General features: G+C 52.6%; 4 protein-coding genes and 1 long non-coding RNA gene across 5 annotated transcripts; 2 read left to right on the top strand and 3 right to left on the bottom strand.

Annotated features, from left to right (window-relative positions):
* Positions 1 to 6,143: 6,143 nt before the first annotated feature.
* LOC138756882 (WD repeat domain phosphoinositide-interacting protein 4-like) lies at positions 6,144 to 19,540 on the bottom strand. Its single transcript, XM_069923275.1, has 8 exons — positions 19,423 to 19,540; positions 12,576 to 12,602; positions 11,664 to 11,743; positions 10,876 to 10,998; positions 10,301 to 10,386; positions 8,683 to 8,781; positions 6,796 to 6,941; positions 6,144 to 6,332 (listed from the first exon to the last, which is right to left on the bottom strand). Exons 1-8 carry the CDS (start codon positions 19,538 to 19,540, stop codon positions 6,223 to 6,225), a joined length of 789 nt encoding a protein of 262 aa, XP_069779376.1. The 3' UTR covers positions 6,144 to 6,222.
* Positions 19,541 to 23,252: 3,712 nt separating this feature from the next.
* On the top strand, positions 23,253 to 24,202 carry LOC138756881 (golgin subfamily A member 6-like protein 22). The gene is made up of 2 exons (XM_069923274.1): positions 23,253 to 23,882; positions 24,128 to 24,202. Exons 1-2 carry the CDS (start codon positions 23,253 to 23,255, stop codon positions 24,200 to 24,202), a joined length of 705 nt encoding a protein of 234 aa, XP_069779375.1.
* A 2,099-nt stretch (positions 24,203 to 26,301) lies between these two features.
* LOC138759183 (rabenosyn-5) lies at positions 26,302 to 39,683 on the bottom strand. The gene is made up of 11 exons (XM_069929225.1): positions 39,420 to 39,683; positions 38,840 to 38,965; positions 35,997 to 36,097; positions 35,237 to 35,282; positions 34,147 to 34,308; positions 33,587 to 33,831; positions 32,828 to 32,898; positions 31,382 to 31,468; positions 30,500 to 30,602; positions 29,043 to 29,144; positions 26,302 to 27,879 (listed from the first exon to the last, which is right to left on the bottom strand). The coding sequence occupies exons 1-11, from the start codon at positions 39,595 to 39,597 to the stop codon at positions 27,151 to 27,153; spliced, it is 1,950 nt and encodes a 649-aa protein (XP_069785326.1). The 5' UTR covers positions 39,598 to 39,683; the 3' UTR covers positions 26,302 to 27,150.
* Positions 39,684 to 40,509: 826 nt separating this feature from the next.
* On the top strand, positions 40,510 to 126,266 carry LOC138759184 (uncharacterized). Its single transcript, XM_069929226.1, has 9 exons — positions 40,510 to 40,837; positions 103,247 to 103,301; positions 106,222 to 106,442; positions 106,682 to 106,730; positions 108,267 to 108,384; positions 109,736 to 109,865; positions 110,413 to 110,547; positions 124,285 to 124,390; positions 125,787 to 126,266. The coding sequence occupies exons 1-8, from the start codon at positions 40,736 to 40,738 to the stop codon at positions 124,375 to 124,377; spliced, it is 903 nt and encodes a 300-aa protein (XP_069785327.1). The 5' UTR covers positions 40,510 to 40,735; the 3' UTR covers positions 124,378 to 124,390; positions 125,787 to 126,266.
* A 1,367-nt stretch (positions 126,267 to 127,633) lies between these two features.
* LOC138756567 (uncharacterized) lies at positions 127,634 to 131,107 on the bottom strand. The gene is made up of 2 exons (XR_011353161.1): positions 130,770 to 131,107; positions 127,634 to 127,906 (listed from the first exon to the last, which is right to left on the bottom strand). It is a non-coding gene; the product is annotated as an uncharacterized lncRNA (long non-coding RNA).
* Positions 131,108 to 139,862: the final 8,755 nt, after the last annotated feature.

Below are 139,862 nucleotides of genomic sequence, written 5' to 3'. Positions count from 1 at the left end.
GGTCGTTGGCTAATAGATGGAACTACTTTGTGGACTATTCCTCTGGCAGATGCTTATACCCTTTCTCTGCACCTCCAAACATTTTTTCTTCTGCACTCATAATTCTTCTTTTTATCTCATTAAATTCTTGTAATTGCCATTCTTTCACTGATTCCATATATTCTTTAAAAAAAGATACATCCATTGTCTTGCCTTTCTCTTCTTCTTCCACTTCTTTCTGTTCTTCTTCTTCTTCTTCCTCTGGATTGACCATCTGTTGTTTCCTTGTTTTCTTTTTACCCTCTTCTTTCTTGTTGTTGTTATTGTCTGTGTTCTGCACCTGCTGCTGTGCTGCAGGTGTCTCTCTCAGCTGTGGAGATCGACTCCGCAGCTGTTCCCCCCTCCCGTCAGTGTGTTTTTTTTCATGCGCGGTTGCGCACTTTTACTCGGCTCTGCGAGCCATTTTTGTAGTCCCGAGCTCGGGACTTCCACTGACCTGAGGGAGCGGGCTTCTCTCTCCGCGGCGGGCCTCTTCGGACGGGTAAGGCCTTCACCTTCTTCTTCCGACGTTCTTTCTTCTTCTCTTCTTCCCGTTGTTTTCGACTTTTCTCTCTTCGCTGCCATTTTCTTCTCACCTTTATTTTTACTTTGTTTTAATTTTTACTCTTGTACCTTTGTGTTTTGTGCGGTTTTTTTTACTTTTCCGGAGAGAGCTGGAATTCCCTGACCGGCCACTACTCCATCACGTGACTCCTCCCTGCACCTCCAAACATAAGGTAAACCAGTAGACGAATACTCTGAGCTGTTGGAAGATTTCCCTGAGATGACTACTCTACAATTTTCTGCCTCCACTGCAAAGCACAGTGTTATTCTTCGCATTTGTACTAAAGGCCCCCTATCCATGGTAAAGTGGGTCGCTTGCCTCCAGAGAAGCTGCGCTTGACTAAGGAAGAGTTTGCCAAGGTGGATCAAATTCGTTGGCCGACTGTCCCTGGGCATCTCCATTACACGTGGTCCTGAACACACAATGGAGGTTGGCGGCTTAACGATGCCACCATCCCGGATTGTTATCAGATACCTCGTATTCAGGATTTCTCAGCTAATTTGCTTCTCCACAATAGACTTGGTGTGTGGCAGAGCCAAGTACCGGCAGAGCCAGAAGACATTCCAAAAACCAGCAATAATTACCCTGTTTGGGTTGTTCGAATGTTTACAAATCCCATTCGGATTAAAGAATGCCGTTCAATCATTGCATCAGATGATGGATGCTTTAGGACCTGGTATGACCAATGTCTTCATTTACCTCAACAACATTTTAGTGGCCAATGGGACTGAAGAAGGATATTTAGAACATCTTCATATACTTTTTACTCATCATCAAAAGTTTGGACTGACCATCAATCTGGTTAAATGCGTTTTTGGACAAGAATTTATTGATTTCTAGGGGCATAGGATTGCTCAGGAAGGCAGGACTCTGCTGCCATCCAAAGTTGAGGCCATTACCAAGTACTCAAGACCTGCTACAGTTAAAAGCCTGCACGAATTCTTAGGAATAGCATTCATCAATACAAATAAATATTGTTTTATGAATACGAGAGTCTTGGACGGTCAATGTGAGCAGTTCCTTTGGTCGTTCATCCTGTGGGAAGAAGCTGTAACCCAGCCTGGTGGTATTGGCTCTGATACTCCTGCATCTCTTCCCTGATGGGATCAGCTGATAGACACTACGTGCGGGGGTGGAAGGGGTCCTCAACGATTTTGCGCACCCTCTTCGGACAATGGTCCCAGTAGATCACGGGAGGGAGACTCCCATGATCCTCTCTGCCGCTCTAACAGTCCTGTGGATTGACCTCCGATCCGTTTCTCTGCAGCAACCATACCGTACTGTGATGCAGCCGGCCAGGATGCTCCCGATAGAGCTCCTGTAGAAAGTTGATGTGACGTTGGCCAGTAGCCTTGCCCACTTCAGTCTTCTCAGGAAGTAGAGTTGCTGTTGCGCCTTCCTGACAAGTGAGGAGATTTCGACTGTCCACAACAGGTCACTCATTAAGTGAACTCCAAGGAAGGGCAAGTCATAGATACGACTTTTGAGCAGGTGGGGACAGGATTCAGCTCGTGGATTGGTGAATGAGAAAGGGCAGGAGAAATAAATCACTCCAGGGAAGGTAGCCATTTCTCCTTTGGATACTGCTGAGGGTGATGACCTACCTGGACAAGGCAGCAGCCAGATTAATAACACTCTGGTTGGCTCTGAACCTCAGAAGGGAAGGTCTGATATGACCCCAGAAACCCTAGCAAATTTCTAGAGGCATGGTGCAGAATGTGCTGACCGGCTGGTACAAGGACACCAATACCCTGAGTGTAAAGCCCTGCAAAAGGTGGTGGACACACAGGACATCACAGGCAAAAGCCTCCCCACTATTGAGTACATCGATGGGGGAACGCTTCCGTTGGAGCAGCAGCAATCATTAAGGATCCCTACCACCCAGATTATGCTCTGTTCTCACTGCTGTCATCAGGAAAGAGGTCTAGGGGCCATAAGACTCGCAGCACCAGGTTCAGGAACAGCTGCTGCCTGTCTACCATCAGACTCCTCAATGACAAAATCAGGGGCTCATTTAAGGACACTTACCTGTGCACTTTCATTTTTACCCTCTCTGTAAGGCAATTTCTCACATTTCTTTATTTGTTTTTTTTTCTGGAACAGCCAATAAGTGGTAATTCTGCCGCACATACAGGGAAAAGAATCTCAGGGTTGTATGTAATGTCAGGTATGTTCTGACAATAAATTTGAAGTCAGGTGGAGCAATAGTCACTGGGAACTCGATGGTTGAGGACATAGGAGATTCTGTGGCCGGAAAAGAGATTCTGGGGGATTGTGTTGCCTCATGGCTGCTCAGGTCCAGGATGTCTCTGAGCAGCTGCAGAATATTCACATTGGGGTGGGGAGTGGGGGGGAAGAGGGGAGGGGAAGGGTGAGTTGCTGGAGGTCATGGTACGTATTGGTACCAATGGCATAGGAAGTCCTGCAAAGTAAGTTCATGGAGTCAGGCTGAAGGGCAGGACCTCCAAGGTGGAATCTCTGGATTGTTCCCAATGCCTCGAGCTAAGGAAGGTCAGAACAGGAAGACACAGCAGGCAAACATGTGGCTGAGGAGATGTGGAAGGGTTTCAAGTTATTGGATCACATAAAAACTCAACAGCACAATACAAGCCCTTTGGCCTACAAAGTTGTGCCGAACACCTCCCTACCTTTGGAATTACTGGGTTTACCCATCGCCCTCTATCTAAGCTCCATGTACCTATCCAAAAGTCTCCTTAAAGGCCTTATTGTAACCACTCCCACCACCATTCCACACACCTCTCTCTCTGCGTTTAAAAAAAAAAATTACCCCCAACATCTTCTCTGACCATACTTCCCAGCACCTTAAACCCGTGTCCTCTCACGACAACCTGTTCAGCCCCAGGGAAAAAAAACCTCTGACTATCCACATGACAACTCTATCGGGTCACCTCTCCTCTCCCCACTGCTCCAAAGAGAAAAGGCAGAGTTCACTCCACCTGTTTTCATGAGGCCTACTCTCTAATCCAGGCAACATCTTTATAAATCTCCCCTGCACCTTCTCAATGGTAGTGAGGTGACCAGAAGTGAGTGCAGGACTTCAAGTTGGGCCTGGCCAGCATCTTATATATTACCTCTCGACTTCTAAACTCAATCCCACGATGGATGAAGGTCAATCCACCGTGTGCTTCTCAACCACAGAGCCTTACCATTAATTGAACCTTTTCTGGGAAAGGAGTCACTTGTACAAAATGGGACGGGTTGCACCTGTACTGGAGGGGAACCAATATCCTGGCAGAAATATTTTAAAATGTTTCTCAGCCATTGGGGAGGTGCTATAGGATTGGAGGCCAGCTCACGTTGTTCCATTGTTTAGATAGTCAACATAGCTTTGTGCTTGGTACGTCATGTTTAACTAATCTCAGAGTTTTTTTAGAAGGTTACCAGGAAAGTTGAAAAAAATTGTGGATATTGTCTACATGGACTTAATTAAGGCCTTTGATAAGGCCCCGCATGAGAGGTTAGTCAGGAAGGCTCAGTCACTTGGTATTCCTGGTAAAGTAGTGAGCTGGATTCAACAATTGCTGAAGCCAGAGAATAGTGGTGGACAATTGCTTCTCAGATTGGAAGCCTGTGACGAGGGGTGTGCCTTAGGGATCGGTGCCGGGACCATTGTTCTTTGTCATCTACATCAATGATCTGGATGATCATGTGGGAAATTGGAGATGACACTAAGATCGGAGTTGTTGTGGACGGTGAGGAAGGTTTTCAAAGGTTGCAGAGGGATTTGGACCAGCTGGAAAAATGGGCTGCAAAATGGCCAATGGATTTAATGCAGACAAGGGGGAGATGTTGCATTTTTGAAGGACAAACCAAGAAAGGACGTACACGGGCACTGAGGAGTGCAGTAGAACAGAGGGATCTGGGAATACAGAGACATAATTCCCTGAAAGTGGTGTCACAGGTGGACAGGGTCATAAAGAAAGCTTTGGGTATATTGGCCTTCATAAATCAAAATATTGGGTACAGGAGTAAGCCTGTAGAAGATTTAATAGGATGTTGGCTGGACTTCAGGAACTGAGTTACAGGAAAAGGTCAAACAGGTTAGGACTTAATTCCCTGGAGCGTAGAAGATATGAAGGGGAGATTTGATCAAGGTATTTAAAATTATGAGGGGGATAGACAGAGTAGGTCAGCTTTTTCCACTGAAGGTTGGTGAGATACAAACTAGAGGACATAGGTTAAGGGTGAAGGGGGAAAAGATTAGGGCAATTGTTCTCAACCTTTTTCTTTCCACTCACATCCCACTTCAAGGAATACCTACGCCATCGGTGCTCTGTGATCAGTAAGGGATTGCTTAAGGAAAGGAAGGTTGAGAACCACTACTCTGGATCCAATTGGTACTGAAATATTTTGCTTGAGAAAAATTGTCATTGGCCCGTTTCCGTTGGAGTTCTGAAACCGTGCATATAACAAGTCAACGAGGGACGATTAAAACAGTGGTTTTCAAACTTTCTTCCCATCCACAGACCATATATTATTCCCTATGCCATTGGGGCTCTGTGATGAGTAAGGGATTGCTTCAGGTGGTCTGTGGGTGGATAGAAAAAGGTTGAGAACCACTGGTTTAGGGGGAATTTCATCACACAGAGAGCGGTGGGAGTGTGGAATGGGCTGCGGACTCAATTTTAACATTGAAGAAGAATTTGGAGAAGTCCATGGATTGGAGAGGTATGGATTGGGTGCAGGTCAGAAAGACTCGGCAGAAAAATTGTTCAGCACAGACTAGAAGGGCCGAAGTGGCCTGTTTCTGTGTTCTATGACCCTCCAACTCAGTGCCTGACCAATAAAGGCAAACATGCCCAAAACTTTACCCCTCCCTTCATTGTCTGTGGGGGGCAGCGGCGACATGTACAGGGAATCATGACCCTGTACCCCACACTGTGCAGAGCCTTGCCATCACTCAGCATGCCTTGCCTTGCCCGGACTCACTGACTGATCTGCAGCCCTTCATGCTCGGATAAGTTGTTCCACATGCCATGCCACTTCCTCACTGGAACAGTGGTTCTGGGAAGCCCGTTCCGGTTCCCTGGCATCAAGTGGAGGCTTCGTGTCTCTCTCATCAACCTTCCTGGTTGAGGAGGGGCAGGGAGAGGAGGGCGAGAGGAGGGAGAGGGGGAGAGGAGGGCGGAGGGGGAGAGGAAGGAGGAGGGAGGGTGGAGGAAGGGGGAGGGGAGATGGAGAGGGGAGAGTGAAGCTCCCTCTCTACCGTCCCCTCACACACAGCCGGGATTGGGAGAGGCCAAGTTCAGACCGAGCTGAGCTTCCTGAAGGCGAGGCCCAGCCAGCTCACTGCAGGACCCTCCCTGCCTCTGCCTGCTAACGTCAGGGCACGGGTGTTGGGGGGGGGGGTTTGTGTATATGGGTGAAACGTGTGTGCCCCCCAACCCAGTGTCAGTGCGCTGAAAAGAGGAAGGACAAAGATTGCGGCAGTGGTAGAACACATGGTTATTTGAGGGAACATCAGCGATCGGACGCACAGATTTCAACGTCCCACGACACCAGCCTCTCCACACGGGGTTCCTCAGTCTGGACTAGCCCCTCCTGCACAATCTCCCGGGGACTGGCTCATCCAAGCTCCGGGGCCCTCACATGGGAGCTGGGGGCTGGGTGGGAGGCAGTCAGAAGTCATCGTCATCACAAATGTCCTGGTAGACGTCGAAGGCTTCCCTGTTGCAATTTCCGTCGGGGCTGAAGACATACTTGTGGAATGTTCCATCCACACAGACCGCTACTGGGCAGGAGGAGAGACCTGGTTACAGCCCATCTGGACCACCCAGGTGGGGGAGGGATGTTGTGGAGCAAAGAGGAGAGGAGGCGAGGAGGAGGTGCTCAGGGCTGGGAGGAGGGGGTAGGGAGAGGAAAAGGGAGGTGAGGGATGGGAAGGGGAGGGGGTGGCTGGAGGGGTGGGGAGGGAGAATGGGACAGGGAAGCAGGGAGGAGAGGGATTGGGAGGTGGTGAACGAGGGGATGAGGGAGCTCCACACGGCTAGTACACTGTGAGCAGGGATGGGGCTTGGGGACAGACTGCAGCCTGCACCAAGCTACCAGTTCCCTCCCCCAGCCCACCCTCCACTCCCCTGCCCCCACACACCCCATCTCTCCCCCCACTGTATCTTCCCAACCCCACCTTGTGGCCCCCACAACGCCCCTTCTTTCCCCCCGACACCATAGTCCCCCACCCCCACACTCACCTCTGACAGAGTTGACATTCTTGGAGCTGTTTTTGCCAAAGGCACAGATGCAGGCACACTCTGCCAGCACAGTGAAGCTGGCCAGGCTCCACTGCGAGTCCACGTACTGCCCAATCACCGGCCCCACCTTGCCCACCTGGGCCAGCCTGCCCAACAGAAGGAAAACTCCGTCAGCTCCTCACACAGGCACCGCCAGCACAGCACTGAAACAAGCAGCCTCCACTGCGAACCGCCCACCGGACACAGGCGGCCATCTGCAGTGTCTGTCCACCATGAATGTGACAGGCGGCCATTTGCTGTGTCTTCCAGCCTGAATGGAGGCTGGGACAGATGGGCAGCCATTTGCAGTGTCCATCCAGTGAGAGTGCATGCTTTGGCAGCCATTTGCAGTGTCCATCCAGCGACTGGAACAGATTGGTGGCCATTTGCAGTGTCCATCCAACTGGAGTGCATACTGGGACAGATGGACAGACATTTTTAGTGTCTATCCTCCATTGATAGACTGAACTGTGTAAGACAGAGCTGCATACACAGTAACACCGCCAGTGACTGGACGGGGATTTGAGTCCTGCATGGTTCTTTCCATGTCTGCATGGGTTTTCTGAGGATGCTCTGGTTTTCTCCCCACCATTCAAAATGTACTAGGGATGTGGGTCAATTGGGTGTCATTGGGGGTTCATGGGCCAAAAGGGCCTGTTACCGCGCTGCATGTCTAAATTTTTTTTAAAAATTAAAATTTGAACAGAAGATAAGAGTTGGGGGTGATGCCAACCTGGATTGAGGATTGGTTAACCAACAGAAAGCAGAGAGTTGGGGTACAAGGGTGTTTTTCTGGATGGCAATCGGTGGTGAGTTGGTGCCACGGGGTTGGTGCTGGGCCTGTAACTGTTCATGATGTACATGAACAATCTAGAAGAGGGGACAGAGTGTCATGTATTTACGTTTGCTGATGACACTAAATTGAGTGGAAAAGCAAATTATGCAGAGGATTCAGAGAGGGATATAGATAGATTCAATGAATGGGCAAAGGTCTGCAGGTGGAGAACAATGTTGGTAAATGTGAGGTGATGCATTTTTAAAGGAAGAATGGAAAATCAGATTATTATTTAAGTGGTAAGCGATTGCAGCACGCTGCCATGCAGAAGGACCTAGGATGAATCGCAAAAGGTTGGTTTGCAGGTGCAGCAGGCTGTCTTCATTGCTGGAGGGATTGAATTTGGGAGCCGGGAGGTCCTGCTGCAACTGTACAAGGTCCTGGTGAAGCCACATCTGGAGAACCATGTGCAGTTCTGGTCTCCTGACTTGAGGAAGGACGTACTGGCTTTGGAGGTGGTACAGAGGAGGTTCACCGGGTTGATTCCAGAGATGAGGGGGTTGGCCTGCGAGGAGAGATTGAGGCATCTGGGACTGGACTCGCTGGAGTTTAGACGAAAGAGAGGGAATCTGAAAGAAACGTATAAAACGATGAAAGGCGTGGATCAGATAGAGGTAGGTAAGTTGTTCCCATTGGTGGGGGTGACCAAAACAAGGGGACATTGCCTCAAGATCCAAGGGAGTAGATTTAGGACAGAGATGAGGAAGATCTGCTTTTCACAGAGGGTGGGGAATCTGTGGAATTCGCTGTCCATTGAAGCAGTGGAGGGGGCCTCAGTAAATATATTTAAGACAAGGTTGGACAGATTTTTACATCGTTGAGGAATTAAGGAATATGAGGAAAAGTCAGGTCGGTGGAGATGAGCCTCTCATCAGATCCACCATGATCTTATTGAATAACAGAGCAGGCTTGAAGGGCTGAATGGCCAACTCCTGATCCGCTGGTCCCCCCCTGCCCATGGAACCACGTGCACCCGCTGCCACACTGGGCAGAGAAGGGGGAGGTGGACTTACGTTGAACGCCAATTCAGACTGGTGTCCTTGAGGGCAAAGATGTGCACGTAGCCCTTGTCACTGGAGGCATAGAGGAAGGAGTTATGGCTGAAGTTGATGCTGTGGGAAGTGGGAGAGAGGATGAACACCGAGGCCTCAACCTATCCCCATCACTCTTCAGTCAGCTTTCCCCATTCGTGTTTCCCGACTCTGTTGACATCTCCTTTATTCCCTTTTTCCTCCATCTCCTTCCATCCATCTCTCCACCCTTTGTCTCTCTCTCATTCCCTATCCCTCCATCTCCCCACCCCTTGTCTCTCTCTGATTCCCTATCTTTGTCTCCTTCCCTCCATCTCCCCACCCCTTGTCTCTCTCTGTTCCCCATCTGTCTCCATCTGCCCACCCCTTGTCTCTCTCTCTCTCATTCCCTATCTGTCCCCTTCCCTCCATCTCCCCACCCCTTGTCTCTCTCTCGTTCCCTATCCATCTCCCCACTCCTTGTCTCTCTCTCTCTCTCTCATTCCCAATTCCTGTCTCCTTCTCCCCACCCCTTGTCTCTCTCTCATTCCCAATTCCTGTCTCCTTCCCTCCATCCCTTCTCTCTCTCATTCCCTTCTTCCTGCTTTTTGCTCATACCTTGAATAAGGTCTCAGGTTCGAAATGTTGCCACTTGAGGGACCGGCTGAGTTTCTCCAGCACATTTGTGTTTTACAACAATCACATCATCCAGATCTCCACACCTCTGCACCCACCCACTGTCTGCTTCTGAGTCTCCCAAATCTAAGATCCCCTAGGTCCTCACCACCCCTCCTACTACTGGCATCAGTTATGCCATTCATTCCTCCTCTGCTATCAAAAATCCTGATTAATGTTAGCTGAGAAATCATGATGAATCACTGCTGCGCTCTCCCCAGGAGTGTGTGATGGGACGGTGCGGAGGGAACTTCACTCTGTATCTGACCCTGTGAGTGTGTGATGGGACGGTGCGGAGGGAGCCTCACTCTGTATCTGACCCTGCGAGTGTGTGATGGGACGGAGTGGAGGGAGCCTCACTCTGTACCTGACCCTGCGAGCGTGTGATGGGACGGTGCGGAGGGAGCATCACTCTGTCTGACCCTGCTAGTGTGTGACGGGACGGTGCGGAGGGAGCCTCACTCTGTACCTGACCCTGCGAGTGTGTGATGGGACGGAGTGGAGGGAGCCTCACTCTGTACCTGACCCTGCGAGCGTGTGATGGGATGGTGCGGAGGGAGCATCACTCTGTCTGACCCTGCGAGTGTGATGGGACGGTGTGGAGGGAGCCTCACTGTATCTGACCCTGCAAGTGTGTGATGGGACAGTGTGGAGAGAGCTTCACTCTGTATCTGATCCCGGGAGTGTGTGATGGGACGGTGCGGAAGGAGCCTCACTCTGTATCTGCCCTGCGAGTGTGTGATGGGACAGTGTGGAGGGAGCTTCACTCTGTATCTGATCCTGGGAGTGTGTGATGGGCCGGTGCGGAGGGAGCCTCACTCTGTATCTGACCCTGCGAGTGTGTGATGGGATGGTGTGGAGGGAGTTTCACTCTATTTCTAACTCCGGGAGTGTGTGATGGGACGGTGTGACTGTCCCCCATCCATCCCCACAACCCCTCTCTCACCAGTACAGGGTTGCGGGATCGGTTCCACTCCGCAGCTCCACCAACATCTCCTTGGTCTGTGTGTCGAAGGGGCGGATGAGAATGCCCTGCAGTCATGTGGAATCAGTGTGATGATGGGAGTCCATCTTTCCCAAACACCCCACCCTCCCGGCCACGTCCCATCTTGACCTTGACCTGCCCAGCCTCTCTGCCAACAATCGGCGGGGACCCCCAGCCAGACCCCGGAGAGTGTGCATGCAGTCCTGTCACTGTGAGTGTGCGTGCAAGTGTGTAGTAGCCTGCATGAGCACTGTGTATCCAAACACATGGATGTAAGTGGATTTATCCATACAGTGTGTGTGAGTGTGTAGACACACATGTGTAAGTGCAAGTGATTATCTTGGCCCCTCTGTCCGTGCCAGAACATCCGTGAGGAAGAACGAGCATCAACAGATGTGTGTGTAAGCCACAGAATGCTGGTGGGGGGGGGGGGGGGGGAATTGCCGAGATAGGTGAGGGAGGAAGAAAGGTAGGGAGAGGGGAGATTGAGGGGGGGTTTTGTCAGGAGACTCTTCCCACCGGTCTGGGATCCATACCTTCCTGGAGGCAGATGCGACAACGCTGCCGTGCTGGTTCAGGGCGATGCAGGCAATCTCACTCTGGTGGGCGTTGATGGTGAAGGGTGCTGACGAGACGCCTGGCTTTGTGTTCAACAAGTCCTGCAGCCAGGCATGGTAACAGTAGTCCATGGGGCTGGTCTGGGATGGGGAGCCAGAAACACCCATGTCCCCTCCACAATCCCCATCCATAAACGAGGTGGGGCGAAATATTGCGAGAGTGCTGTGGGCTTCTTGTGGAGGGGTAGGGTGTGCAACGGGGCGGGTCTGTGATGGGGGAAAGTGACTGGGGGGGGTTTCAGAGACAGAGAGGGGTGTAGGGGACTGGGGGGGGTGGTTACAGAGACAGGGATGGGTGTAGAGGACCAGAGAGGCTTACAGATGCAGGGAGGGGTGTAGGGCAACGGAGGGGATATCAGAGGACAGGAAGAGGTGTAGGTGACTGGAGGCTGTTAGAGACAGGGAGGGGTGGATGGGACCAGAGTGGATTGCAAAGATGAGAAGGAGTGTCGGGGACCAGAGTGGGATTACAGAGAAGGGGAGGGGTCTAGGGGTCTGATGGGATTCAATGGTTGGTGGGCGTGGGTAACGCAGGAGAGAGGAGTCAGGGGTTAAACCTGGCGTGACAGTGCACGGGCTTTATTCACAGGGGTCGCGGAGCAGGGGTGTGGTGGGCAGGTGTGTGCGGTCAGGGGTTGATGGGGTGGGGTGGGAGATCAGCCATGACGAAAGGCTCCAACCACCTCCTCAGTTTCCCGCTCACTCACCACGATCTGAAGGTTGCCACACTTGTGTCCAGGGAAGACTAGGAGCTGCTTCTCGATGCTGGGGCACAGGTCACACAGGCCTACGGATAACAGAAGGGCTGCTGACGGCGGGGCTCTGGTGACATCCCCAGCACGCCCCCTCAAACTGTCCCTCCAATCCCCTGCCACAATCACCCAACGCAGCTTCAGGAGATCCTGGGCTGCAACTCAAACCGTGTTCGGGAATAGTGGGGGGATACAGGAGGACTGGGGTCAGGTCTGAGGGCACAGAGAAAGGATGTTCTATCCTGTAGCCAAATTTCCTCAGTGGTCAGGAAGCTGCTACGCTTCACATGAAGGTTGAGGAGGGCAAGTTGACACACGTTGACAATATTTTTACAGGAACACAACTTAGATTGTTCTTGTGGACAGGGGAATGGGAAATGACATTAATGAGGTGGATGAGGTGTACATCGAATAACCACAGAGTGAAATTCTATCATTGATGTGGCGGATGTGAAGTGCATCGACTAACCATGGACAGTGCGGTTCCCTCATTCCCCTGACTTCTGGACAGGGGACGGGAGGATATGTTGACATGGTGGATGTGAAGTACATCAACTAACCACGGACGGGGAAGTTCCATCATTCTTCTGGGTGTATATCGACTAACCACGGACAGTGAGGTTGACATGGTGGATGGGGAGAATATCAATTAACCACGGTCAGTCAGGTTCTGTCACTTCACTGACTTATGGTCAGGACACAGGAGGCGGGGTTAATGTGGTGGATGGGGTGTGCATCGTCAGTCACATTGATTCACTTTCCTGACCTGCTGTGCAGACAGTGGGAAGGCTGCGGAATGAGGGATCTTGTACCATAAGAAGGACATGAATGCAGGCTGGCATGGGTTAACAGTCAAGGAGACCTTACCTCTGGTGTTGTCCCGAGTGACAAATTCTTTTTTTTTAAAGTTTTTTATTTTTCACACCATAAATCACATTGACCATGATACATACATTTTCCTTTTCAAATATATACAGTCATTTTCTCCTCCCCCTCCTCCCATCCCACCCTCCATACCTCCCCCCCCCATCCATTTAAAGTACAAAATCTAAGATACATTAAACCAGTCAAACAATGTTGTCATTCAATAAAAATAAACAAGAAATTCCACTGAGTCAATTCTTTTCTTTTCCTTCTCCATTCGTTAATTTAGGTAGTGAATGTCCCCAGTAGGTTTTCTCTATTGTGTTTCATGTAAGGCTCCCATATTTGTTCAAATATTTCAATATTATTTCTTAAACTATATGTTATTTTTTCTAATGGAATACATTTATTCATTTCTATATACCATTGTTGTATTTTCAAATTATCTTCCAATTTCCAGGTTGACATAATACATTTTTTTTGCTACGGCTAGAGCTATCTTAACAAATCTTTTTTGTGCACCATCCAAATCAATTCCAAATTCTTTGTTTTTTATGTTACTTAGGAGGAAGATCTCTGGATTTTTTGGTATATTGTTTTCTGTAATTTTATTTATTATTTGGTTTAGATCTTCCCAAAATTTTTCTACTTTCTCACATGTCCAGATTGCATGAATTGTTGTTCCCATTTCGTTTTTACATCGAAAACATCTGTCAGATACTGTTGGGTCCCATTTATTTAACTTTTGAGGTGTAATGTATAGCCTGTGTATCCAGTTATATTGTATCATACGTAACCTCGTATTTATTGTATTTCTCATCGTTCCAGAACATAACTTCTCCCATGTTTCCTTTTTTATCTTTATATTTAAATCTTGTTCCCATTTTTGTTTAGCTTTACCATTTGTTTCCTCATTCTCCTTTTCTTGCAGTTTAATATACATATTTGTTATAAATCTTTTGATTATTATTGTATCTGTAATCACATATTCAAAGTTATTTCCCTCTGGTAACCTCAGACTGCTTCCTAATTTGTCCTTCAAGTAGGATCTCAATTGGTAATATGCCAGCACTGTATCTTGAGTTATATTGTATTTATCTTTCATTTGTTCAAAGGATAATAATCTATTTCCTGAAAAACAATTTTCTATTCTTTTGATCCCTTTTTTCTCCCATTCTCTAAAGGAAAGGTTATCTATTGTAAATGGGAGTAACTTATTTTGCGTCAATATTAGTTTTGGTAATTGGTAATTTGTTTTATTCCTTTCTACATGAATCTTTTTCCAAATATTGAGTAGATGATGTAATACTGGAGAACTCCTACGTTGTATCAATTTTTCGTCCCATTTATATAATATGTGTTCAGGTATCTTTTCCCCTATTTTATCTAATTCTAATCTAGTCCAATCTGGCTTTTCCCTTGTTTGATAAAAATCTGATAGGTATCTTAATTGTGTGGCTCTATAATAATTTTTTAAGTTTGGCAGTTGTAAGCCTCCTTGTTTATACCATTCTGTTAATTTATCTAGTGCTATCCTCAGTTTCCCCCCTTTCCATAAAAATTTCCTTAGTATTTTCTTTAACTCCTTGAAGAATTTCTCTGTCAAGTGTATTGGCAATGCCTGAAATAGGTATAATATCCTTGAGAAAATGTTCATTTTATTACAGTTTATCCTTCCTATTAGTGTTAATGGTAAATCTTTCCAATGCTCTAAATCATCTGTAATTTTTTCATTAGTGGATAATTATTTAGTTTATATAGATGGCCGAGATTTTTATTTATTTGTATACCTAGGTATCTTATTGCTTGCATTTGCATCTGAATGGTGATTCCTTCTTAAATTTTGAGAAATCCGCATTATTCATTCGCATTGCTTCACTTTTATTTACGTTAATCTTGTAACCCAACACTTCTCTATATTCCTTCAATTTCTTATATAATTCTTTTATTGATAGTTCTGGTTCTGTTAAGTATACTATAACATCATCCGCAAATAAACTGATTTTATATTCCTTGTCTTTTATTTTTATCCCTTTTATATTATTTTCTGTTCTTATCAATTCTGCTAGTGGTTCTATAGCTATCGCGAACAATAAGGGTGATAGTGGGCATCCCTGCCGTGTTGACCTGCTTAAGTTAAATTGCTTTGATATATATCCATTTACTGTCACTTTCGCCAATGGCCCCTTATATAATGCTTTAATCCAATTAATATACTTCTCTGGTAAACTGAATTTTTGCAATACTTTGAATAAATAATTCCATTCTACTATGTCAAAGGCCTTCTCTGCGTCTAAAGCAACTGCTACTGTTGGCGCTTTACTCCCTTCTACTGCATGAATTAAGTTAATAAATTTACTAATATTGTCTGTTGTGCGTCTTTTTTTAATAAATCCAGTTTGGTCTAGAGTTACCATTTTAGGTACATACTCTGCTAATCTGTTTGCTAATAATAGCTTAGCTATTATCGTATAATCTGTGTTAAGTAAAGATATTGGTCTATATGACGCTGCTGCGAGCAGATCTTTCTCTTGCTTCAGTATTACTGTAATTATTGCTGTTTTACATCAATCTGGTTGATTACTTCCAGGAGGGGAGGAATTAATAAATCTTTAAATGTTTTATAGAATTCTATTGGGAATCCATCCTCTCCTGGTGTTTTATTATTTGGTAATTTTTTTTATTATCTCTTGTATTTCTACTATTTCAAATGGTTCTGTTAATTTATTTTGTTCCTCTATTTGTAATTTTGGTAGTTCAATTTTAGTTAAAAATTCATCTATTTTCCCTTCTTTCCCTTCGTTTTCAGTTTGGTATAATTGTTCATAGAATTCTCTAAAGTTTTCCTTGATCTCCGTTGGATTATATGTGATTTGTCTTTTTTCCTTGATGCCAATACCATTTTCTTAGCTTGTTCTGTCTTAAGCTGCCATGCTAGAATTTTGTGCGTTTTTTCTCCTAGTTCATAATATTTCTGTTTTGTCTTCATTATGTTCTTCTCCACCTTATATGTTTGTAGTGTTTCTTATTTTATTTTTTTATCTGCCAATTCTCTTCTTTTAATTGTATCTTCCATCATTGCTAATTCATTTTCTATATTTACTATTTCCCTTTCCAACTGCTCTGTTTCCTGATTGTAGTCCTTCTTCATCTTGGTTACATAACTTATTATTTGCCCTCTAATGAACGCTTTCATTGCATCCCATAGTATAAATTTATCTTTCACTGATTCCGTATTTATTTCAAAATACATTTTTATTTGTCTTTCAATGAATTCTCTAAAATCCTTCCTTTTAAGTAGCATGGAGTTTAATCTCCATCTATACATTCTTGGAGGGAATGTCCTCTAACTCTATTGTCAATATCAAGGGTGAATGGTCCGATAATATTCTAGCTTTATATTCTGTTTTTCTTACTCTATCTTGCATACGAGCTGATAACAAAAATAGGTCTTTTCTTGAGTATGTTTTATGTCTACCCGAGTAATATGAATATTCCTTTTCCTTTGGGTGTTGTTTCCTCCATATATCCAAAAGTTGCATTTCTTCCATCGATTTAATTATAAATTTGGTTACTTTGTTCTTTCTGTTAATTTTTTTTCCACGTTTTGTCCATATTTGAATCCAAATTCAGGTTGAAATCCCCTCCTATTAATATGTTCCCTTGCGTATCTGCTACCTTCAAAAAAATACCTTGCATAAACTATTGATCTTCTTCGTTGGGTGAATATACATTGAGTAGATTCCAAAACTCCGAATATATCTGACATTTTATCTTTACATATCTCCCTGCTGGATCTATTATTTCCTCTTCTATTTTAATTGGCATATTTTTACTAATTAATATAGCTACTCCTCTTGCTTTTGAATTATATAACGCTGCTGTTACATGTTCTACCCAATCTCTCTTTAATTTCTTGTGCTCCAATTCAGTTAAATGTGTTTCTTGCACAAATGCTATATCAATTTTTTTTTTTCAGTAAATTTAGCAGTTTCTTCCTTTTAATTTGGTTATGTAGTCCGTTAATATTTAAAGTCATATAGTTCAGCGTAGCCATTTCATACTTTGTTTATCTTCCGTTTCCGTTTCTCCATCATCACCTTTCCTTCTTATCCATTTCTGCTTTCTTGTTTTGAACACTCTATAAGACAACATTTCTAAAACATCAAACATTTTCCTTATTCTCCTATTTAAAACTTCTTTAACCCCATTCTCCCCTCCCCCTCCTGAGTTGCCCTTTATCCCTTGTCGGGCAACCACATCTCCCATCTCCATTTGGATTTGCGAATTCACTCGCAAACGTCAACTGATTTTGTAGTGACCGTAACTCCTCCCCACCCAGCCCCCCCAGAAAAGATTTCAATTTTCATATGTAACAAAGGTCACTCTTTTAATTCCCTCCTTATTCCCTCTATTCCCTTTCCCTCCCTTATTAATTCTTGTCTATACTATATATTTTCATCTAAATACGGATACATTCATGTATACACACTATATATATATATATATATATATACACACATATATCCCTTTACACACATACATATAGTTCGTGGACATTTTTACTCTCATTACATGACTTCATCTCTCTGCTTATTTTGTAGTTGTTCTGCAAATTTCCTTCCTTCCTCTGGATCCGAGAATAGTCTGTTTTGTTGCCCTGGAATAGCTATTTTAAGTACCGCTGGATACTTTAACATAAATTTATATCCTTTTTTCCATAAGATCATTTTTGCTGTATTGAACTCCTTCCTCTTCTTCAGGAGTTCAAAACTTATGTCTGGATAGAAAAATTTTTTTTGACCTTTATATTCCAGTGGCTTTTTGTCCTCTCTTACTTTCTTCATTGCTTTCTCCAATATATTTTCTCTTGTTGTATATCTTAAGAATTTTACTAAAATGGATCTTGGTTTTTGCTGCGGTTGTGGTTTCGGGGCTAAAGTTCTACGTGCCCTCTCTATTTCCATTTCTTCCTGTAATTCTGGTCTTCCTAGGACCCTGGGGATCCAATCTTTTATAAATTCTCTCATATTCTTGCCTTCTTCATCTTCCTTAAGGCCCACTATCTTTATATTATTTCTTCTATTATAGTTTTCCATTATATCTATCTTCTGAGCTAACAGCTCATGTGTCTCTTTAACTTTTTTATTAGATTCTTCTAATTTCTCTTTTAATTCCTCTACTTCCATTTCTACAATTATTTCTCGTTTTTCCATATTTTCCACTCTTTTTCCTATCTCTGACATGACCATTACTAAATTATTCATTTTTTCTTCTGCACTCTTAATTCTTCTTTTTATCTCATCAAATTCTTGCAATTGCCATTCTTTCACTGATTCCATATATTCTTTAAAAAAAGATACATCCATTGTCTTGCCTTTCTCTTCTTCTTCCACTTCTTTCTGTTCTTCTTCTTCTTCCTCTGGGTTGACCATCTGTTGTTTCCTTGTTTTCTTTTTACCCTCTTCTTTCTTGTTGTCATTATTGTCTGTGTTCTGCACCTGCTGCTGTGCTGCAGGTGTCTCTCTCAGCTGTGGAGATCGACTCCGCAGCTGTTCCCCCCTCCCGTCAGTGTGTTTTTTTTCATGCACGGTCGCGCACTTTTACTCGGCTCTGTGAGCCATTTTTGTGGTCCCGAGCCCGGGACTTCCACTGACCTGAGGGAGCGGGCTTCTCTCTCCGCGGTGGGCCTCTTCGGACGGGTAAGGCCTTCACCTTCTTCTTCCGACATTCTTTTTTCCTCTTTTCTTCCCGTTGTTTTCGACTTTTCTCTCTTCACTGCCATTTTCTTCTCACCTTTATTTTTACTTTATTATAAATTTTAATCTTGTACCTTTGTGCTTTGTGTGTTTTTTTTTTAAACTTTTCGGGAGAGGGCTGGAATTCCCTGACCGGCCACTACTCCATCACGTGACTCCTCCCCCAGTGGAGTAACTGGAACTGAGGTAGGAGCCAGAGGCTGGAACCAGAATTCACGGATGTCACAAAATGATAGTTGCCACTTGGCCCCTCTAGAATGGTGTGCCCCAGACTTCCACTTCCACAGCCCTCTTAACATCATGATCTTTCAAAATCCAATCTCACAGAACCTAGAAATTTACAGCACAGTTCACAGATCCTTCAGCCTAGAGTGTGGTGTCAACCCAATAACCATAAGGAATAAGAGCAGAAATAGGCCATTCAACTCATCGAGTCTGCCCCATTTCATCATCCCTTAAATACACCCAGTGACCCGGCCTCCACAACTGCCAGTGGCAACAAATTCCACAGATTCACCACCCTCTGGCTGAAGAAATTCCACCGAATCTCTGTTCTAAGCGGATGCCCTTCAACTCTGAAGTTGTGCCCTCTTGCCCTGGACTCTCCCACCGTGGGGAACAACCTTTCTACATCTATTTTGTCCTGCCTTTCAACATTCAAAAAGTTTCAGCGATTCCCCTCTCATTCTCCTAAATACCAACGAGTCCAGGCCAAGAGCCGTCAAACATTCCTCACACGATAACCCTTTTATTCACAAAGTGAACATCCTCTGAACATCCTTTCTTCAACAAGAAGCCCAAAACTGTTCACAATACTCCACATGGGGGCTCACCGGGGGTTTTAAAGCCTCAACATCACATCCCTGCTCTTATATTCTCTACCTCTTGAAATGAACGGCAGCATCTCGTTTGCCTTCTTCACCTCCAACTCCACCTGCAACTTTACCTTCAGGCTGTTCTGCACGAGGACTCCCAGGTCCCTTTGTATCTGGGGATTTTCAATTTTCTCCCCATTTATAAAACAGTCTGCCTGTTTATTTTTTCAACCAAAGTGCACGACCGTAAACTCTCCGACATTGTATTTCATTTACCACTTCTCTGCCTGCTATCCTGACCAAAGTCCTTCTGCAACCACCCTGTTTTCTTGACACCACCTGCCCCTCCATCTTCCTTCGTATTGTCTGGAGACTTGGCCACGAAGCTGTTCATTTCATAATCTAAATTGTGAAAAGAAGTGGCCCTAACACCAACCCCTTGGAACATCACTAGCAACCGGCAGCCAATCCGAATACGATTCCTGTATTTCGACTCTCTGCTTCCTGCCAATAAGCCAATGTTCTCCTAGTATGTTTCCTGTAACACCATGGGCTCTTATCTCGTTCAGTAGCCTCATGTGCGTCCCCTTGTCAAAGGCCTTCTGAAAACCCAGACACACAACATCCACTGCATCTCCCATACCCAGCCGGCTGGTCACTTCCTCAGAGTTCCAACAGGTTTGCGAAGCCAGTCTTTCCCTGAAGTAAACCATGCTGGCTTTGGCCTGTTTTGTCACATGTCTCCAAGTACTCTGTAACCTCATCTTTGACTCCCACATCTTCCCAACCACAGATGTCAGGCTAACCAGTCTAGGATTTCCTTTCTCAGGTCAGGGGCTGATTCCATCCTCACCATTACCCTGTGCAACTGGAACAAAGGCTCCCTGTTCATCAACACCAGCCCCTTTACAAGAAAGGGAAACTGCCTGTGAACTTAATGTGATCTGTTCACTTGGATCTCTGTGAAGGCCAAAAACTTGCACACCCTCATTTCCATCTGCCTCTTATTGATGTCCAGATCAGAGACAGGGAGGGGTGTAGGGGACTGGAGGGGTTACAGAGACAGGGAGGAGTGTAGGGAACCAGAGGGGGTTACAGATACAGGGAAGAGTGTAAGGGACTGGAGGAGGTTACAGAGATGGAGAGGGGTGTGGGACTCAGATAGGGTTACAGATAGGGAGGAGTTTAGGGAACTGGAGGGGGTTACATTGACAGGGAGGAGGTACAGCGGATCAGAGGATGTTACATAGAGAGGGAGGGGTGGCAGTGAAACACCCTATGAGGTGGGGCAGAGTGAAGAAGTAAGAAAGTAAGCATGATCCCCTGCAATGGAAAAGCCACCGCTCACCCAAGTGACCCTTCTCCATGAGGGGCTCCACGTTGTAGATCCAGACTCCACTCTCCATCGCACAGCAGAAGCAGCCTGGGGGGAGGGAGAGAGAATTCCTGGCAGTGATGCTGTAGACAGCAGGAACAGATGAGCTGAATGGAGGCACAGTTCATGGGGAGTCTGTCTGCCATACTTTGCAGTGGGAGGGGCAGTGAGGAGGAACATTCGCGCTGAGGGAGGGGCAGTGAGAAGGGAGCTCCGCACTGCGGGAGAAGCGGTGAGGAGGGAGCACCGTGCTGCGGAAGGGGCAGTGAGGAGGGAGCTCGGTGCTGTGGAAGGGCAGTGAGGAGGGAGCTCGGTGCTGTGGAAGGGCAGTGAGGAGGGAACTCGGTGCTGTGGAAGGGGTGGTGAGGATGGAGCTCTGTGCTGTGGGACAGCAGAGGTGAGGACCCATCTTACTGTGATCCTGGTTGAAGCGGAGACTGTTTACCCCGTGCTGTTGGGCCATCGCAAGTGATGTGGGGGTTTCAACACTGATCCTGTGGGGGAGGGGAGAGAGAGACACACACAGTCATCCCAGGGCATTCTGAAACATTCCCCGTCCCCGACCACACAGCAGGGAAGGGGGGGGGCGGGGAGAGAGGGAGGGAAGGTGAGATGGGGGGTGTGGGATGAGGGGGTGATGTGGGGTGGTGAGTCGGTTGGGGGTTGCAGGATGAGGCAGTGTTGAAGGGGATGGAGGGATGAGGGAGCAATGAGATGGGGATGAGTAGGGATGGGGAGTGAGAGGGGCTGAGGGGGATGAGGGAGATAGGGATGAGGGGGTGGAGGTTGTGAGGATTGAGGGGGATGGGGATGTTGCGATAAGGGGGGGGTTGTGGGTGGGGATGGGGACAGGGGGGTGAGAGATGGGGAGGGGGATGGGGACAGGGGGTGATGGATGGGGAGGGGGATGGGGACAGGGGGTGATGGATGGGGAGGGGATAAGGTGGGATGGGGATAAGGGGGCAGGGGAATGAGGTGGGATGGGGATGAAGTGGGATGGGGATGAGGTGGGATGGGGATGAGGTGGGATGGTGGTGAGGTGGGATGGTGGTGAGGAGGGATGGTGGTGAGGTGGGATGGCGGTGAGGTGGGATGGCAGTGAGGTGGGATGGCAGTGAAGTGGGATGGCAGTGAGGTGGGATGGGGATGAGGATGAGGGAGGTGGATGGGGGGCTAAGGGAGGGGATGAGGGCTGAGGCGATTGAGGGGGGATGAGCGGAGATGTGGGATTGAGGGGTTGATGATGGAGGATGGGGGACGGTGCCAACACTTCTCACTTCATGCTGTCGTGTTGTTGTTCTGACACTTCCGCTTCACCCCGACCTTCTCTCAGTGACCAGACGTGATGTCACAACACCTCATCTCACCCTCTACTTCTACCATCTCCCCCTCCTCTCTACATTCTACTCTTCCCCTCCCTCTACCCATTTTCCCCTCCCTCTACCCTTTTCCCCCTCTTCTCCCTCCCTCTACCCTTTTCCCCCTCTTCTCCCTCCCTCTACCCTTTCTCCTCTCTTCTCCCTCCCTCTACCTTTTCCCCTCCATCTACTCTTTTTCCCCCCTTTGCCCCCTCCCTCTACCCTTTTTCCCCTCCATCTACTCTTTTTCCCCTCTTCCCACTTCCCCCTCCCTCTTTTTCCCTTTACCCTTTTTCCTCCCCCCTCCCTCTACCCTTTTTTCCCTCTTTCCCCTCTACCTTTTTCTCTTCCCCCTCCATCTACTCTTTTTCCTCTTTTCCCCTCTACCCTTTTTCTCTTCCCCTCCCTCTACTTTTTTCCTCTTTTCCCCCTCCCTCTACTCACTTTATCCCCCACTTGTTTATTTTGGAACCTAGTTTCTATGACTGCCCCCGTGATTGCTGCTGAGGCAAAACAACAAATTTTCTGACTCGTTCACAACAATCAGTTCTGATCACAATCCAGGCACAGGATAATGCTCTGAAAGGGTGGGCAAGGGGGAATTTCAGAGGCCCCAGGGTTTAAGTTAATCAGAGGTCACCCTTCCAAATCAGAGCAAGGTATTTTTTTCCCTCTCGTAAGCATTGGGAATGAGGGTGGAGAGCAGAGGGAGATGGATCCTCATGAAGCAAGTGCGGGTGAAAGGTTACTGTAGATTCAGATCTCCGCAGAGGCAGCATTAAAAAAGCATTTCCTTGTGTGAAACATGGAAGACTGAAGATCCCGTTATTGTTAACACGCACAGCTAACACTAGAGGAACTCAGCCAGGCTGAGTATCCATCAGCAAAGATACCGATGTTTTGGGCCTGAGCCCTTGCCCGCAACTGCACTCCAGTACTGCAGGGATCACCCATTGCTGCCACATTCCCAGCCCTATCCTGATACTCACTTCGCCAAGCACCTCGGCTCTGTCCGCCGTGATAGTGCGGATCACCCGGTGGCCACCCATTCCAGTTCCCCATTCCCTTGCTGTCGTATCTGGCTGCAGTCTTGCACCTGGCCTGACTGAGAACACCTGCAGTTCGGAGGGTCAACACCTCATTTTTCGACTGGGCACCCTCCGAGTGGCATTGACGTCGACTTCTCCGGTTTCCATTACATTCACCACACCCGCCATCTTCATTTCCCTCCCCTACTCTGTCCCTTTCTACCCAGCTCTCTCTGTGTCCCCTTTCACTGAGCCAAAATCAATTCCCACCTCTCCTTTCATCATCCCCAATTAACACCTTTTGTTGGTCTGGACTAGTCAGCTTCCCAAATTGGTAAGATCCAAATGGCTGGCGAGGAGAAAGTGGAGGCTGGCGAGGAGAAAGTGGAGGCTGGCGAGGAGAAAGTGGAGGCTGGCGAGGAGAAAGTGGAGGCTGGCGAGGAGAAAGTGGAGGCTGGCGAGGAGAAAGTGGAGGCTGGCGAGGAGAAAGTGGAGGCTGGCGAGGAGAAAGTGGAGGCTGGCGAGGAGAAAGTGGAGGCTGGCGAGGAGAAAGTGGAGGCTGGCGAGGAGAAAGTGGAGGCTGGCGAGGAGAAAGTGGAGGCTGGCGAGGAGAAAGTGGAGGCTGGCGAGGAGAAAGTGGAGGCTGGCGAGGAGAAAGTGGAGGCTGGCGAGGAGAAAGTGGAGGCTGGCGAGGAGAAAGTGGAGGCTGGCGAGGAGAAAGTGGAGGCTGGCGAGGAGAAAGTGGAGGCTGGCGAGGAGAAAGTGGAGGCTGGCGAGGAGAAAGTGGAGGCTGGCGAGGAGAAAGTGGAGGCTGGCGAGGAGAAAGTGGAGGCTGGCGAGGAGAAAGTGGAGGCTGGCGAGGAGAAAGTGGAGGCTGGCGAGGAGAAAGTGGAGGCTGGCGAGGAGAAAGTGGGGGGACGATTCCGAATGTGCCTGGCAAACAGCCCGCAATGCTCCTGGTGTACTATCAGTCAGGTGAGGAAGGGGTGGGCGTGAGTGCCCGGGACGGTGACCGCTTGGGACAGTGATCAGATGGAGATGGTGAATGAACAAATTGTTGCATAATAAAATATGACCTCATAACAGCAGTGTTGGCAACGTTCTGTGGCTTGAAAACTGTGGGCAAGTTTGTTAGAGATGTAAATTTACCCTTTCACATTGCTAAATAAATTGGTTCACCTTCTTTTATTTGTTCATCTTTCCTCCCTCCCCCCCCCAAGGGACCGTGTAGCCTCTGGGTCACCTACCAGATCTGCTCAGTGGTGGATTTTGCTGCAGTATCAGGGACAGATTGAATCTCATGCTCCCTCAGGACCTTGCTAGTGCACAAATTGGCCATTCAGCGCATCGAATCTGCCCCACCATTTCATCATGAGCCAATCTGTTCTACCATGGCCCCAATGCCCCAGCCTTTCTCCCCATAACCCTGGCTAATTAAGGACTTCTGCCTTAAACACACCCAATGACCCGGTCTCCACAACTAATTCTGGGGCTCTGCGGCTTAGGCGCACACAGGCGTCTGTTGGTGACTTGAGGTGAGGAACCCACCCGGCCTGCGAGCGACTGCGATTGAGGGGCTGAAGGGGGTACCAGGTATTAGAATTGGGACGTGAGAGGGAGTCGAGGGTGCTGAAGAGCTTCCCGATCATGTCGGAGGTTCAGATCTGGAGATCAGGCCACCAACGATTTGGACCAGACTCCACGGACACTCGGCGACTCTGGGGGTGGGGGGAATACTCTTTTGCTTCTCTTTCTCCGACAGTAAGAGGTGATTTAGACAATTTCTGCCCATTGCGAATCCGTCCACCTATGGCAGACAAAAGCAAATTCCATGTAACATTGCATTGTCTTTATTACGTGACAGTAAATCAAATCTCGAAATTCCAGATTCTCAACCCACCAGCTGAAGAAATTCCTCCATATCTCTGTTCTATGCAGTCGCCCTTCAATCCTGAAGTTGTCCCAGACTCTCACACCATTTCCACATCTACTCTGTCCATGTCTTTTAAAATGTTTCAATGAGAACGCGGCCCCCCACCATTTTCCTAAATTCCAATGAGTACATGCCAAGAGTGATTAAACGCTCCTCGTATGATAACCCTTTAATTCCCAGAATTATTCCAGTGAGACAGGATGATTGAGCCAGGTGCATGGCCCTCGATGTGAACCTTCTCTTCTCTGGCCATTGACCCACTGAGAGTCCGGAACATTCCTCCTGCTGGACCATGCGAGGAAAGGCCAGTCACCTTGCATACTTCCTCGCGCAACAAGAGACCACAAGAGAGAGGCGCAAGACGAGAGGATGGCCCTCCTGCACTGCAACCCCACCCCCCTCTGAAGAAGCAACAAGGGTTCCCGGTAGGCAGGATACTCCAGACGGTGGCCTCACCCTGAGCGGAAGAGCAGGAGGTGTTAATCCTGATGGCATATCATGCAGCAAACCGCCAGATGAACAGGGACACGCGGAGTGGGGGGGGATGGAAATAAACAACCCATAGCACATCACCGGGGTTTCAATTTTTACTTGCAAAGATTTAATTGTGACATTAATCATTAATGGATACGGAGTTATACACAAATACCAGAACGCAAGGCGCTGACCTCAGTAACCACTCAACCCTCCTATATGGAGGGGAATTCCAGAGACAGGGAGATGGGAGAGAGAGGTACAGAAAGATGAAAGAGATGGGAAGGGAGGGGCGGGGAGGGGGGGAGGGAGGGGCGGGGAGGGGGGAGGGAGGGGCGGGGAGGGGGGAGGGAGGGGCGGGGAGGGGGGAGGGAGGAACAGACGGGGGAGGGAGGAACAGACGGGGGAGGGAGGAACAGACGGGGGAGGGAGGAACAGACGGGGGAGGGAGGAACAGACGGGGGAGGGAGGAACAGACGGGGGAGGGAGGAACAGACGGGGGAGGGAGGAACAGACGGGGGAGGGAGGAACAGACGGGGGAGGGAGGAACAGACGGGGGAGGGAGGAACAGACGGGGGAGGGAGGAACAGACGGGGGAGGGAGGAACAGACGGGGGAGGGAGGAACAGACGGGGGAGGGAGGAACAGACGGGGGAGGGAGGAACAGACGGGGGAGGGAGGAACAGACGGGGGAGGGAGGAACAGACGGGGGAGGGAGGAACAGACGGGGGAGAGAGGAACAGACGGGGGAGAGAGGAACAGACGGGGGAGAGAGGAACAGACGGGGGAGAGAGGAACAGACGGGGGAGAGAGGAACAGACGGGGGAGAGAGGAACAGACGGGGGAGAGAGGAACAGACGGGGGAGAGAGGAACAGACGGGGGAGAGAGGAACAGTCGGGGGAGAGAGGAACAGACGGGGGAGAGAGGAACAGACGGGGGAGAGAGGAACAGACGGGGGAGAGAGGAACAGACGGGGGAGAGAGGAACAGACGGGGGAGAGAGGAACAGACGGGGGAGAGAGGAACAGACGGGGGAGAGAGGAACAGACGGGGGAGAGAGGAACAGACGGGGGAGAGAGGAACAGACGGGGGAGAGAGGAACAGACGGGGGAGAGAGGAACAGACGGGGGAGAGAGGAACAGACGGGGGAGAGAGGAACAGACGGGGGAGAGAGGAACAGACGGGGGAGAGAGGAACAGACGGGGGAGAGAGGAACAGACGGGGGAGAGAGGAACAGACGGGGGAGAGAGGAACAGACGGGGGAGAGAGGAACAGACGGGGGAGAGAGGAACAGACGGGGGAGAGAGGAACAGACGGGGGAGAGAGGAACAGACGGGGGAGAGAGGAACAGACGGGGGAGAGAGGAACAGACGGGGGAGAGAGGAACAGACGGGGGAGAGAGGAACAGACGGGGGAGAGAGGAACAGACGGGGGGGAGAGAATCATCTTCTGTTGAAAACCACACTAGAGGGGAAGATTGCACGTTATTCCACTGAGGGGTCAGCATGTGTGGTGGGGGTCCATGCAATATGATAGAGAATACAGACTGTAGTGTCGTAGCTAAAGGTCCTTCTTATTCCCCTCCTGCCGGAGGGGACAGCAGGATCCCGGGGCACCATGGGTGGTGGAAGGCGGTGTCTCCTGGAGACCACCTGACAGTCGGCCTCAGACCCCTGACAGTCGGCCTCAGACACCCTCCTTCCCCTCCTTGCCATCTTCCAGCTGCCGGCCACCCTGTGGAGGATGGGAGAAACCAGGTCAAGGGCATCATTGCAAGCTGGTTGTCAGATGGAGGGGGGCAGGGGGAGCCTTGGGGTAGAGGGATGGACAGTGTCCCCTAGAGAGGCCTCCGCCTGCTCCTCTGGAGTTCCAAAGCCCGGCGCAGCTCGCCGAGGTGGTCCATCAGGCTGGCTGCCTCGTCTAGACGACTGGCCTGCTTAGCATCAAAGATGTAGGCCTTAATGTTGTCAATCTGCTGCTGCAGGAGCTCCTCCTCGATCTCTCCCTCCTCCTCTTCCTCCTCCTCGAAGGGGTTGCCAAGTCTGGGACCCTCTTCGAAGGGGTTGCCAGGACTGGGACCTTCTTTGGGGTCGTCGGGACCATTCTTGAAGGGGTTGCCATGACTGGGACCCTCTTTGGGATTGCTAGGACCATCCTTGAAGGAGTTGTCATGATCGGGACCCTCTTCGAAGGGGTTGCCGTGACCGAGATATTTCTCAAATGGGTTGCCAGGATTCTCAAGGTTGCGAGAACCCTCCACGGAGGGCTTGCCTCGCTGGGAGTAGTGGGTGCCGTTGTCACTGACCTGCACCCAGATGGAGCCAGCGGTGTGGGGACCACGGGCAGGCTGGGGGTCTCCCTCTCCACGCCGGCGGCCCTCCAGCTCAGCATGCAGCTGGCCCAGGTTCTCCTGCAGGGTGTGGGCTTCGTCCCGCCTGCCCGCAGCCTGGGCCTGCGCCAGGTAGCTCTCGATGTTGGCAATCTGCTCCAGCAGAGGGTCGGCCTGGTGGGACCCCGCGGGCAGGGAGGGGGAAGCTAGCCAGCCGGTCTCCGTGTTGACAAGCCCCTGCAAACGAGGAGCTCAGCATTACCGAGACAAGTAGGTCACAGAACCATGGAACATTACAGCACAGAATCAGGCCCTTCTAGTTGGTGCCAAACCATTTTTCTGCCTTGTCACACTAACCTGCACTCAGTCCATACTCCTCCATACCCCTCTCATCCATGTACCAGTCCAAACACTTATTAAATATTAAAATTGAGCCCACATTTACCACATCAGCTCGTTCCACACTCCCACTGTGTGATGAAGTTCCCCCTCATGTTCCCCCTAAACTTTTCCCCTTTCACCCTTAACCCATGTCCTCTGGTTTGTATCTCACTGACCCTCAGTAGAAAAAGTTGACCTACATTTACTCTGTCATGTCAGTGTTGGTGCTCAGGCAAAGAAGGTGTAAGGCTCTCCTTGGGTAAAGTGTTTAGCCTCCCAATCAGGATCACTTGAAGCCGTGGATTGCAGATGGTTTTTACAAGCAGATTCTACAAATTGGAATTGATGGTTGCCAAACCGAAAAAGCTGGCAGGTGAATCTGCAGATCAGTGGCCAGGATTACCCATCCAGTGTGGACACTGCAACTGAAGACAGCAACGAGGAATCCCTTCAGTAGTTTTTCCCTTGTATAATCATCGACGTTGGTCTTCGCTCAAAGAAGAAGAGGTAACAATTCCAATTCAGAGGGTCAGAGATTGTGATGGATGGAGAGATATGATCTCCTTCATAATTTTAAATGGCTTGATCAAATCTCCCCTCATTCTTCTACACTCAAGGGAATAAAGTCTGAACCTGTTTAACCTTTCCCTTTGAATCAGTTCCTGAAGTCCAGGAAACATCCTAGTAAATCTTCTCTGCCCTCTTTCTACTGATATCTTTCCCGTAGTTCGGTACCAAAACTGCACACAATTCTCCCAATTTGGCCTCACCAATGATTTGTACAACTTTACCATAACATCCCAACTCCTGGTATCAACGCTTGGATTTATGAAGGCCAAGGCAGCGAGAAGGAATACAATCAGGGAAGGCTGTCAGAAGAGGGGAGATAATTTATGAGAGGGGCTCACTTCACCACCCCACCCTTAACTCATGCACCACACCGTCCCCCTGAGGACCCCGTCCAATGTTGCCAGTCTCCCTCCAGGGAATTCCACTCCCCCCCCACCAAAAAGCCTTACCTGTCCTGAGACAGCAATGTCAGCATCTCTCTGCCGCCGGCTCTCCCTCAGCTCTTGCAGCTTCTCCAGGCTCGGGAGGGCAGTCAGACCCAGCAGCTTCTCCTGAGGGCAGAGGGGAGAGACAGGGGACTTTACTTGGTCACAGCCTCCCACACCCTATCTTGAAGAAGGGCTCAGGCCTGAAATGTCAGTGATACACCTTTACATCCAGTGGATGCTGTGAGACCAGCTGAGTTCCTCCAGAATTCACTGTGGACGCTGTGAGACCAGCTGAGCATCCAGTGGACGCTGTGAGACCAGCTGAGCATCCAGTGGACGCTGTGAGACCAGCTGAGTTCCTCCAGAATTCACTGTGGACACTGTGAGGCCAGCTGAGCCTCCAGTGGATGCTGTGAGACCAGCTGAGTTCCTCCAGAATTCACTGTAGACGCTGTGAGACCAGCTGAGCATCCAGTGGATGCTGTGAGACCAGCTGAGTTCCTCCAGAATTCACTGTGGACACTGTGAGACCAGTTGAGCCTCCAGTGGACGCTGTGAGACCAGCCGAGTTCCTCCAGAATTTACTGCACTTTTCTTCAATCACAGTGCCTGCAGACTTTTGTGTTTCACCCTCTCGATGCCTCTCAGAATCTTGTCAACCTCTATCAAGTCTCCTCTCATCCTTCTACACTCCAAAGAAAAATGTCCCAGCTCTGCTCACCTTGCCCCATAAACTTATTTCCCAATGCAGGCAACATCCTGGTCAATCTCTTCTGCCCCCTCTCCACAGCTTCCACATCTTTCCTGAAATGAGGTGACCAGAACTGAACACAATCCTCTCGGCTCCTGAACTCAATCCCCCGACTAATGAAGCCCCGCATCCCATAGGCCTTCTTAATTATCCTATCAACCTGCACAGTGACCTTGAGGGATGTGTGGATTTGGACCCATAGTTCCTCCAACCATGCTCAGCATCATGCCTCCCCCAAATAGGTCATTGTGCCCCCCCACCCACCTGCAGCACTAGTGTCACTGGGGAAGGGGGGGGGTTGCGGACCACAGTGGTTGACGCCATCAGGGGGGGTGTCACCAAAATGAATCACGTAGTTTCGAATCCATGCCGGAGGGAGGGGGAAGAGCGACTGAGCAGGGGCCAAGGAGGTAATCCATGGCAGGTACGGCACTTCCCCTCCCCAATCCACCTGGGTGAGTTATCGAGGATGTGCCCACCCCCAGTAGTTACCCTAATGCCCCGATTAGATCTCTTCTGATGCCAACTCTGCCTCCAGCATTTATTGTGCGTTTTCACAATCACAGTGTCCTGCGGACTTCTGCGTTTCATTCAATTTAACCTGCAAACCTGTTTCTGGAGGGTGCACCTGGAGGAACCCCATGCAGGAAAACGTGCCCTCTCCTCACAGACATGGCAGATTTGAACTTGGGTTGCTGCGATTGGGCTGGAACTGCGCTGCCCTTACCTGAAGGAAGTGTGTGGCCGACAGGCGGATCATCCTCTGCAGCTGTAGAGATTTGGGGTGAGGGGGAGACTCATCGCTCATGCCCAGTGAGGCGATCTTCTTGCTGCGGCAGGTGGGGGCAGAGAGAGAAGAGTGAGGGGAGAAGAGACACCCGGGTGGACTTGTTCCGGAGGGGAAATGGAAAGGAAAAGCCTCAGAGGGTGTCTGGGCAGCAGGAGGTGCACGAGCGAGGGAGAGGGGTCAGCATCGAGAGGGGGAGGAACTCCTTCATCCAGATGCCAGAGAGCCTTGGGAATCCTCTCCCCTCCGAGGTTCCTTTTTTTCCCCCCCACACAATAGTATATAAAAATGTCTTAAACGGTAAAACCCCTGGTATCCGGCAGCTATGGGGATTGGTAGATACAAGATAAGGGTATTTTCTGGTTGCTTGAAACTTACTAATACACCTGCTTAAACAGTTTAAAAAACAAAAATACTCCACTGTCCTTACCCTGAACAAACTTCACCTACATGAATATATAAACCTTAAAGCATTTTACTTTATTTTCAGTCACCATCTGTGTCAACATTTAACCGTTGCTGCATCTGCAGGTTCCTCCCCTTCTGCGGAGCCGCCCGAAAGACAAAGAATAACATCACAAATAATTAAATTTTTAAAATTAAGACATACAGCATGGTTACAGGCCCTTCCAGCCCACGAGCCCGTGCCGCCCAAGTACCACCCAGGCCGGGAGAAACCTGGATTCTCTTTGAACCTGTTCAGAAGACAGCGGGAGCTAGCATTAAGGTCAGCGCAGAGCGGGGGCGCAGGTGGACGGCAGGATGGAGGGGCGTAGAGGGGGAGGTGGGGGGGGGGGGGAGGAGAGAAAAAGGGGAGCCTACCTGAGAAGGTCGATCCGCTCAGACATTTTCATCAGCTCTATGCGGAGTTGGACGGCCTGCTCCAGTCTGAAGGTGCTCTCCCCGGCACTGCCAAGAGGGAACACACTGCTTCATCCATAAGCCTAGCTTTCCTCCGGGTCACCCAGACACCCCCATCCTTTACCCAGCAAGATCCTGCTCTTTGGTGAATTAGAGGAAGAGATGTCCAGGGGTCGGGGTGGGGGGTGGGGGGATGGTTTGAAAACCCCAGCTGGCTTCCTGTAGTTGGGGTCCTCATTCCCGGCCAAGAATCAAACCTCATCCCCGCCCCCCCCCCCCCCACCCCCAGAGGGCGGCCCTCTCATCCCCAGAGAGGGGAGTCCCAGGGTGATCAACACTCCCATGTGCCAAGAGACAGAAGCAAGGGAACCCACCCCACACCACTTGGCTGGTAAGCTCGCTCTGTTCCTCACATCACCACCAAACACTCCCCCCTCCCTGCTGCAGGTGTATGCAGTCTGCACTGTTCCTAAAACCTTCTGGTTTCTACCGTACTATTATTCTGCCCAGTCTCACTGACCTGCACCTAGTCCCCATCCCTCTATACCTCTCCCATCCACGTGCTTGACCAAATTCTTCTTAAATGTTAAAATTGAGCCCGCATTCACCATCTCAGCTCGTTCCACACTCCCACCATTCTGTGTGAAGACGTTCCCCCTAAACCTTTCCCCTTTCACCCTTAACCCATGTGCTCTGGTTTGTATTTCACCGCCCCTCAGTGGAAAAAGCTGACCTCCATTTACTCTGTCTATCCCCCTCATAATTTTAAAAACCTCGATCAAATCTCCCATCATTCTTTTATGCTCCAAGGAATAAAGTCCTAACCTGTTCAATGGAGATGCGGAGTAATTTCTTCAGCCAAGGGTGGTGAATCTGTGGAATTGGTTGCCATGAGCGGTCATGGAGGCTGGGTCATTGGGTGTATTTAAAGCAGAGGTTCTTGTTTAGCCTGGCCTTCAAAGGTTATGGGGAGAAGGCCAGGCAGTGAGGCGGAGTGGGAGAATGAATCAGCTCACGACTGAATTGCAGGGCAGATTCGATGGACTGAACATCCTATTTCTGCTCCTATGTCTTGGGGTCTAAAGACCCAGCTCTTCTGCAGAAGAGAACATCAGCAGCCACTCGATTGAAGCCCCATTCATTCCCTTATCGTCCAAATACTGGAACCCCCTTCCTCAGAGCACCAAGGGGGTGCAGGGAAGGGCAGTAAATGCTGCTCTTGTCACTGATACCTATGTACTCACTGCACCAGCTTCAAGGAAATGTCCCCTCTGGTTTGACCTGCTGTATTGGGGGCTGGCGGTGGGGCAGAACATCAGATCCTGCCTGGGGTGGGTGAGGGATGGTCGTGGCCGCTGAGAGACCAGCACGAGCAGGCATCAATCTCTGCCCCTTCCCCACACTTACTTCAGGGAGTCAGCCATCTTCCCGTACTCTGGGGCCAGTTCCTCAACCCTGGCGATGCAGGATCGCAGCTTCTGTGGGTGAAGAGAACCAGATGGGCATGATCAGAGTCCGAAACCTCCTCACCCCCACTACCAACACTTCCCTTACTCCATGATACAACATGGCCTCTGCTCTGACCCCTAACATCTCCAACTGATCACGGTTTACACTCTGGGAAGGGACTGAGGGAGCTTCCTTCTATGTCCGAACCCAGTAGTGCACGATGGGATGGTGTGGAGGGAGCTTCACTCCATGTCTGACCCTGGGAGTGAGTGATGGGACACTGTAGAAGGAGCTTCACTCTGTGTCTGACCTTAGGAGTGTGTGACTGGATGGGGTGAAGAGAGCTTTGCTCTGTGTCTGTCCCTGGAAGTGTGTGATTGGACGGTGCAGAGGGATCTTCACTCCCGACCCTGGGAGTGTGTGATGGAATGGTGTGGAGGGAGATTCACTCAGTTTCTGACCCCAGGAGTGTGTGATGGGACGGTGCAAAGAGTGCTTCACTTTGCCTGACCCCAAAAGTGTGTGACGGGATGGGGTGGAGAGCTTTGCTCTGTGTTCAACCCCGGGAGTTTGAGATGGGACAGTGTGGAGGGAGCTGGCCCATCCCACCATCCTCTGTCTGTGATCCCACCCCCACTGCCGTCCCCTCCAGGTTTCCTGTCTTTTCTCTCCCCCCTCCCCCCGCCACCCCCAGCTTGCTTGGAGGGCTGGCACTACCTGGTACAGCTGACAGATGATGGGCGAGCTGCCCCTCTCCCCCAGCTTGCTCTCCTGCTGCTCCAGGACCCCCTTGCAGTGCTGGCAGGACAGAATTCGGTCGTCCTCGCCGCTGTCCTCCAGCAGGGAACCCACACTGGATACGCTGGCCCTGCGGCTGCCATCCACTGTTTCCACTGGACGCTCTGATGCCCAGCCACTCCCGCTCGCCGACACTGAGGCCTTCACTGCGCTCGTCAGCTGGCCTGTCCAGAGGTAGAGAGATATCATCAGCTGTGTGGCTGGCGTCTGGTACAAACCCACCGCTGCTCATCTTCTCCCCTCTCCCCCACCCAACCCTCCCCTCACGTTTCTCCCCCGCCAGCCCTCATCCTCCCACCACCCTGACACCGACCAACGTGCTCATCAGCTGGCCTTTCTCCCCATCCCCTCTCTCCCCCCTCCCCCACATCACCCCTTTACCCCTCCCCATGTCATCCCTCCTATCTCCCTCCTCCTCATGTCACCCTTCCTGTCCTCCTCCCTCCTGCCCCCTCAGTCCCTCCCCCACCCGGACTCACGGGCAAATGTAACGGTGAGGAACTGGCTGCAGCGCCGACACATGATGGACCCACAGAGCCTGCAGTGGTGCCGTCGCAAGGTGAGGGAGAAGTGGGAGCCACAGTCCGGGCAGCACGGCACATCGCGGTCACTCACCCAGCTCACTACCATCCGCTCCAGTGCTGGGGGTGGAGAAATCACAGGTCAGGGCAGCACAAGAGTCTACGACATGCGGGGAGAGAGAGGGGAGGGGGGCGGCGGGGACAGGGGAGGGGGGCGGCGGGGACAGGGGAGGGGGGCGGCGGGGACAGGGGAGGGGGGCGGCGGGGACAGGGGAGGGGGGCGGCGGGGACAGGGGAGGGGGGCGGCGGGGACAGGGGAGGGGGGCGGCGGGGACAGGGGAGGGGGGCGGCGGGGACAGGGGAGGGGGGCGGCGGGGACAGGGGAGGGGGGCGGCGGGGACAGGGGAGGGGGGCGGCGGGGACAGGGGAGGGGGGCGGCGGGGACAGGGGAGGGGGGCGGCGGGGACAGGGGAGGGGGGCGGCGGGGACAGGGGAGGGGGGCGGCGGGGACAGGGGAGGGGGGCGGCGGGGACAGGGGAGGGGGGCGGCGGGGACAGGGGAGGGGGGCGGCGGGGACAGGGGAGGGGGGCGGCGGGGACAGGGGAGGGGGGCGGCGGGGACAGGGGAGGGGGGCGGCGGGGACAGGGGAGGGGGGCGGCGGGGACAGGGGAGGGGGGCGGCGGGGACAGGGGAGGGGGGCGGCGGGGACAGGGGAGGGGGGCGGCGGGGACAGGGGAGGGGGGCGGCGGGGACAGGGGAGGGGGGCGGCGGGGACAGGGGAGGGGGGCGGCGGGGACAGGGGAGGGGGGCGGCGGGGACAGGGAGGGGGGCGGCGGGGACAGGGAGGGGGGCGGCGGGGACAGGGAGGGGGGAGGTGGACTGTGGACAGGGGGGGAGGAGGACTGGGGATAGTGGGGGAGGTGGACTGGGAACAGGGAGAGGGGGAGGGGGAGGTGGACTGGGGACAGGGAGAGGGGGGAGGTGGACTGGGTCAGGGAGAGGGGGGAGGTGGGAGAGGGAGGAGAGACGAGGGTGCAGGGACACTAACCTTTCCTCTTGGCGGGGTCCGTGGCCGCTCGGTCAAAGGATGTCAGCTGAAAGGGAAGGAAGGTGGTCAGCCAGGAGATGCCACCCCATGCTGGCTCCTGGCACTCACAGTGCCCTCGACACCATCTGCAGCGACTGCTGCTCGATACCCTGTGCTGTCAGGCCTCAGTTTCTACAGCACTCAGGGCTTACTGTGCCAAGTGAGGTACTGCATTTTGGAAGGACAAACCAAGAAAGGATGTACACGGTAAATGGATGGGCATAATTCCCTGAAACTGGTGTCACAGGTGGATAGGGTTGTAAAGAGAGCATTTGGCATCTTGGCCTTCATAAATCAAAATGTTGATCTCGGAATTTATTCCCTGGAGTGCAGAAGAATGAGGAGATTTGATCAAGGTGTTTAAAATTATGAGGGGACAGATAGAGTAAATCTAGGTCTAGATTTTTCCACTGAGGTTCGGTGAGATCCAAACCAGAGAACATGGGTTAAACATGAAAGGGGAAAAGTTTAGGGGGAACCTCTTCCCACAGTGAGCAGTGGGAGTGTGGAACAAGCTGAGGTAGTGAATGCAGGCTCAGTTATAACATTTAAGAAGAATTTGAACAGGTACATGGATGGGAGGGGTTCGGAGGGCTCTGGACCGGGAGCAGGTCAGTGGGACAAGGCAGACTAGAAGGGCCAGTTTCTGTGCTGCAGTGTTCCATGCTTCAGGATAGCCCCTTTGCCCTCTGCTGGCATAGGATTTCTCCCTATTACCCACCTTCTCCAGACGGATCAGCAGCTTGTTGACCTCAGTGACGTAGTGGTTGATCCGGGCCCCCCGCCAGCGCTGGAAATCGCTCCTCACATTCCGGGTCACCCCTGTGGGCCGGTAGGAAAAGGCACTGTCACTACCAACTCCAAGAGCAGAGCTCCACCAACCTTCCCCTTCAGAAGAGCAGGTACTTCCCATTTCTCCGTGTCTGGACTTTTGGCGTGCAGGTTGACAGAGCCAGACCCCATCCAGTCGCCCATCTGAGCTCACCCCCTCATCCCACCAATCCCTTCCCTGTCCAAATATCTTGTCGGAGCATCAGACACAGGAGTCGGCCATCTGGCCCGTTGAGCCTGCTCCGCCATTCAATGAGATCATGGCTGATCTGATGATCATCTTCACCGACCTGCCTCAATTCCTCGACTTTGTAAAAATCGATCCAACCTTGCATTGACAGATCCAACCCCGTCCCCCTATAAATTCTCCCCATATCCAATCATCATCTTTAGCCTGTTGGTCTGGACTCTTTCCCCCTGCGCCTACCTGCTTCTTCCCATACCTTCAGGAAGGGCTCAGGCCTGAAACGGCAGTAATACCATAAATCCCTTGTTATTCAGAATTCAAGCAATCGGCAAAAAAAAAAAAAAAATCACACACCTCGCTGTTAGTTTTCCAATCCACGCAACCTCAAGCAACAGGATACTTCACTTATCTGGCATCTACCAATCCACAGAGGTGCCGGATACCAGGGTTTTACTGTGCACCTTTACCCCCTCCTATGGGCGTTGTGAGTTCCTCCAGCATTTCTGTGTTTTTACTCCAGACATCATCCATTCTCAAGGTAAAACTGAACTTTGTGGATGAGATCCCAACACTAGACTCAGATTCCCTTCCACAGTGACCACTTGCTCCCTCCGTGACTTCCTCGTCTCTGCCCACACCGGCACCCATCCCTTGTGACTACAGGAGGCTCCACTTGCACCCACACCTCTGCCCTCACTGCTGTTTGGGGCCTCAAACAGTCCTTCTCAGTGAAGCAAACACTTCCCTTGAGTATCTGTGGAAGTCATCTCCTGCATCCTGCTATGGTCGGAGAGAGCAGGGTGTAGCTTCGTCGAGCAACTCAGCTCTGTCCGCCTCAATAAGCAGATCTCCCAGTGGCTGCTCATGTCAATTCCCCATCCTATTTCCTTGCTGACATGTCTGCCCATGGTCTCATGCACGGCCAAACTGAAACCACCTGCAAATTGGAGGGACAACCCTTCATCTTCTGCCTGGGTGCCCTCCAACTGGACGACGTTAACATCAACTTCTCTGGTTTCCATTAAACCTCTCCCCCACACCTCCCCAACCTCTCTCAACTTCTGCATTTTTCTAATACTGTGAGGCAGGGCTCAGGCCCAAAATGTCAGTGATGTATCTTTACCTTCTGTGGACACTGCGAAACTGGCTGAGTTCCTCCAGCAGTCCTGTGTGTTCTTAATACAATCAAGCATCTGCAGACTTCCGCGATTCACTTAGGGCAGGACGATTAGTGTAGCGGTTGGCGCAACACCTTGACAGCGCCAGCAGTTGGGATTGGGGTTCGAATCCCATGCTGTCTGTAAGGAGTTTTTCATTCACCCTGCGTCTGCGCGGGTTTTCCTCAGGGGCTCTGGTTTCCTCCCACTGTTCAAAATGTACCGGGGGGGGGTGTTGTAGGTTAATTGGGCAGCACAGGATCATGGGCTGGAAGGGTCTGTTACCATGCTGAATGTCTAAATTTAAAATTTAATTCATAACTAACGTTTTAGGCTTAAGCCCTTCATCAAGGGAGGGGGAGGGGGAGGAGCGCAGTCTCACAGGCAGGAGGTAATAGGTGGATGTGAGGGAGGGCAGAGCAGCAAACGGGGGAGGGGAATTGCTCTGAACGGAGAGGGAAGGGGGTGGAGAAGGGGATGGGGATGGGAGGGAGAATGGGGAAGGGAGGGAGAATGGGGATGGGAGGGAGAATGGGGAGAGGGCTGGCACTAATCGGAGACATTGACATCAATGCCATCTGGTTGGAGAGGGCCCAATTGGAAAATCAAGTTTACACAAAAGTCTGCAGATGCCACAGAATGTTCTAGATTTCATGTAATCGTTAAAATTTTTTGGACCAATTTTTCAGGTCAAATTTGAGGGGGGAGGGAGGGGTCAGACCTTTGACCTTGGAAAGTACCAGCGTTGTTTAAGATGTCAGGAGCTCGGATCGGCAGCATCAGGTGGTGAGTCCGCATTCAAGGTGTTGGGGGGTTCGGATGGGTGGGTGGCTGGGAGTAAGCAAGAATCTGTGGCCAGGGCGTCAGACAGCAGGCTGTTGGGGCGTCGGGAGCTCAGATGGGCAGGCGACTGGGCATAAACAAGTCTGCGGCTGGGCTTCAGGAGCTCAGACAGTCAGGCTGTGGGGCGTCGGGAGCTCAGATGGGCAGGCAGACAGAGTATCGGGTCCTTGGACAGGCAGGCTGTGGGGCGTCAGGAGCTTGGATCAGTGGGAGGCCGGGTGTAGGCAAGAATCCGTGGCCGGGGCGTCGGAGCTTGGACAGATAAGCTTCTGGGGCAAAAATAGGGAGGTGGATTTTTCCATGAGTCAAACAAAAACATCCAATATTTGGGCCAAAAATGGAGGGGGGGGGGGGGGGTTGACTATTACACAGCATCGATGAGAACATGGGTAGATATGGGAATCTCTCTCCATATCTAAACTGCTGTAATCCAGAGCTGGTCATTCTCCCCCCTCCCCCCTACCCAACGACTGTGGCCAGGTTCTCGCCGGGTGGGAGGAGAGCTGCCCCCCCCCCCCATTCCCCCCCTCCCACAGGCCCACTCACCTAGATCCTGCGGCTCCCACTTGCTGGTGTCCACACCCCCTGTGTACACCAGGTCCGGCGTCTCTGGCTCCAGGTGTCCTGAGTCCTCGCGTTTCAGGAGCTTCCGCTTGGCTCTGCCCAGGAGTGCTGTGGAGGTGAGGAGGGTGTGGGGGGGGGCCAATAGAATGTCAAATCATGGTAAACCAACCCCACCCCCTCCCCGAAGGGAGACGATTCACCTGCCATCAATGTCCCGGGGATCAACTCTGGGATCAGGCAAGAGCATACAGCCTGGTGGAGGTGGAAGTGAGGGCAGCGCAGGGGGTGGCGCGTGCGCTCAGCGTGGGGGATGGCATCAGAGGTGATCAGAGGGGATAGCAGGGGGTGTGAAGGAGTAGTGGGGAATGTGAGGAGGGAAGTGGACAGCAGGAGTGGGTGGGGGGGGCGGTGGGAGTGAGGGAGTAACAGTAGAGGCGTGGACTGATGGGACGGTGGGGAAAATGGCAGGAGGGGGAGGGGAAAGCGGGAGGGGGAGGGGATACATCGAGGATGGTGGGGCGGTGGGCTGCCAGACCCTTCCCTGGATGCCAAGCCCACTCACTCCGAATCTGCCCCACCACATGGCCATCCTCCTCGCCACTGTGTGCCTCCTCGTAGTGCGTCTGCAGTTGCTGAACGGATAGCAGGTCCTTCAGGCAGAGGGGGCAGAGGAAGCCCTCTCGGACCTCCTCCAACTGGGGACATCCCCCGGGCCCAGGTTGGGGAGGCGAGGCCCACATCCCGCCCCTGGCTGACACCAGTGTTCAGCCCAGGGCGAGAGGTAGCCGTTGGGCAGGGCCAGGATTCCTGCCGGCACTCTCCAGGGGTACCATCCCTCCACGGGCAGGATTCAGCGCCGTGCACAGGGTCCAGGTGGGTGCTGGGTGATCCAACACTGCAGAGAAAGCAGGGAGGTCAGTACTGGTGGGGAGAGTTGTGTCCTCGCGTTGGAACCAGGGGAATGGGGGGGGGGTCTATGTACAACCCTAAGGACCCCAGCAGACATTCCCCCATGATCCTGAGGGTACAGACCCGTCCCTACATAACCCTGGGAAAAATCCCCTTACGACCTTGGGTCCTCTACGAACCCCCGGTGTCACTGTATGGTGCTGGAGGCCTCCCCTACAACAAAGGGGATCACCCGACATCCCCCAGAGTCTCTGTACAATGCTGGTAGTCCCCTCTACGACTCCCAGGAACTCCACTATGGCCCCAGTGACCCACCACAATCCCCAGGGACGCTTCCATGACCCCAAGGTCCCTCCATGACCCCAAGGTCCCTCCATGACCCCAAGGTCCCTCCATGACCCGCAGGGACCTTCCACAACCCCAAATTGATCCTTCACGACCCCCAGGGTCCCCCCTACAACACCAGGGACCCCTCAACAACCCAAGGACTCCCCAGAACCATCCAGGACCCCAGGGTCCCCCTACAACCACCAGGGACCCACTACGATCCCCAGGGTCCCCCCCTCCCCACTACGACTCCCAGGGACCTTCCAGAACCCCTAGGAGACCCTCCACGACCCCTCCCCATGTTCCCCCTACGACCCCAGGGGGCAGGCAGGACCGGGCACCCCCATCCCCATTGCTGCAGCCTGAGGCCCACCCGCCGCGGCAGGGCCCACCCAGAGGGCCCGGTAACCATGGCAACCCCTCGGCCAGGCAGAGAACAGGCCCAGCGCCTCGCTGAGGCCAACCCATCTCTCCCCCCAACCTCACACAACCACCCTCCCCCAATCCAACTCACCAGCGGGTGACTTCTCTCCTGAAAGCAGGACAATCCTCGCGCAGCACCCTGGGAGTTGTAGTGGTAAGGGGCGGCAGCGGAGGCGCATCCAACCTGCCGGACTTCTCGGCCGACCCGGCGGGGGCGTGATGACGCCAGTAGTCACGCCCGCCGCGAAGTGCAGACATAACAGCGAATGGAGACTACAATACCCACAACACACCGCGCCTTCAGAGGCCTCTTGGGACACAGTAAGTCAGCCAACTCCTGAAAAGTCAGTCAAAGTCTATTTTCTAAGTAATTGTGAAACAATTTTCCTCTCAATTTTTAAAAATATGCAGATTTTTATTGATTTTAAAGAACAGGGACAAATATTTCTGATATAGATTTCAGACTTATTGTCAGTGTACATACATGACTATTGGAGAGGATTCTTAAGAATAGGATCTATGAGGATTTGGAGAAGTCCAGTCTACTCAGGGCGAGTCAGCGTGTCTTTGATGAGGGATTGGTTAAATTTTATTAACAATTGTTCTTTGTCTCAATAAACTCAACACCCAAACGTAAGCCTTTATGGAAACTATATTTATAGACTGTACGTGGAAAAAAAAATCCTCAGACCATCACAGTCTAAGCCCTAATGCCCCAAAATAAACTCCAAAAACAAAACGCCCAAGTCAATCTCGTCAAGCAAGTCAGTCAAAAGTATCTCCAGGCTTTAATGTCTTAGTTGTGCACAGGTCTTTGAATTGAATGTGGAGAGAGAGGACCGTTGTCACTGAGCAGACTTACGACCTTGGCAGGTGAATACAGGAAACTTCCCTTAGTTTCTCATGGGGTAATGACCACCCTCGGTTTGCTCACCTCCTGGTCACTAGCACGGTCTGCCCTTCCGAAGCCCTCTTTGGGGGTTGCACTGTCACACGAAGGCTTCTCCGCCTAAACTCTGACCAGTGACTTCTCAAAAGGGGGCTGGAGAAGCACAGGCTGGGCACACCCTCTGGGGATCAGAGTGTAAAATCTGCTGTCGTTACAGCGGTGCTGAATCCCGCCAACAGAGCAGCTCAGCATCCTGCCTTTTGGCTGGAGCTGCTGGGTGGGCACACTGACCGTTCGTTCCTCAGCACGCTGGATGGTTTAACTGCCGCAGCCCATGTCTTCGGCCCTCCTGATTGGAGGGGTAGGAGACAACAGCGGTCGCGCTCTCGATGAGCCCACTGACTTCAGTGTGTGCCTCTCGCACTCCGCACAGCTGTTCACTCTCCCAGCTCACTGCTCCAGTGAACGCCGCTCAGTCAGTCACTGTCCTTGGTCAGAAATAAAACTCTTCGTGGTCCGTAACACCGTGCTTGCACAATAAAAACGAGAGAGCGTTTCTCCAGGACCACGGAGCAGATTTACATCAATATCAGTTAGAACAGATGTTAAACACATTGAAATTCCCACAAATGTTCTGGGAATTCAGGAGCCTCGTGGCCTGGGGTGGTGGAGTTGCTGATAAAACTGTTTCCCAATTGATGTCAGGGCCCGAGTGCTATGATATCAATGGCAAAAGGGAGGACAATTGATGTGAGGGGTGTGTGGAGTCCTTCACAATGTTTATCGCTTGCATCATGTGTTGTAGACGTCCATCGTGGTAGGAAGAGAGCCCCCACTGTTCTTTTCCGCTGACTTCACTCTCCACTGCAGGGTCTTGCGGTCTGAAGTGGTGAGCAAATTTAAGTTTTTGGGGGTCACTAGCTCAGAGGATCTTTCCCAGACCCAACGCACTAATGGCATCGTGAAGAAAGCATGTCAGCGCCTCTACTTCCTCAGGAGGTTTGGTACAACATCGAAAACCCTGGCAAATTTCTACAGATGTGCGGTGGAAAGTGTCGGGTACAGGGACACCAATACCCCTGAGGGTAAAGCCCTGCAAAAGGAAGTGGACACACAGGACATCACGGGAAAAACCCTCCCCCACCATCGCGAACATCTACGGAGGACGCTACAGGTGTGCTGAGGAGAGCACTTTGTTTGGTTGGATCACTGTCCGGTACGGAGGAGCCAATGCACTGGACAGGAAAAGGCCTCGGAGAATTGTGAACATGGCCAATGCCATCATAGGCACCGTCTTTCAGGCGGTATCTCAAGGAAGTGGCCTCTTTTGAGCCCAAGAACAGAAGAGAGAAAAGCAGAAGTAGGGCCATTTTCTCATTGAGTCTTCCCCCCCCCCCCACCCTTCTAATTGTGAGCTGATCCATCCACCCACTCAGCCCCACTCCTCCGTGACCCTTGATGCCCTGACTGATCAAATACCTCTGCCTTAAATCCGCCCAGCGACCTCGCTTCCACCACTGCCCGTGGCAACGTTCCACACTCGCCAACCTCTGGCTGAAGAAATTTCTTTCAGGAAGCGAGGTAGTGGTGGAGGCTGGAACAGCCTCAAACAGGCCCATGAATGGAAGGAAACTAGAGGGTTACATGGTAGGGAGGGATTTAGTCCTTTTTTTTGTTAGGAATATATGGGTCAGCATATTATTGAGGGCCGAAGGGCCTGTACTGTGCTGTAGTGTTCTATGAGGAGTGAGGGTGCAGATTTTTGGGTCAGGCTCTCCAGAATTCAGGTTCAGTAAAGGGGAGTTTCACCTGGGACAATCTGTTGGAAGTTAGGGTCAATGAGGCTGGTCGCTGTGGAATATCTCCTTCTGGGAGTGGGGTGGGAGGTCTTTCAGGGAGTTGGATGGGAGGTCTCTGAGGGACTGGGTTAAGAAGTTGCTCAGGGAGAGGGTGGGATGCTCAGAGGGCGGGGTGGGGGTTTCTCAGGGATTGGATGGGGGGGTGTCTTAGGGAGTGGGTGAGGTTTCTGAGGGAGTGGGGTGGAGGTCTCTGAGGGAGTGGGGTGGGAGGTCTCTGAGGAATTGAGGTAGGAGTTCTCTGAGGGAGTGGGGTGGGAGGTCTCTGAGGGAGCAGGTGAGAGTTGTTTCAAGGAGTAGGAGGGCCTTTGCAGGATGACCTGTTGAAGGGGGATGGGGGTGTCTCTGGGGGACTGGGATAGTGGTCTCCCAGGACCACCTGTTGAGAGGGTGTGAGTGAGGGTCTGTGGGACCACCTGTTCGTGGTGTGGGAGGGGATCTCTGTGGGACCAACCTGTTGAGAGGTGTGGGTGGGTGTCTTTGGGACCACCTGTTTGTGGTGTGGGTAGGGGTCTCTGCGGGACCAATTGTTGAAGGGAGGATTGGGTGGGGCCTGCCCTCTACCCTCTGGCAGGCAGGTACACTTGCCTGCTGGGCCTGGGGTGGTGCTATGACCCCTGTGCTCAGGGTGGGTAGGAGTAAGGAGGTCCCCTCGCCGCTGCAGCCAGGACCCCTTCCCGACCAGGTGGATGCTCAATGCGCAGGCAAGAGGGATGCGGTTAGTGGGAGGGTGGGCAGGGTGAAGGGGGAATCCATGGGGAAAGTGGGGTATTAGGGGAGGGGGCGGCAAGGTGTTGGGGAGTTGTGACCACTCTCTCTCTCCCTCCCCCCTTTCCTCAACTCTCTCTGCCCTTTACCCATCTCTCCTCTTTCGCCATCTCTCTCCCCATTCCACCTCTCTCTCTGCCCCATTCCCCCTCTCTCTCTCTGCGCCATTCCCCCTCTCTCTCCCCCTTCCCACTCTATCTCCCTTTACCCCCTATCTCACCCCCTGTCTCCCTCTCTCTCCTATTTCCCCTATCTCGTCCCTTTTTCCTTTCCCCATCTCTCCCCATCTTTCTCCAACACTCCCCTTTCGCCATCTCTCTCCCCTTTTCCTATCTCTCCCTCTCTCTCTCCCCTTTCACCCCTCTCTCCCCTTTCCTCCCTCTCTCTCCCCCATTTTCACTGTCCCCTTTTCTCATCTCTCTCTGCCCTTTCCCCATCTCTCTCCCCTTTCCCCATCTCTATCTCTCTTTCCCCATCTCTCTCCCCCTTTCCCCATCTCTCTCCTCCTTTCTGATTCTCTCGCTCCCCTTTGTACATCTCGCTCTCCTTTCTCCATCTCTCTCCCCCTTTCCCCATCTCTCTCCCCTTTCCCCAAATTTCTTCCCTTTCCCCAACTCTCTCTCCTCTTTCCCCATCTCTCTCCTTCCTCATCCCATTCTTTCCCCTTTCACCATTACTCTTCCCCTTTTTCGTCTATCTCTCCCATTCCCCACCTCTCCCCCATTTTCTGATATCTCTCTCCCCCATTTTCCGATATCTCTCTCCCCCTTTCCCCATCTCTCTCCCCCTTTCCCCATCTCTCTCCCCCTTTCCCCATTTCTCTCCCCCTTTCCCCAACTCTTTCCCCTTTCCCCATCTCTCTCCCCATTTTCCCATCTCTCTCCCCTTTCCCCCTTCTCTCTACCCCTTTCTGATTCTCTTGCTCCCCTTTGTACATCTCTCGCTCTCCTTTCCCCATCTCTCTCCCCCTTTCCCCATCTCTCTCCCCCTTTCCCCAACTCTTTCCCCTTTCCCCATCTCTCTCCCCATTTCCCCATCTCTCTCCCTTTCCCCATCTCTCCCCCTTTCCCCATCTCTCTCCCCCTTTCCCCATCTCTCTCCAGCTTTCCCCATCTCTCTCCCCTTTCACCCCTCTCTCCCCTTTCCTCCCTCTCTCTCCCCCATTTTCACTGTCCCCTTTTCTCATCTCTCTCTCCCCTTTCCCCATCTCTCTCCCCTTTCCCCATCTCTCTCCCCTTTCCCCATCTCTCTCCCCTTTCCCCATCTCTCTCCCCTTTCCCCAACTCTTTCCCCTTTCCCCATCTCTCTCCCCATTTCCCCATCTCTCCCCCTTTCCCCATCTCTCTCCCCCTTTCCCCATCTCTCTCCAGCTTTCCCCATCTCTCTCCCCCTTTCCCCATCTCTCTCCCCTTTCCCCATCTCTCTCCCCTTTCCCCATCTCTCTCCCCCTTTCCCCATCTCTCTCCCCCTTTCCCCATCTCTCTTCCCCTTTTCCCTTCTCTCCCCTTTTCCCTTCTCTCCCCTTTTCCACCTCTCGCTCCCCCTTTCCCATCTCTCTCCCCTTTCTCCCTTTCCCTCCCCTTTTCCCAAATCTCTTCCCTTTGCACATCTCTCTCTCCCCTTTCCCCCCTCTCTCTACCCCTTTCTGATTCTCTTGCTCCCCTTTGTACATCTCTTGCTCTCCTTTCCCCATCTCTCTCCCCCTTTCCCCATCTCTCTCCCCCTTTCCCCATCTCTCTCCCCCTTTCCCCAACTCTTTCCCCTTTCCCCATCTCTCTCCCCATTCCCCATCTCTCTCCCCATTCCCCATCTCTCTCCCTTTCCCCATCTCTCTCCCTTTCCCCATCTCTCTCCCTTTCCCCATCTCTCTCCCTTTCCCCATCTCTCTCCAGCTTTCCCCATCTCTCTCCAGCTTTCCCCATCTCTCTCCAGCTTTCCCCATCTCTCTCCAGCTTTCCCCATCTCTCTCCCCCTTTCCCCATCTCTCTCCCCTTTCCCTTTTTTTTAAACTTTATTTAAAATTTTATGACATAAATAAAATAAAAATTACATTTAAAGAAATCATATCGGATCGATATGAAAATAAAAGCAATGGAGTTTATCTTTAGACATATGAGCTCTATGAACAACTTTAAACTGTATCAGTGAATGTTTTGCACATAGAGAAGAGGAGTTTACCAGTCGCAGAATTTTATTCCAATTTTCATTGGAAATATGAATGTTGAGTTCTCTTTCCCAATCATTTTTAAACTTTCCAAAAGTTTTTTTTTTAAGTTTTTAATTCAGATTTGTTTTTTCTTCCTTTTTGGGGTTTTTTTTTCTCTCTTTTTTTTATATTTTTATTACTTATATCTTTTTTTAGAGATAGTTCATACTCTAAACTGATCTAAATTTTTTTATGATATATTTTTATTCTGCAATATTATTGTTTAATATCTCTGTATTAATTCATTATTTACTATGTATTTTTCATATCTCTTTGAACTGTATGTGTTTATAAATTATAATAATAATAAAAAGATTGGAAAAGAAAGAAAGAAAAAAATAATAAAAAATAAGATAATAAAAATTAGAATACTACATCATTAAACTACACAAATTAACCCCCCCCAATAATTATGACACAACATTAATCGTCTAATTTAAAATTAGTCCAACCCTCCCCCCTCAAAATAAAGAGTGAGGAATTAATTAACAATGTTGTAAATAAAATAGAAAAAACCCCACTTAAAAAAAAAGGATAAAACTTAACAACAACAAAAATTACTAACAACAAAAAAAAATCAATACTAAAATAATACCCTTAAACATATATTTAAATCAAACATAATACATGTATTTAACAAATGAAATCCACTTGAAAACTAAGTTCAAATATTAAAATCATATATCAACCACATATCTGTTATACAAAAAATCATAATTAATAATACATAAATACAGAATTTCCATTAATACCAAGTTTCCTTTATAATTCATCAAGAGAACAAAAACATCCCTTGGAAAAACAATCAGATAAACTTTTTATTCCCTTCCCCTCCCCTTATATAAAAAAAGAAAAAAAAGTTCAAACTCATAAAATTCTCCATATTCTTCATTTATATCATCTTCAAAATTCTCTATCGAAATTAACTTAATTTTATTAAACTCTTCTCCCTCAATGTATTTGTACTTGATTTTCTTCTTTTTCTTCTTATCACTGTTCCGCTCATCTTCCTCTTCATCTAATTCAACATCCTCAATTTTTGACTTATTATCTTCTGTGACATCATCCTCTTAAAAAAGAGAGAAAAAAGAGAAACCCCCCCCCAAAAAAGAGAAAAAAAACCTCCTAATTCCCTCTCAATTACAATCAGAAAACAAAAAGAGTTAAAAAAAATTATTTATTAAAAAAAAATTTTTAAAAACCTTCACTTCTTAACCCAAAAATTAAAAAGAAAAAAAAACAGGTCGGAGGTCATGACTACCTCCTCCTGTTTAAACCGCACAAAGCGGTAACTCCCCCAAAATATTGGGTGTGAGATAACTCACAGGTAGCTGATGACTTCTGGAAACTAGTGCCCACCCAGTTCCCTCTCCCAACTCCCATTTCATTAAACTATCATCATTATTTAAACTATTTAAACTCTTCTCAAAAAAAAGATAAAAGATTTATTTTTTTTAAATCAACGTTACCACTTCGGTCACCATTGCTTCCATTTCTTTTAAAAATCTGGATCCCACCTTACATCTCTACTCTCTTTGGAGACCTAAAAGGACTACATCGTTCCTGAAACTGCATGATTGATAGAGACTGAGCAAAGTCCATAACCTCTTTAGGATTGTCAAAGAACTTTGGCTGATTTCCATCCTGAAAAATCTTCAGTACCGCAGAATACCTGAATGTTGCCTTATGTCTTTTTTTCCACAACCGTTCTTTCACAGAATTAAATTCGCGTCATTGAAACATAATTTCTTGACTCAAATCTTGATAGAAGAAAACAGAATTATTCTGAACCATCAAAGGAGATCTATTTTGCTGGGCATTTCTAATAGCCGTACGTAAAATTGTCTCTCTGTCACAATAGTTTAAACAACGGATCAGAACAGGTCTTGGATTCTGTCCTGAAAAAGATTTTCTTCTTAAAACTCTATGAGCACGTTCCAGTATTAAACCTTCAGGGAATTTATCCTGTCCTAACACTCGTGGAATCCATTCAGTAAAAAATTTTCTTGGATCTGGTCCTTCTATGCCTTCTGGCAAACCAACAATTTTCACGTTGTTCCGTCTAGATTGATTCTCCAAATAATCACCCTTTTTTGCTAAATTTTTATTTTGGATCTGCAATGTTTCAATTATTCTATTTTCATCTTGCAGTTGATCCTGTGCATCGACTAAACCTTGATCTCACATTTCAAATCTTTCAATGGTTTCAAGCTTAAAAGCTCCATTAATGGCTTCCCCCATCGCATTAATCTTGGAAATAAACGGGTTCACAAAATTAGCTAAGTGACTCAATACAGAATACATCTTATCTTCAAGATCCTTAACAAACATTTCAACAGAAGTAGATTCAGGCATAATGCGGTCTTGCTGTTCCTTAGAGACCACGGAATCTTCTGTCTCTTCCCTTAATTTAGTATCTTTTCTAGCAGTTTGACTTCGTATAAAAATCCCTCTCAAAGTCCCCCCAGCAATGCCAGGAGACTGAAGATCAGGATTATCTTTAAGCCAAATCTCTTTAATCATCTTCACTGAATCGATGTCTGGAAAAACCGTTGTAATTGAAGATGCATTTTGCAGCGCCACCACTGTAGCAGTCGAATGACAGTTCTTTAACTCTCCAGCTGGTGGCGCCCCAGCTGATTCAACTTTCAAAGTCTCAGTAACAGCACTCACAGTGGCCGTTGTGTGAAATACTGGCACCCGGCCAGCCCTTTGTTCTGAAAGCTGCTGAATGCGACCTTCAGAGAGCCTTATCGGTATAAAACAGAGTTTCAATGCCGAATTCTGTACGTCTTCTTCTGGATCCATTTTACGCTGAGTCCTGGCTTCTTATAAACAAGCAGGCCCAGACAATTTCGGAAAATGTAGTTTTTTAACAGTCTGTTGATGTTTTCTTTTACCTTTTTTTTGCATATAAACCAATAGGCACTGATCCAGCACCTCTTATTATTTATAAACTTTTAAAAGAGCTTTAACAGGCACTTAAAGACAAAACAATAAATCAGAGTCAGGAGAGGTCTGGAAGGCACGTCTGTTCCCTACGCCATCTTGCCACGCCCCCACTCTCCCACTTTCCCTATCTTTCTCCCCTTTCCCCATCTCTCTCCCCCTTTCCCCATCTCCCTCCCCCTTTCCCCTTTCTCTCCCCTTTCTCATCTCTCCCCTTCCCAATTTCTCTCTCCCTTTCCCATCTCTCTCCACCATTTCCCCATCTCTCCCCCTTTCCCCATCTCTCTCCAGCTTTCCCCATCTCTCTCTCTCCTCTTTGCCCATCTCTCTTCTTCCTTTGCCCATTCTTTCCCCTTTCACCATTTCTCTTCCCCTTTGTCGTCTATCTCTCTCCTTCCCCACCTCTCCCCCATTTTCCGTTATCTCTCTCTGCAATTTCCCATCTCTCTCCCTTTCCCCATCTCTCTCCCCCTTTCCCCATCTCTCTACCCCTTTCCCCATCTCTCTCCCCATTTCCCCATCTCTTTCCCCATCTCTTTCCCCTTTCCCCATCACTCTCCACCTTCCCCATCTCTCTCTCCTTTCCGCATCTCTCTCTCCCCTTTCCGCATCTCTTGCTCTCCTTTCCCCATCTCTCTCCCCATTTCCCCATCTCTCTCCCCCTTTCCCCATCTCTCTCCCCTTCCCCATCTCTCTCCCCCTTCCCCATCTCTCTCCCCCTTTCCCCATCTGTCTCCCCTTTTCCCAAATCTCATCCCTTTCCCCCTTTCTCTCCCCTTTTCCCAAATCTCTTCCCTCTGCACATCTCTCTCCCCTTTCCCCCCTCTCTCTACCCCTTTCTGATTCTCTTGCTCCCCTTTGTACATCTCTCGCTCTCCTTTCCCCATCTCTCTCCCCCTTTCCCCAACTCTTTCCCCTTTCCCCATCTCTCTCCCCATTTCCCCATCTCTCCCCCTTTCCCCATCTCTCTCCCCCATTCCCCATCTCTCTCCAGCTTTCCCCATCTCTCTCTCCCTTTCCCCATCTCTCTCCCCTTTCCCCATCTCTCTCCCCCTTTCCCCATCTCTCTTCCCCTTTCCCTTCTCTCCCCCTTTCCCCATCTCTATCCCCTTTCCCCATCCCACTCCCCCTTTCCCCATCTCTCTTCCCCTTTTTCCGCCACTCCCTCTTTCCACCTCTCGCTCTCCTTTTCCTATCTCTCTCCCCCTTTCCCCATCTCTCTCCCCTTTCCCCCTTCTCTCTCCTTTTCCCAAATCTCTTCCCTTTGCACATCTCTCTTTCCTCTTGCCCCATCTCTCTCCCCTTTCCCCATCTCTCCCCCTTTCCCCCCCTCTCTCTACCCCTTTCTGATTCTCACGCTCCCCTTTGTACATCTCTCGCTCCCCTTTCCCCTTCTCTCTCCCCCTTCCCCCTTTCTCTACTCCTTTCTGCATCTCTCACTCTTTTTTCACCAACTCTGTCTCCTTTCCTACTCTTTCTCCCCTTTCTCCATCTCTCTCCCCCTTTCCCCATCTCTCTCCCCCTTCCCCATCTCTCTCCCCTTCCTCATCTCTCTCCCCCTTTCCCCATCTGTCTCCCCTTTTCCCAAATATCTTTGCTTTCTCCATCTCTCTCTCCTCTTTCCCCATCTCTCTCCTTCCTTCTCCCATTCTTTCCCCTTTCACCATTTCTCTTCCTCTTTTTATTTCTCTACCCTTCCCCAACTCTCCCCCATTTTCCGATATCTCTCCCCATTTCCCCATCTCTATCCCCATTTCCCCATCTCTATCCCCCTTTCCCCATCTCTCTCCCCCTTCCCCCAACTCTTTCCCCATCTCTCCCCCCTTTCCCCATCTCTCTCCACCTTTCCCCATCTCTCTCCCCTTTCCCCATCTCTCTCCCCTTTCCCCATCTCTATCCAGCTTTCCCCTTCTCTCTCCCCCTTTCCCCATCTCTCTCCCCCTTTCCCCACCTCTCTCCCCCCTTTCTCTCCCTTTCTCATCTCTCCCCTTCACCATTTCTCTCTCAATCTCTCTTCCCATTTCCCCATTTCTTTCCCCCTTTCCCCATCTCTCTCTCCTTTCCCCATTTCTCTCCCCATTTCCCCATCTATCTCTTCCTTTCCCCATCTCTCTCCCCCTTTCCCCATATCTCTCCCCTTTCCCCATCTCTCTCCCCTTTCCCCCCTATCTATAACCATTTCCGCATCACTTGCTCCCCTTTCCCCATTTGTCTCCAATTTTCCCAAATCTCTTCCCTTTTCTCATCTCTCTCTCCTCTTTGCCCCTCTCTCCATCCTTACACCATTCTTTCCCCTTTCACCATTTCCCCTTTTTCGTCTATCTCTCCCCGACCTTTCCCCATTTCCCGATATCTATCTCTCCATTTCCCTATCTCTGTCCCCCTTTCCCCATATCTCTCTCCATTTCCCCTTCTCTCTCCCCCTTTCCCCATATCGCTCCCACTTTTCCCATATCGCTCCCCCTTTCCCCATTTCTCTCCCCTTTCACCATCTCTCTCCCCTTTCCTCATCTCTCTACCCTTTCGCTATCTCTCTACCCTTTCCCCATCTCTCTCCCCTTTCCCCATCTCTCTCCCTTTCCCCTTCTCTCACCCTTTTTCTCTTTCTCTCGGCCCCTTTCCCCATCTTTCTCCCCCTTTCCCCATTTCCCTTCCCCTTTTCCCATCTCTCCCACTTTCCACAATCTCGCTCTCTTTTCCCCATCTCTCTCCCATTTCCCCCTTTTTCTTCCCTTTTCCCAAATCTCTACCCTTTCCCCATCTCTCTATTTCCCCATCTCTCTCTCCTCTTTCCCCATCTCTATCCCCCTTTCCCCATCTCTCTCCCCGTTTGCCCCTCTCTCTACCCCTTTCTGATTCTATCTCTCCCCTTTGTACATCTCTCGCTCTCCTTACCCGATCCCTCTCCCCCTTTCCCCATCTCTCTCCCCTTTCCCCATCTCTCTCCCCCTATCCCCATCTCTCTCCCCCCCTTTTCCCATATCTCTCCTTTACCCATCTCTCTTCCTTTCCCCATCTCTCTCTTTCCCCATCTATCCCTTTCCCCAACTCTCACCCTTTCCCCATCTCTCCCCCTTTCCTCATCTCTCTCCCCTTTCCACATCTCTCTCCTTCTCTCGCATCTCTCTCCCCTCTCTCCACTTTCCCCATCTCTCTTCCCCTTTCCCAATCTCTCTCCACCTTTCCACATCTCTCTCCTCCTTTGCCCATCACTCTCCCCCTTTCCCCATCTCTCTCCCCCTTCCTCCAACTCTTTCCCCTCATTTCCCCATCTCTTTCCCCTTTCCCCATCTCTCTCCACCTTTCCCCATCTCTCTCCCCCTTTCCCCATCTCTATCCAGCTTTCCCCTTCTCTCTCCCCCTTTCCACATCTCTCTCCCCCTTTCCCCATCTCTCTGCCCCTTTCCCCACCTCTCTCCCCCCCTTTCTCTCCCTTTCTCATCTCTCCCCTTCACCATTTCTCTCCCCATCTCTCTCCCCATTTCCCCATTTCTCTCCCCCTTTCCCCATCTCTCTCTCCTTTCCCCATTTCTCTCCCCATTTCCCCATCTATCTCCTCCTTTCCCCATCTCTCTCCCCCTTTCCCCATATCTCTCCCCTTTCCCCATCTCTCTCCCCTTTCCCCATCTCTCTCCCCTTTCCCCCCTATCTATACCCATTTCCGCATCTCTTGCTCCCCTTTCCCCATTTCTCTCCCCTTTTCCCAAATCTCGTCCCTTTTCTCATCTCTCTCTCCTCTTTGCCCCTTTCTCCATCCTTACCACATTCTTTCCCCTTTCACCATTTCCCCCTTTTTCGTCTATCTCTCCCCGACCTTTCCCCCATTTCCCGATATCTATCTCCCCATTTCCCTATCTCTGTCCCCCTTTCCCCATATCTCTCTCCATTTCCCCTTCTCTCTCCCCCTTTCCCCATATCGCTCCCACTTTTCCCATATCGCTCCCCCTTTCCCCATTTCTCTCCCCTTTCACCATCTCTCTCCCCTTTCCCCATCTCTCTACCCTTTCGCTATCTCTCTCCCCTTTCCACATCTCTCTCCCCTTTCCCCATCTCTCTCCCCTTTCCCCTTCTCTCACCCCCTTTCTCTTTCTCTCGCCCCCTTTCCCCATCTTTCTCCCCGTTTCCCCATTTCCCTTCCCCTTTTCCCATCTCTCCCACATTCCACAACTCTCGCTCTCTTTTCCCCATCTCTCTCCCCCTTTCCCCATCTCTCTCCCATTTCCCCATTTTTCTCCCCTTTTCCCAAATCTCTTTCCTTTCCCCATCTCTCTATTTCCCCATCTTTCTCTCCTCTTTCCCCATCTCTATCCCCCTTTCCCCATCTCTATCCCCCTTTCCCCATCTCTCTCCCATTTGCCCCTCTCTCTACCCCTTTCTGATGCTCTCGCTCCCCTTTGTACATCTCTCGCTCTCCTTTCCCCATCCCTCTCCCCCTTTCCCCAATTCTCTGTCCCCTTTCCCCAATTCTCTCTCCCCTTTCCCCATTTCTCTCCCCTTTTCCCAAATCTCATCCCTTTTCTCATCTCTCTCTCCTCTTTGCCCCTTTCTCCATCCTTACACCATTCTTTCCCCTTTCACCATTTCCCCCTTTTTCGTCTATCTCTCCCCGACCTTTCCCCCATTTCCCGATATCTATCTCCCCACTTCCCTATCTCTGTCCCCCTTTCCCCATATCTCTCTCCATTTCCCCTTCTCTCTCCCCCTTTCCCCATATCGCTCCCACTTTTCCCATATCGCTCCCCCTTTCCCCATTTCTCTCCCCTTTCACCATCACTCTCCCCTTTCCCCATCTCTCTCCCCTTTCGCTATCTCTCTCCCTTTCCCCTTCTCTCACCCCCTTTCTCTTTCTCTCGCCCCCTTTCCCCATCTTTCTCCCCCTTTCCCCATTTCCCTTCCCCTTTTCACATCTCTCCCACTTTCCACAACTCTCGCTCTCTTTTCCCCATCTCTCTCCCATTTCCATCTTTTTCTCCCCTTTTCCCAAATCTCTACCCTTTCCCCATCTCTCTATTTCCCCATCTCTCTCTCCTCTTTCCCCATCTCTATCCCCCTTTCCCCATCTCTCTCCCAGTTTGCCCCTCTCTCTACCCCTTTCTGATTCTCTCGCTCCCCTTTGTACATCTCTCGCTCTCCTTTCCCCATCCCTCTCCCCTTTCCCCAATTCTCTGTCCCCTTTCCCCAATTTCTGTCCCCTTTCCCCATCTCTCTCCCCTATCTCCATCTCTCTCCCCACCTTTTCCCATATCTCTCCTTTACCCATCTCTCTTCCTTTCCCCATCTCTCTCTTTCCCCATCTCTCCCTTTCCCCATCTCACCCTTTCCCCATCTCTCCCCCTTTCCTCATCTCTCTCCCCTTTCCACATCTCTCTCCTTCTCTCGCATCTCTCTCCCCTCTCTCCACTTTCCCCATCTCTCTCCCCCTTTCCCAATCTCTCTCCCCCTTTCCACATCTCTCTCCTCCTTTGCCCATCACTCTCCCCCTTTCCCCATCTCTCTCCCCCTTCCCCCAACTCTTTCCCCTCATTTCCCCATCTCTCTCCACCTTTCCCCATCTCTCTCCCCCTTTCCCCATCTCTATCCAGCTTTCCCCTTCTCTCTCCCCCTTTCCCCATCTCTCTCCCCCTTTCCCCATCTCTCTGCCCCTTTCCCCACCTCTCTCCCCCCTTTCTCTCCCTTTCTCATCTCTCCCCTTCACCATTTCCCTCCCCATCTCTCTCCCCATTTCCCCATCTCTCTCCCCATTTCCCCATTTCTCTCCCCCTTTCCCCATCTCTCTTTCCTTTCCCCATTTCTCTCCCCATTTCCCCATCTATCTCCTCCTTTCCCCATCTCTCTCCCCCTTTCCCCATATCTCTCCCCTTTCCCCATCTCTCGTCCTTTCCCCATCTCTCTTCCTTTCCCCATCTCTCTTCCTTTCCCCATCTCTCTCTTTCCCCATCTCTCTCTTTCCCCATCTCTCCCTTTCCCCATCTCTCACCCTTTCCCCATCTCTCCCCCTTTCCCCATCTCTCCCCCTTTCCCCATCTCTCTCCCCTTTCCACATCTGTCTCCTTCTCTCGCATTCTCTCCCCTCTCTCCACTTTCCCATCTCTCTCCACCTTTCCCAATCTCTCTCCCCCTTTCCACATCTCTCTCCTCCTTTGCCCATCACTCTCCCCCTTTGCCCATCTCTCTCCCCTTTTCCCATTCTCCCGCTTTCCCCATCCCTCTCCCTTTTCCATCTCTCCGCCTTTCCCCATCTATCCCCTTTCCCCATCTTTACCCCTTCCCCATCTCTCTCCCCCTTTCCCCAATTCTCTGTCCACTTTCCCCAACTCTCTCCCCTTTCCCCATCTCTCCCCCTTTCCCCCCTCTCTCTACCCCTTTCTGATTCTCACGCTCCCCTTTGTACATCTCTCGCTCCCCTTTCCCCATCTCTCTCCCCCTTCCCCCTTTCTCTACTCCTTTCTGCATCTCTCACTCTTCTTTCACCAACTCTGTCTCCTTTCCTACTCTTTCTCCCCTTTCTCCATCTCTCTCCCCCTTTCCCCATCTCTCTCACCCTTCCCCATCTCTCTCCCCTTCCCCATCTCTCTCCCCCTTTCCCCATCTGTCTCCCCTTTTCCCAAATATCTTTGCTTTCTCCATCTCTCTCTCCTCTTTCCCCATCTCTCTCCTTCCTTCTCCCATTCTTTCCCCTTTCACCATTTCTCTTCCTCTTTTTCATTTCTCTACCCTTCCCCAACTCTCCCCCATTTTCCGATATCTCTCCCCATTTCCCCATCTCTCTCCCCATTTCCCCATCTCTCTCCCCCTTTCCCCATCTCTCTCCCCTTCCCCCAACTCTTTCCCCTCATTTCCCCATCTCTCCCCCTTTCCCCATCTCTCTCCACCTTTCCCCTTCTCTCTCCCCCTTTCCCCATCTCTCCCCATTTCCCCACCTCTCTCCCCCCTTTCTCTCCCTTTCTCATCTCTCCCCTTCATCATTTCTCTCCCCATCTCTCTCCCCATTTCCCCATTTCTTTCCCCCTTTCCCCATCTCTCTCTCCTTTCCCCATTTCTCTCCCCATTTCCCCATCTATCTCCTCCTTTCCCCATCTCTCTCCCCTTTCCCCATCTTTCTCCCCTTTCCCCCCTATCTATACCCATTTCCGCATCTCTTGCTCCCCTTTCCCCATTTCTCTCCCCTTTTCCCAAATCTCTTCCCTTTTCTCATCTCTCTCTCCTCTTTGCCCCTCTCTCCATCCTTACACCATTCTTTCCCCTTTCACCATTTCCCCCTTTTTCGTCTATCTCTCCCCGACCTTTCCCCATTTCCCGATATCTATCTCTCCATTTCCCTATCTCTGTCCCCCTTTCCCCATATCTCTCTCCATTTCCCCTTCTCTCTCCCCCTTTCCCCATATCGCTCCCACTTTTCCCATATCGCTCCCCCTTTCCCCATTTCTCTCCCCTTTCACCATCTCTCTCCCCTTTCCCCATCTCTCTACCCTTTCGCTATCTCTCTCCCCTTTCCCCATCTCTCTCCCCTTTCCCCATCTCTCTCCCTTTCCCCTTCTCTCGCCCCTTTTCTCTTTCTCTCGCCCCCTTTCCCCATCTTTCTCCCCCTTTCCCCATTTCCCTTCCCCTTTTCCCATCTCTCCCACTTTCCACAACTCTCGCTCTCTTCTCCCCATCTCTCTCCCATTTCCCCCTTTTTCTTCCCTTTTCCCAAATCTCTACCCTTTCCCCATCACTCTATTTCCCCATCTCTCTCTCCTCTTTCCCCATCTCTATCCCCCTTTCCCCATCTCTATCCCCGTTTTCCCCTCTCTCTACCCCTTTCTGATTCTATCACTCCCCTTTGTACATCTCTCGCTCTCCTTTCCCCATCCCTCTCCCCCTTTCCCCATCTCTCTCCCCTTTCCCCATCTCTCTCCCCCTATCCCCAACTCTCTCCCCCCTTTTCCCATATCTCTCCTTTACCCATCTCTCTTCCTTTCCCCATCTCTCTCTTTCCCCATCTCTCTCTTTCCCCATCTATCCCTTTCCCCATCTCTCACCCTTTCCCCATCTCTCCCCCTTTCCCCATCTCTCTCCCATTTCCCCCTTTTTCTTCCCTTTTCCCAAATCTCTACCCTTTCCCCATCTCTCTATTTCCCCATCTCTCTCTCCTCTTTCCCCATCTCTATCCCCCTTTCCCCATCTCTCTCCCCCTTCCCCCAACTCTTTCCCCTCATTTCCCCATCTCTCCCCCTTTCCCCATCTCTCTCCACCTTTCCCCATCTCTCTCCCCCTTTCCCCATCTCTATCCAGCTTTCCCCTTCTCTCTCCCCCTTTCCCCATCTCTCTCCCCCTTTCCCCATCTCTCTGCCCCTTTCCCCACCTCTCTCCCCCCCCTTTCTCTCCCTTTCTCATCTCTCCCCTTCACCATTTCTCTCCCCATCTCTCTCCCCATTTCCCCATTTCTCTCCAAGTTGCCCCATCCCTCTCTCCTTTCCCCATTTCTCTCCCCATTTCCCCATCTATCTCCTCCTTTCCCCATCTCTCTCCCCCTTTCCCCATATCTCTCCCCTTTCCCCATCACTCTCCCCTTTCCCCATCTCTCTCCCCTTTCCCCATCTCTCTCCCCTTTCCCCCCTATCTATACCCATTTCCGCATCTCTTGCTCCCCTTTCCCCATTTCTCTCCCCTTTTCCCAAATCTCGTCCCTTTTCTCATCTCTCTCTCCTCTTTGCCCCTCTCTCCATCCTTACACCATTCTTTCCCCTTTCACCATTTCCCCCTTTTTCGTCTATCTCTCCCCGACCTTTCCCCATTTCCCGATATCTATCTCTCCATTTCCCTATCTCTGTCCCCCTTTCCCCATATCTCTCTCCATTTCCCCTTCTCTCTCCCCCTTTCCCCATATCGCTCCCTCTTTTCCCATATAGCTCCCCCTTTCCCCATTTCTCTCCCCTTTCACCATCTCTCTCCCCTTTCCCCATCTCTCTCCCCTTTCCCCATCTCTCTCCCTTTCCCCTTCTCTCACCCCTTTTCTCTTTCTCTTGCCCCCTTTCCCCATCTTTCTCCCCCTTTCCCCATTTCCCTTCCCCTTTTCCCATCTCTCCCACTTTCCACAACTCTCGCTCTCTTTTCCCCATCTCTCTCCCATTTCCCCCTTTTTCTCCCCTTTTCCCAAATCTCTACCCTTTCCCCATCTCTCTATTTCCCCATCTCTCTCTCCTCTTTCCCCATCTCTATCCCCCTTTCCCCATCTCTCTCCCCGTTTGCCCCTCTCTCTACCCCTTTCTGATTCTCTCGCTCCCCATTGTACATCTCTCGCTCTCCTTTCCCCATCCCTCTCCCCTTTCCCCAATTCTCTGTCCCCTTTCCCCAATTCTCTGTCCCCTTTCCCCATCTCTCTCCCCTATCCCCATCTCTCTCCCCCCCTTTTCCCATATCTCTCCTTTACCCATCTCTCTTCCTTTCCCCATCTCTCTCTTTCCCCATCTCTCCCTTTCCCCATCTCTCACCCTTTCCCCATCTCTCCCCCTTTCCTCATCTCTCTCCTTCTCTCGCATCTCTCTCCCCTCTCTCCACTTTCCCCATCTCTCTCCCCCTTTCCAAATCTCTCTCCCCCTTTCCACCTCTCTCTCCTCCTTTGCCCATCACTCTCCCCCTTTCCTCATCTCTCTCCCCCTTCCCCCAACTCTTTCCCCTCATTTCCCCATTTCTCCCCCTTTCCCCATCTCTCTCCACCTTTCCCCATCACTCTCCCCCTTTCCCCATCTCTCTCCCCCTTTCCCCATCTCTCTCCCCCTTTCCCCATCTCTCTGCCCCTTTCCCCACCACTCTCCCCCCCCTTTCTCTCCCTTTCTCATCTCTCCCCTTCACCATTTCTCTCCCCATCTCTCTCCCCATTTCCCCATTTCTCTCCCAGTTTCCCCATCCCTCTCTCCTTTCCCCATTTCTCTCCCCATTTCCCCATCTATATCCTCCTTTCCCCATCTCTCTCCCCCTTTCCCCATATCTCTCCCCTTTCCCCATCTCTCTCCCCTTTCCCCATCTCTCTCCCCTTTCCCCCCTATCTATACCCATTTCCGCATCTCTTGCTCCCCTTTCCCCATTTCTCTCCCCTTTTCCCAAATCTCGTCCCTTTTCTCATCTCTCTCTCCTCTTTGCCCCTTTCTCCATCCTTACACCATTCTTTCCCCTTTCACCATTTCCCCCTTTTTCGTCTATCTCTCCCCGACCTTTCCCCCATTTCCCGATATCTATCTCCCCATTTCCCTATCTCTGTCCCCCTTTCCCCATATCTCTCTCCATTTCCCCTTCTCTCTCCCCCTTTCCCCATATTGCTCCCACTTTTCCCATATCGCTCCCCCTTTCCCCATTTCTCTCCCCTTTCACCATCTCTCTCCCCTTTCCCCATCTCTCTACCCTTTCGCTATCTCGCTCCCCTTTCCCCATCTCTCTTCCCTTTCCCCATCTCTCTCCCCTTTCCCCATCTCTCACCCCCTTTCTCTTTCTCTCGCCCCCTTTCCCCATCTTTCTCCCCCTTTCCCCATTTCCCTTCCCATTTTCCCATATCTCCCACTTTCCACAACTCTCGCTCTCTTTTCCCCATCTCTCTCCCCCTTTCCCCATCTCTCTCCCATTTCCCCCTTTTTCTCCCCTTTTCCCAAATCTCTTCCCTTTCCCCATCTCTCTATTTCCCCATCTCTCTCTCCTCTTTCCCCATCTCTATCCCCCTTTCCCCATCTCTCTCCCATTTGCCCCTCTCTCTACCCCTTTCTGATTCTCTCGCTCCCCTTTGTACATCTCTCGCTCTCCTTTCCCCATCCCTCTACCCCTTTCCCCAATTCTCTGTCCCCTGTCCCCAATTCTCTGTCCCCTTTCCCCATCTCTCTCCCCCTATCCCCATCTCTCTTCCCCACTTTTCCCATATCTCTCCTTTACCCATCTCTCTTCCTTTCCCCATCTCTCTCTTTCCCCATCTCTCCCTTTCCCCATCTCTCACCCTTTCCCCATCTCTCCCCCTTCCCCCATCTCTCTCCCCTTTCCACATCTTTCTCCTTCTCTCGCATCTCTCTCCCCTCTCTCCACTTTCCCATCTCTCTCCCCCTTCCAAATCTCTCTCCCCCTTTCCACATCTCTCTCCTCCTTTGCCCATCACTCTCCCCCTTTGCCCATCTCTCTCACCTTTTCCCATCTCTCCCACTTTCCCCATCCCTCTCCCTTTTCCATCTCTCCGCCTTTCCCCATCTCTCCCCTTTCCCCATCTTTACCCCTTCCCCATCTCTCTCCCCCTTTCCTCAATTCTCTGTCCCCTTTCCCCAACTCTCTCCCCTTTCCCTATCTCTTTCCCCCTTATCCCCCTCTTCCCCTTTCCGCAGCTCTCGCTAGCCTTTCCCCCTCTCTCTCCCCTTTTCCCCATCTCACTCCCCTTTCCCCATATCTCTCCACTTTCCCCATCTCTCTTCCCTTTCTCCGTCTCTCTCTACTTTCCCAACTCTTCCCTTTCCCCATCTCTCACTCCCTTTCCCCATTCCTTTCCTCGTTTCCCCACACTCTCCCCCTTTACCCTTCTCTCTCCCCGTTTCCTCTTTGTCTTCCCCTGTCTCATCTCTCTCCCCTTCACCATTTCTCTCCCCTTTCCCCATTTCTCTCCCCTCTCCCCATCTCTCTCCGCTTTCCCCAACTCTTCCCTTTCCCCATCTCTCTCCCCCTTCCCCAACTCTTTCCCCTCATTTCCCCATCTCTCCCCCTTTCCCCAACTCTCTCCACCTTTCCCCATCTCTTTCCCCCTTTCCCCATCTCTATCCAGCTTTCCCCTTCTCTCTCCCCCTTTCCCCATCTCTCTCCCTATTTCCCCATTTCTCTCCCCCTTTCCCCATCTCTCTCTCCTTTCCCCATTTCTCTCCCCATTTCCCCATGTATCTCCTCCTTTCCCCATCTCTCTCCCTCTTTCCCCATCTCTCTCCCTCTTTCCCCATATCTCTCCCCTTTCCCCATCTCTCACCCCTTTCCCCATCTCTCTCCCCTTTCCCCCCTATCTATACCCATTTCCGCATCTCTTGCTCCCCTTTCCCCATTTGTCTCCAATTTTCCCAAATCTCTTCCCTTTTCTCATCTCTCTCTCCTCTTTGCCCCTCTCTCCATCCTTACACCATTCTTTCCCTTTTCACCATTTCCCCCTTTTTCGTCTATCTCTCCCCGACCTTTCCCCCATTTCCCGATATTTATCTCTCCATTTCCCTATCTCTGTCCCCCTTTCCCCATATCTCTCTCCATTTCCCCTTCTCTCTCCCCCTTTCCCCATCTCTCTCCCCCTTTCCCCATATCTCTCTCCATTTCCCCATCTCTCGCCACCTTTCCCCATCTCTCTCCCCCTTTCCCCATCTCTCTCCAGCTTTCCCCTTCTTTCTCCCCCTTTCCCCATCTCTCTCCCCCTTTCCCCATCTCTCTCCCCCTTTCCCCATCTCTCTCCCCCATTCCCCACCATTCTCCCCCTTTCTCTCCCTTTCTCATCTCTCCCCTTCACCATTTCTCTCTCCCTTTCCCATCTCTCTACCCCTTTTCCCATCTCTCAGCCCCTTTCCCCATCTCTCTTGCCCTGTCCCCTCTCTCTACCCCCTTCTGATTCTCTCGCTCCCCTTTATACATCTCTCACTCCCCTTTCCCCATCTCTCTCCCCTTTCCCCATCTCTCTCCCCTTTCCCCCTTTCTCTCCCCTTTTCCTAAATCTCTTCCCTTTCCCCATCTCTCTCTATCCTCTTTCCCCATCTCTCTCATTCCTTACCCCATTCTTTCCCTTTTCACCATTTCTCTTCCCCTTTTTCGTCTATCTCACCCCTTCCCCACCTCTCCCCCATTTTCTGATATCTCTCTCCCCATTTCGCATTCTCTCACCCCCTTTCCACATCTCTCTCCCCTTTACCCTTCTCTCTCCCCCTTTCCCCATTTCTCTCCCCCTTTCCCCTTAGTCTTCCCCTGACTCATCTCTCTCCCCTTCACCATCTCTCTCTCTTTCCCATCTCTCTCCCCCTTTCACCATCTCTCTCCCCCTGTCCCCATCTCTCTCCCCTTCCCCAGCTGTCCCCCTTTCCCCATCTCTCTCCTCTTTTCCCAAATTTCCCTTTCCCCATCTCTCTTCCCCTTGTCCCTTCTCTCCCCTTTCCACCTCTTGCTCTCCTTTCCCCATCTCTCTCCCCCTTTCCACATCTCTCACCCCTTTCCCCCATCTCTCTCATTTTCCCAAATCTCTTCCCTTTGCACACCTCTCTCTCCTCTTTCCCAATCTCTCTCCCCTTTTCCCTACCTCTCCCCCTTCCCCCTTTCTCTACCCCTTTCCGCATCTCTCACTCTCCTTTCCCCAACTCTGTCTCCTTTCCCACTCTTTCTCCCCTTTCTCCATCTCCCCCTTTCCCCATCTCTCTCCCCTTCCTCATCTCTATCCTCCTTTCCCCATCTCTCTCCCCCTTTCTCCCTTTTCTATACCTCTTTCCGCATCACTTGCTCCGCTTTTCACTTGCTTCGCTTTCCGCATCTCTTGCTCCCCTTTCCCCGTCTCTCTCCCATTTTACCAAATCTCTTCCCTTTTCTCATCTCTCTCACCACCTTGCCCCTCTCTCCTTCCTTACACCATTCTTTCCCCTTTCACCATTTCTCTTCCCCTTTTTCGTCTATCTCTCCCCTTCCCCACCTCTCCCCATTTTCTGATATCTCTCTCCCGATTTCGCCATCTCTCTCCCCCTTTCCCCATCTCTCTCCCCTTTCCCCATCTCTCTCCCCCTTTTCCCTTTGTCTTCCCCTGTCTCATCTCTCCCCTTCACCATTTCTCTCTCCCTTTCCCATCTCTCTACCCCTTTTCCCATCTCTCAGCCCCTTTCCCCATCTCTCTTGCCCTGTCCCCTCTCTCTACCCCCTTCTGATTCTCTCGCTCCCCTTTGTACATCTCTCGCTCCCCTTTCCCCATCTCTCTCCCCTTTCCCCATCTCTCTCCCCTTTCCCCCTTTCTCTCCCCTTTCCCCTTTTCTCTCCCCTTTTCCTAAATCTCTTCCCTTTCCCCATCTCTCTCTATCCTCTTTCCCCATCTCTCTCATTCCTTACCCCATTCTTTCCCTTTTCACCATTTCTCTTCCCCTTTTTCGTCTATCTCACCCCTTCCCCACCTCTCCCCCATTTTCTGATATCTCTCTCCCCATTTCGCATTCTCTCACCCCCTTTCCACATCTCTCTCCCCTTTACCCTTCTCTCTCCCCCTTTCCCCATTTCTCTCCCCCTTTCCCCTTAGTCTTCCCCTGACTCATCTCTCTCCCCTTCACCATCTCTCTCTCTTTCCCATCTCTCTCCCCCTTTCACCATCTCTCTCCCCCTGTCCCCATCTCTCTCCCCTTCCCCAGCTCTGTCCCCCTTTCCCCATCTCTCTCCTCTTTTCCCAAATTTCCCTTTCCCCATCTCTCTTCCCCTTGTCCCTTCTCTCCCCTTTCCACCTCTTGCTCTCCTTTCCCCATCTCTCTCCCCCTTTCCCCATCTCTCTCCCCTTTCCCCCATCTCTCTCATTTTCCCAAATCTCTTCCCTTTGCACATCTCTCTCTCCTCTTTCCCAATCTCTCTCCCCTTTTCCCTAACTCTCCCCCTTCCCCCTTTCTCTACCCCTTTCCGCATCTCTCACTCTCCTTTCCCCAACTCTGTCTCCTTTCCCACACTTCCTCCCCTTTCTCCATCTCCCCCTTTCCCCATCTCTCTCCCCTTCCTCATCTCTCTCCCCCTTTCCCCATCTCTCTCCCCCTTCCCCCAACTCTTTCCCCTTTCCCCATCTCTCTTCCCCTTTTTCCTTCACTCCCTCTTTCCACCTCTCGCTCTCCTTTTCCCATCTCTCTCCCCCTTTCCCCATCTCTCTCCCCTTTCCCCCTTCTCTCTCCTTTTCCCAAATCTCTTCCCTTTGCACACCTCTCTTTCCTCTTGCCCCATCTCTCTCCCCTTTCCCCATCTCAACCCCTTTCCCCCCTCTCTCTACCCCTTTCAGATTCTCACTCTCCCCTTTCTACATCTCTCGCTCTCCTTTCCCCATCTCTCTCCCCCTTCCCCCTTTCTCTACTCCTTTCTGCATCTCTCGCTCTTCTTTCCCCAACTTTGTCTCCTTTCCTACTCTTTCTCCCCTTTCTCCATCTCTCTCCCCCTTTTCCCATCTCTCTCCCCTTCCCCATCTCTCTCCCCTTTTCCCAAATATCTTTGCTTTCTCCATCTCTCTCTCCTTCCTTCTCCCATTCTTTCCCCATTTCCCCATCTCTCTCCCCCTTTCCCCATCTCTCTCCCCCTTCCCCCAACTCTTTCCCCTTTCCCCATTTCTCCCCTCATTTCCCCATCTCTCCCCCTTTCCCCATCTCTCTCCACCTTTCCCCATCTCTCTCCCCCTTTCCCCATCTCTATCCAGCTTTCCCCTTCTTTCTCCCCTTTCCCCATCTCTCTCCCCTTTCCCCATCTCTCTCCCCCTTTCCCCATCTCTCTCCCCCTTTCCCCACCATTCTCCCCCTTTCTCATCTCTCCCCTTCAACATTTCTCTCTGCCTTTCCCATCTCTCTACCCCTTTTCCCATCTCTCAGCCCCTTTCCCCATCTCTCTTGCCCTGTCCCCTCTCTCTACCCCCTTCTGATTCTCTCGCTCCCCTTTGTACATCAATCGCTCCCCTTTTCCCATCTCTCTCCCCTTTCCCCATCTCTCTCCCCTTTTCCCCTTTCTCTCCCCTTTTCCTAAATCTCTTCCCTTTCCCCATCTCTCTCTATCCTCTTTCCCCATCTCTCTCGTTCCTTACATCATTCTTTCCCTTTTCACCATTTCTCTTCCCCTTTTTCGTCTATCTCACCCCTTCCCCACCTCTCCCCCATTTTCTGTTATCTCTCTCCCCATTTCGCCATCTCTCTCCCCCTTTCCACATCTCTTTCCCCTTTACCCTTCTCTCTCCCCCTTTCCCCATTTCTCTCCCCCTTTCCACTTAGTCTTCCCCTGACTCATCTCTCTCCCCTTCACCATCTCTCTCTCTTTCCCATCTCTCTCCCCCTTTCACCATCTCTCTTCCCCTGTCCCCATCTCTCTCCCCTTCCCCAGCTCTGTCCCCCTTTCCCCATCTCTCTCCTCTTTTCCCAAATTTCCCTTTCGCCATCTCTATCTCCTCTTTCCCAATCTCTCTCCCCTTTTCCCCACCTCTCCCCCTTCCCCCTTTCTCTACACCTTTCCGCATCTCTCACTCTCCTTTCCCCAACTCTGTCTCCTTTCCCACTCTTTCTCCCCTTTCTCCATCTCCCCCTTTCCCCATCTCTCTCCCCTTCCTCATCTCTCTCCCCCTTTCCCCATCTCTCTCCCCCTTTCTCCCTTTTCTATACCCCTTTCCGCATCAATAGCTCCGCTTTTCACTTGCTTCGCTTTCCGCATCTCTTGCTCCCCTTTCCCCGTCTCTCTCCCATTTTACCAAATCTCTTCCCTTTTCTCATCTCTCTCACCACCTTGCCCCTCTCTCCTTCCTTACACCATTCTTTCCCCTTTCACCATTTCTCTTCCCCTTTTTCGTCTATCTCTCCCCTTCCCCACCTCTCTCCATTTTCTGATATCTCTCTCCCGATTTCGCCTTCTCTCTCCCCCTTTCCCCATCTCCCCTTTGCCCATCTCTCTCCCCCTTTCCCCTTTGTCTTCCCCTGTCTCATCTCTCTCGCCTTCACAATCTCTCTCTCATTCCCATCTCTCTCCCCCTTTCCCCATCTCTATCCCCCTTTCCCCATCTCACTCCCCCTTACCCCATCTCTCTTCCCCTTTTTCCATCACTCCCTCTTTCCACCTCTCGCTCACCTTTTCCCACCTCTCTCCCCCTTTCCCTGTCTCTCTCCCCTTTCCCCCTTCTCTCTTCTTTTCCCAAATCTCTTCCCTTTGCACACCTCTCTTTCCTCTTGCCCCATCTCTCTCCCCTTTCCCCATCTCTCCCCCTTTCCCCCCTCTCTCTACCCCTTTCTGATTCTCACGCTCCCCTTTGTACATCTCTCGCTCTCTTTTCCCCATCTCTCTCCTCCTTCCCCCTTTCTCTACTCCTTTCTGCATCTCTCGCTCTTCTTTCCCCAACTCTGTCTCCTTTCCTACTCTTTCTCCCCTTTCTCCATCTCTCTCCCCCTATCCCCATCTCTCTCCCCTTCCCCATCTCTCTCCCCTTTTCCCAAATATCTTTTCTTTCTCCATCTCTCTCTTCTCTTTCCCCATCTCTCTCCTTCCTTCTCCTATTCTTTCCCCTTTCACCATTTCTCTTCCACTTTTTCATTTCTCTACCCTTCCCCAACTCTCCCCCATTTTCCGATATCTCTCCCCATTTCCCCATCACTCTCCCCCTTTCCCCTTCTCTCTCCCCTTCCCCCAACTCTTTCCCCTTTCCCCATCTCTCCCCTCATTTCCCCATCTCTCCCCCTTTCCCCATCTCTCGCCACCTTTCCCCATCTCTCTCCCCCTTTCCCCATCTCTCTCCAGCTTTCCCCTTCTTCTCCCCCTTCCCCCAGCTTTCCCCTTCCTTTCTCCCCCCTCTCCCCCCCATCTCTCTCCCCCTTTCCCCATCTCTCTCCCCCTTTCCCCATCTCTCTTCCCCATTCCCCACCATTCTCCCCCTTTCTCTCCCTTTCCCATCTCTCCCCTTCACCATTTCTCTCTCCCTTTCCCATCTCTCTACCCCTTTTCCCATCTCTCAGCCCCTTTCCCCATCTCTCTTGCCCTGTCCCCTCTCTCTACGCCCTTCTGATTCTCTCGCTCTCCTTTGTACATCTCTCGCTCCCCTTTCCACATCTCTCTCCCCTTTCCCCATCTCTCTCCCCTTTCCCCATCTCTCTCCCCTTTCTCCATCTTACTCCCCTTTCCCCCCTATCTATACCCATTTCCGCATCCCTTGCTCCCCTTTCCCCATTTCTCTCCCCTTTTCCCAAATCTCTTCCCTTTTCTCATCTCTCTCTCCTCTTTGCCCCTCTCTCCATCCTTACACCATTCTTTCCCCTTTCACCATTTCCCCCTTTTTCGTATATCTCTCCCCGTCCTTTCCCCATTTCCCGATATCTATCTCCCCATTTCCCTTTCTCTGTCCCCCTTTCCCCATATCTCTCTCCATTTCCCCTTCTCTCTCCCCCTTTCTCCATATCGCTCCCACTTTTCCCATATCGCTCCCCCTTTCCCCATTTCTCTCCCCTTTCACCATCTCTCTCCCCTTTCCCCATCTCTCTATCCTTTCGCTATCTCTCTCCCCTTTCCCCATCTCTCTCCCCTTTCCCCATCTCTCTCCCTTTCCACTTCTCTCACCCCCTTTTTCTTTCTCTCGTCCCCTTTCCCCATCTTTTTCCCCCTTTCCCCATTTCCCTTCCCCATTTCCCTTCCCCTTTTTCCATCTCTCCCACTTTCCACAACTCTCGCTCTCTTTTCCCCATCTCTATCCCCCTTTCCCCATCTCTCTCCCATTTCCCCCTTTTTCTTCCCTTTTCCAAAATCTCTTCCCTTTCCCCATCTCTCTATTTCCCCATCTCTCTCTCCTCTTTCCCCATCTCTATCCCCTTTCCCCATCTCTCTCCCCGTTTGCCCCTCTCTCTACCCCTTTCTGATTCTCTCGCTCCCCTTTGTACATCTCTCGCTCTCCTTTCCCCATCCCTCTCCCCCTTTCCCCAATTCTCTGTCCCCTTTCCCCAATTTCTGTCCCCTTTCCCCATCTCTCTCCCCTATCTCCATCTCTCTCCCCCCCTTTTCCCATATCTCTCCTTTACCCATCTCTCTTCCTTTCCCCATCTCTCTCTTTCCCCATCTCTCCCTTTCCCCATCTCTCTCCCCTTTCCCCATCTCTCTCCCCTATCCCCATCTCTCAACCCCCCATTTCCCATATCTCTCCTTTCCCCATCTCTCACCCTTTCCCCATCTCTCCCCCTTTCCCCATCTCTCTCCCCTTTCCCCATCTCTCTCCCCTTTCCCCATCTCTCTCCCCTTTCCCCATCTCTCTCCCTTTTACCTTCTCTCACCCCCTTTCCCTTTCTCTCGCCCCCTTTCCCCATCTTTCTCCCCCTTTCCCCATTTCCCTTCCCCTTTTCCCATCTCTCCCACTTTCCACAACTATCGCTCTCTTTTCCCCATCTCTCTCCCCCTTTCCCCATCTCTCTCCCCCTTTCCCCATCTCTCTACCCCTTTCCCCACCATTCTCCCCCTTTTTCTCCCTTTCTCATCTCTCTCCTTCACTATTTCTCTCTCCCTTTCCCATCTCTCTACCCCTTTTCCCATCTCTCAGCCCCTTTCCCCATCTCTCTTGCCCTGTCCCCTCTCTCTACCCCCTTCTGATTCTCTCGCTCTCCTTTGTACATCTCTCGCTCCCCTTTCCCCCTTTCTCTCCCCTTTTCCTAAATCTCTTCCCTTTCCCCATCTCTCTCTATCCTCTTTCCCCATCTCTCTCGTTCCTTACCCCATTCTTTCCCTTTTCTCCATTTCTCTTCCCCTTTTTCGTCTGTCTCACCCCTTCCCCACCTCTCCCCCATTTTCTGATATCTCTCTCCCCATTTCGCAATCTCTCTCCCCCTTTCCACATCTCTCTCCCCTTTACCCTTCTCTCTCCCCCTTTCCCCTTAGTCTTCCCCTGACTCATCTCTCTCCCCTTCACCATCTCTCTCTCTTTCCCATCTCTCTCCCCCTTTCACCATCTCTCTCCCCCTGTCCCCATCTCTCTCCCCTTCCCCAGCTCTGTCCCCCTTTCCCCTTCTCTCTCATCTTTTCCCAAATTTCCCTTTCCCCATCTCTCTCTCCTCTTTCCCATCTCTCTCCTTCCTTCCCCCATTCTTTCCCCTTTCAACATTTCTCTTCCTCTTTTTCGTCTATCTCTCCCCTTCCCACCTCTCCCCCATTTTCTGATATCTCTCTCCGATTTCGCCATCTCTCTCCCCCTTTCCCCATCTCCCTCCCCTTTCCCCATCTCTCTCCCCCTTTCCCCTTTGTCCTCCCCTGTCTCATCTCTCTCGCCTTCACCATCTCTCTCTCTTTCCCATCTCTCTCCCCCTTTCCCCATCTGTATCCCCTTTCCCCATCTCACTCTCCCTTTCCCATCTCTCTTCCCCTTTTTCCGCCACTCCCTCTTTCCACCTCTCGCTCACCTTTTCCCATCTCTCTCCCCCTTTTCCCATCTCTCTCCCCTTTCCCCCTTCTCTCTCCTTTTCCCAAATCTCTTCCCTTTGCACACCTCCCTTTCCTCTTGCCCCATCTCTCTCCCCTTTCCCCATCTCTCCCCCTTTCCCCCCTCTCTCTACCCCTTTCTGATTCTCACGCTCCCCTTTGTACATCTCTTGCTCCCCTTTCCCCATCCCTCTCCCCCTTCCCCCTTTCTCTACTCCTTTCTGCATCTCTCACTCTTCTTTCCCCAACTCTGTCTCCTTTCCTACTCTTTCTCCCCTTTCTCCATCTCTCTACCCCTTTCCCCATCTCTCTCACCCTTCCCCATCTCTCTCCCCTTCCCCATCTCTCTCCCCCTTTCCCCATCTGTCTCCCCTTTTCCCAAATATCTTTGCTTTCTCCATCTCTCTCTCCTCTTTCCCCATCTCTCTCCTTCCTTCTCCCATTCTTTCCCCTTTCACCATTTCTCTTCCTCTTTTTCATTTCTCTACCCTTCCCCAACTCTCCCCCATTTTCCGATATCTCTCTCCCCATTTCCCCATCTCTCTTCCCCTTTCCCCATCTTTCTCCCCCTTCCCCCAACTCTTTCCCCTTTCCCCATCTCTCCCCTCATTTCCCCATCTCTCCCCCTTTCCCCATCACTCTGCACCTTTCCCCATCTCTCTCCCCCTTTCCCCATCTCTATCCAGCTTTCCCCTTCTCTCTCCCCCTTTCCCCATCTCTCTCCAACTTTCCCCATCTCTCTCCCCCTTTCCCCATCTCTCTCCCCCTTTCCCCACCACTCTCCCGCTTTCCCTTTCTCATCTCTCCCCTTCACCTTCTCTCTTTCCCTTTCCCCATCTCCCTCCCCTTTCTCCATCTCTCTCCCCCTTTCCCCATCTGTCTCCCCTTTTCCCAAATATCTTCGCTTTCTCCATCTCTCTCTCCTCTTTCCCCATCTCTCTCCTTCCTTCTCCCATTCTTTCCCCTTTCACCATTTCTCTTCCTCTTTTTCATTTCTCTACCCTTCCCCAACTCTCCCCCATTTTCCGATATCTCTCCCCATTTCCCCATCTCTCTCCCCATTTCCCCATCTCTCTCCCCCTTTCCCCATCTCTCCCCTTTCCCCATCTCTCTCCAACTTTCCCCATCTCTCTCCCCCTTTCCCCATCTCTATCCAGCTTTCCCCTTCTCTCTCCCCCTTTCCCCATCTCTCTCCCCCTTTCCCCATCTCTCTCCCCCTTTCCCCACCTCTCTCCCTCCTTTCTCTCCCTTTCTCATCTCTCCCCTTCACCACTTCTCTCCCCATCTCTCTCCCCATTTCCCCATTTCTCTCCCCCTTTCCCCATCTCTCTCTCCTTTCCCCATTTCTCTCCCCATTTCCCCATCTATCTCCTCCTTTCCCCATCTCTCTCCCCATTTCCCGATATCTCTCCCCTTTCCCATCTCTCTCCCCTTTCCCCGCTATCTATACCCATTTCCGCATCTCTTGCTCCCCTTTCCCCATTTCTCTCCCCTTTTCCCAAATCTCTTCCCTTTTCTCATCTCTCTCTCCTCTTTTCCCCTCTCTCCATCCTTACACCATTCTTTCCCCTTTCACCATTTCCCCCTTTTTCATCTATCTCTCCCCGACCTTTCCCCATTTCCCAATATCTATCTCCCCATTTCCCTATCTCTGTCCCCCTTTCCCCATATCTCTCTCCATTTCCCCTTCTCTCTCCCCCTTTCTCCATATCGCTCCCACTTTTCCATATCGCTCCCCCTTTCCCCATTTCTCTCCTCTTTCCCCATCTCTCTCCCTTTCCACTTCTCTCACCCCCTTTCTCTTTCTCTCGACCCCTTTCCCCATCTTTCTCCCCCTTTCCCCATTTCCCTTCCCCTTTTCCCATCTCTCCCACTTTCCACAACTCTCGCTCTCTTTTCCCCATCTCTCTCCCACTTTCCCCATCTCTCTCCCTTTCCCCATCTCTCTACCCTTTCGCTATCTCTCTCCCCTTTCCCCATCTCTCTCCCCTTTCCCCATCTCTCTCCCTTTCCCCTTCTCTCACCCCCTTTCTCTTTCTCTCGCCCCCTTTCCCCATCTTTCTCCCCCTTTCCCCATTTCCCTTCCCCTTTTCCCATCTCTCCCACTTTCCACAACTCTCGCTCTCTTTTCCCATCTCTCTCCCCCTTTCCCCATCTCTCTCCCATTTCCCCCATTTTCTCCCCTTTTCCCAAATCTCTTCCCTTTCCCCATCTCTCTATTTCCCCATCTCTCTCTCCTCTTTCCCCATCTCTATCCCCCTTTCCCCATCTCTCTCCCCGTTTGCCCCTCTCTCTACCCCTTTCTGATTCTCTCGCTCCCCTTTGTACATCTCTCGCTCTCCTTTCCCATCCCTCTCCCCCTTTCCCCAATTCTCTGTCGCCTTTCCCAATTCTCTGTCCCCTTTCCCCATCTCTCTGCACCTTTCCCCATCTCTCTCCCCTTTCCCCATCTCTCTCCCCCTTTCCCCACCACTCTCCCCCTTTCCCTTTCTCATCTCTCCCCTTCACCATCTCTCTCTCCCTTTCCCCATCTCCCTCCCCTTTCCCCATCTCTCTCCCCCTTTCCCCTTTGTCTTCCCCTGTCTCATCTCTCTCGCCTTCACCATCTCTCTTTCCCATCTCTCTCCCCCTTTCCCCATCTCTATCCCCCTTTCCCCATCTCACTCCCCCTTTCCCCATCTCTCTTCCCCTTTTTCCTTCACTCCCTCTTTCCACCTCTCGCTCTCCTTTTCCCATCTCTCTCCCCCTTTCCCCATCTCTCTCCCCTTTCCCCCTCCTCTCTCCTTTTCCCAAATCTCTTCCCTTTGCACACCTCTCCTCTTGCCCCATCTCTCCCCCTTTCCCCCCTCTCTCTACCCCTTTCTGATTCTCACGCTCCCCTTTGTACATCTCTCGCTCCCCTTTCCCCATCTCTCTCCCCCTTCCCCCTTTCTCTACTCCATTCTGCATCTCCCACTCTTCTTTCCCCAACTCTGTCTCCTTTCCTACACTTTCTCCCCTTTCTCCATCTCTCTCCCCCCTTCCCCATCTCTCTCCCCCTTTCCCCATCTCTCTCCCCTTTCCCCACCATTCTCCCCCTTTCTCTCCCTTTCTCATCTCTCCCCTTCACTATTTCTCTCTCCCTTTCCCATCTCTCTACCCCTTTTCCCATCTCTCAGCCCCTTTCCCCATCTCTCTTGCCCTGTCCCCTCTCTCTACCCCCTTCTGATTCTCTCGCTCCCCTTTGTACATCTCTCGCTCCCCTTTCCCCATCTCTCTCCCCTTTCCCCATCTCGCTCCCCTTTCCCCCTTTCTCTCCCCTTTTCCTAAATCTCTTCCCTTTCCCCATCTCTCTCTATCCTCTTTCCCCATCTCTCTCGTTCCTTACCCCTTTCTTTCCCTTTTCACCATTTCTCTTCCCCTTTTTCGTCTATCTCACCCCTTCCCCACCTCTCCCCCATTTTCTGATATCTCTCTCCCCCTTTCCCCATTTCTCTCCCCCTTTCCCCTTAGTGTTCCCCTGGCTCATCTCTCTCCCCTTCACCATCTCTCTCTCTTTCCCATCTCTCTCCCCCTGTCCCCATCTCTCTCCCCTTCCCCAGCTCTGTCCCCCTTTCCCCATCTCTCTCCTCTTTTCCCAAATTTCCATTTCCCCATCTCTCTCTCCTCTTTTCCCATCTCTCTCCTTCCTTCCCCCATTCTTTCCCCTTTCAACATTTCTCTTCCCCTTTTTCGTCTATCTCACCCCTTCCCCACCTCTCTCCATTTTCTGATATCTCTCTCCCGATTTTGCCATCTCTCTCCCCCTTTCCCCATCTCCCTCCCCTTTGCCCATCTCTCTCCCATTTTACCAAATCTCTTCCCTTTTCTCATCTCTCTCACCACCTTGCCCCTCTCTCCTTCCTTACACCATTCTTTCCCCTTTCACCATTTCTCTTCCCCTTTTTCGTCTATCTCTCCCCTTCCCCACCTCTCTCAATTTTTTGATATCTCTCTCCCGATTTCGCCATCTCTCTCCCCCTTTCCCCATCTCTATCCAGCTTTCCCCTTCTCTCTCCCCCTTTCCCCATCTCTCTCCCCCTTTCCCCATCTCTCTCCCCCTTTCCCCACCTCTCTCCCTCCTTTCTCTCCCTTTCTCATCTCTCCCCTTCACCACTTCTCTCCCCATCTCTCTCCCCATTTCCCCATTTCTCTCCCCCTTTCCCCATCTCTCTCTCCTTTCCCCATTTCTCTCCCCATTTCCCCATCTATCTCCTCCTTTCCCCATCTCTCTCCCCATTTCCCGATATCTCTCCCCTTTCCCATCTCTCTCCCCTTTCCCCGCTATCTATACCCATTTCCGCATCTCTTGCTCCCCTTTCCCCATTTCTCTCCCCTTTTCCCAAATCTCTTCCCTTTTCTCATCTCTCTCTCCTCTTTTCCCCTCTCTCCATCCTTACACCATTCTTTCCCCTTTCACCATTTCCCCCTTTTTCATCTATCTCTCCCCGACCTTTCCCCATTTCCCAATATCTATCTCCCCATTTCCCTATCTCTGTCCCCCTTTCCCCATATCTCTCTCCATTTCCCCTTCTCTCTCCCCCTTTCTCCATATCGCTCCCACTTTTCCCATATCGCTCCCCCTTTCCCCATTTCTCTCCTCTTTCCCCATCTCTCTCCCTTTCCCCTTCTCTCACCCCCTTTCTCTTTCTCTCGACCCCTTTCCCCATCTTTCTCCCCCTTTCCCCATTTCCCTTCCCCTTTTCCCATCTCTCCCACTTTCCACAACTCTCGCTCTCTTTTCCCCATCTCTCTCCCACTTTCCCCATCTCTCTCCCTTTCCCCATCTCTCTACCCTTTCGCTATCTCTCTCCCCTTTCCCCATCTCTCTCCCCTTTCCCCATCTCTCTCCCTTTCCCCTTCTCTCACCCCCTTTCTCTTTCTCTCGCCCCCTTTCCCCATCTTTCTCCCCCTTTCCCCATTTCCCTTCCCCTTTTCCCATCTCTCCCACTTTCCACAACTCTCGCTCTCTTTTCCCATCTCTCTCCCCCTTTCCCCATCTCTCTCCCATTTCCCCCATTTTCTCCCCTTTTCCCAAATCTCTTCCCTTTCCCCATCTCTCTATTTCCCCATCTCTCTCTCCTCTTTCCCCATCTCTATCCCCCTTTCCCCATCTCTCTCCCCGTTTGCCCCTCTCTCTACCCCTTTCTGATTCTCTCGCTCCCCTTTGTACATCTCTCGCTCTCCTTTCCCCATCCCTCTCCCCCTTTCCCCAATTCTCTGTCGCCTTTCCCCAATTCTCTGTCCCCTTTCCCCATCTCTCTGCACCTTTCCCCATCTCTCTCCCCTTTCCCCATCTCTCTCCCCCTTTCCCCACCACTCTCCCCCTTTCCCTTTCTCATCTCTCCCCTTCACCATCTCTCTCTCCCTTTCCCCATCTCCCTCCCCTTTCCCCATCTCTCTCCCCCTTTCCCCTTTGTCTTCCCCTGTCTCATCTCTCTCGCCTTCACCATCTCTCTTTCCCATCTCTCTCCCCCTTTCCCCATCTCTATCCCCCTTTCCCCATCTCACTCCCCCTTTCCCCATCTCTCTTCCCCTTTTTCCTTCACTCCCTCTTTCCACCTCTCGCTCTCCTTTTCCCATCTCTCTCCCCCTTTCCCCATCTCTCTCCCCTTTCCCCATCCTCTCTCCTTTTCCCAAATCTCTTCCCTTTGCACACCTCTCCTCTTGCCCCATCTCTCCCCCTTTCCCCCCTCTCTCTACCCCTTTCTGATTCTCACGCTCCCCTTTGTACATCTCTCGCTCCCCTTTCCCCATCTCTCTCCCCCTTCCCCCTTTCTCTACTCCTTTCTGCATCTCTCACTCTTCTTTCCCCAACTCTGTCTCCTTTCCTACACTTTCTCCCCTTTCTCCATCTCTCTCCCCCCTTCCCCATCTCTCTCCCCCTTTCCCCATCTCTCTCCCCTTTCCCCACCATTCTCCCCCTTTCTCTCCCTTTGTCATCTCTCCCCTTCACTATTTCTCTCTCCCTTTCCCATCTCTCTACCCCTTTTCCCATCTCTCAGCCCCTTTCCCCATCTCTCTTGCCCTGTCCCCTCTCTCTACCCCCTTCTGATTCTCTCGCTCCCCTTTGTACATCTCTCGCTCCCCTTTCCCCATCTCTCTCCCCTTTCCCCATCTCTCTCCCCTTTCCCCCTTTCTCTCCCCTTTTCCTAAATCTCTTCCCTTTCCCCATCTCTCTCTATCCTCTTTCCCCATCTCTCTCGTTCCTTACCCCTTTCTTTCCCTTTTCACCATTTCTCTTCCCCTTTTTCGTCTATCTCACCCCTTCCCCACCTCTCCCCCATTTTCTGATATCTCTCTCCCCCTTTCCCCATTTCTCTCCCCCTTTCCCCTTAGTGTTCCCCTGGCTCATCTCTCTCCCCTTCACCATCTCTCTCTCTTTCCCATCTCTCTCCCCCTGTCCCCATCTCTCTCCCCTTCCCCAGCTCTGTCCCCCTTTCCCCATCTCTCTCCTCTTTTCCCAAATTTCCATTTCCCCATCTCTCTCTCCTCTTTTCCCATCTCTCTCCTTCCTTCCCCCATTCTTTCCCCTTTCAACATTTCTCTTCCCCTTTTTCGTCTATCTCACCCCTTCCCCACCTCTCTCCATTTTCTGATATCTCTCTCCCGATTTTGCCATCTCTCTCCCCCTTTCCCCATCTCCCTCCCCTTTGCCCATCTCTCTCCCATTTTACCAAATCTCTTCCCTTTTCTCATCTCTCTCACCACCTTGCCCCTCTCTCCTTCCTTACACCATTCTTTCCCCTTTCACCATTTCTCTTCCCCTTTTTCGTCTATCTCTCCCCTTCCCCACCTCTCTCCATTTTTTGATATCTCTCTCCCGATTTCGCCATCTCTCTCCCCCTTTCCCCATCTCCCTCCCCTTTGCCCATCTCTCTCCCCCTTTCCCCTTTGTCTTCCCCTGTCTCATCTCTCTCGCCTTCACAATCTCTCTCTCATTCCCATCTCTCTCCCCCTTTCCCCATCTCTATCCCCCTTTCCCCATCTCACTCCCCCTTACCCCATCTCTCTTCCCCTTTTTCCATCACTCCCTCTTTCCACCTCTCGCTCACCTTTTCCCACCTCTCTCCCCCTTTCCCCATCTCTCTCCCCTTTCCCCCTTCTCTCTCCTTTTCCCAAATCTCTTCCCTTTGCACACCTCTCTTTCCTCTTGCCCCATCTCACTCCCCTTTCCCCATCTCTCCCCCTTTCCCCCCTCTCTCTACCCCTTTCTGATTCTCACGCTCCCCTTTGTACATCTCTCGCTCTCTTTTCCCCATCTCTCTCCTCCTTCCCCCTTTCTCTACTCCTTTCTGCATCTCTCGATCTTCTTTCCCCAACTCTGTCTCCTTTCCTACTCTTTCTCCCCTTTCTCCATCTCTCTCCCCCTATCCCCATCTCTCTCCCCTTCCCCATCTCTCTCCCCTTTTCCCAAATATCTTTGCTTTTTCCATCTCTCTCTCCTCTTTCCCCATCTCTCTCCTTCCTTCTCCTATTCTTTCCCCTTTCACCATTTCTCTTCCACTTTTTAATTTCTCTACCCTTCCCCAACTCTCCCCCATTTTCCGATATCTCTCCCCATTTCCCCATCTATCTCCCCCTTTCCCCTTCTCTCTCCCCCTTCCCCCAACTCTTTCCCCTTTCCCCATCTCTCCCCTCATTTCCTCATCTCTCCCCCTTTCCCCATCTCTCGCCACCTTTCCCCATCTCTCTCCCCCTTTCCCCATCTCTCTCCCCCTTTCCCCATCTCTCTCCCCCTTTCCCCATCTCTCTCCCCCTTTACCCATCTCTCTCCCCCTTTCCCCACCATTCTCCCCCTTTCTCTCCCTTTCTCATCTCTCCCCTTCACTATTTCTCTCTCCCTTTCCCATCTCTCTACCCCTTTTCCCATCTCTCAGCCCCTTTCCCCATCTCTCTTGCCCTGTCCCCTCTCTCTACCCCCTTCTGATTCTCTCGCTCCCCTTTGTACATCTCTCGCTCCCCTTTCCCCATCTCTCTCCCCTTTCCCCATCTCTCTCCCCTTTCCCCCTTTCTCTCCCCTTTTCCTAAATCTCTTCACTTTCCTCATCTCTCTCTATCCTCTTTCCCCATCTCTCTCGTTCCTTACCCCATTCTTTCCCTTTTCTCCATTTCTCTTCCCCTTTTTCGTCTATCTCACCCCTTCCCCACCTCTCCCCCATTTTCTGATATCTCTCTCCCCATTTCGCCATCTCTCTCCCCTTTACCCTTCTCTCTCCCCCTTTCCCCATTTCTCTCCCCCTTTCCCCATTTCTCTCCCCCTTTCCCCTTAGTGTTCCCCTGACTCATCTCTCTCCCCTTCACCATCTCTCTCTCTTTCCCATCTCTCTCCCCCTTCCACCATCTCTCTCCCCCTGTCCCCATCTCTCTCCCCTTCCCCAGCTCTGTCCCCCTTTCCCCATCTCTCTCCTCTTTTTCCAAATTTCCATTTCCCCATCTCTCTCTCCTCTTTTCCCATCTCTCTCCTTCCTTCCCCCATTCTTTCCCCTTTCAACATTTCTCTTCCTCTTTTTCGTCTATCTCTCCCCTTTCCCACATCTCCCCCATTTTCTGATATCTCTCTCCCGATTTCGCCATCTCTCTCCCCCTTTCCCCATCTCTCCCCCTTTCCCCCCTCTCTCTACCCCTTTCTGATTCTCACGCTCCCCTTTGTACATCTCTCGCTCCCCTTTCCCCATCCCTCTCCCCCTTCCCCCTTTCTCTACTCCTTTCTGCATCTCTCACTCTTCTTTCCCCAACTCTGTCTCCTTTCCTACTCTTTCTCCCCATTCTCCATCTCTCTCCCCCTTTCCCCATCTCTCTCACCCTTCCCCATCTCTCTCCCCTTCCCCATCTCTCTCCCCCTTTCCCCATCTGTCTCCCCTTTTCCCAAAGATCTTCGCTTTCTCCATCTCTGTCTCCTCTTTCCCCATCTCTCTCCTTCCTTCTCCCATTCTTTCTCCTTTCACCATTTCTCTTCCTCTTTTTCATTTCTCTACCCTTCCCCAACTCTTCCCCATTTTCCGATATCTCTCTCCCCATTTCCCCATTTCCCTTCCCCTTTTCCCATCTCTCCCACTTTCCACAACTCTCGCTCTCTTTTCCCCATCTCTCTCCCCCTTTCCCCATCTCTCTCCCATTTCCCCCTTTTTCTCCCCTTTTCCCAAATCTCTTCCCTTTCCCCATCTCTCTATTTCTCCATCTCTCTCTCCTCTTTCCCCATCTCTATCCCCCTTTCCCCATCTCTCTCCCCGTTTGCCCCTCTCTCTACCCTTTTCTGATTCTCTCACTCCCCTTTGTACATCTCTCGCTCTCCTTTCCCCATCCCTCTCCCCCTTTCCCCAATTCTCTGTCCCCTTTCCCCAATTCTCTGTCCCCTTTCCCCATCTCTCTCCCGCTATCCCCATCTCTCTCCCCCGCTTTTCCCATATCTCTCCTTTACCCATCTCTCTTCCTTTCCCCATCTCTCTCTTTCCCCATCTCTCCCTTTCCCAATCTCTCACCCTTTCCCCATCTCTCTTCCCCTTTCCCCATCTCTCTCCCCCTTTCCCCATCTCTTTCCCCCTTTCCCCATCACTCTCCCGCTTTCCCTTTCTCATCTCTCCCCTTCACCTTCTCTCTCTCCCTTTCCCCATCTCCCTCCCCTTTCCCCATCTCTCTCCCCCTTTCCCCTTTGTCTTCCCCTGTCTCATCTCTCTCGCCTTCACCATCTCTCTTTCCCATCTCTCTCCCCCTTTCCCCATCTCTATCCCCCTTTCCCCATCTCACTCCCCCTTTCCCCATCTCTCTTCCCCTTTTTCCTTCACTCCCTCTTTCCACCTCTCGCTCTCCTTTTCCCATCTCTCTCCCCCTTTCCCCATCTCTCTCCCCTTTCCCCCACCTCTCTCCTTTTCCCTAATCTCTTCCCTTTGCACACCTCTCCTCTTGCCCCATCTCTCCCCCTTTCCCCCCTCTCTCTACCCCTTTCTGATTCTCACGCTCCCCTTTGTACATCTCTCGCTCCCCTTTCCCCATCTCTCTCCCCTTTCCCCATCTCTCTCCCCTTCCCCAGCTCTGTCCCCCTTTCCCCATCTCTCTCCTCTTTTCCCAAATTTCCATTTCCCCATCTCTCTCTCCTCTTTTCCCATCTCTCTCCTTCCTTCCCCCATTCTTTCCCCTTTCAACATTTCTCTTCCTCTTTTTCGTCTATCTCTCCCCTTCCCCACCTCTCCCCCATTTTCTGATATCTCTCTCCCGATTTCGCCATCTCTCTCCCCCTTTCCCCATCTCCCTCCCCTTTCCCCATCTCTCTCCCCCTTTTCCCCTTTGTCTTCCCCTGTCTCATCTCTCTCGCCTTCACCATCTCTCTCTCTTTCCCAACTCACTCCCCCTTTCCCCATCTCACTCCCCCTTTCCCCATCTCTCTTCCCCTTTTTCCATCACTCCCTCTTTCCACCTCTCACTCTCCTTTTCCCATCTCTCTCCCCCTTTCCCCATCTCTCTCCCCTTTCCCCCTTCTCTCTCCTTTTCCCAAATCTCTTCCCTTTGCACACCTCTCTTTCCTCTTGCCCCATCTCTCTCCCCTTTCCCCATCTCTCCCCCTTTCCCCCCTCTCTCTACCCCTTTCTGATTCTCACGCTCCCCTTTGTACATCTCTCGCTCCCCTTTCCCCATCCCTCTCCCCCTTCCCCCTTTCTCTACTCCTTTCTGCATCTCTCACTCTTCTTTCCCCAACTCTGTCTCCTTTCCTACTCTTTCTCCCCTTTCTCCATCTCTCTCCCCCTTTCCCCATCTCTCTCACCCTTCCCCATCTCTCTCCCCTTCCCCATCTCTCTCCCCCTTTCCCCATCTGTCTCCCCTTTTCCCAAAGATCTTCGCTTTCTCCATCTCTCTCTCCTCTTTCCCCATCTCTCTCCTTCCTTCTCCCATTCTTTCCCCTTTCACCATTTCTCTTCCTCTTTTTCATTTCTCTACCCTTCCACAACTCTTCCCCATTTTCCGATATCTCTCTCCCCATTTCCCAATTTCCTTTCCCCTTTTCCCATCTCTGCCACTTTCCACAACTCTCGCTCTCTTTACCCCATCTCTCTCCCCCTTTCCCCATCTCTCTCTTTCTCCATCTCTCTCTCCTCTTTCCCCATCTCTCCCCTTTTCCCATCTCTCCCCTTTCCCCATCTATCTCCCTTTCCCCATCTCTCCCTTTCCCCATCTCTCCCTTTCCCCTTCTCTCCCTTTCCCCATCTCTCACCTTCCCCATCTCTCCCCCTTTCCCCATCTCTCCTCCTTTCCCCATCTCTCTCCCCTTTTCCCATCACTCTCCCTTTTTGCCCATCTCTCTCCCCCTTTCCCCATCTTTCCCCCTTTCCCCAACTCTCTCCACTTTCCCCAGTTCTCTGTCCCTTTCCCCAACTCTCTCCCCTTTCCCTATCTCTTTCCCCCTTTCTCCCCCTCTTCCCCTTTCCCCATCTCTCACCCCCTTTCCCCATCTCTCACCCCCTTTCCCCATCTATCTCCCCCTTTCCCCATCTCTCTCCCCCTTTTCCCCTCTCTCCCTATTCCCCTTTCTCTACCCCTTTCTCATCTCTCTCTCCCCTTTCCACATATCTCGCTCCCATTTCCCCAACTCTATCTCTCCTTTCCACATCTCTCCCCCTTTCCCCATCTCTCTCCGCCTTTTCACATCTCTCTCCCCCTTTCCCCATCTCTCTCCCCTTTCCCAATCTCTCTCCCCCTTTTCACATCTCTCTCCCCCTTTGCCCATCTCTCTCCCTTTTCCCATTCTCCCCCTTTCCACATCTCACCCCCTTTCCCCATCTCTCTCCACATTTCCCCATCTCTCTCCACATTTCCCCATCTCTCTCCCCCTTTTCCCATCTCTCCCCTTTTCCCATCTCTCCCCTTTCCCCATCTATCTCCCTTTCCCCATCTCTCCCTTTCCCCATCTCTCCCTTTCCCCATCTCTCACCTTCCCCATCTCTCCCCCTTTCCCCATCTCTCCCCCTTTCCCCATCTCTCTCCCCTTTTCCCATCACTCTCCCTTTTTGCCCATCTCTCTCCCCCTTTCCCATCTTTCCCCCTTTCCCCAACTCTCTCCACTTTCCCCAGTTCTCTGTCCCTTTCCCCAACTCTCTCCCCTTTCCCTATCTCTTTCCCCCTTTCTCCCCCTCTTCCCCTTTCCCCATCTCTCACCCCCTTTCCCCATCTCTCACCCCCTTTCCCCATCTATCTCCCCCTTTCCCCATCTCTCTCCCCCTTTTCCCCTCTCTCCCTATTCCCCTTTCTCTACCCCTTTCTCATCTCTCTCTCCCCTTTCCACATATCTCGCTCCCATTTCCCCAACTCTATCTCTCCTTTCCACATCTCTCCCCCTTTCCCCATCTCTCTCCGCCTTTTCACATCTCTCTCCCCCTTTCCCCATCTCTCTCCCCTTTCCCAATCTCTCTCCCCCTTTTCACATCTCTCTCCCCCTTTGCCCATCTCTCTCCCTTTTCCCATTCTCCCCCTTTCCTCATCTCTCCCCTTTCCCCATCTATCTCCCTTTCCCCATCTCTCCCTTTCCCCATCTCTCCCTTTCCCCATCTCTCACCTTCCCCATTTCTCCCCCTTTCCCCATCTCTCCCCCTTTCCCCATCACTCTCCCCTTTTCCCATCACTCTCCCTTTTTGCCCATCTCTCTCCCCCTTTCCCCATCTTTCCCCCTTTCCCCAACTCTCTCCACTTTCCCCAGTTCTCTGTCCCTTTCCCCAACTCTCTCCCCTTTCCCTATCTCTTTCCCCCTTTCTCCCCCTCTTCCCCTTTCCCCATCTCTCACCCCCTTTCCCCATCTCTCACCCCCTTTGCGCATCTGTCTCCCCTTTGCCCATTTCTCTCCCCCTTTTACCTTCTCTCCTCCCTTCCCCATCTCTCCCCTTTGCCCATCTCTTCTCATTTCCCCATCTCTCCTCCTTTCCCCATCACTCCCCCATCCCCGTCTCTCCCCCTTTCCCCATCTCTCACCCTTTCCCCATCTCTCTCCCCCTTTCCCCATCTCTCTCTGCCTTTCCCGATCTCTCACCCCCTCTCTCACCCCCTATCCCTATCTCTCTCCCCCTTTCCCCATCTCCCACCCCCTTTGCCCATCTCTCCCCCTTTTCCCATCTCTCTCCCTTTTACCATTCTCCCCCTTTTCCCCATCTCTCTCTCACCTTTCCGTACCTCTCGCTACCCTTTCCCCAACTCTCTCTCTCTCTCCCTTTCTCCAACTCTCTTTCCCCCTTTCTCCAACTCTCTCTCTTCTTCCTTTCCCTAACTCTCATTCCCCTTTCCTCATCTTTCTCCCCTTTCCCCATCTCATTCCCCCTTTACCACTTTCTCTATCCCTTTCTCATCTCGCTCCCCTTTCCGTATCTGTCGCTCTCCTTTCCCCAACTCACACCCCTACCCGAACTCTCTCCCCTTTCCCCATCTCTCTTCCCCTTTGCGCATCTCTCTCCCCTTTGCCCATTTCTCTCCCCCTTTTACCTTCTCTCCCCCCTTCCCCATCTCTCCCCTTTGCTCATCTCTTCTCATTTCCCCATCTCTCCCCCTTTCCCCATTTCTCCCCCTTTCCCCATCTCTCACCCTTTCCCCATCTCTCTCCCCCTTTCCCCATCTCTCTCTGCCTTTCCCCATCTCTCTCCCCTTTCCCCATCTCACTCCCCCTTTTCCCATCTCTCCCCTTTCCCAATCTCACTTTCCCCATCTCTCCCCCTTTCCCCATCTCTCCCTTTGCCCAACTATCTCCCCCTTTCCCATCTCTCTCCTTCTCTCTCATCTCTCTCCTTCTTACCCCTCTCTCCCCTTTCCCCATCTCTCACCCCATTTCCCCATCTCTTTCCCCTTTGCCCATCACTCTCCCTTTTTGCCCATCTCTCTCCCCTTTCCCCATTTCTCTCCCCATTTACCTTCTCTCCCCCCTTCCCCATCTCTCCCCTTTCCCCATCTCTTCCCCTTTCCCCATCTCTCCTCCTTTCCCCATCTCTCCCCATCCCCATCTCTCCCCCTTTCCCCATCTCTCTCCCCCTTTCCCCATCTCTCTCTGCCTTTCCCCATCTCTCACCCCCTTTCCCCATCTCTCTCCACATTTCCCCATCTCTCTCCCCCTTTTCCCATCTCTCCCCTTTTCCCATCTCTCCCCTTTCCCCATCTATCTCCCTTTCCCCATCTCTCCCTTTCCCCATCTCTCCCTTTCCCCATCTCTCCCTTTCCCCATCTCTCACCTTCCCCATCTCTCCCCCTTTCCCCATCTCTCCCCCTTTCCCCATCTCTCTCCCCTTTTCCCATCACTCTCCCTTTTTGCCCATCTCTCTCCCCCTTTCCCCATCTTTCCCCCTTTCCCCAACTCTCTCCACTTTCCCCAGTTCTCTGTCCCTTTCCCCAACTCTCTCCCCCTTTCCCCATCTCTCTCTGCCTTTCCCCATCTCTCACCCCCTTTCCCCATCTCTCTCCACATTTCCCCATCTCTCTCCCCCTTTTCCCATCTCTCCCCTTTTCCCATCTCTCCCCTTTCCCCATCTATCTCCCTTTCCCCATCTCTCCCTTTCCCCATCTCTCCCTTTCCCCATCTCTCCCTTTCCCCATCTCTCACCTTCCCCATCTCTCCCCCTTTCCCCATCTCTCCCCCTTTCCCCATCTCTCTCCCCTTTGCCCATCACTCTCCCTTTTTACCCATCTCTCTCCCCTTTCCCCATCACTCTCCCCTTTCCACATTTCCCTCCCCCTTTTACCATCTCTCTCTCCCTCTGCCCATCTCTCTCCCTTTCCCCATCTCTCTCCTTCTCTCCCATCTCTCTCCTTCTTTCCCCTCTCTCCCCCTTTCCCCATCTCTCTCCCCCTTTCCCCTCTCTTCCTATTCCCCTTTCTCTACCCTTTTCTCATCTCTATCTCCCCTTTCCGCATATCTCGCTCCCATTTCCCCAACTCTCTCTCGCCTTTCCACATCTCTCCCCCCTTTCCCCATCTCTCTCCCCCTTTTCCCATCTCTCCCCTTTCCCATCTCTCTCCCCATTCCCTCTTTCTCTACCCCTTTCTCATTTCGCTCCCCTTTCCATACGTCGCTCTCCTTTCCCCAACTCTCTCTCCCTTTCCCCCAACTATCTCCCCTACCCCAACTCTCTCCCCTTTCCCCAATTCTCTGTTGCTTTCCCCAACTCTCTCCCCTTTCGCTATCTCTTTCCCTCTTCCTACCCCTCTTCCCCTTTCCTGATCTCTCACCCCCTTTCCCCATCTCTCTCCCCTTTCCCCATCTCTCTCCTTCTCTCCCATCTCTCTCCTTCTTTCTCCTCTCTCCCCCTTTCCCCATCTCTCTCCCCCTTTCCCCCTCTCTTCCTATTCCCCTTTCTCTACCCCTTTCACATCTCTCTCTCCCCTTTCCGCATATCTCGCTCCCATTTTCCCAACTCTCTCTCTCCTTTCCAAATCTCTCCCCCCTTTCCCCATCTCTCACCCCATTTCCCCATCTCTCTGCCCCTTTCCCCATCTCTCTCCCCTTTCCCCATCTCTCTCCTTCTCTCCCATCTCTCTCCTTCCTTCCCCTCTCTCTCCCTTTCCCCACCTCTCTTCCCCTATCCCCCTCTCTCCTCTTTCCCCTTTCTCTACCCCTTTCACATCTCTCTCTCTCCCCTTTCCGCATATCTCGCTCCCATTTCCCCAACTCTCTCTCTCCTTTCCACATCTCTCCCCCCTTTCCCCAACTCTCTCTCTCCTTTCCACATCTCTCCCCCCCTTTCCCCATCTCTCACCCCTTTCCCCATCTCTCTCCCCTTCTCCACCTCTTTCCCCATTTCCCCATAACTCTCTCCCCTTTCCCCATCTCACTCCCTTTTCCCCATATCTCTCTCCCCCATTCCCCATCTCTCTCCCTTTCCCCATCTCCCCTCCTTTCCCCATCTCTCCCCTTTCCCCATCTCTCTCTTACTTTCCCCAATTCTCTGTCCCCTTTCCCCAATTCTCTGTCCCCTTTCCCCAACACTCTCCCCTTTCCCTATCTCTTTCCCACTTTCTCTGCTTCTTCCCCTTTCCCAATCTCACCCCATTTCCCCATTTCTCTCCCCCTTTCCCCATTTCTCTCCCCCTTTCCCCATCTCTCTTCTCTCCCATCTCTCTCCTTCTTTCCCCTCTCTCCCCATTCCCCATCTCTCTCCCCCTTTCCCCCTTTCTCCCTATCCCCCTTTCTCTACCCCTTTCTCATCTCTCTCTCTCCCCTTTCCGCATCTCTCGCTCCCATTTCCCCAACTTTCTCTCCTTTCCCCAACTCTTTCTCTGCTTTCCGCATCTCTCGCTCCCATTTCCCCAACTTTCTCTCCTTTCCACATCTCTCCCCCCCTTTCCCCATGTCTCTCCCCTATCCCCTTCTCTCTCCCCCTTCTCCACCTCTTTCCCCATTTCCCCATATCTCTCTCCCCTTTCGCCATCTCTCTCCCCTTTCCCCATCTCTCTCTCCTTTCCACATTTTCTCCCCCTTTTCCCCATCTCTCTCTCCCCTTTCTACATCTCTTGCTACCCTTTCTCCAACTCTCTTTCCCCCTTTCTCCAACTCTCTCTCTTCCTTTCCCTAACTCTCTTTCCCTTTTCCTCATCTCTCTCCCCCTTTCCCCATCTCTCTCCCCCTTTCCCACTTTCTCTATCCCTTTCTCATCTTGCTCCCCTTTCCACATCTGTCGCTCTCCTTTCCCCAACTCTCTCCCCTACTCCAACTCTCTCCCATTTCCCCAACTCTCTCCCCTTTCCCCAACTCTCTCCCCTTTCCCCAAATCTCTGTCCCCTTTCTCCCGCTCTTCCCCTTTCCCCATCTCTCACCCCCTTTCCCCATCTCTCACTCCCTTTCCCCATCTCTCTCCCCCTTCCCCCATCTCTCTCCTTCTCTCCCATCTCTCTCCTTCTCTCCCATCTCTCTCCTTCTTTCCACTCTCACCCCTTTCCTGCTTCCCTCTCCCCATTTGCCCATCTCTCTCCTCCTTTGCCCATCTCTCTCCCCCTTTGCCCATCTCTCTCCCTATTTCCCCATCTCTCTCTCCTTTCCACATTCTCTCCCCCTTTTCCCCATCTCACTCTCCCCTTTCCACATCTCTTGCTATCCTTTCTCCAACTCTCTTTCCCCTTCCCCAACTCTCTCTTTCCCTTTCTCCAACTCTCTTACCCCCTTTCTCCAACTCTCTCTCTTCCTTTCCCTAACTCTCTTTCCCTTTTCCTAATCTCTCTCCCCCTTTTCCCATCTCTCCCCCTTTCCCCATCTCTCTCCCCTTTCCCTCTTTTCTCTACCCCTTTCTCATTTCGCTCCCCTTTCCATATGTCACTCTCCTTTCCCCAACTCTCTCTCCCTTTCCCCCAACTATCTCCCCTACCCCAACTCTCTCCCCTTTCCCCAATTCTCTGTCCCTTTCCCCAACTCTCTCCCCTTTCGCTATCTCTTTCCCTCTTTCCACCCCTCTTCCCCTTTCCTCATCTCTCAACCCCTTTCCCAATCTCTCACCCCCTTTCCCCATCTCTCTCCCCTTTCCCCATCTCCCTCCTTCTCTCCCATCTCTCTCCTTCTTTCTCCTCTCTCCCCCTTTCCCCATCTCTCTCCCCCTTTCCCCCTCTCTTCCTATTCCCCTTTTTCTACCGTTTTCTCATCTCTCTCCCCTTTCCGCATATCTCGCTCCCATTTCCCCAACTCTCTCTCGCCTTTCCACATCTCTCCCCCTTTCCCCATCTCTTTCCCCCTTTCCCATCTCTCTCCTTTTCTCTCATTTCTCTCCTTCTTACCACTCTCTCCACTTTTCCCATCCCTCTCCCCCTTTCCCCATCTCTCTCGCCCTTTCCCCTTCTCTGTACCCTTTCCCCAATTCTCTGTCCCCTTTCCCCAATCCTCTTTGCCCTTTCCCCAACTCTCTCCCCTTTCCCTATCTCTTTCCCCCTTTCTTCCCCTCTTCCCCATTCCCCATCTCTCACCCCCTATCCCCATCTCTCTCCCCCTTTCCCCATCTCCCTCCCCCATTGCACATCTCTCCCCCTTTGCCCATCTCTCTCCCTTTTACCATTCTCCCCCTTTTCCCCATCTCTCTCTCACCTTTCCGTACTTCTCGCTACCCTTTCCCCAACTCTCTCTCTCCCCCTTTCCCCATCTCACTCCCCCTTTCCCACTTTCTCTATCCCTTTCTCATCTCGCTCCCCTTTCCGCATCTGTCGCTCTCCTTTCCCCAACTCACTCCCCTACCCCAACTCTCTCACCTTTCCCCATCTCTCTTTCCCTTTGCGCATCTCTATCCCCTTTGCCCATTTCTCTCCCCCTTTTATCTTCACTCCCCTTTTCCCCATCTCTCCCCTTTCCCCATCTCTTCTCATTTCCCCATCTCTCCTCCTTTCCCCATCACTCCCCCATCCCCGTCTCTCCCCCTTTCCTCATCTCTCACCCTTTCCCCATCTCTCTACCCCTTTCCCCATCTCTCTCTGCCTATCCCCATCTCTCTCCCCTTTTCCAATCACTCTCCCTTTTTGCCCATCTCTCTCCCCCTTTCCCCATCTTTCCCCCTTTCCCCAACTCTCTCCATTTTCCCCAGGTCTCTGTCCCTTTCCCCAACTCTCTCCCCTTTCCCTATCTCTTTCCCCCTTTCTCCCCCTTCCCCTTTCCCCATCTCTCACCCCCTTTGCCCATCTCTCTCCCTTTTCCCATTCTCCCCCTTTCCTCATCTCTCCCCCTTTCCCCATCTCTCTCCCCCTTTTCACATCTCTCTCCCCCTTTCCCCATCTCTCTCCCCTTTCCCAATCTCTCTCCCCCTTTTCACATCTCTCTCCCCCTTTGCCCATCTCTCTCCCTTTTCCCATTCTCCCCCTTTCCTCATCTCTCTCCCTTTCCCATCTCTATCCATTTCCCCATCTCTCCCCCTTTCCCCAATACTCTGCCCCCTTTCCCGAATTCTCTGTCCCCTTTCTTCAACTCTCTTTCCCACTTTCCCCCTTTCTTCCCTCTTCCCCTTTCCCCATCTCTCACACCCTTTCCCCATATCTTTCCCCCTTTCCCCAACTCTCTCCCCTTTTCCGCATCTCTCTCCTTCTCTTCCATCTCTCTCCTTCTTTCCCCTCTCTCTCCCTTTCCCCATCTCTCTCCCCCTTTCCCCATCTCTCTCTGCCTTACCCCATCTCTCACCCCCTTTCCCCATATCTCTGCCCTTTCCCCATCTCTTCCCCTTTCCCCATCTCTCCTCCTTTCCCCATCTCTCCTCCTTTCCCCATCTCTCCTCCTTTCCCCATCTCTCCCCATCCCCATCTCTCCCCCTTTCCCCATCTCTCCCCCTTTCCCCATCTCTCTCCCCCTTTCCCCATCTCTCTCTGCCTTTCCCCATCTCTCTCCCCCTTTCCCCATCTCTCTCTGCCTTTCCCCATCTCTCACCCCCTTTCCTCATCTCTCTCCCCTTTCCGCATCTGTCGCTCCCATTTCCCCAACACTCTCTCCTTTCCACATATCTCTCCCCTTTCCCCATGTCTCTCCCCTTTTCCCATATCTCTCTCCCCTATCCCCATCTCTCCATTTTCCCATCTCTCTCTCCCCTTTCCGTACCTTTCACTACCCATTCTCCAACTCTCTCTCTCTCCCTTTCTCCAACTCGCTTTCCCCCTTTCTCCAACTCTCTCTTCTTCCTTTCCCTAACTCTTTTCCCCTTTCCTCATCTCTCTCCCCCTTTCCCCATCTCATTCCCCCTTTCCCACTTTCTCTATCCCTTTCTCATCTCGCTCCCCTTTCTGCATCTGTCGCTCTCCTTTCCCCAACTCTCTCCCCTACCCCAACTCTCTCCCCTTTCCCCATCTCTCTTCCCCTTTGCGCATCTCTCTCCCCCTTTGCCCATTTCTCTTCCCCTTTTACCTTCTCTCCCCTTCCCCATCTCTCCCCTTTCCCCATCTCTTCTCATTTCCCCATCTCTCTACCTTTCCCCATCACTCCCCCATCCCCGTCACTCCCCCTTTCTCCATCTCTCACCCTTTCCACATCTCTCTCCCCTTTCCCACTTTCTCTATCCCTTTCTCATCTCGCTCCCCTTTCCGCATCTGTCGCTCTCCTTTCCCCAACTCACTCCCCTACCCCAACTCTCTCACCTTTCCCCATCTCTCTTTCCCTTTGCGCATCTCTATCCCCTTTGCCCATTTCTCTCCCCCTTTTATCTTCACTCCCCTTTTCCCCATCTCTCCCCTTTCCCCATCTCTTCTCATTTCCCCATCTCTCCTCCTTTCCCCATCACTCCCCCATCCCCGTCTCTCCCCCTTTCCTCATCTCTCACCCTTTCCCCATCTCTCTACCCCTTTCCCCATCTCTCTCTGCCTTTCCCCATCTCTCTCCCCTTTTCCAATCACTCTCCCTTTTTGCCCATCTCTCTCCCCCTTTCCCCATCTTTCCCCCTTTCCCCAACTCTCTCCATTTTCCCCAGGTCTCTGTCCCTTTCCCCAACTCTCTCCCCTTTCCCTATCTCTTTCCCCCTTTCTCCCCCTTCCCCTTTCCCCATCTCTCACCCCCTTTGCCCATCTCTCTCCCTTTTCCCATTCTCCCCCTTTCCTCATCTCTCCCCCTTTCCCCATCTCTCTCCCCCTTTTCACATCTCTCTCCCCCTTTCCCCATCTCTCTCCCCTTTCCCAATCTCTCTCCCCCTTTTCACATCTCTCTCCCCCTTTGCCCATCTCTCTCCCTTTTCCCATTCTCCCCCTTTCCTCATCTCTCTCCCTTTCCCATCTCTATCCATTTCCCCATCTCTCCCCCTTTCCCCAATACTCTGCCCCCTTTCCCGAATTCTCTGTCCCCTTTCTTCAACTCTCTTTCCCACTTTCCCCCTTTCTTCCCTCTTCCCCTTTCCCCATCTCTCACACCCTTTCCCCATATCTTTCCCCCTTTCCCCAACTCTCTCCCCTTTTCCGCATCTCTCTCCTTCTCTTCCATCTCTCTCCTTCTTTCCCCTCTCTCTCCCTTTCCCCATCTCTCTCCCCCTTTCCCCATCTCTCTCTGCCTTACCCCATCTCTCACCCCCTTTCCCCATATCTCTGCCCTTTCCCCATCTCTTCCCCTTTCCCCATCTCTCCTCCTTTCCCCATCTCTCCTCCTTTCCCCATCTCTCCCCATCCCCATCTCTCCCCCTTTCCCCATCTCTCCCCCTTTCCCCATCTCTCTCCCCCTTTCCCCATCTCTCTCTGCCTTTCCCCATCTCTCTCCCCCTTTCCCCATCTCTCTCTGCCTTTCCCCATCTCTCACCCCCTTTCCTCATCTCTCTCCCCTTTCCGCATCTGTCGCTCCCATTTCCCCAACACTCTCTCCTTTCCACATATCTCTCCCCTTTCCCCATGTCTCTCCCCTTTTCCCATATCTCTCTCCCCTATCCCCATCTCTCCATTTTCCCATCTCTCTCTCCCCTTTCCGTACCTTTCACTACCCATTCTCCAACTCTCTCTCTCTCCCTTTCTCCAACTCGCTTTCCCCCTTTCTCCAACTCTCTCTTCTTCCTTTCCCTAACTCTTTTCCCCTTTCCTCATCTCTCTCCCCCTTTCCCCATCTCATTCCCCCTTTCCCACTTTCTCTATCCCTTTCTCATCTCGCTCCCCTTTCTGCATCTGTCGCTCTCCTTTCCCCAACTCTCTCCCCTACCCCAACTCTCTCCCCTTTCCCCATCTCTCTTCCCCTTTGCGCATCTCTCTCCCCCTTTGCCCATTTCTCTTCCCCTTTTACCTTCTCTCCCCTTCCCCATCTCTCCCCTTTCCCCATCTCTTCTCATTTCCCCATCTCTCTACCTTTCCCCATCACTCCCCCATCCCCGTCACTCCCCCTTTCTCCATCTCTCACCCTTTCCACATCTCTCTCCCCTTTCCCACTTTCTCTATCCCTTTCTCATCTCGCTCCCCTTTCCGCATCTGTCGCTCTCCTTTCCCCAACTCACTCCCCTACCCCAACTCTCTCACCTTTCCCCATCTCTCTTTCCCTTTGCGCATCTCTATCCCCTTTGCCCATTTCTCTCCCCCTTTTATCTTCACTCCCCTTTTCCCCATCTCTCCCCTTTCCCCATCTCTTCTCATTTCCCCATCTCTCCTCCTTTCCCCATCACTCCCCCATCCCCGTCTCTCCCCCTTTCCTCATCTCTCACCCTTTCCCCATCTCTCTACCCCTTTCCCCATCTCTCTCTGCCTTTCCCCATCTCTCTCCCCTTTTCCAATCACTCTCCCTTTTTGCCCATCTCTCTCCCCCTTTCCCCATCTTTCCCCCTTTCCCCAACTCTCTCCATTTTCCCCAGGTCTCTGTCCCTTTCCCCAACTCTCTCCCCTTTCCCTATCTCTTTCCCCCTTTCTCCCCCTTCCCCTTTCCCCATCTCTCACCCCCTTTGCCCATCTCTCTCCCTTTTCCCATTCTCCCCCTTTCCTCATCTCTCCCCCTTTCCCCATCTCTCTCCCCCTTTTCACATCTCTCTCCCCCTTTCCCCATCTCTCTCCCCTTTCCCAATCTCTCTCCCCCTTTTCACATCTCTCTCCCCCTTTGCCCATCTCTCTCCCTTTTCCCATTCTCCCCCTTTCCTCATCTCTCTCCCTTTCCCATCTCTATCCATTTCCCCATCTCTCCCCCTTTCCCCAATACTCTGCCCCCTTTCCCGAATTCTCTGTCCCCTTTCTTCAACTCTCTTTCCCACTTTCCCCCTTTCTTCCCTCTTCCCCTTTCCCCATCTCTCACACCCTTTCCCCATATCTTTCCCCCTTTCCCCAACTCTCTCCCCTTTTCCGCATCTCTCTCCTTCTCTTCCATCTCTCTCCTTCTTTCCCCTCTCTCTCCCTTTCCCCATCTCTCTCCCCCTTTCCCCATCTCTCTCTGCCTTACCCCATCTCTCACCCCCTTTCCCCATATCTCTGCCCTTTCCCCATCTCTTCCCCTTTCCCCATCTCTCCTCCTTTCCCCATCTCTCCTCCTTTCCCCATCTCTCCCCATCCCCATCTCTCCCCCTTTCCCCATCTCTCCCCCTTTCCCCATCTCTCTCCCCCTTTCCCCATCTCTCTCTGCCTTTCCCCATCTCTCTCCCCCTTTCCCCATCTCTCTCTGCCTTTCCCCATCTCTCACCCCCTTTCCTCATCTCTCTCCCCTTTCCGCATCTGTCGCTCCCATTTCCCCAACACTCTCTCCTTTCCACATATCTCTCCCCTTTCCCCATGTCTCTCCCCTTTCCCCATATCTCTCTCCCCTATCCCCATCTCTCCATTTTCCCATCTCTCTCTCCCCTTTCCGTACCTTTCACTACCCATTCTCCAACTCTCTCTCTCTCCCTTTCTCCAACTCGCTTTCCCCCTTTCTCCAACTCTCTCTTCTTCCTTTCCCTAACTCTTTTCCCCTTTCCTCATCTCTCTCCCCCTTTCCCCATCTCATTCCCCCTTTCCCACTTTCTCTATCCCTTTCTCATCTCGCTCCCCTTTCTGCATCTGTCGCTCTCCTTTCCCCAACTCTCTCCCCTACCCCAACTCTCTCCCCTTTCCCCATCTCTCTTCCCCTTTGCGCATCTCTCTCCCCCTTTGCCCATTTCTCTTCCCCTTTTACCTTCTCTCCCCTTCCCCATCTCTCCCCTTTCCCCATCTCTTCTCATTTCCCCATCTCTCTACCTTTCCCCATCACTCCCCCATCCCCGTCACTCCCCCTTTCTCCATCTCTCACCCTTTCCACATCTCTCTCCCCTTTCCCCATCTCTCTCCTTCTCTCCCATCTCTCTCCTTCTTTCTCCTCTCTCCCCCTTTCCCCATCTCTCTCCCCCTTTCCCCCTCTCTTCCTATTCCCCTTTTTCTACCGTTTTCTCATCTCTCTCCCCTTTCCGCATATCTCGCTCCCATTTCCCCAACTCTCTCTCGCCTTTCCACATCTCTCCCCCTTTCCCCATCTCTTTCCCCCTTTCCCATCTCTCTCCTTTTCTCTCATTTCTCTCCTTCTTACCACTCTCTCCACTTTTCCCATCTCTCTCCCCCTTTCCCCATCTCTCTCCCCTTTGCCCATCACTCTCCCTTTTTTCCCATCTCTCTTCCCCTTTCCCCATCTTTACCCCTTTCCCCATCTCTCTCCCCCTTTCCCATCTCTGTACCCTTTCCCCAATTCTCTGTCCCCTTTCCCCAATTCTCTTTCCCCTTTCCCCAACTCTCTCCCCTTTCCCTATCTCTTTCCCCCTTTCTTCCCCTCTTCCCCATTCCCCATCTCTCACCCCCTATCCCCATCTCTCTCCCCCTTTCCCCATCTCCCTCCCCCTTTGCCCATCTCTCTCTCCTATCCCCATCTCTCCATTTTCCCATCTCTCTCTCCCCTTTCCGTACCTTTCACTACCCATTTTCCAACTCTCTCTCTCTCCCTTTCTCCAACTCGCTTTCCCCCTTTCTCCAACTCTCTCTCTTCTTCCTTTCCCTAACTCTCATTCCACTTTCCTCATCAATCTCCCCCTTTCCCCATCTCATTCCCCCTTTCCCACTTTCTCTATCCCTTTCTCATCTCGCTCCCCTTTCTGCATCTGTCGCTCTCCTTTCCCCAACTCTCTCCCCTACCCCAACTCTCTCCCCTTTCCCCATCTCTCTTCCCCTTTGCGCATCTCTCTCCCCTTTGCCCATTTCTCTCCCCCTTTTACCTTCTCTCCCCCCTTCCCCATCTCTCCCCTTTCCCCATCTCTTCTCATTTCCCCATCTCTCCTCCTTTCCCCATCACTCCCCCATCCCCGTCTCTCCCCCTTTCCCCATCTCTCACCCTTTCCCCATCTCTCTCCCCCTTTCCCCATCTCTCTCTGCCTTTCCCCATCTCTCTCCCCTTTCCCCATCTCTCTCCCCCTTTTCCCATCTCTCCCCTTTCCCCATCTCACTTTCCCCATCTCTCCCCCTTTCCCCATCTCTCCCTTTGCCCAACTCTCTCCCCCTTTCCCATCTCTCTCCTTCTCTCTCATCTCTCTCCTTCTTACCCCTCTCTCCCCTTTCCCCAATTCTCTGTCCCTTTCTCCAACTCTCTCCCCTTTCCCGATCTCTCACCCCCTTTCCCCATCTCTCTCCCCTTTCCCCATCTCCCTCCTTCTCTCCCATCTCTCTCCTTCTTTCTCCTCTCCCCCCCTTTCCCCATCTCTCTCCCCCTTTCCCCCTCTCTTCCTATTCCCCTTTTTCTACCGTTTTCTCATCTCTCTCTCCCCTTTCCGCATATCTCGCTCCCATTTCCCCAACTCTCTCTCGCCTTTCCACATCTCGCCCCCCTTTCCCCATCTCCCTCCCCCTTTTCCCATCTCTCCCCCTTTCCCCATCTCTCGCCCCCTTTCCCTCTTTCTCTACCCCTTTCTCATTTCGCTCCCCTTTCCGTATGTCGCTCTCCTTTCCCCAACTCTCTCTCCCTTTCCCCCAACTATCTCCCCTACCCCAACTCTCTCCCCTTTCCCCAATTCTCTGTCCCTTTCCCCAACTCTCTCCCCTTTTCTGCATCTCTCTCCTTCTCTTCCATCTCTCTCCTTCTTTCCCCTCTCTCTCCCTTTCCCCATCTCTCTCCCCCTTTCCCCATCTCTCTCTGCCTTACCCCATCTCTCACCCCCTTTCCCCATATCTCTGCCCTTTCCCCATCTCTTCCCCTTTCCCCATCTCTCCTCCTTTCCCCATCTCTCCCCATCCCCATCTCTCCCCCTTTCCCCATCTCTCCCCCTTTCCCCATCTCTCTCCCCTTTTCCCATCTCTCTCTGCCTTTTCCCATCTCTCACCCCCTTTCCCCAACTCTCTCTCTCCTTTCCACATATCTCTCCCCTTTCCCCATGTCTCTCCCCTTTCCCCATATCTCTCTCCCCTATCCCCATCTCTCCATTTTCCCCATCTCTCTCTCCCCCTTTTCCCCATCTCTCTCTCCCCTTTCCGTACCTTTCACTACCCATTACCCAACTCTCTCTCTCTCCCTTTCTCCAACTCGCTTTCCCCCTTTCTCCAACTCTCTCCCTTTCTCTAACTCTCTTTCCCCTTTCCTCATCTATCTCCCCCTTTCCCCATCTCATTCCCCCTTTCCCACTTTCTCTATCCCTTTCTCATCTCGCTCCCCTTTCTGCATCTGTCGCTCTCCTTTCCCCAACTCTCTCCCCCTTTTACCTTCTCTCCCCCTTCCCCATCTCTCCCCTTTCACCATCACTTCTCATTTCCCCATCTCTCCACCTTTCCCCATCACTCCCCCTTTCTCCATCTCTCACCCTTTCCCCATCTCTCTCCCACTTTCCCATCTCTCTCTGCCTTACCCCATCTCTCACCCCCTTTCCCCATATCTCTGCCCTTTCCCCATCTCTCTCCCCCTTTTCCCATCTCTCCCCTTTCCCCATCTCACTTTCCCCATCTCTCCCCCTTTCCCCATCTCTCCATTTGCCCATCTCTCTCCCCCTTTCCCATCTCTCTCCTTCTTACCCCTCTCTCCCCTTTCCCCATCTCTCTCCCCTTTGCCCATCACTCTCCCTTTTTGCCCATCTCTCTCCCCTTTCCCCATCACTCTCCCCTTTCCACATTTCCCTCCCCCTTTTACCATCTCTCTCCCCCTTTGCCCATCTCTCTCCCTTTCCCATCTCTCCCTCTTTCCCCAATTCTCTGTCCCCTTTCCCCAATTCTCTGTCCCCTTTCTCCAACTCTCCCCTTTCCCCATCTCTTTCCCCCTTTCTTCCTTTCTTCCCCTTTCCCCATCTCTCACAACCTTTCCCCATATCTCTCTGCCTTTCCCCATCTCTCTCCCCTTTCCCCATCTCTCTCCTTCTCCTCCCATCTCTCTCCTTCTTTCCCCTCTCTCCCCCTTTCCCCATCTCTCTCCCCCTTTCCCCTCTCTTCCTATTCCCCTTTCTCTACCCTTTTCTCATCTCTCTCTCCCCTTTCCGCATATCTCGCTCCCATTTCCCCAACTCTCTCTCGCCTTTCCACATCTCGCCCCCCTTTCCCCATCTCTCTCCCCCTTTTCCCATCTCTCCCCCTTTCCCCATCTCTCTCCCCTTTCCCTCTTTCTCTACCCCTTTCTCATTTCGCTCCCCTTTCCATACGTCGCTCTCCTTTCCCCAACTCTCTCTCCCTTTCCCCCAACTATCTCCCCTACCCCAACTTTCTCCCCTTTCCCCAATTCTCTGTCCCTTTCCCCAACTCTCTCCCCTTTCCCGATCTCTCACCCCCTTTCCCCATCTCTCTCCCCTTCCCCCATCTCTCTCCTTCTCTCCCATCTCTCTCCTTCTTTCTCCTCTCCCCACTTTCCCCATCTCTCTCCCCCTTTCCCCCTCTCTTCCTATTCCCCTTTTTCTACCGTTTTCTCATCTCTCTCTCCCCTTTCCGCATATCTCGCTCCCATTTCCCCAACTCTCTCTCGCCTTTCCACATCTCGCCTCCCTTTCCCCATCTCCCTCCCCCTTTTCCCATCTCTCCCCCTTTCCCCATCTCTCTCCCCCTTTCCCTCTTTCTCTACCCCTTTCTCATTTCGCTCCCCTTTCCGTATGTCGCTCTCCTTTCCCCAACTCTCTCTCCCTTTCCCCCAACTATCTCCCCTACCCCAACTCTCTCCCCTTTCCCCAATTCTCTGTCCCTTTCCCCAACTCTCTCCCCTTTCCCTATCTCTTTCCCCCTTTCTCCCCTTCTTCCCCTTTCCCCATCTCACCCCATTTCCCCATTTCTCTCCCCCTTTCCCCATTTCTCTCCCCCTTTCCCCATCTCTCTTCTTCTCTCCCATCTCTCTCCTTCTTTCCCCTCTCTCCCCATTCCCCATCTCTCTCCCCCTTTCCCCCTTTCTCCCTATCCCCCTTTCTCTACCCCTTTCTCATCTCTCTCTCTCCCCTTTCCGCATCTCTCGCTCCCATTTCCCCATCGTTCTCTCCTTTCCCCAACTCTTTCTCTCCTTTCCGCATCTCTAGCTCCCATTTCCCCAACTTTCTCTCCTTTCCCCAACTCCTTCTCTCCTTTCCACTTCTCTCCCCCCTTTCCCCATGTCTCTCCCCTTTCCCCATCTCTCTCCCCCTTCTCCACCTCTTTCCCCATTTCCCCATATCTCTCTCCCCTTTCGCCATCTCTCTCCCCTTTCCCCATCTCTCTCTCCTTTCCCCATCTCTCTCCCCCTTTCCCCTTCTCTGTACCCTTTCCCCAATTCTCTGTCCCCTTTCCCCAATTCTCTTTCCCCTTTCCCCATCTCTCTCCCATTTCCCCCTCTCTCCTCTCCCATCTCTCTCCTTCTTTCCACTCTCTCCCCCTTTCCCTATCACTCTCCCCTTTCCCCATCTCTCTCCCCCTTTGCCCCTCTCTCTCCCTTTCCCCGTCTCTCCCCTTCCTCATCTCGCTCCCTTTCCCATCTCTTCCCCTTTCCCCATCTCTCCCCTTTTCTCAATTCTCTGTCCCCTTTCCCCAATTCTCTGTCCCCTTTCTCCAACTCTCTTTCCCTCTATTCCCCTTTCTCCCTCTCTTCCTCTTTCCCCATCTCTCACACCCTTTCCCCATATCTCTCCCCTTTCCCCATCTCTCTCCCCTTTCCCCATCTCCTTCTTTCCCCACTCTCCCCCTTTCCCCATCTCTCTCCCCCTTTCCCCCTCTCTCCCTATTCCCCTTTCTCTACCCCTTTCACATCTCTCTCTCCCCTTTCCGCATATCTCGCTCCCATTTCCCCAACTCTCTCTCTCCTTTCCACATCTCTCCCCCCTTTCCCCATCTCTCACCCCATTTCCCCAACTCTCTCCACCTTTCCCCATCTCTCTCCCCTTTCCCCATCTCTCTCCTTCTCTCCCATCTCTCTCCTTCCTTCCCCTCTCTCTCCCTTTCCCCACCTCTCTTCCCCTATCCCCCTCTCTCCTCTTTCCCCTTTCTCCACACCTTTCACATCTCTCTCTCCCCTTTCCGCATATCTCGCTCCCATTTCCCCAACTCTCTCTCTCCTTTCCACATCTCTCCCCCCTTTCCCCAACTCTCTCTCTCCTTTCCACATCTCTCCCCCCTTTCCCCATCTCTCACCCCTTTCCCCATCTCTCTCCCCTTCTCCACCTCTTTCCCCATTTCCCCATAACTCTCTCCCCTTTCCCCATCTCACTCCCTTTTCCCCATATCTCTCTCCCCCATTCCCCATCTCTCTCCCTTTCCCCATCTCCCCTCCTTTCCCCATCTCTCCCCTTTCCCCATCTCTCTCTCACTTTCCCCAATTCTCTGTCCCCTTTCCCCAATTCTCTGTCCCCTTTCCCCAACACTCTCCCCTTTCCCTATCTCTTTCTCCCTTTCTCTGCTTCTTCCCCTTTCCCCATCTCACCCCATTTCCCCATTTCTCTCCCCTTTCTCCATTTCTCTCCCCCTTTCCCCATCTCTCTTCTTCTCTCCCATCTCTCTCCTTCTTTCCCCTCTCTCCCCATTCCCCATCTCTCTCCCCCTTTCCCCCTTTCTCCCTATCCCCCTTTTTCTACCCCTTTCTCATCTCTCTCTCTCCCCTTTCCGCATCTCTCGTTCCCATTTCCCCAACTTTCTCTCCTTTCCCCAACTCTTTCTCTGCTTTCCGCATCTCTCGCTCCCATTTCCCCAACTTTCTCTCCTTTCCACATCTCTCCCCCCCTTTCCCCATGTCTCTCCCCTATCCCCTTCTCTCTCCCCCTTTTCCCCATCTCTCTCTCCCCTTTCCACATCTCTTGCTAGCCTTTCTCCAACTCTCTTTCCCCTTACCCCAACTCTCTCTCTCCCTTTCTCCAACTCTCTTTCCCCCTTTCTCCAACTCTCTCTCTCCACCTTTCCCTAACTCTCTTTCCCTTTTCCTCATCTCTCTCCCCCTTTCCCCATCTCTCTCCCCTTTCCCATTTTCTCTATCCCTTTCTCATCTCGCTCCCCTTTCCACATCTGTCGCTCTCCTTTCCCCAACTCTCTCCCCTACTCCAACTCTCTCCCATTTCCCCAACTCTCTCCCCTTTCCCCAATTCTCTGACCCCTTTCTCCCGCTCTTCCCCTTTCCCCATCTCTCACCCCCGTTCCCCATCTCTCACCCTTTTTCCCCATCTCTCACTCCCTTTCCCCATCTCTCTCCCCCTTTCCCCATCTCTCTCCTTCTCTCCCATCTCTCTCCTTCTTTCCACTCTCACCCCTTTCCTGCTTCCCTCTCCCCCTTTGCCCATCTCTCTCCTCCTTTGCCCATCTCTCTCCCCCTTTGCCCATCTCTCTCCCTATTTCCCCATCTCTCTCTCCTTTCCACATTCTCTCCCCCTTTTCCCCATCTCTCTCTCCCCTTTCCACATCTCTTGCTACCCTTTCTCCAACTCTCTTTCCCCTTCCACAACTCTCTCTTTCCCTTTCTCCAACTCTCTTTCCCCCTTTCTCCAACTCTCTCTCTTCCTTTCCCTAACTCTCTTTCCCTTTTCCTAATCTCTCTCCCCCTTTCCCCATCTCTCTCCCCCTTTCTCACTTTTTCTATCCCTTTCTCATCTTGCTCCCCTTTCCACATCTGTCGCTCTCCTTTCCCCAACTCTCTCCCCTACTCCAACTCTCTCCCCTACTCCAACTCTCTCCCCTACTCCAACTCTCTCCCCTTTCCCCAACTCTCTCCCCTTTCCCCAACTCTCTCCCCTTTCCCCAACTCTCTCCCCTTTCCTGAATTCTCTGTCCCCTTTCTCCCACTCTTCCCCTTTCCCCATCTCTCACCCCGTTCCCCATCTCTCACCCCCTTTCCCCATCTCTCACTCCCTTTCCCCATCTCTCTCCCCTTTCCCCATCTCTCTCCTTCTCTCCCATCTCTCTCCTTCTTTCCACTCTCACCCCTTTCCTGCTTCCCTCTCCCCCTTTGCCCATCTCTCTCCTCCTTTGCCCATCTCTCTCCCCCTTTGCCCATCTCTCCCTCTTTGCCCATCTCTCTCCCCCTTTTCACATTCCTCCCCCTTTCCCCATCTCTCTCCCTTTCCCATCTCTCTCCCTTTCCCATCTCTCCCCCTTTCCCCATCTCTCTGTTCCCTTTCCCCAATTCTCTGTTCCCTTTCCCCAATTCTCTGTCCCCTTTCCCCAATTCTCTGTCCCCTCTCCCTATCTCTTTCTCCCTTTCTCCCCTTTCCCCATCTCTCACCCCCTTTCCCCATCTCTCACCCCATTTCCCCATCTCTCTCCCCCTTTCCCCATCTCTCTCCCTTTTCCCCATCTCTCTCCTTCTCTCCCATCTCTCTCCTTCTTTCCCCTCTCTCTCCCTTTCCCTATCTCTCTCCCCCTTCCCCCTCTCTCCTCTTTCCCCTTTCTCTACCCCTTTCTCATCTCTCTCTCCCCTTTCCGCATCTCTCCCTCCCATTTCCCCAACTCTCTCTCCTTTCCACAACTCTCTCTCTCCTTTCCACATCTCTCCCCCCCTTCCCCTTGTCTCACCCCTTTCCCCATCTCTCTCCCCTTCTCCACCTCTTTCCCTATTTCCCCATATTTCTCTCCCCTTTCCTCATCTCTCTCCCTTTTCCCCATCTCTCTCTCCCCCTTTTCCCCATCTCTCTCTCCCCTTTCCGTGTCTCTCGCTACCCTTTCCCCAACTCTCTCTCTCCCTACCCAAACTCTCTCTCACCCTTTCTCCAACTCTCTTTCCCCTTTCCCCAACTCTCTCTCTTCCTTTCCCTAACTCTCTTTCCCCTTTCCCCATCTCTCTCCCCCTTTCCTCATCTCTCTCCACCTTTCCCCATCTCTCTCCCCCTTTCCCCATCTCTCTCCCCTTTCCCACTTTCTCTACCCCTTTCTCATCTCGCTGTCCCTTCCCCAACTCTCTCCCCTACCCCAACTTTCTCCACTTTCCCCAACTCTCTCCCCTTTCCCCAACTCTCTCCCCCTTTTCCCAATTCTCTGTCCCCTTTCCCCAACTCTCTCCCCTTTCCCTATCTCTTTCCCTCTTTCTCCCCTTTTCCCCTTTCCCCATCTCTCACCCCCTTTCCCCATTTCTCTCCCCCTTTCCCCATCTCTCACCCCCTTTCCCCCTCTCTCCCCTTTCCCCATTTGTCACCCCTTACCCATCTCTCTCTTTGCTCCTTTTCCCTTCTCCCTCTCTCTCTCCCCCCACCTTCTCTCTCCCCCCACCCTCTCTCCTGCTCCCCACCCCCCCAACCACTTTAATTTTTCCTCCCTCTCCCACGGTGTAGTGAAGTGTTGAATCCACCCGTTCCGGCCTCTGTGGTTTGTCACCGGATGCCCACCAGACAGCAGTCTTATGTCGAGGAGAATCTTGGCACCTTCTGGGCAAGAAAGTCTTAACTTGGCTTGGTTAAAAATACCCTCGCTGTGGGAAGGTTTGCGCTGAACCGTGAGAACTTCTTCGCTAGCTTCATAACGAAACCGCAGGCACAACCGTGTCCAAGTTCCACTGTTTGCTCTGCGCTCTCTCTCAATAACGAAACAGTTGTACAGGCAGGATCATCTGAAAGAGGGTCCACAGCTCAAGGTTCCCTCACCGTCCCTCCCACAGCACAGAGCTCCCTCCTCACCATCTTCCTGCAGCATGGAGATCTCTCCTTACTGTCCCTCCCACAGCACAGAGCTCCCTCCTCACCACCCCTCCTGCAGCATGGAGCTCCCTCCTCATCGTTCCTCCTACAGCATTGAGCTCCCTCCTCACAACCCTCCCACAGCTTGGAGCTCCCACCTCACACCCATTCCACGGCATGGATCTCCCTCCTCACAGCCCCTCCCGCAGCGCGGAGCTCCCTCACTGCCCCCTTCCTGGAGTAACGGCATGGATTACAATTCCCGGCAGCGGCGGGGTGCTCCAGATCGTCGACCGTGGTCGGCCCTCTCATTCCCTCCCCCATTCCACTTCATTGCAGGAAGCCACAGAGGTGGTTTGAACTCGCTCCGCTGAGCAGGGGAGATCGAAATCTGCCTCGGAGAGGGTGTAGTGGGGGAGAGAAGGGGTGGGGGGGAGAGCACCACCTGTGTGCCTGACTCCCTCTCTGACCCACTCTGTCACTCCAGAGGGGTTGGAGAGAAGAATGCCCTGCATTCCTCCCTCCACCATGGTCTACCTTACTTGCGACCCACCCCGAGGTGTTACAGGATGCCTGTGCCGTACACACACGTCCCCGCCTCCTCACACACTCCCCCCCCTCACACAAACAACCTCCATTTTGATGCCAGAACAACTAGAAGGTACGCCTGCCTGCTCATATACAGCACCCTCCTCCTTGATGGCGACGTTTGATCGCTGAACTGCCCCTCAGACTGATGGAGGTGTGTGTGTGTGTGTGTGTGTGTGTGTGTGTGTGTGTGTGTGTGTGTGTGTGTGTGTGTGTGTGTGTGTGTGTGTGTGTGCGCGCATTTGTGGGGATGTCTGTGAGTGTGTGTGTGTGTGTCTCTGTGCACATATGTGTGAGTGTATTTCTGTGTGTGTGTGTCTGTGACTGTGTGTGTGTTTGTGTGTGTGCGTGCGCATGTGTATGCGTGTGTGTCTGTGTGCATGTGAGTGTGCGTGCGCAAGTGAGTGTGTCTGCGTATGTGTGTCTCTGTGTGCGTGTTTCTGTGTTTGTGTGTGTGTGTGTGGCTCTGTGCGTGTGTGTGTCTCTGTGCATGTGTGTGTGTCTGTGTGCAAGTGTGTTGGTGCGTGTGAGAGTGTGTGTCTGCATAAGTGCATGCCTGTGCACATAATTAACGTTTGCACGTAATTAGCGTGTTCTGAATGGCCAGGAGCCATTTGAACAGTGCAGTCAGAGGGAGGGGAGCGAGGGTCAATGAGATTCGGTTCCACCACACCACATCCCCCATGCTGGTGAAGGTAGGAGAGTTCCCTCCACACCGCTAATCCCGCAGCATGGAGCCCCCTCCTCACGAGCCTTCCCACAGCGTGGAGCTCCCTCCTCACTGCCCCTCCCACAGCACAGAGCTCCCTCACCACCTCACTGCTCTGAGACATGGTGTTGGTTGTGTTGGTACCAAGCAGAGTGTGAGGAGTGTGACCCTCAACAATGGGAGCATGAGCCAGCACCCTCAGGCTAGGGGGGTGGTGGGTGGGCGCTGGAGCCCAGGATGAGTGTCAGGAATGTGATCATTGACAGACGTGTATTCCATCTCTCCCACAGGAGCAGGACATGGATCAGGAGGCTGTGAGACAGCTTGACCATGTCTTTGCATCAAGTAAGTAGTGAACCTCCCCACCCCTCAGCCCTCCCCGACCCCACAGCCTCTTTCCCAATTTCTCTGAAACCCAAAACCCGCACAGTCACCCCTCCCCTCCTCTCCGTCACAGTTCTCGCATCCTTTCATCCCCTCACCCCCACACTCACCCTCACTGAAACCCTACACACACCCTCACATCCCGCACTCTCCCCTCTCCCTGACACACTGCACACACCCTCTCACCCCCCCAACTCTCCCCTTTCCCTGACACCTACACATACCCTATCACTCCCCTCTCCACCGCTCTCCCTGACACCCTACACGCACCCTCTCACCCTCCTATTCTCCCCTCTCCCAGACACCCTATACACACCCTCTCACCCCCCAACTCTCCCTTCTCCCTGACACCCTACACACACCCTATCAGCCCCTCCCCACCATTCTCCCCCCTCCCTGACACCCTACATGCACCCTCTCACCCCTCCCACTCTTCCCTCTCCCTGACTCCATTCATGCACCCTCTTACTCCCCCACTTTCCCCTCTCACTGACACCCTACACACTCTCATACATCCCCACTATCTCTTCTCCCTGACACCCGACATGTACCCTCACACTCTCCCCCACTCTCCCCTCTCCCTGTCACTCTATACACACCCCACCCTCCCCCTCCCTGACACCATACATACACCCTCACACCCTCCACCCTCCCCTCTCCCTGACACCCTACACACACCCTCACATCCCCTACCTTCCCCCTCCCCGCTCCCCCTGTCCTCAGTTCCTCCCCTCCCTCACCATCCCCTCAGCAACCACCCACACCGTTCCCACTCTTCATCCCTTGCTCCTTCTCTCTCGTTGTTCCATCCACAAGGATCAGAAATGGGAGCAGGAGTCGGCCATTCGGCCCGTCAAGCCTGCTCTGCCGTTCAATGTGATCATGGCTAATCTGATGATAGGCTCATCTCCACCAACCTGCCTCTTCCCTGTATCCCTCAATTCCCCTATGAAATTAAAATCTATCCAACCTCATCTTAAATATATTTACTGAAGTCGCCTCCACTGCTTCAATGGGCAGAAAATTCCCCACCCTCTGGGAAAAGCATCTCCATCCTAAATCTACTCCCTTGGATCTTGAGGCGATGACCCCTTGTTCTGGTCTCCCCCACCGATTAGAACAACTTAACCACCTCTATCTGATCCACGTTTCATAATTTTATCAGATCCCCTCTCATTCGTCTAAACTCCAGCGAGTCCAGCCCCAGACGCCTCAATCTCTCCTTATTGGCCAACCTCTCATCTCTGGAATCAACCTTGCAAACCTCCTCTGCACCACCTCCAAAGCCAGAACATCCTTCCTCAAGTCAGGAGACCAGAACTGCATGTGGTTCTCCAGATGCGGCATCTCCAGGACCTTGTACAGTTGCAGCAGGACCTCCCGGTTCCCAAATTCGATCCCTCCGGCAATGAAGGCCAATGGGACATTGGCCTTCAAACCTGTAAACCAACCTTTGGTGATTCATGCACCAGCTCTCCCACGTCCTCCTGCACAGCAGCAAGATACAATTGCTTACCGTTCAAATAATAATCCTATCTTCCATTCTTCCTTCCAACGTGGATCACCTCACATTTACCAACATTGTTCTCCACCTGTTGAACCCTTGCCCACTCACTGAACCTATCTCTATACCTCTACAAACTCTCTGTATCCTTTGCACCATTCACTTTTCCATTCAATGTAGTGTTACCTTTCCTGCTGTCCCTCTCCCACGGGACAGATGCAGCAGTGGAGGAAGGAGGGAGCGAGGGTGGAGAGCAGAGATGGGGTGTTGGGGATGGAAAGGGGGGAGGAGAGACAGGTAGGAAGAATGAGAGGATGGAGGAAGGTAAAACATAATGAAGAGGGAAGACGAAAAGGGAGAGAAAGAGAGAGGAGGGAGATTATGTAGAAAGAGAGGCCTGGAGAGAGGGAGAGGAAAGGATGAAGAGAGGAGGTAGAGAGGGAGTGGGGCAAGGAGATTGGGGAGAGTGAGGGAGGGTAGGGTAGGTAAAATTGAGGTGGCAGAGGGAGAGGGATGGGAGAGGGCAGAGAGGGGGGTGGAGGAGAGGGGTTTGAGAGGGAGAGGGGTGGAGAGGAGAGAGGGTGGAGAGGGACAGTGAGGTGAGGAGGGATAGGGAGGGTGGGTAGAGGGATAGAGAGTGGAAATGGGGTAAAGGGAGGGGGCGAGGAAAGGGAAGTGTGGAGAGAGGGGGAGAGAGGTGTGGAGAGGGATAGAGATGGAGTGGGGAAATCGGGAGGTGGGGAGAGGGGTGTGGAGAGAGAGAGGGGGAAAGGGGAGGTGTAGAAAGAGGAGGAGAGGGTGGAGGGGACATGGGAGAGTGTGAGGAAAGAGGTGGTGAAAGGGATGGAGAGGTGGGGAGAGAGGGTTGGAGAGATGGAGGAGAGAGTAGTGGAAAGAGGGGGAAAGAGTGGGACAGGGGGTGAGGCAGTGGAGGGGAGAGTGGTAGAGAAAAGGTGGTGAGGCAGTGGAGAGGACTGGAGAGAGGGGGGAGTAGAGTGGAGAAAGGAAGGTATGGTTGAGAGATAGATGGGGAGAGAGAAGAGAGAGGGAGAGGTGGAGGGGAGAGGGGAGGAAAGGGGAGAGATGGGTGGGTGGAGGGGGAGTGTAGGGGATGGGGGAATGGGAGAGAGAGTGGAGAGGATGAGGGAATGGAGAGGGTGAGGGGGAATGGAGAGGGAGGGAGAAATAGGGAGTAGAGAGAAGGGGAGGGAGTGGAGAGAGAGTGGGGGGTGAGGGGGAGTAGAGAGAGAGAGGTGATTTGAAGGGAGAGAATGAAGCCAGTGGTCTGCAGGGGTGAGGGAGAGCACAGAGAATTGGGGAGTGCAAACAGTCAGCCAGCAGTGTTACCTCTCACCCCAGGCCCCTCTGTCTCTGCAGCCTCCTCGCCTGTGGCCATGGACACCTTGGGACCATCCAGTGATGGAGAGCTGGGCGGGGAAATCCCAGAACTTACTGGGAAGGAGGAAGCTGGGGCACGCTCGCCTGAGGGCCCAGAGCTTGACAGGGAGAGGCTGGTGGGGTCTGACACCTCGGCCAACCTGGAAGATGGCCAAGAGGTGCCCAGTCCAGGAGAATGCTCATTCAAAGCTTCCGTGCAGGTTAGTGGGCACTCCTCACCGCTCTCCGCCCCTCTTCCAACATGGCAAGGAGCTCCCTCACTGCCCCTTCCATAATGCAGAGCTCCCTCCTCACCACCCCTCCTGAAATGCGGATCTCCCTCCTCACTGCCCGTCCCACGGCATGGAGCTCTCTCTTCACTGCCCCTGTGGTTTCTCCCCATCTTCCTCCCACCCAGAGCAACCAGGCATGGATAAGACTCCTCCTCTCTCTCTTACAGACGGAGCAGCATCCTATGATAGACCAGTCAGCAGCCGGAGGCTCCCAAGGTGAATGACAATCTGGAGAATGAGGAAAGGTGGTCAGTGTGAGGAGATGGCTGGGGTCAGGGTGATGTACTAATGAAACCAACCCCTGCACTGCACTCTGGTCCCCAACATCCCTCCCTGTAACTGTATACCCCTCTCTGTCTCTGTAAACCCCTCCAGTCCCCTACACCCCTCCCTGTCTCTGTATACCCCTCCAGTCCCCTACACCCCTCCCTCTCTGTATACTCCTCCAGTCCCCTACACCCCTCCGTCTCTGTAAACCCCTCCCGTCCCCTACACCCCTCCCTGTCTCTGTATACCCCTCCAGTACCCTGCACCCTTCCCTATCTCTGTAAACCCCTACACCCCTCCCTGACTCTGTACACCCCAACACCCCTCCCTGTCTCTGTATACCCCTCCAATCCCCTGCACCCCTCCCTGTCTCTGTATACCCCTCCAATCCCCTGCACCCCTCCCTGTCTCTGTATACCCCTCCAGTCCCTTGCACCCCTCCCTGTCTCTGTAATCCTCTCCGATTCCCTACATCCCTCCCTGTCTCTATATACCCCTCTGGTCCCCTACACCCCTCCCTGTCTCTGTATACCCCTCAAGTCCCCTGCACCCCTCCCTGTTTCTGTATACCCCTCCAGTCCCCTGCACCCCTCCCTGTCTCTGTAATCCCCTCCGGTCCCCTATACCTTCCTGTCTCTGTAACCTCCTCTGGTCCCCAACACCCTTCCCTGCCTCTGTAACCCCCTCCGGTCCCCTACACCCCTTCCTGTCTCTATACCCCCTCTGGTCCCCCACACCCCTCCCTGTCTAACCCACTACAATCCCCTACACCCCTCCCTGTCTCTGTAACCCCCTCCAGTCTCCAACACCCCTCCCTGTCTCTGTAACCCACACCAATTCCCGACAGCCCTTTCTGTTTCTGTAACCCCCCCTCCTCGAATCCCCTAAACCCCTCCCTGTCTCTGTAATCCCCTTCTCCAATCCCCTACATCCCTCCCTATCTCTGTAACCACCTACGGTCTACTACATCCTCCCTGTCTCTGTAAACTCCTCTGGTTCCCAACACCCCTCCATGTTTCTGTCATGCCCCTCTGGTCCCCTACACACCTCCCTGTCTCTGTAACTCCATCCGGTCCCCAACACCCCTCCCTGTTTCTGTAACCCCCTCAGGTCCCCAAAATGCCTCCCTGTTTCTGTAAACCCCTCCGGTTCCCAACACCCCTCTCTGTCTCTGTAAAGCCCTCTTGCCCCCTACACACCTCCCTGTCCCTGAAACTCCCTCCAGTTCCCTACACCCCTCCCCACCTCTGTAATCCCCTACACCGCTCCATGTCTCTATAACGAGAGGCAGGCACGAGGCATTCCATACCCCATACATTGTGGATCACGTGACTGAGAATGAGGCCCTTAAGCCCATCAAGGCCCTGTTGGATATTGGAATAGTGCAGTCCCATCTCCCAGTGAATCCTGTCATGGTCTCTGGGGTGTGGGTGGCAGGAGAGGGGCAGCCCTTAGTCCCTAACCCTGTTGCTCTATCCCCTGCAGCCTTGCTGGACAGCCTGCAGAAGGAGAATGCCAAACTCCGGTCCCTGCAGACAGAGCTGTTCCACGAGAGGTCCAACCTGTCTCATTCCATGCAGGAAATGGGCCGAGAGCTACAGAGGTAAGTGAGGAGTGGGGGTAAGGGAGTCTATGGGGATGGATTATAGAGACAGAGGGTGGTGTGGGGGACTGGAGGGGTTTAAAGAGACAAGGAGAGGTATAGGAGACCGGAGGGGTTTACAGAGACAGGGAGGGGTGTGGGGGACTGGAGGGGGGTTAAAGAGACAAGGAGAGTTGTAGGAGACCGGAGGGGGTTACAGAGATAGGGAGGGGTGAGGGGAGACCAGAAGGGGTTACAGAGACAGGGAGGGGTTTCGGGGACCGGAGGGGATTACAGAGACAGGTACAGTTGTAGAGGACTGGAGGGGTTAAAGAGAAAGGGTGGCATTTCGGGGACTGGAGGGGGTTACAGAGATAGGGAAGGGTGTGGGGGATCATAGTGGGTTACAGAGACAGGGAGGTGTATAGGGGACCAGAGGGGGTTACGGAGACATGGAGGGGTGTAGGAAGTTACAGAGTGGGTGAAGACACAGAGGGAGTCGGGGATCAGAGAGGGTTGTAGGAACCTCTCTCACACTTGGGTGAGTCCCCTCACACCCCTAACCCATGGACAATGGAGACACAGAAAAGGTTGGAAATCAGTGCAAAATCAGAATTCACCGTCATGAACAAGTGAGGAAATTTGTTGTTTTGCGGCAGCTTCACAGCGTGAACATTTATGTAAAACCACCTTACAAAATAAATAAAAATAGTGAAAGGAAAATAGGTTGGGCTAGCGAACGGCGCCTCGCTGTGACGGCATCAGGGATCAGGGCCGGGGTTTGAATCCCTGTGCTGTCCGTCAGGAGTCTCCGGTTTCCTCCCACTGTTCGAAATGTACCGGGGATGCAGGTTAATGCGATGTAAATTGGTGGGCACGGACCCGTGGACCGGAAGTGCCTGTTACCGCACTGTATGTCTAAATTTAAAAATAAAATGTCAAACTAATTCTGGTCCATTGATCGTTCAGGAATCTGATGGCGGAGGGAAAGAAGCTGTCCTTGTGCTGCTGAGGGCTCGTCTTCAGGCTCCTGGACCTTTTCCCCGATGGGAGCAGAGTGCAGTGGGCCTGGGTTCTGGGGTGGGGATAGAGGCTACTTTTTTTAAGACATCACCTCATGTCTATGTCCTCAATAGAGTGAAGTCTAGTGCCCATGATGTTGCAGACTGAGTTTACATCCATCTGGGGTTTATTCTTGTCCTGAGAGTTGGCGCCTCCATACCAGGCAAGGATGCAACCGGCCAGAATGCTCTCCACAGTCAATATGTAGAAGTTTCTGAGTCTTCGGTGGGAGGTAGGGGAACAAGAGGACAAGGCTAGGCTCTTGTGACTTCCACCCCACCTTCTCCATCTTCCCACCCACTCCCCCCAGCTCTAGCGCGGAGAACATGAGACTCAGACGGCAGGTGGAAGACTTTCAGCGCAGAGGCAGAGATTCCGACGTGGGACAGCATGTATCCCCTCTGGCAGGAACGGACAGGGAGCGGACTGCTGAGGAGGAGGTGGGCTACAGTCCGGAGATAATCCCATCATGTCAGAACCCGGGGCAAGGAGCACCAAGAATGGGGTCTGGGCTGGAACAGAAACTAGGGATTCAGAGGGTGTTCCTGTACTGAGAGATAGATCCCTGGGAGTGGATAACAGGCCAGGGTTTATATCCCATCCCCGGGAGTGGGTAACAGGCTGGGGTCTGATCCAGGGAGTTTATATCCCATTCCCAAGAGTGGGTTACAGGCTGGTGTCTGATCTAAGGGATTTATATCCCATCCCCGGGAGTAGGTTACAGGCCAGGATCTGATGTAGGGGGTTTATATCCCATCCCTGGGAGTGGATTACAGGCCAGGGTCTGATCCAAACTTTCAAGGGTTTACAAAATGAAGGAAGAATCCCCGGGAGTCAGGTTCAGGGGGTTTATATACAGGAGTGCACCCCCAGGAGGTGGGTTCTGGTGGGGTGTGTGTTTATTTATAGGATCCCCTCCCTGGGCATGTGAATTGGGTTGTCTCCCAGGTCCCAGCCTCCCATGACCAATCACTTGCCCTGCCCCAGGCTCGCCTTGCCAAGGCCCAGCTCTCCCTGCTGTTGGAAAAATATGATCGGATCGAGAGGGACAATCAGGCGATGGCTGACGAGATCCACCACTTCCGGGAGGAGATTGGCCGACTGCAGCAGTGCTCAGTGCAGGTCAGTGACCGGTGCCCTTCTCTCCCCTGTTCTGCGTGACCTTCTTCTACCTGCCCACTCTCCAAACCTCCTCTCCTACCTGTTTCTCCCCTGCCTTTCTCCCCCGATCTCCCCTGCCCTTCTCCCCGTTCTCCCCTGCTCTTCTCTCCCGTTCTCCCCTGCCCTTCTCCCCTATTCCTCCCAATTCCCTTCTCCCTCCTGTTCTCCCCGCCCTTTTTCCCCGTTCTCCCCCTGCCCTCCCCCCATTCTCCCCTTCCCTTCTCCCCGTTCTCTCCTTGCCCTATTCCCCCCTTATCCCTTCCTTACTCCCCCTGTTCTCCCCATGCTCTTCTCCCCCTGTTCTCTCCAATGCCCTTCTTCCCCTGTTCTCCCCATGCCCTTCTCCCCCGTTCTCCCAATGCCCTTCTTCCCATCTCCCCATGCCATTCTCCCCCCTGTTCTCCCCATCCCCTTCACCCCCATTCTCCCCAATGCCCCTTCCCATCTCCCCAATGCCCCTTCCCATCTCCCCATGCCCTTCTCCCCCTGTTCTCCCCGTGCCCTTGTATCTCTGTTCTTCCCATTCCCTTCTTCCTATCTCCCTATGCCCTTCTTTCCCGTTCTCCCCATGACCTTCTCCTCCCTGTTCTCCCCAATGCCCTTCTTCCCCTGTTCTCTCCATGCCCTTTTATGCCTTGTTCTCCCCATTGCCCTTTTCCCCTGTTCTCCCCGTCCCCTTCTCCCTCCATTCTCCCCAATGTCCTTCTTCCCCGTGCCCTTCTTCCCCCTCTGCTCCTCCATGCCCTTCTCTCTGCTGTTCTCCCCGCACCGGTCTGTCCACCTCCACGCCCTACACTCCCCATCCTCCCTGAAGCCTTCTCCGCCTGTTCTCCCCTCCTCCCCTCTGTCCACCCTGTGGTCTTCACCCCCCCCATTCTCCCCTCTGTCCACCTCCAGCACCCTCTTTCCCCCACCAACCTCCTCCTTGCCCTTCTCCTCCTGACTTCAGCACACAACCGCCTCCACCTTCCACCTCTCCCCGGACTCTCTGCAGCACAGACCTTCATCCCACATAGTCCTTGTTGACCGTGATGCCAACCCCCCCCCTCCAACTTGCACTGGGTCTACGTCCCCACACCCTTGACCCAGTGCACCCCTGAAACATTGCTACCAAGAAACAGGAGCAGGAGTTGATCATCTGGCCCATCAAGCCTGCTCCGCTGTTCAATGTGATCATGGCCGATCTGATGATCATTTCCACTGACCTGCCTTTTCTCATATCTCTTAATTCCCCTATGATGTAAAAATCTACCCAACCTTGTCTTAAATATATTTACTGAGGTTGCTCCACTGCTTCAAGGGCAGCGAATTCCACAGATTACCCACCCTCTGGGAAAAGCATCTCCATTCTAAATCTACTCCCCTGGATCTTGAGGCGATGTCCCCTTGTTCTAGTCTCCCCGACCAATGAGAACAACTTATCCACCTCTATCTGATTCACGCCTTTCATCATTTTATACGTTTCTATCAGATCCTGTCTCATTCTTCTAAATCCCAGCGAGTCCAGTCTGAGACACTTCAATCTCTGCTCGTAGGCCAACCCCCTCATCACTGGAATCAACCTGGTGAACCTCCTCTGCATCACCTCCAAAGCCAGTACGTCCTTCCTCATGTTAGGAGACCAGGACTGCACGTGGTTCTTCAGATGTGGCCTCACCAGGACCTTGTACAGTTTCAGCAGAACCTCCCGGCTCCTAAATTCAATCCCTGTCTCCACCTTACCCAGCACCCTGTGTGAAAGTTCAAACTTCACCTGTGCCTCCTCCAGTTCAAACCCTGTCTAAGCTCTCTGTGCCCCCCCCCCCCCACCCCGAACACACAAAGCTCCTCCCCAACTGTTCATCATTCCTGTCCAAATTTGGTCAGCTCAGCGAGTGGCGGGTCAGAGTTCAGGCAGGCTGACAGATCCCTGGCTGCTGGTTACCAGCCACCAGCTGGTTAGAGTTAACTCCTTCCAGTGAAAGGCAGTTGAGCAGAGAGGGGATTCAGTCTCAGGGTGATGGGGAAATTGTCCTCACGGTAAGGGGGGTATTGTCCCCATGGTGAGCGGGATATTGTCCGCAATGTGAGGGGGGAAATCAGTCCCCTGTTCTACTCCATGCCCTTCTCCCCATTCTCCCCCTGCCGTTCTCCCTCCCCATTCTCCCCATGCCCTTCTCTCCCCTGTCCCCCTGCCCTTCTCCCCCCGTTCTCCCCATCCCCTTCTCCATTCTCCCTGTACCTTTCTCCTCTGTTCTCACCCACCCTTCTCTTCCCATTCACCCCTGCCCTTCTTCCCCCATCCTCCCCAATGCCCTTCTAGCCCATTCTCCCCAATGCCCTTCTACACCTGTTCTCCCCAATGCCCTTCTCCGTTATCCCCGTGCCCTTCTCCCCATTCTCCCCTTCCCCTTCTACCCAGTTCTCCCCTTCCCATTCTACCCGTTCTCCCTATGCCCTCCCCTGATCCCGTGCCTTTCTCCCCCTGTTCTCCCTGTGCCCTTCTCCCTTGTTCTCTCCCTGCCATTCTCCCCTGTCCTCCCCAATGCCCCTTTCCCCTGTTCTCCCCATGCCCTTCTGCCTTCCATTCTCCCCAATGCCCTTCTACTCCTGTTCTCTTCCTGCCTTTCTCCCCATTCTCCCTGTGCCCTTCTAGCCATTCTCCCCAATGCCCCTCCCCTGTTTTCCCCAATGCCCTTCATGCCCTTCTACCATTGTTCTCCCCAATACCCTTCTTCCCCTGTTCTCTCCCTGCCCTTCTACCCCATTCTCCCCAATGCCCTTCTCCCCATTCTCCCAAATGCCCTTCTACCACTGTTCTCCCCATACCCTTCTTCCCCTGTTCTCTCCCTGCCTTTCTTCTGTTCTCCCCCCTGCCCTACCTCTGTTTCCCCACCCTTCTCCCCGTTCTGCCCATGCCCTTCTCCATCCTGTTCTCCCAAATGCCCTTCTCCCCCCTGTTTATCCCATGCCCTTCTCCCCTGTTCTTCCCATGGCCTTCTTCCCTCATCCCTGTTCACTCTGTGCCCTTCTCTCCCCGTTCTCTCCATGCCCTTCTCCTCCTGTTCTCCCCCTTCCCTCTATCTACCCAGTGCTGCCCTCCTCCCCCAACTCCCCATCCTCCTTGAACCTTCTCCCCCTGACCCCAGAGCAAAACAATATTCTCACAGTGAAGAGGGATTTGGTCTCACGGTGAGATGAGAATTGGTCCCACAGTGAGGGGAGGAATTCCCTCGACATGAATTGCCTGAAACGCCTCTTACAGTCGGAGAAAGAGAAGCAAACGAGAGTTCTGCCCCCCCTCCCCCACTCCTCCAGAGTCACCGAGTGTCTGGTGATTTGTCTCCAGGGCTCCCACAGTCCCACATATTCCAGTCCAAACCATCAGCAGCCCAAGCTCCTGATCCAAACCTCCAACATGGATCAGTAAGCCCTTCAGTGATCCTCAACGCCCTCTCGCGTCCTGGTTCCGAAACCCAGTACCCCCTTCAACCAATCTTCAGCTGTCCAGTGCAAGTCCCTCAACCGCAGTCCCTCAAGCGTTCCTCGCTTGCGTGGTTCCTTCAGCCACAGACCCCCCTCGCTGGCCCGCCACCACGGCCACTCTTCCACGGGTCGTCTCCTCTGTTTCTCCTTCATGGGGTGGGTCTCCCCGTTTTCTGGTACACTGTGATGGCGCTCTGCTTCTCTGGAGACTGAAACCTCTCGAGGCTGCTGCCAATCACAGGCACCGCCATCTTAGGCATGGACCCCATGGAATATTAAATAAAATCACCGTCGGTTCCCTCAATGGGCTGGTTAAAACCTGTACAGAGCTGCTGGAAGTCGGACCGGGTGTAGGTTGGGGGGGGGGGGGGGGTGGTCGTAGTTAGAGTGAGAGGGTTCTCACTGTGTCCATCACTCTGGTACCTTTCAATACCACGACCCCACTTCCTCTCCCATGCTGTTCCCAAAACCCACCATCCCACTCTCCACACACATCCTGTAGTCACTTCCCTTAGGCAGAAGCCTAATAGCCTGAAATTCTCTGATCTCGGAAGTTAAGCAAGCTCAGGACTGGTCAGACTTGGCGGGGAGACCACCGAGGAACACCAGGTGCCTTAGGTCTCTGTGAGGGGCACTGGACAAAGTGGCGACTCCCTGTTGTCCTTACGATGGACAGAAGTTAAAGAATTTAATGCATGTTACATTTTAAATGTAGTATTACGTGGCAATAATGGAACCCTTACCATTTCCCCCCCTTCCATCTCCATATCCCTCCCTATCTCTGTACCTCCCACCGATCCCCTCCACCCCTCCCTATCTCTTAACCCCTTCATGTCCACAACACCCCTCCTTATCTCTGTAACTCCTTCCGGTCCCCTACAATCCTCCCTGTCTCTATAACCCCCTCCGATCCCCTATACCCCTCCCTATCTCTGTAACCTCCTCCGATCCCCAACACCCCTCCCTGTCTCTGTAGCCCCCTCCGATCCCCTATACCCCTGCCTATCACTGTAACCCCTTCCGGTCCCCAACACCCCTCCCTGTCTCTGTAACCCCTTCCTGTCCCCAACACTTCTCCTTGTCTCTGTAACTCCTTCCGATCTCCTACAACCTTCCCTGTCTCTCTAACCCCCTCCGATCCTCTACACCCCTCCCTATCTCTGTAACCCCCTCAGATCACCCACACCCCTCCTTGTCTCTGTAACCCCCTCCGGTCCCCAACACCCCTCCCTGTCTCTGTAACCCCCTCCAATCCCCACTCACCTCCCTATCTCTGTAACCCTTTCCTATCTCCAACACTCCTCCTTGTCTCAGTAACTCCTTCCAGTCCCCTACAACCCTCCCTGTTTCTATAACCCCCTCCGATCCCCTATACTCCTACCTATCTTTATAACCCCCTGAGATCATCTACACCCCTCCCTGTCTCTGTAACTCCCTCTGATCCCCTACACCCCTCCCCATCTCTGTAACCCCCTCCAAACCCCTACACCCCTCTCTGTCTCTGTAACCCCCTCCATCCCCAACACCTCTCCCTATCTCTGTAACCCCCTCCGATCCACTACACCCCTCCTTGGCTCTGTAACTCCCTCCAATCCACCAACACCCCTCCCTGTCTCTGTAACCCCCTCTGGTCCCCTACACACCTCCCTATCTCTGTAATCCCCTCCCTGTCTCTGTAACCCCTGTGGTCCCCCACACCCCTCCCTGTCTCTGTAACTCCATCTGATCCCCTACACCCCTCCCTATCTCTGTAACCCCCTCCAGTCCCCTACAGCCCTCCCTATCTCTGTAACCCCCTCCGATCCCCTACACCCCTCCCTGTCTCTGTAACCCCCTCTGATCCCCTACACCCCTCCCTGTCTCTGTAACCCCCTCTGGTCCCCTACACACCTCCCTATCTCTGTAACCCCCTCCCTGTCTCTGTAACCCCTGTGGTCCCCCACACTCCTCCCTATCTCTGTAACCCCCTCCGGTCCCCAACACCCCTCCGTGTCTCTGTAACCCCCTCCGTTCCCCTACACCCCTCCCTATCTCTGTAACCCCCTCTGATCCCCTACACCCCTCCCTGGCTCTGTAATTCCCTCCAATCCCCAACACCCCTCCCTGTCTCTATAACCCCTTCCTGACCCCAATACCCCTCCTTGTCCCTGTAACTCCTTCCGGTCCCCTACATCCCTCCCTGTCTCTGTAACCCCCTCTGGTCCCCTACACCCCTCCCTATCTCTGTAACCCTCTCCATGTCTCTGTAACCCCTGTGGTCCCCCACACCCCTCCCTATCTCTGTAACCCCCTCCAATCCCCCACACCCCTCCCTGTCTCTGTAACCCCTTCTGATCTCCTACACCCCTCCGTGTCTCTGTAACCCCCTCCGGTCCCCTACACCCCTCCCTATCTCTGTAACCCCCTCTGATCCCCTACACCCCTCCCTGGCTCTGTAATTCCCTCCAATCCCCAACACCCCTCCCTGTCTCTATAACCCCTTCCTGACCCCAATACCCCTCCTTGTCCCTGTAACTCCTTCCGGTCCCCTACATCCCTCCCTGTCTCTGTAGCCCACTCCGGTCCCCTACACCCCTACCTATCTCTGTAACCCCCTCACTGTCTCTGTAACCCCTGTTGTCCCCCACACCCCTCCCTATCTCTGTAACCCCCTCTGGTCCCCAACACCCCTCCCTGTCTCTGTAACCCCCTCCGGTCCCCTACACCCCTCCCGATCTCTGTAACCCCCTCCCTGTCTGTAACCCCTCAGGTCCCTATCACTCCTCCCTATCTCTGTAACCCTCTTCCGGTCCCCAACACCCCTCCCTGTCTTTGTAACCCCCTCCAGTCCCCCACACCCCTCCCTATCTCTGTAACCCCCTCCGGTCCCCAACACCCCTCCCTGTCTCTGTAACCCCTCCGGTCCCCTACACCCCTCCCTATCTCTGTAACCCCCTCCCTGCCTGTAACCCCTCAGGTCCCCCACACTCCTCCCTATCTCTGTAACCCTCCTCCGGTCCCCAACACCCCTCCCTGTCTCTGTAACCCCCTCCGGTCCCCTACACCCCTCCCTATCTCTGTAACCCCCTCCCTGTCTGTAACCCCTCAGGTCCCCCACACTCCTCCCTATCTCTGTAACCCCCTCCGGTCCCCAAAACCCCTCCCTGTCTCTGTAACCCCCTCCGGTCCCCTACACCCCTCCCTATCTCTGTAACCCCCTCCCTGTCTGTAACCCCTCAGGTCCCTCACACTCCTCCCTATCTCTGTAACCCTCCTCCGATCCCCACACCCTTCCCTTTCTCTGTAGCCCTGCTCTGGTTCCCTACACCCCTCCCTGTCTCTGTAGCCCCCTCCGGTCCCCACACCCCTCCGTGTCTCTGTAACCCCCTCCGGTCCCCTACACCCCTCCCTATCTCTGTAACCCCCTCTGATCCCCTACACCCCTCCCTGGCTCTGAAACTCCCTCCAATCCCCAACACCCCTCCCTGTCTCTGTAACCCCTTCCTGACCCCAACACCCCTCCTTGTCCCTGTAACTCCTTCCGGTCCCCTACACCCCTCCCTGTCTCTGTAACCCCCTCTGGTCCCCTACACCCCTCCCTATCTCTGTAACCCTCTCCATGTCTCTGTAACCCCTGTGGTCCCCCACACCCCTCCCTATCTCTGTAACCCCCTCCAGTCCCCAACACCCCTCCCTGTCTCTGTAACCCACTCCGGTCCCCTACACCCCTACCTATCTCTGTAACCCCCTCACTGTCTCTGTAACCCCTGTTGTCCCCCACACCCCTCCCTATCTCTGTAACCCCCTCCGGTCCCCAACACCCCTCCCTGTCTCTGTAACCTCCTCCGGTCCCCTACACCCCTCCCTATCTCTGTAACCCCCTCCCTGTCTGTAACCCCTCAGGTCCCCCACTCTCCTCCCTATCTCTGTAACCCTCCTCCGGTCCCCAACACCCCTCCCTGTCTTTGTAACCCCCTCCGGTCCCCCACACCCCTCCCTGTCTTTGTAACCCCCTCCGGTCCCCCACACCCCTCCCTATCTCTGTAACCCCCTTCGGTCCCCAACACCCCTCCCTGTCTCTGTAACCCCTCTGGTCCCCTACACCCCTCCCTATCTCTGTAACCCCCTCCCTGCCTGTAACCCCTCAGGTCCCCCACACTCCTCCCTATCTCTGTAACCCTCCTCCGGTCCCCAACACCCCTCCCTGTCTCTGTAACCCCCTTGGTCCCCTACACCCCTCCCTATCTCTGTAACCCCCTCCCTGTCTGTAACCCCTCAGGTCCCCCACACTCCTCCCTATCTCTGTAACCCCCTCCGGTCCCCAAAACCCCTCCCTGTCTCTGTAACCCCCTCCGGTCCCCTACACCCCTCCTTATCTCTGTAACCCCCTCCCTGTCTGTAACTCCTCAGGTCCCCCACACTCCTCCCTATCTCTGTAACCCTCCTCCGATCCCCACACCCCTCCCTGTCTCTGTAGCCCTGCTCTGGTTCCCTACACCCCTCCCTGTCTCTGTAGCCCCCTCCGGTCCCCATACCCCTCGCTGTCTCTGTAACCCCCTCTGGCCCCCTACACCCCTCCCTGCCCCTGTAACTTCCTGCAGCATCTTCCCTGAGCTCTGAGCTCTCGGGGAGAGCAGGGGGATGGGGGGTGTGTGGGGGAGGTGATTCAGGGAGGAGCCTGCTGGAAGCTCTGCTTGTACAGATTATGATGAAAACTGTGTGTGTGGGAATGCTTGGATACCATCGCCATGAGTCAGCCTTTAACCCTATCAGCCCAGCCCACTTCACCCCTCCACATCCCAGATGTTCTCGCTCTGTTCCAGATAATTTATGTCTGATCCTGTCTGTTTCTCCGCTCTCTCTCTTCCTCTCTCTCCCTCCCTGAATGTTGATCTACCATTTTATCCGATTTCTGTCTCCCCATTTCTCCCCTTCTGTTCTTTCTCTCTCTCTCTCCCCCCTCTCTTTCTTTTCATCCAATAGAACATAGAACACTACAATGTCGTGCCGACCCATGCATTCATTAAATTAAATGTTGAATCCTCCCAGCCCCATAACCTTCCATTTTTTTCCATCCGTGGGTCTGTCTAAGAGTCTCATAAATGCCCCCTAATGTTCCAGCCTCCACCACCACCCCCTGGCGAGGCATTCCAGGGCCCCACAACTCTCTGTGTGTAAAAAAAAAACACCCCTAAACTTCCCTCCCTTCACTTTATACGGACATCCTCTGGTGTTTGCTGATCTCGCCCTGGGAAACACGCACTGGCTGTCCACCCTATCTACGCCTCTAAGGATCTTGTTGACCTCTATCAAGTCTCCTCTCATCCTTCTATGCTCCAAAGAGAAAAGTCCCTGCTCTGCTTCTTTGGCTTGGCTTCGTGGACGAAGATTTATGGAGGGGGTAAATGTCCACGTCAGCTGCAGGCTCGTTTGTGGCTGACAAGTCCGATGCGGGACAGGCAGACACGGTTGCAGCGGTTGCAGGGGAAAATTGGTTGGTTGGGGTTGGGTGTTGGGTTTTTCCTGAGGTCCCTGCTCTGCTAACCTTGCCCTATAAGACTTGTTTCCCAATCCAGGCAACATCCAGGTCAATCTCCTCTGCCCCCTCTCCACAGCTTCCACATCCTTCTTGTAATGAGGTGACTAGAACTGAACACGTGGGGTCTCATCAGATATTTGTAGAGCTGCAACATGACCTCTCGATTCTTGAACTCAACCCCCCCCCATTGCCTCTACAGTCCCCTTCCCTTCCCCCTCTAACCCCTCTCCCTCCCTCCTCCATTTTCCTGATCCCTCTCCAAACTCCTCCTCTCCCTCTCTTTTCCCTCTCAGTGCATCTCTCCCTCTCTCTCTCCCTCTCCCCTCCTTCCTTCGCTCTCCTGACATGGTGATTCATCCCAATCGTTTACCCACATGACCTTACAAGAATGCACGCCAATGGAGTGGATTCCCCATCTCTCTCACTCTCTGTTTGTTGCTTTATGTCTTCATTCCACCCCCTCCCCTCCCCCCCTCAGAGGCAAGAAGGAACCCCCACTCCCACAGTGCTGGACTTGGAATACTGATAGTTGGACGCATATACTCGTGCAAGAGCACGAGAGCGAGTGAGAAAGAGAGGGGGAAATGGAGTGAAAGAGAGAGACAGACAGAGAGAGAGGGAGGATGGAGTGAGAGTCAGAGAGAGGAGGAATGGAGTGAAAGAGACAGACAGAGAAGGGATGGAGTGAAAGAGTCAAAGAGAGAGTGAGGGGGTGGTGAAAGAGAGAGAGAGAGTGAGGATCATTGAAGTGTAACACAAGATCTAGGAGCAGAAGTAGGCCCATTGGCCCATCGCGTCTGCCCTGCCGTTCTAATCATCCTCCCACACCCCCCACTCCCCAGCCTTCTCCCCATAACCCTTGATGCCCTGACTGATTAAATGCCTCAGGCTTAAATCCGCCCAATGACCTCTCTTCCACCGCAGCCTGTGACAATAAGTTCCACAGACTCACCGCCCTCTGGATGAAGAAATTCCTCCGTATTTCTGTTCTAAGCGGATGCCCTTCAATCTGAAGTTGTGCCCTCTTGTCATGGATTCCCCCACCGTGGAAAGCATCCTTGCCACATCTACTCTGTCCAGGCCTTCCAGCATTTGAATTGCCTCTGTGATGCCCCCACCCCCCTCCTCCCTTCATCCTTCTGTCCTCCCTTTGAGTCCAGTCCAAGAGCTGAGAATCGTCGCGGGGAACAATTTCAGCAGAAGGCTGATCAGAGCTTCGAGCTGCACTCCCCTTCATACGGTAATGGCTGGTCACACGAACCCTGTTCCTCCTCCTTGTCCATACCCCTTGATCCCTTCAGCCGGAAGGCCTGCGTCCTCCAGAGGTCACAGGAGGAGAGTCCATAGTCACTCGGTGACTCTGAAGGGGATCTCTTTTGCTTCTCTTTCTCTCGGGGAGTCGGACGACACTAATGATGGCTCTTGGTTGGCCTTACGACAGGCAGAAGGCAATTCCATAGAAACATAGAAAACGCAGCACAACACAGGTCCTTCAGTCAACAAAGTTGTGCTGAACATGTCCCTACCATAGAAATGACTGGACTTACCCATAGACCTCTATCTAAGCTCCAAAAGCCTCTTCAAAGACCATATCGTATCTGCCTCCATCACCATTAGTCATTCCACACACCTATCACCTTCTGCATAAAAATGTTCCTACTCCCCAGCACCTTAAACCCATGTCCTCTTGTGGCCGCCCTTTCAGCCCTGGGAAAAAAGCCTCTGATGCCCTCAGAATCCTCTATTGGGTCACCTCTCGCACCCCCCCCCCCACCTCCACCGCTCTGAGGAGAAAAAGCCAAGTTTACTCCACCTGTTTTCATGAGGCCTACTCCCCAAACCAGGCAACCTCTTCTGCCCCCTTTCTATGGCTTCCGGTAGTGAGGTGACCAGAACTGAGCACAGAACTGAGTGGGGTCTGACCAGAGTCCAACATGATCTCTCGGCTCCTCAATTCAGTCCCATGATGGATGAAGACCATCTCAACCACAGAGTCAACCCGTGCAGCGTCCTGTAGACCTGGACCCCAAGATCCCTCTGCTCCTCCACACGGCCAAGAGTGAATGCTACATTCTGCCGTCATGTTTGACCGACCGAAATGAACTGGGTTGAACTCCACCTGCCACTCCTCAGCTCGGTCCTGCATCCTATCAGTATCCCGTGGTAACATCTTACAGCTCTCCCCCCCCCCACACCACCATCCAACGTTACACCTTCCGCGGAGGGCAGAACCACAAGTTTGCAACTCTCCGCGTCTCATCAAACACAGAGGTTCAGGCGGGGGTGGGGAACTCAGCATATCCCACCTTGTCCAGACCAGGCAGAGATGTACATATGTGTCATAGCCTGTACCATGTAAAAGCCCACCCCTGATTTTTGACTCTGGCCACCAATGCCCTGATAGCGGCCTCTCTTCAAAGCTCCGGCCACCTGCCTATCCAAGTTCCCGTCACTCTGACCGTGGACTCTCGCCTCAGCCACCCATCTGTCCGGTCTCCCAATCACCCGAACGACATAGGTATGTACTTCGGTCAAAGGTAGATTGCTTGTAAAAGTAGACCCCATAAATTTTACTCAAAATTTTAGTCCGCAAAACTTGACTGTTGCGCTCGTAGAAGCAGGAACTAATATTTCAGACCCAAAGCCTCAGGCCTGAAACATCAGTGATATATCTTTGCTTCCTGTGAACCCCAGCATCCGAAATGTCCCACCCCTCATCTTTAGACTGCGACGTGGCAGAGAGAGAGAGGGGATGAAAGGATTGAAAAGAGAGCAACAGGTAAACAGAGAAATATAATGAAGGGCAGGAGCAAACGGAGGGAGGGGAGAGAGTGAGGGGATGAAGAGGGGAGAGAATCAGAGATTAACGGAATAAGATCATGGAACTTTCTGTTCCACGTGATATCTCCTGATAAAATGATGCAGCCAAGGGTAAAGCATCTTGACAATCTGGATTGACACAGAGTGAAGCTCCCTCCGCACTGTCCCATCACACACAACCGAGGTCAGACACAGAGTGAAGCTCCCTCCACACTGTCCCATCACACACTCCTGGGGTCAGGCGCAGAGTAAAGCTCCCTCTGCACCGTCCCATCGCAAACTCCTCGGGTCAGACACAGAGTGAAGCTCCCTCCACATCGTCCCATCACACACTCTTGGGGTCAGACGCAGAGTGAAACTTCCTCCACACCGTCCCATCACACACTCCTGAGGTCAGACACAGAGTGAAGCTCGCTCAGCACCGTCCCATCACACATTCCAGAGGTCAGACACAGAGTGAAGCTCCCTCCACACCATCCCATCACACACTCCCGGGGTCAGACACAGAGTGAAGCTCCCTCCACACCGTCCCATCAGATAGGTCGGGAGAACCCAGTGTGAAGCTCCCTCCGCACTGTCCCATCACACAGGTCAGGGGGAGCCCAGTGTAAAGCTCTGTATTGCTGCAACATGGAATCTAAAATCTAGCTGTTTGAATCACCATCATATGTCCCAAGACCTTCAGGGAATTGGTCTTCCTGAAGAATAGGAAACTGTACCAGCCCAAATGAATTGGCTGTGCCAACCTGGAGCAGAGAAACACATCCGGCCCCACAATGGACACAGAGCAGGCTCAGCCCCCCATTCTGGGAACACCAGCTCAAGGCTCTGCCACAGTAGGAACTGAGGCTACTTGTTCTTATCGCAGGACCCTTCAGTTGGGCTTCCCCGCTCTGCCCAGGGCCTGGCTGTGTTGGGTCTCATATCTCAGCATTCAGGGCAGGCCTGCAATTGGTGTCAAGGTACCACAGGGAGTCTGTATTCCCCACCCTGCTTCCCCTACACCCCTCCCTGTCTCTGTAACCCCATCTGGTCCCCTTCCACTGCTCTCTGTTGCTGTAACTCCCTCTGGACCCATAAAACCCTCCCTGTCTCTGTAAACTCCCTCCAGCCCCCTACACCCCTCCCTGACTCTGTAACTCCCTCTAGTCCCCTACTCCCCTCCCTGCCTCTGTAACCCCCCCTCCGGTCCTCTACACCCCTCCCTGTCTCTGTAACCCGCTCTGGCCCCCTACCCCATCTGGTCCCCTCCACTGCTCTCTGTCGCTGTAACTCCCTCTGGACCCATAAACCCCTCCCTGTCTCTGTAACCCCCCCTCCAGCCCCCCTACACCCCTCCCTGCCTCTGTAAACCCCTCTGGTCCCCTACACCCCTCCCTGTCTTGTAACCCCCTCCGATCCCCTACACCCCTCCCTGTCTCTGTAATTCCCTCTGGTCCCCTACACCCCTCCTTGCCTCTGTAACCCCCCTCCGGTCCCCTACACACCTCCCTGTCTCTGTAACTCCGTCTGGTCCCCTACGCCCCTCCCTATCTCTGTAACCCCCTCTGGTCACCTACACCCCTCACTATCTCTGTAACCCCCTCTGGCCCCCTACACCCCTTCCAGACTCTGTAACGCTCCTCCAGTCCCACTACATAACTTCCTGCAGTGAATCATGTCCTGACCCTGTGGGTCCAGAGGGGTTGATCCCACTGGAAACGGGAATATGAGGAGGGAGAGAACAGTTGACCAGGTCCAGCAGTGAGGGCATAAGAAATGGGAGATTGGGGACAAGGGTAGTGGCAGTGATCCTGTTTCGTACAGGCCTACTCAAAAGAGCCTGTAATGGTGGGAGGTGATGGAGAGAGAAGCATCCGGCCGACGACAGGGCTAAAGAGTGCCTTGTTTTGCAGGCGTCAGGTGCCAGATCCCGGTACATCGCCATGGGCATCAGTATTCTGCTGGGACTTGCCTACATCTGGATCTACCTGGATGACCTGCTGTAACCCCTTCTATCAGGTGACCCTCTTTACTGTCCCATCACACACTCCCGGGGTCAGGAACAGAGTGACACTCCCTCTGCACCATCCCATCACATACTTCCTGGGGTCAGTCACAGAGTGAAGCCCCCTCCACACAGTCCCATCACACACTCCTGGGGTCAGACACAGAGTGAATCTCCTTCCGCACTGTCCCATCACACACTCACAGGGTCAGACACAGAGTGAAGCTCCCTCCTCACCATCCCTTCACACACTCCCAGGGTCAGAAACAGAGTGAAGCTCCCTCTGCACCATCCCTTCACACATACCCGGGGTCAGACACAGAGTGAAACTCCCTCCGCACCGTCCCATCACATACTCCAAAGGTCATACACTAAGTGAAGCCACCTCCACACTTTCCCATCACACACTCCTGGGGTCAGACAGAGAGCCCCAGAGATGAGTTCCTTGCCCCGGGTGTGTGTTAATGGCTGGAGCCAATCGCTTCCTCAATGTATGTGTTCATTTGGAGGCAAAATTTGGAGAATTGTGTGCAGTTTGGTCACCAAACTACAGGAAAGATATCAATAAGATAGAAAGAGTGCAGAGAAGACTTCAGGAACTGAGTTACAGGGAAAGGTTAAACAGATTTGGACTTTATTCCTTGGACCGTAGAAGAACGAGGAAAGATTTGATCGAGGTGTTTAAAATTATGAAGGGGACGGACAGGGTAAATTTAGGTCAGCTTTTTCCACTGAGGGTCAGTGAGATCCATAACAAAGGACATGGGCTAATGGTGAAAGGGGAAAAGTTTAGAGAGAACTTCTTCATGCAGAAAGTGGTGGGAGTGTGGATCGAGCTGAAGTAGTGAACGTGGGCTCAATTTTAACATTTAAGAAGAATTTGCATGGGTACATGGATGGGAGGGGTACAGAGGGCTATGGACTCATTGCAGGACAGTGGGATTGATAGCCACGAAGTCTAGAGCAGGGGAATGATAGTCTTTCATAAACACAAGACTTTGGCTGGCCCAGATCCAGGTACAGGAATGGCCGGAAGGGGGGGAAGAGAGGTCGACCTTTATGGCCAGGTCATAAGGGGAGGAGGCATAGGAGATGAATCACTAGTGGGCAGGCCAGTCTCATACATACAACACACAGGTAGGGAATAATGTACAAGGAGAAATCATATCAGGGACTAGGCAGAAAAATAGTTTGGTGCAGACTAGAAGGGCTGAAGGGCCTGTTTCTGTGCTGTTGTAGTCTATGGTTCTATAGTGTCTGCCCTGTATTAGGAAGGACGGGGAGGGAGAGTTGGGGGATGGGTTCCTTAGCCTGTGTATCGAGCCGCAGACTACCGTGCCTGTGGGGAATGGGCTTTGGGGCCTGGGTGACTTGCTTTAACCTCCCCTCCTGTCTCTCTCCTTCCTTCAGACATCCATCGCCGGAGAGATGAGAGGACCCCCCCCCCTACCCCACTCCCACCAGTCCTCCCGCATACTGCGCACGTCACCTCAGCCAACTCTCCGCAGCCCCAGATGGTGGCTGGCCTGTTCTTCAGCCCGAGCCTTGGCCTGCGACTAGGCCTGGTGGTCAGTCTGTGGCTAGGCCTCAGCTTGGGCATGGGGTTCAGTACAGTGATGGGACTAGGTGTCAGTCCGAACTTGTAGCCTGGGGCCCCGGAGCCACCACAAAGCCCACGGACCGAGCTCTAACCCAGGGTTTGTTTGTGTTTGGTCGATCGGAGTGCCAATTGTTGTGAGAGGCAGTTATTTTACATCCTGGGAATGATTCCGCGCAGAATCCCCACTCAATGCTCTCTGCTATCTCCAAGCGACCTGCCTCAGGAGAGAGAGAGGGTCCAACCTGTTTCCTGCACCTCCCTGGGACTGCAATAAACTGCTCGCTTTTTAATCATCTGTTTCGGAGCCTTCATGGGGAGGGGCAGCAAAGCAGAACAATAAAGACTTGGCTCGAAGGGGAGGGAGAGTGGGGAGGTGAAAGGGAAGGGAGGAGAGAGAGAATTTGGAAAGGGGAGGGAGAGGGTGGATGGAGAAGGGGTGGGATGGAATGTCAGGGACTGTCATGCTGAGTACTGGCACAGCTCAGGGCTATGGGCTCAGGCCACTCCTGTTCGCAACTGACCCACAGCTGCGTTACCAGATCCAACTCCAACAGAGTCATAGTTTCAGATTCCCACGGTTGTCACCGACCTCGTCAACGACAACGAGGAGTCGCTCTACAGAGAAGAGGTGGAAAATCTCGTGAAATGGGGCCAGAGTAACCACCTGGGTCTCAATGTGGACAGGACGAAAGAGATGATTGTGGACGTCAGGGGGACGAGGAACGACCACCTTCCTCTACACGTTAACAACCCTATAGTGAAGAGAGTGGAGAGAACCAAGTTCCTTGGAGTTCACTCAACGAGTGATCTATTGCAGAAACTCAACATTTCCTCACTGGTCAGGAAGGAGAAACAGTGACTGCAAATCCTGAGGACTGAACCGGGCATAGTCATGTCAACTTTCTACAGGAGCTCTATTGAGAGCGTCCTCCTGACCTGCTGCATCACAGTGTGGTATGGTCACTGCAGAGAAATGGATCGGAGATCCATCCACAGAGCAGCAGAGATCAACAAGATCTACCAAGATATTTGTCCAAAGAGGGGAGGCAAGGACCCTTCCCCACCCCCTGCAAACAGCATCTTTCAGCTGCTCCCATTGGGAAAGAGATACAGGGGAATCAGAGCCAGCGCCACCAGTCTGAGGAACAGCTTCTTCCCGCGGGCTGGACAACCAAAGGAACTGCTCACACTGACCCTCCAAGACTCTCATATTCATGAAACAATATTTATATCGATGAAATACTTGTCCTGCATAGGTACTGTGTGTCTGTAAGTGTGTTATGTCTGCATGTTTTACACCAAGGACCAGAGAACGCTGTTTCGTCGAGTTGGACCTGACAATCGACTTGAATACCACTTGCCCTCCTCAGCCTGACAAGACAGTGAAGGCCCTGTGGTCATGAGGGCAGTCAGACAGCTGAATTGTACACTGCTCAATTGTGTACTCACCTCCTCTCCTCTCCTGTTGCCTGATGGTGGAGGGGCATATACCCAGCGGGTGGGGGGGGGGGGGGGTCCCTCTGCACTTCCAACACTGAGCGGTTCCTCAGTGATTACACTGGATAACAATTGTTTCACAAAAGGTTTGCTTCCTGAATGAAATCAAGCTGAAACCGAAGATAGTTTCAGATATGCCACATCACGTTGAAAGTTCGACAAACATTAAATTAATTTTTATTGAATTCAGCACATTTAATCGCAACACGAGGCTGATACATTGCGTCAGTTTGACCAGCTAAAAATGTTTTGCTGCTGATTTTCATTTGGACTCGGCATCTGATGCCTCTCAGGTCAGTGTCCGACAACAGTCGGCCTGCATTGATGGATGCTCTTTGCCCCCACTGATGCCACTTTTCTGAGGTCGCAATGTCCCAGTGAAAACGTTCACCATGTCTGTCATGGACCGCGCTGAGATTGGCTGGGAAGAAGTCTATGTACAAACGTGGAAAATTAATTTTCAAAGATGTGGTGCACTTCCCGGTTTTGTTGCCGTGAAATGGACTTAAAATGTGACAGGAAATCACAACCATAAGTTATATGTAAATACAACAGGACCCCCTCACTGTAACACCCACACCTCCTCACTGCAACACCCACTCCCCCTCACTGTAACCCCTACATCCCCTCACTGTAACCCCTACATCCCCTCACTGTAACCCCTACATCCCCTCACTGTAACCCCTACATCCCCTCACTGTAACCCCTACATCCCCTCACTGTAACCCCTACATCCCCTCACTGTAACCCCTACATCCCCTCACTGTAACCCCTACATCCCCTCACTGTAACCCCACACACACCTCACCGTAACCTGACACCCTCCTCACTGTAACCCCCACATCCCCTCACTGTAACCCCTACATCCCCTCACTGTAACCCCTACATCCCCTCACTGTAACCCCTACATCCCCTCACTGTAACCCCTACATCCCCTCACTGTAACCCCTACATCCCCTCACTGTAACCCCACACACACCTCACCGTAACCTGACACCCTCCTCACTGTAACCCCCACATCCCCTCACTGTAACCCGACAACCCCTCGCTGTAACCCCCACTGTAACCCAACAACACACACACCTCACCGTAACCCCCACACCCCCTTCACTGTAACCCCACACCCCCTTCACTGTAACCCCACACCCCCTTCACTGTAACCCCACACCCCCTTCACTGTAACCCCACACCCCCTTCACTGTAACCCCACACCCCCTTCACTGTAACCCCCACACACCCCTCACTGTAACCCGGCACCCGCTTCACTGTAACCCCACACGCCCTCACTGCAACCCCCACACCCCCTCACTATAATCCCCACATCCCCTCACTGTAACCCCCACATCCCCTCACTGTAACCCCCACATCCCCTCACTGTAACCCCCACACCGCCTCACTCACACCCCCACACCGCCTCACTCACACCCCCTCACTGTAACCCACACACCCCTCACTGTAACCCCACATCCCCTCACTGTAACACCCACACCCACCTCACTGTAACACCCATACCCCCTCACTGTAACACCCATACCCCCTCACTGTAACCCCATACCCCCTCACTGTAACCCCATACCCCCTCACTGTAACCCCATACCCCAACACTGTAACCCCATACCTCCTCACTGTAACCCCATACCCCCTCACTGTAACCCCATACCCCCTCACTGTAACTCCCACATCCCCTCACTGTAATCCCACACCCCCTCACTGTAACCCACACACCCCTCACTGTAACCCCCACACCCCCTCACTGTAACCCCCACACCCCCTCACTGTAACACCCATACCCCCTCACTGTAACCCCCACATCCCCCTCACTGTAAACCCCCACACCCCCTCACTGTAACCCCACACACCCCTCACTGTAACCCCCACATCTCCTCACTGTAAACCCGACACACCCCTCACTGTAACCCCCACAAACCCTCACTGTAAACCCAACAGCCCCTCACTGTAACCCCACAACCCCTCACTGTAACCCCCATAACCCTCACTGTAACCCCCAGATCCCCTCACTGTAAACCCGACACATCCCTCATTGTAACCCCCACACCCCCTCACTGTAACCTCCACAACACCTCACTGTCACCCCCACATCCCCCTCACTGTAAACCCCCACAACCCCTCACTGTAACCCCACACACCCCCTCACTGTAACCCCCACACACCCCCTCACTGTAACCCCCACACACCCCCTCACTGTAACCCCCACACACCTCACTGTAACACCCATACCCCCTCACTGTAACACCCACACAACCTCACTGTAACACCCATACCCCCTCACTGTAACCCCCACACACCCTCACTGTAACCCCCACACACCCTCACTGTAACCCCCACACACCCTCACTGTAACCCCCACACACCCCTCACTGTAAACCCCCACACCCCCTCACTGTACACCCCCACACCCCCTCACTGTACACCCCCGCACCCCCTCACTGTAAACCCCCGCACCCCCTCACTGTAACCCCCACATCCCTCACTGTAAACCCCACACGCCCTTCACTGTAAACCCCACACGCCCCTCACTGTAACCCCACACACCCCTCACTGTAACCCCCAAATCCCCTAACTGTAACCCCCACACCCCCCTCACTGTAAACCCCCACAACCGCTCACTGTAACCCCCATATCCCCCTCACTGTAACCCCCACATCTCCTCACTGTAAACCCGACGCACACATCACTGTAACCTCCACACCCCTTCATTGTAACCCCCACATCCCCTCACTCTAAACACGACACCCCCTCACTGTAACCCCCACATCCCCCTCACTGTAACCCCCACATCCCCCTCACTGTAACCCCCACATCCCCCTCACTGTAACCCCCACATCCCCCTCACTGTAACCCCCACATCCCCCTCACTGTAACCCCCACATCCCCCTCACTGTAACCCCCACATCCCCCTCACTGTAACCCCCACATCCCCCTCACTGTAACCCCCACATCCCCCTCACTGTAACCCCCACATCCCCCTCACTGTAACCCCCACATCCCCCTCACTGTAACCCCCACATCCCCCTCACTGTAACCCCCACATCCCCCTCACTGCAACCCCCACATCCCCCTCACTGTAACCCCCACATCCCCCTCATTGTAACCCCCACACCCCCCTCACTGTAACACCCACTGGGATTTACACGTACCCCCTCCTACACGGTGGACAACCCCTCTCCTCCGCCCTCGGACACCCCCAGGTTCGTTCTTCTCTCCCCGCACATCTGCTGGAGGATGTGTTGGGCTGCTCTGATACGAAACACTTCTGGATTCCGTTTGCCAGATACCTGCAGCCTCCAGCCTACCAAGGTCTGCCTTTTTTGGGAAGGGAGTCAATTCTTTTCGGCTTTTCCTCATTCCAGTCAACCTGAACCATCTTTTCAATCCTTCCGAGGGTCTCTCCTCCGTCTGCCATCGTGGTCTTCAGCTGACGTAATTATATGTTGATATAGGCGTGTTCACGGACGTCATTGTAAAAGTCCGTTCAAATTGATATTTTACCAATTAAGGATTTTTTAATAAGATAGGGGAGAGAGAAAGAAATCAAGGAAGGGCTGGGGGGTGTTATTTCGCGGTGCCTACCAGGACCAGCAAGTCCATTTCCCCGCACGCTGCCCCTGCAGACACTCTCCAAGACCCGGAACATCTGGTAAGAGAGAGTTTGCAGAATTTGGGGGGGGGGGGGGTGAGGATATGTGTTAGAAGGAAGAACTGTCCTCGTCTTTCGGGGGAGGGGAGGGGGAGCAGAATCGCCAAAACGAAGTACAGAACAATTTTTGAAGTGAAGTTTCGAAAAGTTGGTGAAGTTTCGTGAAGTCTCGAATTTGCTTATAAACCGGGCTCTGGACAAATTTTTGAAGCGAACTCTAGAAGATCCAAGTTGTCTTTTTGATTTGGGTTCTTGCTGGTTTGTTACAAGAGGCGGTTGATTTTATTTTTAAAAAATAGGAATAATTTCACTGTTGGAAATCCCGTTCGCCCCTGTGCCTGCGTTTTTCTAGCTGTTTGCAAATGGAACACGGAGATGGATGAATGCTGCTGAGATTGCAGGCTCTGTGACAGGACCAGAGCAGATCTTTCAGCCTTAAGTCATTAAAATGCATGCGTTTCTTTTTTTAAAAAAAATCCAGCTCGGTAATGTGGATGCAGTTTTCCAAATAAGGAATTGGCTGATTAAAATCTGGAGTAATTTTGGCCGGGAACCCGGGCTCCTCGCCCTCTGGCGGACGCTGCGTTTGGAACTGTGGGAGTGGGTCGGGGTCGAGGTTGTACCGGGGGCTCAGGGTGGAAGGGGTCTGCGTGGGGTTACTCAACCTTCCCTCGCCCTGGGAATGGGGACCCCGGAGGAGTGGGGTTGGTGACAGGGTTGTCACGCAGGGCGCTCATTGGCATGCGCACACCCCCACTCACACACATACTCCTTACACTGGCACACACGAATACATACATGAACACACTCACTCCCTACAGTCACTCGCTCATTCACACACCCACATGAACACTGACGCACCCATTGACTGACTGACTCTTACACCCAGCCTTCCTCACACTACAGACACAACCACAAAACACCGCCAAGCCCCACGAACACATTGTGAAGCCCCCGCTGACCCTTCCCCCGAAAAACGTTCTCTCCCCGGTGATAACCACACCCCCCCCCCCCCGACTTCACGCCCCGACACCCACCAACACGAACAGAGTAACACTCTCGCAGACGCATACCCTGTACTAAGCGCGTGATCGAGATGGGTGTTATCCCACTGGTACCTGGAATTTAATGAGCTGAGGCGAAGGTTTGGAAATGTCACACAGAGTTGTGGGCAGTGGTCGCCAAAGGATGCGACGGGACATTTCTACCATCGGAGGTGCGAGCAGGGACATGGGAGTGGGAAGCGTGAAACCCGACAGGCTGCAGGCACTGGCATTGTGGTGGAGACACGCAGATGCTGGGGTGGGGGGGGGGGGGGAGGACATGGGACTCAGGCGTTCTGTCAGCGTCCACAGGGGGTAAAGGGTAAGTTCCAATCGGGCGCGGTCTCCACCTTCTCCCCGTGTCCGCTCCCCCGCGGTAAGGGAACGGAACGGGCCACAGGGAGATCCACTCTCCTGCAGCCGACAGAGCCGAAGTGCGATCTCCCAGTTTGCATCCAGGCTCTCCGATGAGGGGGTGGGGGGGGAGGGGTGGGATGGGATGTGGTATATATATATAGAGAGAGAGAGACGGAAAAGGGGAGAGAAGGAGAGGCAGGGAGAGACAGACGGGGAGAGAGAGAGATGGAAAATGGGAGGGAGAGTCACAGAGAGGGAGGGGGGAGCGAAGAGAGACAGATAGGGAGAGTGACAGAAAAGGGGAGAGGGAGAGAGAGTGACGGAAAAGGGGAGAGGGAGAGAGAGTGACGGAAAAGGGGAGAGGGAGAGAGAGTGACGGAAAAGGGGAGAGGGAGAGAGAGTGACGGAAAAGGGGAGAGGGGGAGAGAGAGAGTGACGGAAAAGGGGAGAGGGAGAGAGAGAGTGACGGAAAAGGGGAGAGGGAGAGAGAGAGTGACGGAAAAGGGGAGAGGGAGAGAGAGAGTGACGGAAAAGGGGAGAGGGAGAGAGAGAGTGACGGAAAAGGGGAGAGGGAGAGAGAGAGTGACGGAAAAGGGGAGAGGGAGAGAGAGAGTGACGGAAAAGGGGAGAGGGAGAGAGAGTGACGGAAAAGGGGAGAGGGAGAGAGAGAGTGACGGAAAAGGGGAGAGGGAGAGAGAGAGTGACGGAAAAGGGGAGAGGGAGAGAGAGAGTGACGGAAAAGGGGAGAGGGAGAGAGAGAGTGACGGAAAAGGGGAGAGGGAGAGAGAGTGACGGAAAAGGGGAGAGGGAGAGAGAGAGTGACGGAAAAGGGGAGAGGGAGAGAGAGAGTGACGGAAAAGGGGAGAGGGAGAGAGAGAGTGACGGAAAAGGGGAGAGGGAGAGAGAGAGTGACGGAAAAGGGGAGAGGGAGAGAGAGAGTGACGGAAAAGGGGAGAGGGAGAGAGAGAGTGACGGAAAAGGGGAGAGGGAGAGAGAGAGTGACGGAAAAGGGGAGAGGGAGAGAGAGAGTGACGGAAAAGGGGAGAGGGAGAGAGAGAGTGACGGAAAAGGGGAGAGGGAGAGAGAGAGTGACGGAAAAGGGGAGAGGGAGAGAGAGAGTGACGGAAAAGGGGAGAGGGAGAGAGAGAGTGACGGAAAAGGGGAGAGGGAGAGAGAGAGTGACGGAAAAGGGGAGAGGGAGAGAGAGAGTGACGGAAAAGGGGAGAGGGAGAGAGAGTGACGGAAAAGGGGAGAGGGAGAGAGAGTGTGACGGAAAAGGGGAGAGGGAGAGAGAGTGTGACGGAAAAGGGGAGAGGGAGAGAGAGTGTGACGGAAAAGGGGAGAGGGGGGGTGTCGGGAGAGGGGGGGGGTGTCGGGAGAGGGGGGGGGTGTCGGGAGAGGGGGGGTGTCGGGAGAGGGGGGGTGTCGGGAGAGGGGGGGGTGTCGGGAGAGGGGGGGGTGTCGGGAGAGGGGGGGGTGTCGGGAGAGGGGGGGGTGTCGGGAGAGGGGGGGTGTCGGGAGAGGGGGGGTGTCGGGAGAGGGGGGGTGTCGGGAGAGGGGGGGGTGTCGGGAGAGGGGGGGGGGTGTCGGGAGAGGGGGGGGGTGTCGGGAGAGGGGGGGGTGTCGGGAGAGGGACAGAGAGCAAGAGGCAGTGATCACAACACTGTACAGAGGACGGGACCAGGGTACGAATTCCCGCGCTATCTGTAAGGAGTTTGTACGTTCTGCCTGTGTCTGTGTGGGGTTTCCCCGGGGGCTCTGGATTCCTCCCGTTCGAAACGTTGAAGGGGTTGTAGGCTAATTGGGTGACACAGGCTCATGGCCGGAAGGACCTGTAACCGAGTTGTGTGTCTAAATTTTAAATAAAAGAATGCATTAAATTATTTGCAAAGAAGAAAACCGTTAGTCTTTTTACACTTATAATGTCAGTCATATTGATACATTCTCATTTGCTTTCTGGCTACACCGTTACCACCGCTGTGGCACCTTGTCATTTCTTCCCCTCTGCTGGTTGAGGGGTACCCCTCAGTCTCAGCCCCTCAATGCCCAGTAACAGGAGGACTCGACACTGTGGACCTTCCCCACAGCGCCCTGGCGTTGGCCGCTCCGAGCCTCAGTGCGTTCCTTTGCACGTCCTCCTGCAGCCTGGAACGTGCTAGTTGGCCCCATTCCCTCACCCACGTCTCTGCGTCCCGGAAGACCAACAGGCTTCAAAAGTCTTTCGCTGAGTCAATGGCTTTCCAGAGGTTCTGGGTGTCAGACTCCGAGTGCGCCCCGGGAACAGTCCACGGGTCAGAGAGGCCTTTGTCACACTGCCTGCTGGGGGTGAACTGTGACCAGACCCCTGCGTCCTTCCTCACCTTTGCGAATCTGCCAAAACAGTGGGGGTTAGTCTCCACTCCACCCCGATCATCTCGGGACAGCGTGTGCAGTGGATAATGCTCTGGTTGTACAGAGAGTGAACTGGATTCAACCATAGCTGGGTGGGAGAAGTGGTGGACAGTGCTTCTCAGACTGGAGGCCTGTGAGGAGGGGTGTGCCTCAGGGATCTGTGCTGGGACAAGTGTTGTTTGTCGTCTATATCAGTGATCTGGATGATACAGTGGTAAATTGGATCAGTAAATTTGCAGATGCCACTAAGCCTGGAGGTGTGGTGGGCAGCGAAGGTATTTCAAAGCTTGCAGAGGGATCTGTACCAGCTAGAAAAATGGCCGATGGAATTTAATGCAGACATGGGTGAGGTGTTGCATTTTGGAAGGACAAACCAAGGTAGGATGTACACGGTGAACAGTTGGTCGGGCACTGAGCAGTATAGTAGAACAGAGGGATCTGGGAACACAGAGACATAATTCCCTGAAAGTGGCGTCACAGGTGGACAGGGTCATAAAAAGAGTTTTTGGCACGTTGGCCTTCAGAAATCAAAGTATCATCCAGGAGTTGGGATGTAATGATCACAAGTCAAGTTCCCTTTATTGATCATTCATACCCTCCTCACACAGTAAGGATGAGATGACGTTTCTCCAGGACCACGGAGCAGATTTGCATCAATATAAGTTAGAAGTTAAACATATTGAAATATTAAGACATATACAATAAAAGTGTACTATCCACATATGTTCTGGGAATTCAGGAACTTGATGGCTTGGGGGGGGGGAAAAACTGTTTCCCAATCTAGATGTAAGGGTCTGAGTGCGATGGTACCTCCTACCCGATGGCAGAAGAGACAACAGTTGACAAGAGGGGTGTGTGGAGACCTTCATGGTGTTTATTGCCTTTCTCCAGCCTTGAGGGTCCATCATGGGAGGAAGTGAGGACATAGAGTGGGAGATGAACTTTCCTCAGCCTTCATGGAAAGTCGACGTGCTGCTTGATTATTCTGGAATCTGACGGCAGAGGGGAAGAAGCTGTCCTTGTGCCACTGAGTGCTCGTCTTCCCTGATGGGAGCAGAGTGAAGAGGCCTGGGTGGTGGTGGGGTCTTTGAGAATAGAGGCTGCTTTGGGGTGAAGTCTAGTGCCCGTGATGTCGCAAGCCGAGTTAACCACCCTCTGGAGTTTATTCTTGTCCTGAGAGTTGGTATCTCCATATCAGCCTGAACGTTCTCCATAGTTCACCTGTAAAAGTTTGAGAGTTTCATTCTGAATGTTTTCAGATACTTCACAAAGTATAGCCACTGGTGAGCCTTCTTTGTGATTGCATCAACGTATTTAAAAAATCTTTCCAAAATTTTTTTTAATACGTGATGTGACAAAAACATATGGAGTCAATGAAGCCACCTCAATGTCGTATTAGAGAAAATGCGAGTTAAATTCTGATCAGTCCTCTTAGGAAATGTACAAAATTGAGATTGTTAAAAAATCTCTAATCTGTAGATACCGAGAAAAATTAGTCTTTGGTCGTCCGTATTTAACTGAAAGTTGTTCAAAAGAAACGAGACTCCCCTGAACGGAATAAATCTTTAAAACATATAAAGCCCAATTTACACTGATATTTTTTTTTAATTTATACAGTTTTTTTTTCATTTGTATTTTGCATAGGTCGTAAAATTATTTAAAGTTATGAGGAGTGTGAGTGTGTGTGTTAACTCTGCCCGTCATGGTCAACCATGCATCTTGCACCTCTGGTAGTTGCTGGAGGGGCCTCTCCAGGGCACAGGCCAGGCCCGAGTTGAGATGCAGATCCGTCAGTTGCCCATGTCCCTCTCTGGGCTAATGACGGGTCCAAGGGGATGACAAAAATCGACACAGTTTAGTGCCAGCAGCATTGCAGGAATTGCCGAGCCGGTGCTGGGTCCAGTGGTCTGGACTCTGATTCCTGATATCCCCCCTCAGGGTTTACTCCCCATGAGTGGATAGAGCCACCAGGCAGTGGAGGTTTGAAATCAGGAGTTTTCCCTTTCCCGGGTGAGTTACCCTCCGTGGTCCACGAGCCCAGAGCGACTGGTTTCAAGGTCCCCATCTTCTCCTGTTGGTGAGAACAGCTCTGCTGGGCATGAGAATGATGCCACACATCAAGGCCAGGAATTGGAGTCAGAGGCTGTCTGACATGTATGCCACAAAGGGCGTTTGTGTAGCGCTCATCCCCACCCACCACCCCCCCCCCTCAGAGCCTATGAGGGGGATAGATAATGTAGGCCAGCTTTTTCCACTGAGGGTGAGATCCAAACCGGAGGACAAGGGTTAAGGGTGAAAGGGGAAAAGTTTAGGGGGAACTTCTTCACACACAAAGTGGTGGGTGTGTGGGACAAGCTGAATGTGGGCTTAATTTTAACATTTAAGAAGAATTTGGACAGGTTCATGTATGGGAGGTGAGACCATGTCTGGGGTTCATTGTCCGATCAGGAGTCTGACGGCGGAAGGAAAGAAGCCATCCTTGTGCCGCTGAGTTCTCGTCTTCAGGCTCCTGGACCTTTTCCCTGATGGTAGCAGAGTGATGGCCTGGGGGGGTCCTTAAAGAAAGCAGCAGCTTCTTTCAAGATGCCACCTTGTGTAGATGTCCTCAATGGAGTGATGTTGCAGGCCAAGTTAACAACCCTTTGGGGTCTTTTCCTGTCCTGAGAGTTGGCACCTCCATACCAGACAGTGATGCAACCAGCCAAAATGCTCTCCGCGGTTCACTTGGCGACACTGAGGGGAGGGGTATGCGGACTGAATCAAGTCACACCATCGGTGGTGGGGGGGCGGGGGGAAATGGCCCTGAAATGATGGTCTATAAAATTTTGGTGCAGGGTTTCAGCAGAAATTTATGCTTTTTTGCTAAAAATATCCCTGTCGTTTGTTCTAACAACAAAGACATTTTTCGTCAGCCCAGCTTATGTATGTCAAGGCTATGCTCATTTACTTTTAGAACCTCCGATCAGAGCCATCGTTATGACCCAATGATGCGTCGGATCATGTGGTTTCGCCATCAGCAAGTGCTGTTGTTTTTATTGCTGCTGGAGTTTTTTTTACAGTCTCCACTTTTGTCGAATTTTCCAGTGTCTCGGCTGCAATATTTGATTCAACTTTCTTCTCCTGCCAAGTATTGATACAGAGTCAATGAAATTCAATTAGCATTTAAACAGAAGTGCAAAGAGTCATCCTAGTTCCAAGTAACTGTGAATAAAGCCAAGCCAAACGTGTATAAAAGTATGGACATAGGGGTGGTAACGCTCAGCGCTGTGATGTAAGGTTCAGCAGGGTCACAGCTCCAGAAGGAAAGAAGCTCTTCATGAGCCCTGCTGGCTCGAGAGCAGAGGCTCCTCCACTGCTTAGCGGAGAGTAAAAGGTCCCTCGATTGGGCGAGATGTGTCCTTCGGCATTTTTACCCAGAAACTTCGGAATTATTCCGAAGGAAAATAGAGCCTACTTATCTGTGGGGCATGCCGATGTGGTCGTTCACACAGTGGGGGGAGGGTGGCACTTTTTACGCAGCCTTCCTGTGTTGCGGAGTTTGTCGCATTCGTCAGGCCTGTTCCTTCGGCCAATTTACGTGGCTGCCGCCTCCGTAAAAAGGTGTTGGTTTACAAGCGGGAAAAATGATGGGATTCAACATTTTCTGGAAACTTTCTTCAATGGCTGTGTGAAAAGTGCCTCTTGGCGATGCTCTGCGCAGGCAGCATTCCTGATAGACGTTCTTAATGGCGGGCAATTGGATGCCGATGGGTGGGTTTTCACCTCCCACTGGAGTGCTTTACGACCCAATACGGGACAGTTGCCAGACCACACGGAGATGCCATAGGTGAGTTATGCTCTCGATGGAACAGCGGTAAAAATCCATCAGTATCCTGGGAGCTCAGCAGGAAATAAAGGCGCTGTGGCGTACTTTATTGATCAGGACGGAGGAGTTCGGGGAGGGGGCGGCAGGTGAGATAATTGGAAATGTGAACCCCTTGGAAATTGAAGCTCGGCGGATGTTGCATTGGTAGGGGTGCGCCTGAAGTCCACAAGGATCTCCCTGGTCTTCTGGGGGAAAAGGGCCAGGTTGTTGTTGGCACATCCCGTGGCCAGGTGCTGGACCTCATCCCCGTAGGCTGTCTCATCACTGCCTCTCCTTCTGATCAGGCCAACCACCTGCGAACCTGATTATGGAGTAAGAACCACATCCAGGGACTCAGTCAGAGGTGAGAAGAGGATACAGGAGAGGGCTCAGTACCCAGCCCTGGGGCCCATCGGCAGTCAGGGTGAGAATGGATTGTCTAGCAGATTGGGGCCTGTCAGTCCAAGGTCCAATTGCAGAGGAATTTGTAAATATTGAGGCTGCGCGTATGATATTGTAATTTAAAGGTGCAAATTCATTTTTGCAAGCTGTCCATCTGCACTCAACATCAGCAAAACCAAGATGATGGTGGACTTCAGGAGGGAGTCATGGGAACGCGACCCAGTCCTCATTGAGGGCTCAGTCGCAGAGAGGGTCAAGGACTTCAAATTCCTGGGGGGGGGGGGTCCACATCTCTGAGGATCTGCCCATGTTGATGGCATCACGAAGAAGGCCTGCCAGCGGCTGGACTTTGTGAGGGGTTTGAGGTGTGAGACTTGGTAAACTTCGACAGGTGGATCATGGGGGAGCTTTCTGGCCTGTTGTGTCCATGCCTGGTACGGAGGCACCAACTCTCAGGACAAGAATATACCCCAGAGGATTGTTAACTCTGCCTGCGACAACACGGGCACCAGACTTCACTGCATCAAAGACATTGACATGAGATGGTGTCTTAAAAAAGCAGCCTCTATCCCCACCCCCCTAGGCCAGGCCCTCTTCACTCTGTTCCCATTGGGGAAAAGGTCCAGGAGTCTGAAGGCGAGCACTCAGCGGCACAAGGACGGCTTCTTCCCCTCCGCCACAGATTCCCAAATGG

The sequence above is a fragment of the Narcine bancroftii genome, chromosome 3, assembly GCF_036971445.1.
Source record: "Narcine bancroftii isolate sNarBan1 chromosome 3, sNarBan1.hap1, whole genome shotgun sequence".
Taxonomy (NCBI): domain Eukaryota; kingdom Metazoa; phylum Chordata; class Chondrichthyes; order Torpediniformes; family Narcinidae; genus Narcine; species Narcine bancroftii.
The sequence above is the reverse complement of the archived record's forward strand: the minus strand, read 5'-3'. Positions and strand labels throughout refer to the sequence as shown.

Excerpts from the sequence above, each read along its gene's own strand:
- LOC138756882 (XM_069923275.1), bottom strand. The coding sequence starts at position 19,540 with ATGAACAGCTTCGTGGCCAAGTCTCCAGACAATACGAAGGAAGATGGA. Across the intron at positions 10,387-10,875 it reads TCGCATCTGCCTCCAGGAAG|GGCATTCTCATCCGCCCCTT; the intron begins GTATGGATCCCA and ends ACATGACTGCAG. Across the intron at positions 6,942-8,682 it reads AGTCTGAATTGGCGTTCAAC|GCTGGCCCAGGTGGGCAAGG; the intron begins GTAAGTCCACCT and ends TCTGTTGGGCAG.
- LOC138756881 (XM_069923274.1), top strand. The coding sequence starts at position 23,253 with ATGGCTGGCGAGGAGAAAGTGGAGGCTGGCGAGGAGAAAGTGGAGGCT. Across the intron at positions 23,883-24,127 it reads CCTGGTGTACTATCAGTCAG|GGACCGTGTAGCCTCTGGGT; the intron begins GTGAGGAAGGGG and ends CCCCCCCCCAAG.
- LOC138759183 (XM_069929225.1), bottom strand. The coding sequence starts at position 39,597 with ATGTGGGCCTCGCCTCCCCAACCTGGGCCCGGGGGATGTCCCCAGTTG. Across the intron at positions 31,469-32,827 it reads AAGATGGCTGACTCCCTGAA|TGCCGGGGAGAGCACCTTCA; the intron begins GTAAGTGTGGGG and ends CCCTCTTGGCAG. Across the intron at positions 27,880-29,042 it reads ACATTGCTGTCTCAGGACAG|GGGCTTGTCAACACGGAGAC; the intron begins GTAAGGCTTTTT and ends CCTCGTTTGCAG.
- LOC138759184 (XM_069929226.1), top strand. The coding sequence starts at position 40,736 with ATGACGCCAGTAGTCACGCCCGCCGCGAAGTGCAGACATAACAGCGAA. Across the intron at positions 106,443-106,681 it reads CATTCAAAGCTTCCGTGCAG|ACGGAGCAGCATCCTATGAT; the intron begins GTTAGTGGGCAC and ends TCTCTCTTACAG. Across the intron at positions 109,866-110,412 it reads AGCGGACTGCTGAGGAGGAG|GCTCGCCTTGCCAAGGCCCA; the intron begins GTGGGCTACAGT and ends GCCCTGCCCCAG.